Genomic DNA, 141,293 nt, shown 5'->3' on the forward strand with positions numbered 1-141,293 from the left:
GGTTTCCTTCAGGGGCGTCTGGGATTACACCCACCCCAACTCCACGTACTTCAGAGAGGCCGGGAGGAGGTCCACATTAGGATTTATAGGATTAATGACTTTCCTTCTGGCCCCCAGACTGTCTCCCCGACTCCAAGCCTCACGCCTTCCTCCCATTGGCCTCTCCCGGGACCCAGACCTCACAAGGAGCTGCAGTAGCCAAGCATGCCTCCCTTGGCTCATAGGGGCTGGAGAGGGGAGGAACCGCACCTGGCACCCAGCCCCTTCCTCATGCCCACAGCACCCCTTCCTTGGCAAGGCAGAGGACAGGCTGGAGCAGGGACACATCCTGGTTCCCATGCCAGGTTCTCCAAGGATGCTGTGCAGACGGCCTCGGGCCCCTGGCTCTTCACTCCTCCATACCTAAGTGGGGGACTGAGGCTAAGCACTTTTCTGTTGAGGTTGCAGAGGATGGCATGTCACAGGAGGATAGGAGGTTGTTGAGAGGTAGTAGGGGTGGGGAACACTGGGAAGTGGGGAGCAGAGTTCTGCTGTCTGTGGGTCCTGGGACCCAGCAGCCTCTCCTGGTGTGTGGGAAAGGTTCTGTGGGGCCACCAGAGAAGCCCCTCCTGGGTCCATCCGCTTGGGCCAGCCCTCTCGGGACCTGCCGGCTCCTGGACCCATGGGACCCCTCTCACACTCAGCGCCATCATGTCCCTCCCAGCAGTCCTGTCTCCTCCACCTGTCCTTGTCTCTGTCCCCTCCCACCCTGCTTATCCCAAACCACTCAGCACAAGGGCTGAGGCCAGGCTTCCTCATGGTATGTGGCCCCTTGGCCTGAGTCCCCAGTGCTCAGATTCCAGTTTCTCAGTCTGAGACACCACCTTCCTTTGGCTTTCAGGGAGGTCACATGTTTGCTGAAACTCCTCTGATCTTGCCATGTCCCCCAGGCAGTGTCTGGGTTCTTTGCACTATGGCCTCTGTGTACCTCGCAGTATCTTCCAGGGCCCAGGGTGGAGAGAGCCCTGCTCACCACCCATCCCTGCAGAGCCTGTGGGCTCCCCTTCAGCCCAGGGCTTAGAAGTCCCAAGCTGGCCACTCTACTGAGAGTGCCTCAAGGCTAGGAACTGCCCTGGATCCCGGGCCCTCTGTGCAGGGCCTGGAATGAGCAGGCACTCAGTAAAGGTTGGTTGAATTCAACTGTCCAGCTGCGCTGGGGGGTCAAGAGGAAATGTGGGTGTGCAGCCTTGACCCTGGGGGCTCCTTGGTAAGAAAATGAAGTGGAGGCCAGGTGCGGTAGTTCACGCCTATAATCCCAGCACATTGGGAGGCCAAGGTGGGCGGATTACCTGAGGTCAGGTGTTCGACACCAGCTTGACCAACATGGAGAAACCCCGTCTCTACTAAAAACACAAAGTTAGCCGGGCGTGGTGGCTCATGCCTGTAGTCCCAGCTACTCAGGAGGCTGAAGAGGGAGAATCACTTGAACCCAGAGGCAGAGGTTGTGGCGAGCCAAGATTGTGCCATTGCACTCCAGCTGGACAACAAGAGTGAAACTCCGTCTCGAGAAAGCAAAACAAACCAACCAAAAAAAAGAAAAGGAAAGAAAATGAAGTGGAGCACTTTGCTGGTAAGTGCTAAAGGGCCAGCTGGGATGCAGGGAGTGAAGCCACTTCTGGGGGCCACAGAGGGATAAGGAGGACTGTTGGAACAGGAAGGGGCCCTAGACTTGATTTGGGTTTCACAGGTGGGGAAACTGAGGCTCAGAGAGGGGAAACAGTGCGTGGCAGAAATGGAACAACATTCCTGCCCTCTGGGCTCCTGGTCCACATTCCTTCTCCTGTGCTCACCAGGCCCCTGCCCACCTCCCCCACCCTTTCATTGCTAAGCCCAGTAGGTGGGGTGCAGGCCCTTCCAGGAAGGGCAAGAAGGGGCTCTCAGAGCAGGAGGGAGGTGGGTGGGTTTACCTGTGGTCCAGAAGCAGGGGTGGGTGGCTAGGGGTTATGTGTTAGGGTGGGCTCAACTGGATGGTGGCATACTCCACAGCCTCTGCCGGCCCTGGCACGGAGTTCCGTGGCCCTGGCACGAGTTCCAGGGCAGAGGTGTCCAGCTCTGCATAGTGGATGTCAGTGTCCTTTAGGCCAGAGCCCTAGGAATGAGGCAGAAGGGACAGGTGGCAGGAGGAGTTGGTGGGGGGGTGGTCAGGACCGGACAAGGTACCCCAGCGCCAGGCGTCGGGGGAGATGGGAGGTGTGGGTGTGTAGGGAAGCATATGAGAGAGAACGGAACCATGGAGGGTCAGGGTGATGGGGAGAGAGAGAGAGACGCAGAACACCAATTACTCAGTGACAACAGAGGAAACAAAGGTTTAGAAAAGGTGTTTACAAAGATTGGTCACAAAACATTTACCTGCTGTGCTAAGCTGTGTCCCCTTAGGCCCTGGGCATGGGTGGACAGAGGCAGGGTGGGTCCCACTCCTGACCCCACTGTATTTGCCTCCGAGACATTATTTGTGCTAACCCTTTCATTTTGCAGAGGGAAGAGAGATGCCTGGAGAGGCGACATGCTGTGCAGGGGGTCACGGGGAGGTTCCTGGGGCATAAAATGGAACTTGGAGTCAAAGGGCCTGGCTTTAAATTTTCGCTGGACCCCCACTGTGGCTTGACAGGCAGATGGCTCAACCCATCTGTGTTGAGTTTTTCTTTTGTGAAATGGGAAAATAGAACTTATAAGCAATATCACTATGGTTAGAACCCAGGGCTCCAACTCGCACCCCTAGCTATTCAGCGGCACTGCAGTTCTTTGACTCTTAGTGTGATTTGCAAATTATTGGAATAAGAGTGCTCCAAGGACAGGGGCTGCCAAGAAGTTGAGAAGCAGAGGCTCTCCCTCCGCTGGGAGTTGCAGATGTGTGAATGGGGACCCAGAAGACAGGGAGCTGGGAGAGGGAGTGGGAGTGGCTGGTGGGAGGAACTGGGGTAGAGAAAATGCTGTGGTCCGGAAGCAAGGGTGGGTGGCTACTGAAAACTCACCCTGTGGTTGTGCCAAGCTCCTCTCCTTCCCAGGGCCTCCGTTTCCCCTTCAGCAAAATAGGAGGGTGACTTGATGATCCCTGAGGTCCTTCCAGCTCTTCTCTCTAGATCTATCCTCAAAAGCTCCTCCTCCTCAGCTCAATGCTCAATGCTAGGGTGCAGGCAGATAGACAGATCGTCTGTCCACAGAGCAGGGGTGGAGGGAGAGGAGGGCTCTCGCACCCCAGGAGGCTGGTACAGGCAGAAGGTTGTGTGCTATTGCAGGGATCTCTGTGACCTGGGCTGCTGCTCACTCTCTTGTCCTTGGCTGGGCCGCCTGGGCAGCAGGGAAAGCCAAGTGTGCTGATTTCAGTTGCCCTCTAGCAACACCCATCTTGTGTCCATCAATGACCCATGGCATGGGCAGGGACACATGGCAGAGCTAAGATGAATGCAATGAGCTCCTGGTTCCTCACAAGGGAAAGTCACATTCTGACACCTGTTCCTCCCTTTGGCCCTCTGTGCTTCCACAGCCTGCCTGGAGTTGGAGGTGGGGAGTAGGGGGTTGGGAGGAGATACCTCTTTTCCAGAAGGAAGAAGCCTGGGTTGGAGGTTGGGGGTACAGGAGACCAGGGGCAGAAGGAAGGGGAAGGAGGCTAGACAGACAGGAAGTCTGGGTCCCAACCCACAAGTTGGGGGGCCTACAGGGGTGGCTGAGGGGCAGGAAGGTGGGGTCTGGGCAAGCAGCACAGTGCGAGTAGGAGATACTGGAAGCAAAAGTTTTTTTTTTTTTTTTTTTTTTTTTTTTGACAGAATTTTGCTCTTGTCGCCCAGGATGGAGTGCCATAGTGTGATCTCGGCTCACCACAACCTCTGCCTCCTGGGTTCAAGTGATTGTCGTGCCTCAGCCTCCCGAGTAGCTGGGATTACAGGCGTGTGCCACCACATCCAGCTAATTTTGTATTGTTAGTAGAGACAGGGTTTCTCCGTGTTGGTCAGGCTGGTCTCGAACTTCTGACCTCAGGTGATCTGCCTGCCTCGGCCTCCCAAAGTGTTGGGATTACAGACGTGAGCCACCGTGCCTGGCCGCAAAAGTTCTTATCCCCAGGGGCTGCTGAGACTTTGGTTCCACTGGAGGGAGTCCCATAAAGATGGGAAGAGTGGCTGCTGCTCTGGGATGGTGTGAAGGCCATCCTGTGGAGGCAGGGGGATACGCTGATGGTGTCCCCATGACTAAATGGATCCCACCTCTTGTCTCTCCCGTCATCCTGAGGATGCCTGGGAACTGGCGCTTCAGGTGAATGCGAGGCCAGGTGTGTCCTGGGGTTGTGCAGACTCTACAGATTTCCACTGGGGAGGTCTTCCAGACAGCTTCTTTATGTGACCTTTCCCAGCTGTGTGCCACTGGACAGGAGCAACCTGACTCTGAGCCCCAGGGAAGCCTGGGAGTTTAGAGGGTGATGGCCAAAGGTGGTTTGGGACTATCTCACCCAGGTAAGTGGAGAGGAGCTCAACTACATGCTTTGGGGCCATCTTATCCAAGATGTGGGGCTGCCCAGGGAGCGCTGGGCACTTGGCCTTTAGCCTTCATAGAATCTGTCTCAAAGATGACAGAAAGCAATGACCTGTGACTCCTGCTTGGATGATACCAAGAGGGGCCCAAGAAAACAGGTGGCAAAAGGTAAAATAGAGAATTGGACCTGGCTTTCTCAGCACCTGCTGGCAAGGAGGACCTCACCCAAAGTGGAACGCAGGCCCTGGAGAGTTCCCGGCACAAAGTGGTAGCCCAGTTGCCAAATCTTTCACCAGCGGTGACCTGGGAGAACATCCTGGTGGAAGGGAGTTTCAGGTCCAGTGCTTCAGCCATTTGAAAGATGTGCAGGGAGCAGGGCTGCAAGGGCAGCAGAGCTGGCTGGTTATTTTTAAGTCATGTTGGAGAAGGAAAAACTGAGGGCCATCAGCAGTTAGAGGCTCAACCTCAGAGTCGGAGATCCTATTTGGTCGCTTCCAAAGAGACCCATATCCTGCAGTAGAGGAATGGACACAGCCGAGGAACAGACCCAGGATGTGACAGTAGGAATCAGAGGGCTCCAGGGCAGCTCAGCCAAGGCAGGCCTGTTGTGCTTGGTAAGGGTCCTGCTGGGGAAAACCTGGGTCCCTGAAACTGACGGGAGGATGAGTGAGTGGGGACCCTTGAGTGGGTGGCCCACTCTTCTCTAATTAAAGAACTAACAGCAATACATGCTGGAAGATGCTGTGGAGGCTTTTCCCCTGCGAGGCAACAGATGCCCCCTCCTCTGTTCCTGGCTGCAGGCTGATGCTAGGGTTAAAGCCCAGCATAACCCAGCTGGGGACATGCTGGGCCTGATCAAGAAGGAAGATGACAGGCCCGCAGAGCCAGGAGAGCAACAGCAAGCTAGCGTGGACGAGCAGAAGCCTGGGGAGCACTCCTGGGTTGGATTTTGAGGGTTCTTAACCAAGTGAGCCAGAACATAGACTGAATAAGCAAGAATTCATTGATTTGGAAGCACTTTCTCAGGACATGGAATTCCACACCCTACAAGGCCCTCAGAGGATTGGGCAAATTTACTGCTGGGACATGGTGTTTGCACAGTGCACAAGGGCAGAATTGGGATTGACATACTAAACCCACGTGAGGTCTGTGGGGGTGAAAGCCAAGGGGAAACTCTGAAACTACCTTCCAGCCAAGAGAGTACATCAAAAAGGATATTGTACTCAGGGTGGGGAAGATGGCAGAGATCATTGTCATCACTAAAGACCTAAAGGATGCAAGGGTGCAGGGCCCTCTCTAATCTTCATTTAACTCATCAGTCCAGCCCCTACGGAAACCAGACAGATCCTAGAGAATTACGGCCAGTGCTATGGTCTTAATGTTAGTGTTCCCCCAAATTCATATTCTGAAATCCTGACCGAGGGGATGACATTAAGAGGTGAGGCCTTTGGGAGGTGAATGGGATCAGTGCCCTTATAAAAGAGGCCCAGAGAGCTTCTATGCTCTTCCACCATTTGAGAATGCAAAGTGAAGTCACCATCTATGAACCAGAAAGCACTGCGCTCACCAGACACTGAACAGCTCTATGCCTTGGACTTCCCGGCCTCCAGAACTGTGAGAAATAGATTTCTGTTGTTTATAAGTCACCTGGTTTATGATATTTTGTTATAGCAGCCTGCATGGGCAAAGACAGCTAGCATATCCTCAATCAAGTGGTCACCCCGATGGCAGCTGCTGGAATGGTCTTCTAAATGACAGCTTCAGTGCCAGCTTGGTGGCAATACTCCAAAAGGCCTCTATAGGATGCTATGTCCCCTGTAGGAAGAGTACATGGGCCTGGGAACCAAGGGATGAAAGCAGGAGTGGATTTAAAAAAATAAGTAAAAAGAAAAGGATAGGCCAGGCATGGTGGCTCATGCCTGTAATCCCAGCACTTTGGGAGGCCAAGGTGGGTAGGTCACTTGAGGTCAGGAGTTTCTGAGACCAGCCTGGTCAACACGGTGAAACCCCCCGTCTACTAAAAATACAAAAAAAAATTAGCCAGGTGTGGTGGCACACGCCTGTGGTCCCAGCTACTCAGGAGGCTGAGGCACGAGAGTCGTTTGGACCTGGGAGGCAGAGGCTGTGGTGAGCCATGATTGCACCACTGCACTCCAGCCTGGGCAACACAGTGAGACTCCATCTCAAAACAAAAACAAAAACAAAAATAAAAACAAAACCAACAAAATGAAAAAAATAAAAACAAAAAACAAAAAAGAAAGCAGGAGTGGCTCACAGTTACCATCACACCCAATGACCCAGTGGGGGAATTTTGTGCTTTTATTCCCACAACTCTGAGCTCTGCGGAGGGAGCGGCCCACAGACTGTATGCTAGGACTGCTGCCCGGGCCCTTGGACTGCATGTGCTTGGGGCCAGCATGGAAGAAAAGGAGTTGTGTGGTGGCAGGGGTAACTGACACATCAGCAGGCGGAGGCCAGGCTGCTTCTGTGCAATGGGGCTAGGGAGGAACATGTGTGGAACCCACATTTGGCCTACTTGGGGGCCTCTTCTGTTTTAACGGAGTGGACACTTGCAACATCCCTGGCCTGAGGAAGGTGTGCTTATTAAGGCCTCAGCGTCCTCAGGAATAAAATTTTTCCAGGTTAGCCACCAGGACCTGCTGTGGAGACAGCTGAGCGAGGGGAATTGAGACGGGATATGGACAGGAGAGGATGGGTACCAGTGTGGCCCTAAGATCTGCTGTAGCAACAGGGGCCACATCCCCAGGAAGACACACTGAATCGTGGAGGAGCTGCTCCCTGCCCCTGGATGGAAGATCAGATCTCAGCACCCGGCAGACCGTGGCAGTGTGGACCTGGACAGCTGCAGAGCATGGCTGGCTGCAGCCCCAGTTACCACCCCTCTGGATCCACCCAGCATTTGTGCTGAGACCACAATTCCCCTGGACTGCTCTCAACCGACAACTAGACAGGCTGGGGATCCAGCACAGGCCCTTTCCTGTGGGACGCAGGAGTCCTCTGATAGCAATGATGGCCCAAGGATGGCACAGTGCTTGGCGACGCTGTGCTGCCATCCTAAGACTTTCTGCTCAGCCCTCCTTTCCCCATCCCCTTTCATGGGAGGCGGACCAGCAGCATGCTCTGAGGGCTCCCCTGCCACCTGGTGCTCCTGCCTGTGTACTTTGCAGGTGTCCCCCAGTGACTCTTGCATGTCTAGTCTCAGCTTGGCGTCTGCTCCTTGGGGGACCTGAACTAACATAAGAGCTTCAGACTCCATCCCTCCAAAGTTCATTGGGTCCAGTCTTCTGCTTCTAGCCTGGGCTGTCCGTGCTCACAAGACCAAGGAGATGGAAGCCCCTCTCCTGGAAGGACAGAGGATGTCTCCTCCTTCCTCCTTGTCAAGACATTGGCTTTGAGTCCTCTGGAAGTCCTTCCTCAGACCTAGTTTAGAGCCTCCCAGCTCTCTAAATGGTTCCTGCCACCTCAGTGGTCCCTAGCCCAGACACCGTGACGGACGTTGAGTGGAGTGCCACGGCCTTAGCACCCTTGGGTGCGTGTGCAGCATGGACCTGGCCCACATAGGGGGCCTGGGCCCACCCGGGCTGGGGCCGCCGAGCTTGACCCCCAGGCTCCCTGCAGTCTTCCCACCTCCCTTGGAACCCCCGTGGTGAACGGCGCATGCTCTCTACCTGGCTCCTTCTCACGACTTTTTGGGAAGGAGAATTGATGACAACATCAATAATGTGACTTGTATACAAGCTGCACTGCCAACAAACCCGAGTTCTGGGGATACATCCTTTTCTCGCCCGGTAATTGCTCTGTAAGCCAAAAGGGATTACACTTCTCTTGGCAACCACAACAGGGCCTCCCCAGGACGCCAGAGCTTCCCTTCTGCTGGTGACTTCCGTACCGCCCCACAGGCTGTTCACAAGCCTCTGTCCACCCAGATGCCCTAACCATGGCCCCTGGGCTCAGGACATAGGGTGTAGGTGCTCTCCTGGGCCCCTCAACCCACCCCTCCTGCCCGTGGCTGGTGGGTGGAGATGGGCTCACTGTGTTCTTTGTCCCAAGTGGCTCTTGAATGGACACACTCATCGGGGATTCCACTAACCCAACATAAGCAGAGCCCAGGGAGGGAGGGCAGTGAGGGAGGAGGAAGAGTCAGGGCCACGAGCTAGGGTCTGGGCTTGGATGAGAGAGGAGGGGAGCAAAAGGAGGACTGTGCAAAGGGATGAGCGAAGGCAGTGGGCACTGTCCTGAATCTGCTCCTTGTGCCCCCAGGGAGGGCTGTGCATGCCAGGCATGGGGCAGCAGTCAGAGAACAAGACCGAGAAGTCGTCAGTGGGGATTAGGGCCAGCTGCAGCTGTTCCATTCCGTCACAGAGATTTTTATGCCGAGCCTGGGCCCGCTGTACGGGGGATCCCACTGGAGTCTTCCAAGATTTTTCAAATTGCTCCCTTCCATCATCTTCCTTCTCCCTCCAGCCCCAGGCCCCCACTGCTCCCTCTTTCTCCTCCTCTTCTTTCACCATATCTCTGACAAGTGAGGTTAGTGACTCTTGACTGGAGGCTGAGGGAAAAGGCCCATTTGGAGAACCCCGAATGGGGCATGGCTTTCTCTTTTCTGGAGATAGTGGTCTCCCCGCTCCCCTCCCTCCCTTGCTTTCAGGCCTGGGATGATGTGCTGTCTCTGTCCTGAGGCAGGCGTGAGCTGGTGTCTGCAGGTGGGAGATTCTTACCCTGCTTGGTGCTTGCAATGCCCTGGCCCCCACGCAGGACGCTGAACCCAAGCTCTCTGGGCTGTGTGTCCACTCTCTGGGCCCTTGGAGCTGAGGGGCCGCCAGGCAGCAGAGCTGGGCCCTCCTGCTGACAGTAAGCCCGGGGCTGCAGCAGCCTTGGCATTAGCGGTGCCAGGCGGCCCTGGGGCTCTCAAGTCCTGCCCAGGCTCTCCTGTGTTCAGGTGAACTGCCCAGCATCTGCTCCTCATTCTGACTGCTGCCTGCTTAGGGCCTGGACTCGAGAGCCAGGGTCCCGGGTGGGAAGCCCTCCCCAGTGTCCCTGGGTGATCTTGAGCAAGGCTTTTGTTACGGTTTGAATGTGTCCCCCCAAATTCATGTATTGGAAAGTTTATCTTCAGTGTAAGGGTGTGGGAGGTGGGGCCTAATGAAAGGTGATTAGGTCACGGGGGCATCACCCTCATGGATGGATTGTCTCTATCAAGGGAGCAGGTTAGTTATGGAGAGAGTGGGCATGTTATGAAAGTGAGGCTGGCCCCTTCCTGCTCTCTTGCTTTCAGGGCATGCTCTCTTGCCGGCCGGCCTTCCACCATGGGATGACGCAGCAAGAAGGCTCTTGCCACAGGCAGGCCACTCGACCTTGGACTTTCCAGCCTCCAGAACTGTAAGAAATAAATCTTTTTTATATATTGCCCAGTCTCAGGTATTTTGTTATAGCATCACAAAACAGACTAAGACACTTCAAGTTCACTGAGCCTCCGTTTCCTTATCTATAAAATGGGGCAACGGAAGGACTTATATTGCTTGTTGAACAATCTGTGTGATAAGAACAATGTTTGAAAAGTGACTAGCCAGGTGCCTGGCATGTAGCAAGTGCTCCACATGTCATTATGATCCCTTCTGTTGGAACCAGCAGGCCCATGCAGTGCAGACTGGGATGTGGGGGTGCACCTCAGATGGGAAGGAGGGTGGCACAAGAGCTGCCCAGCTGCTGTTTGAGGAAGGATGTTGTGTCCACAGTGAGTTCTGGCTCAGTTCCATGTCTCTAGGTTGGTTAAGGAATAGCAAATAGCTGGCGGTCCTTTACGCCCTGGGTAGTATCAGAAGGTGGAGGCTGGGCTGGCTCTCTGGGCTCAGTATCCTGGGAAGGGAACGCTACCTCCCCGGGGGCAGGATTTGGCACCTCCAGATGGGTTCATGTTGGTACTTCCTGCCAAGAGCAAGGATGGCTGTACCGTGGAGACAAAGGCCTGGCTCTCCTGCCAGTGCCAGGAGGGCGTATGTTATCTTTGGGTCCAGGCGGTCTGGCCTGGGTCTCTGGGCTGCACTGTATGGGTAACACCCAGAGCCCCCGAGTCTGCTGAAGGGAGCCAGATATGGGCAAAGGGGGCAGGCATTCAAGTGGATGCTGGCCCTCTGAGTGGCTGGGAGTGGGGCCAGGAGGAGGGGCCGCTGGCAGCACCAGGAACTAAGGTGCAGGGTACAGAGCTGGAGGTGGGGCTTGGGGGAGGAAGAGCTGGGCACCAGGCTGGGGCCAGACTCATTGGAAATGCCAGTCTCCCAGAATGGTCTGTCCAGCATCCAGTCCCCCTTTGCCCAGGGTGCCTGCAGTGCTTGGGTGGGCCTCCCTGTGCTGCCCTGCCCTCACCTCCTCCACCTCCTCTGTCTGGTTTCCCTCTAAGGCAGCTGGGCTCATGGCCAGGCTGCGTGGGGCTAGGCTGGGGGCACTCTCCTCAAGGTTCAGTTGTCCTTACCGAGGGTTGGTAGGAGGGGGACACCCCCAGATCATAGTAGGGGGGCTGCAGGGACAGCTTCTGCAGCTCCTCCTCTTCTTGCTGCTGCTGCCTCCCTGGGTCCAGGTGGACAACCTGGAAGAGAAGGTGGTGAGTGCTGCACAGACCTTTCCATGCCCCTGCTCCACGTGGCCCTCATGGACCCCCAGTTTGATTAGGACTCCTCTTCTCAGTTCCCATGCACCCCCATCCTGGCATCCCCCACACTGGTGGCTGTCTTGGAGGGCACAGGCGCACCCTGAGCCTTCAGCTTTGCTGGCTCTAGCAGGAACCCAGCTTGGGGCCAGGCACCTGAGAGGCGCTCAATGCATTTTTTAAATGAATGAAAGGACTGTGCAGTAGAGGAAGAGGCCCCGTGGGGGCCGGGGGTAGGGAGGGTGCTAGGTGGTCGGTCTCTCAGGGTATGGCACATGGACCCCTCTAGCTGGACCCGGCCTTGTGGGAACTGGACCATGGAGGTGTGGCAGCTCTGTCTTCAGCTTGGGCTCTCTCCCTGGGGCCATCTCCCATTTTTCTCCCTCCCCGCAGTCTAGGGACCTTGTCCTCTACTGCCTCAGGCCCACCTGGATATCCTCAGGTGCAAGGGAGCTCTGCCTGCTGGGAGAAGGCTCCGGCTTCTGGGAGAGGGGCAGGTCGGTCCTGGAGACAGAATGAGGGTAAGCTCAGCACAGGAGCACACACGGGGGCTCTCCCCATCAGGCCACCACACAGCTACTGGTCCCTCAGCCCCACTCATAACAGCAGGCCTGGGCGGTCTACTTCCCAGGCAGCCTCCTGAGAGGCCAGAGCTTGGGCCAGGGCTCCTCAGGGTCACGGGTTAGAGGCTGAGAGTGCCTGGCCACCTTTCCCAGGTGTCTCTGCCCCTGACCCCAGCCCAGCTTGGGAGGGAACCATGTGAGTCTCAGGTTTCCTAGCTCAAAGGACAGGGGGGAACCAGCAGCAGCGCTGTGGGCCCTCACCCAGGGCGGGCAGGAGGCCTCAGGTGCACGGTATGCGGCACTGACAGCCTTAGCCAGCACGAGAAAACACGTGATGCAAGATTTTAAAGATGAAAATCAACGTAAAAATCCATGATGAACAAAACGTCCACACTGTAAGTAAAGACAGGATCCGTCACAGTGGTGTGCTGGGTGCCTGAGGCGAAAGGAAAAGTCAGTTGTTCTAATTCTGTCTTTATTTACAACGTGGACATTTTGTTCATCATGGATTTTTGCTTTCATTTTGATTTTTTAAAATATTGCATTAAAATATGATTTATCATTATGGTTGAGGGTTTTGGCTTCCCCCATATATTTTGTGCCTCTCTCTCCTCTCTGGCCTGGGTCTGCCCTCACTCCTTGTCAGCCTGGGTCTGCCCTCACTCCTTGTCAACGGCTGGGAGCATGTAAACTGTTGCAAATTATTTAACCTCTCTGTGCCTTAATTTCCTCACTATACATTGTGGATTGTAATCGTGCACCTGCTCCTCCGAGCTGCTGTGAGGATAAAATGCATCTTTATGAAGCCCCTCTGAGCTGGGGCGGTGCCTGGCACGCAGCAATCGTCACTCAGGAGGGTCACCTCTTCCTGCCAAAGGGTTAGTTCCTCGTCCCCCAGGGTGGGGAGGCCCTAGAAAGGGCCTGAGCTTTCACAAGTTTAGGTGCTTTAAGTCTGGGGCTCCCAGGGTGGTGGGGAGCAGACCAGCGAGAGTTTAGTGGGCAGAGTCCTGCCTGGCTCACCCGGCCCCGTCCGTGTCTGGTGGGCTCTTCTGCTGCCAGTTGTACAGGAAGAAGACAGTGAGCACCACACCTAGGATGAGGAACACAGCCACGGTGCCCCCCAGGAGCCTGGCTGTACTTCCCAGACCCCTCTGGGGGCGGGGCTTTTCTGGAAACAAAAGACAGGGAAGAGAATTAGAGAGAGAAACTCAAGTGAGCTGAGAAGAGTCAGAGATGTGAGAGAGTCAGACCCTGAGGCAGTACTCTGCCTTGACACTCCACCCCCAGCTCCCCCGACCCACTGTGCTCCAGTTCTACGAGGGGCTCCCAGTGAGTGTGGGGCGGAGCCTCCTCCTCTAGTTCCCTATGACCCTGTGAACCCAGACCCTGCAGACCCTGCGACCCCAGACCCTATTCTGATCCTGAGATCTGATCCTGAGATCCTGGAGGTAGACTGAGGGTGGGGGTACCTCCTGGGCAGGCAGGGGTGCTGAGATGGGGTCCCCACCCCATCGTTCCATTTCTGGCCCTGCAGGGAAGATTCCTGTTGAGGAGTTTAATTTCTTTCCCCTCCCTATGCAATTAAACAAGCAAATGAACTAATTGGTGCCTCGCCCTCCCAGCTCAGGAGAGAGAGTGAAGATCAGGAGGGAAAGGCAGGAGCTGGGAGGGTTGATGAAGAAGGGGCACTTGGGGGTGCCTCCCAGGAAACCAAACCTCTTCAATCCAGATAGGTGAAAAGCCCAGAGGGCTGTGGTCTAAGGTGAGGGACTGAGTCCACCTTCTGGACCCACCTGGCCATGGACCCAGAGGATTGCTGGGCTTGTTGAGGTATTTCGCAGTCTGAGCTGGAGTCACTGGTCTGTCCCTGAAGCCCAGAAGGCTGCAGAGACTGACCCTGTGGCCAGGGGCACATGCGGCTTCTCAGTGGTCCAGGCTTGGCTGTGAAGCCACAGCTGGCCCTTCCAGTTCCTCCTTCTGCTGGGCTCGATTTCTCACCTCTGACCTTTACAACCCCAGCATGAAGTGGGGGGTAGGGACTAAGGAGAAAATCACATATTTATGTACTTCTTTCTCTCCTTCCTCCCCACAACCATATTACATATAATTAAACACGGGGAGCACCTGAATAGAAATGCCAAATTGCAGTTTGCAATAAACATCATGCAGCCAATTTTCCTAAAGTGGAATTGACAAGTCCCTTTTTTTTTTTCTCTCTCTCTCTCTGTCTCTCTCCTCTTCTCTCTGCTCCATTCCCGTGCCCTGAAGGAGGGGATATCTTGCTCCCAGTAAATTTGCAACCCCTCTCTGGCTTCTCTGCAAAGGCTCTGGCCCCAGCATCCATCCTTCCACAGCTGGTGGCTGTGGCCACCTTGGGAAGGCAGTTTCCTGTGTTGCCCAGGCTGGTCTCAAGCTCCTGAGCTCAAGTGATCCTTCCACCTCAGCCTCCTAAAGTGCTAGGATTACAAGCAGGAGCCACCGTGCTTGGCTCCAGAGTGATCGTTCTAAACTACAAATCAGATCAGGCCATCTCCCTACTTAAAATCCTCCAAGGGTTTGTGGCCTTTATCAAAGCATCTTAGGGCTGAGGCCTTTCACGACCTGGTTCCTGGAGGAAACGCCATGCTGCCCCCAGCCTGGACCTCTTGCAGCTCCTGGACAGGGTGCCCCTGCTTCCTCTCATGCTCAGGTGCTAGTAGGAGCCACTCTGTCTACCAGGGTCTCTCTTTCCTCCCCCTTCTTTGCCAGGCCAATCCGTCCTGCAGGTTTAAGCTGGATGTGCTTCCTCTAGAGAGCCCTCCCTGCTTCCTCCACCGGAATGGGGGTCCTCCTCTGGACTTCCCCTGAACTCTCTTTCAGTCTCTTTTCTTTTCTTTCTTTCTTTCTTTTTTTTTTTTTTTTGAGACAGAGTCTCGCTCAGTCACCCAGGCTGGAGTACAGTGGCGCCATCTCGGCTCACTGCAAGCTCTGCCTCCCGGGTTCATGCCATTCTCCTGCCTCAGCCTCCCCAGTAGCTGGGACTACAGGTGCCCCCCCACCGCACCTGGCTAATTTTGTTTTTGTATTTTTAATAGAGACGGGGTTAGCCAGGATGGTCTCGATCTCCTGACCTCGTGATCTGCCTGCCTCGGCCTCCCAAAGTGCTGCGATTACAGGCATGAGCCCGGCCTCTTTCAGTCTCTTTTCTACAGACTGTGACTGCACGTCTGACTTGTCTCCCCAGCCCTGCACAGTGCCTGGTATGCAGAAGTGCTCAGTAAGTGCGGTGAATGAATGAAGGCCTGACTGAATGAATGTGCAGTGGGCAGTTCTGGGAGAGGGTCCACTGGGCCTCTGGAATCTCACCTTCCACTAGGGGGAGCTCTCACCTTGAGTCTGGTCACCTCCATGCTGGATGCTACCAATTCGGTTTCCCTGGACACAACCCAGACCTAGATCCCCTTTTCTTCTCAGCACAGCTGAGGCAGGCTGGCATTTCCAGAGGGCTAGGGTGGGAGGGGGAGCAGTAGGGAAATGAACACATACCCTGTCTGGCGCACAGAGTTCAGATTTCTCTTCTACCATGGTTGGCCCCATGGTTGACAGCTTGACATGGGATCCAAGCGGGAGGGAGGGACAGGTTCAGGACAAAAGGCTGGGATTTCAGCCCCTACGCCCTGCCTCCAGGGAACTTCTCTCAGAGGCTTTCACCCATCACCCCCTCATGGACTCTGCAGCCACTTTGCCAAGAGAGGGAGGCAGCTGTCTCTATGAGGGCCCTTCATCATCCTTATGGTGAACACAAAAACACAGCCATGCCTTGGTATCTCTGGGGGACTGGATCCAGGACCCCTGGCGAACACCAAAATCCAAGCATGCTCAAGTCCCTTATATAAAATGGTGTAGTATTTGCCTATAACTTATATACATCCTCCCATATACTTTAAATCAACTCTAGATTACCTGGTACAATGTAAATGCTGTGTAAATGGTTGTAATACTGTATTATTTAGGAATAACAACAAGAAAAAGGTATACATATTCAGTACAGACACTACTATCCATTTTCTTTTTTTCTGAGTATTTTTGATCTGTAGTTGGTTGACTCCATGGATGCGGAACCCATGGATACAGAAGACTGACTATGTAACGGGTGAGTCTGTGAATGCGCTCGTGTGGGCATTAGGAAAACCAAAGGCTAAACGGGGCGGGATGCAGTGGGCAAGGCCTCACACATGCCAGGGCCACAGTGGATAACTCTGATTTCTTTCCCTCCAAATTGCCCTCTCTCCCTGTCCCACCCTCTCAACATATGAGTGCAACTTCCATTGTCACCGTGGGCCTTGCCTGATCCACCTGGAGGGTCCTGCCCTGGTGGAAGAAATACTAGTGAAGAGAAAATGAGACATGGGGATAAGAAAAGGGAAATCCAAGGAGGAGAAATTGGCCTAAAGTCTCTGGCATGCAAGGCACTGTGCCAGGTGCCTTTGCTGATTTGGGGCATATTTGATGCTACATATTGAGCCGCAAAATGAGATAATGTTGTCCCTGATGAGCAAGATAAAGCTCAGAGAGGTTAAGTAATTTGTTCAGGATCATCCAGGTAGTCAGTGGCTGAGGGTACTGGGATCCGTACCTGTGTGCTGCTCTCCCTGCCTCAGGCTGTAGGGTCTTAGTAGTCCTCATCCCTCACTTGGCATGGGCCTGCCATCCCCCCCTTTCATCCCTTATCAGACACAGCCCTGCCTACCCCCTCCCTGAATAGGGGGGCCCTGGTTGCTTTGTCTCTGAGCCTCCCCTTGACAGCTGTGAGGAAGGGGCCGGGTGCTGGCCCCAGCTGGAACCCTGGCATTGAGCCCCCAGACATTCTCTGGTTACACCGTGACAAATCGGTTCCCTGGCTCCCAGCTCTGCAGGCTTGAGGGCAGGCCCAATCACCTGCAGGCAGCCGGGTCTGGCTGTGAGAAGGGCCTGGGCCAGGGCTGGAGTGTGAGGCCCGGGAGAACTGGAATCAGTATGGGAGGGGGGCGCCTCCAGGGAGCACTTACGGCACGCCAGGCTCCGGTCTGGACCCTGTCCTTGCAATGATCCTGGGAGGTTGACTATGTGCCTCTTGCTGTACTGCAAAAGGGCAGAGCGGTCAAGTCAGCTGTCCAGGTCCCACAGCTAGGGCCACAGCTGGACTTGGGTCCAGTTGACCAGTGAAGTCTCCCTTTGTCCTGTTAGTCATCAGGGCCAGGGCTCCTCTCAATGGCTTCCCTGGGAGAGCCTGCGCTCAGTCCTGGCTCAGGCCGCAAGGATGGCCTCTGGGGGTCACACCAGTGACACTCCCTGGTCCTCAGTTCTCTCACCTGTCACATGGTGACAGCGCATGTGGTTTACCTGTCCCTCAGACTGAGACAGTGAAATCCACGGTTAGGAGGAAACACAGACGGGTTCATTCTGGGGGCTGCAGACCACGTGTCCTCGGGGCTTCTTTGCTCTTCCAGGAACAGCTCTACCCATTCACTGACGCCTCGTGGTCGGGAAGCCCGAGGAGCTTCGGGTCACACCCAAGTAGCCAGCAATCTTCACCTGCTTCTCCCGACCACCCACCTCTCAGCCAGATGTCAGTGTTCCTGCACCCCAGGCTTCCCTCAGGGCGGGAAGCGAGCCCAGACATTTAGCTTCACAGCATGCTCCCTTGCCCTACCCGTTGTTCCTCCTTCAGTTAGACAAACGTGTGCCTCACACCTCTATGTGCCAGTCATTGTGCCGGGTGTGAGGGGCTTGCCCCCTGACTAATGGAGGAGGCACACATGTACACAAATAAGTACGCTATTTTGTGATTCATGCTGCAAGAGAGGTCTCTTCCCACAGAGAAGAGGGCCTTCTGAGCAGGGTTTTGATAGCATAGTAGGAGTTCACCGCAAGAAGAACATTGCAGGCAGAGTGAGGAGTGCTACTGGGGGATGTGTGTGAAATGTGGGGTATATGAGGGACATTCCAAGTATTGGATATGGCTGGGAAATGGGTTGCAAAGGGAGAAAGACAAGGAATTGGGAGGCTGAGAGGAGCGGGCAGAGCATGCTCAGAGGTTTAGATTTCTAATAGGTGACATTAGATAATATTAGGTAATGCCACCTCTTCCTGCAGACAGAAACACTACCTTTCTCATGAACTGGACTGACCAGGGCTCTCCCGGACTCACCTCCCCCAGAGCTCCCCAGGGCAGCCACTTGGCACTTCTGCGCCTGAAGCTGTCCTGGGTTGGTCTGCCCTCTGCTTGTCTCCTCTGATGCAAGCCACGCAGGTGTTTGTGGGGAGCCAGGAGCTCAGAGCAGGCTGGGTGTTTGGACTTGGTGCCTGGAGGTCATATTGACTGGAGGAAGGGCTGATTTTACCACCCAGGGCCCATCCAGTGGCTGAGTCTGCCTGGCCATGTCTCCAGCCCACGTGTGCCGGACTGACCTTCCCCTAGTGACCAGAGAGGCAAGGGCTGGAGGCAAGGCATCATGGACAGCCCCCCTGTTCTCAGAGGGTCTGGGGCAGACTCCAGCAGTCTCCCTGCTGGGAGGGCTCCTGGTCTTATCTGAAGGTCATTGTTACGTTGAAACCCAACTGTGAGAACCCGGGACCCCATCCACAGGGACAGGAAGCTTCTGACTTCATAGGCTGGAGCCAGGGGAACTTGCAGACCATCAGGACTTCGGGTACACCCTTCATGCTCAGGGAACAACAGTGGCTATCCCTGTACTCCTGTAACCTTAGCATCCAGGCTAACCTCCTCAGCCTGTCCCCCAAGGCCAGCCAGGCCCACGTTTTGTCCCACATGTGCCTTGCTGGGTGTTTCCAGCTTTCTCTGTCTCCGTCTCAACATCTCATTTCCATTCCATCTTCCCAGAACTGCAAGCTGGGCTGGCTGCTGCACCGCCACACGTGGATGTTGTGGGAATCTCCCCTCCCCTTGCTCAGGAGGGGACATACCCGTCTCCTCCTCAGTTAAGCTCATACAGGAGGGGGATCTTTCAAGTGCTTCCCTCTGATCCAGGGTGGTGAGGGAACCCACCTAGAGACTCAAAACCAAAGAAGTCACAGAGTTCATTCCTTGGCTCAGACTCAGCCAGGCCTCTGTCCTCTCCTCCTCTTAGGCTATAGGGCTAGGAGGCTTAACCCTCTTGTCTACAGCCTGAGGTGGCTCTGGGCTGGCTCTGCACTGGAGCTGCTGGGAGGCCCCTGCGTCCAGGCCTTTTCCTTGGGTTGGGGTCTTGGTCACTCCCTCTAGCCTGGACTGGGTTGTATTTCAGCCTTGTGTCTGTTCTGTTGGGCCCCTCAGTGCAAAAAGCCTTTTGTCCTTGGCCACAGAGAATTTGCTCTGGTTCTGAACTCAGGTGGAGGTCATCTTGAAGTCTCCTTCTTCAGACCTCCTGGATGGAGCCTGGAGGCCCTGGGGCTCTGCAGTCCTGCTCTCTTTCCTCCCTTGCCTGACTTCCAGCCCATCTCCCTGGAGCAGACATAAAGTGCTTAGTTCAGTGCCTGGCACATAGTCAATATGTAATACATGGTTGCTATTTTTGCTATTAGCTATTCAATAAATGGAAATGGATGACGTTGCTGCTGATGGTGACGGTGATGATGTCGGTATACCCCCCTACTCCGTGGAATTGTCGCTGCTTCACCTGTGCTGGCTCTCTGGGCCGAGTTAAACCTGTGGTCACATGATCATAATATCAATTATAGGTTTCATGTGCTTTTACTTACATTATTTTATTTGATGCCCTCACCCCTTTGCCTCTGTTGACAGATGGTAACTGGAGCTCAGAGAAGGTTGGTGAAATGCTCAGGGTCACACAGCTCACTGATGAGGGAGGTAAGGGGGGTACCCAGGCATCCTGGTTCTCAGTGCAGTGCCTGGGGCCATTTTTATGCCCCACACTGCCTCCATCTCTCGGTTTATCTGCAGAGGAAGATAGCTCAAGGTTGAGCTGGCCACCTTCTTAGCTGTCTAATATTGAGCAAGTCACTCAAACCCTTTGAGCCTCAACGTTTTCATCTGTGAAATGAAATAACAGCAGGACTGTTGTCGGCCATGAGTGAGGTAATACTGCATGTTAAAGCGTGGTGCGTGTGGACAGTTGGTGCCTAGTGAGCATTGGTTCCTGAGGGCAGGGACACGCCTGCTCCTGAGGCAGAGCTGCCAAGCAGCTGGGGCTCGCACCGCTGCTCTCATCCTGCCTCTTGGCCTCTCTCGTCCCTGCTCTCAGCTTTCCTTAGTCCCTTCACCATCACGATTCTTGGGCCACACACCCCCAACTGGTCTAGGCCTGTGCAGGCCTCAGGATTAGGGGCCAGAGCTTGCGCATGCATGTGTGTGTGTGTGTCCGTGACCCCCTTTGGGAAGGGTTGAGGACTGTCGCTTCCCACTTCACCTATGATGTTCCCTCTATCTGGAATGCTATCTCTAATGTCACCAGCACCCCGCCCCACCACTCCCTGCCCTCCACACTTTGAGTTGTCTTTAGGAGGAAGAAGGAACCTGAGCAAGGCCGACTCTGAACCCCCTCCAAGCTCAGGCCCAGCTGGAGAGAGTTACTGGGATTTCATGCACATTCCTGAGGGGAGAGGGACTATCTCCCTGTTAGGGACCCTGCCACGCAGGGACCTGACCCCCAGTCCTCTTGGAGGGGGTGACTGATATGTCACACACCCAGCCCTCCCACCCCCTCTGGGTTCCCTCTTCCCTCTCTGCCAGTTTCTAACTCTTTCCTCCCTATCTGCTTCTCACAAAGACCTTCCTTAATGGGGGAAAAAAAAGCACCAAATCTGCAAAAGCACAAAGTGCAGTGGGGAAGTCATGACTGGATTCTCCCCTCTCTAGCAGTGTGACCTTAACTGTGCTGAACCTTAGTTTTCTGTAAAAGGGAGAAAGGCGGCTGGGCGCGGTGGCTCACGCCTGTAATCCCAGCACTTTGGGAGGATGAGGTAGGTGGATTACCTGAGGTTGGTAGTCCGAGACCTGTCTGGCCAACATGGAGAAACCCCATCTCTGCTAAAAATACAAACAATTAACCAGGCGTGGTGGTGGCGCCTGTAATCCCAGCTACTCAGAGGCTGAGACAGGAGAATCGCTTGAACCCAGGAGGTGGAGGCTGCAGTGAGCTGAGATCGTGCCACTGCAGTCCAGCCTGGGTGACAGAGTGAGACATCATCTCAAAAAAAAAAAAAGGGGAGGAAGGGTAGAAATAAGTGAGGTAAGCACATGAGAGCCTGGCACTGAGTGGCACCCAGAAATAATATGAATAGGGTCAGGGTGGGGTGATGGTGGTGGTGTGATGGTACTGGTGCAGTGGTGGTGGTGGTGGTTATGGTGGTGGTGGTGGTGATGGTGGTGGTGGTGGTGGTGGTTATGGTGGTGGTGGTGATGGTGGTGGTGGTGGTGATGGTGGTGGTGATGGTGGTGGTGGTGGTGATGGTGGTGATGATGATGGTGATGATGGTGGTGGTGGTGATGGTGGTGGTACTGGGGATGGTGGTGGTGGTGATGGTGGTGATGGTGGTGGTGATGGTGGTGGTGGTGATGATGGTGATGGTGGTGGTGATGGTGGTGGCGGTGATGATGGTGATGGTGATGATGGTGGTGGTGGTGATGGTGGTGGTGGTGATGGTGTGATGGTGGTAGTGATGGTGGTAGTGGTGATGGTGGTGTGATGATAATGGTGGTGGTGGTGGTGGTGGTGGTGGTGGTGATGGTGGTGGTGGTGGTGGTGGTGGTGGTGATGGTGGTAGTGGTGATGATGGTGGTGGTGGTAGTAGTGATGGTGGTGGTGATGATGATGGTGGTGATGGTGGTGGTGATGTGATGGTGGTGGTGATGGTGGTGGTGATGGTGGTGGTGGTGGTGATGTGATGGTGGTGATGATGGTGGTGGTGATGGTGGTGATGATGATGGTGATGATGGTGGTGGTGGTGGTGGTGGTGATGGTGGTAATGATGATGGTGATGGTGGTGGTGTGATTGATGGTAGTGGTGTGGTGGTGATGATGGTGGTGGTGATGGTGGTGGTGGTGGTGGTGGTGATGGTGGTAGTGGTGATGATGGTGATGGTGGTGGTGGTGATGGTGGTGATGGTGGTGGTGGTGGTGATGATGGTAGTGGTGGTGGTGGCGGTGGTGATGGTGGTGTGATGATAATGGTGGTGGTGTGATGGTGGTGGTGTGATTGATGGTAGTGGTGTGGTGGTGATGATGGTGATGTGATGGTGGTGGTGGTGGTGATGGTGGTGGTGGTGATGATGGTGATGGTGGTGGTGGTGATGGTGGTGGTGGTGATGATGATGGTGGTGATGGTGGTGGTGATGATGGTGATGACAGTGGTGGTGGTGATAGTGGTGGTGGTGATGGTGGTGGTGGTGATGGTGGTGGTGGTGGTGATGGTGGTGGTGGTGATGATGGTGATGGTGGTGGTGGTGATGGTGGTGGTGGTGATGATGATGGTGGTGATGGTGGTGGTGGTGGTGATGATGGTAGTGGTGGTGGTGGCGGTGGTGATGGTGGTGTGATGATAATGGTGGTGGTGTGATGGTGGTGGTGTGATTGATGGTAGTGGTGTGGTGGTGATAATGGTGATGTGATGGTGGTGGTGGTGGTGATGGTGGTGGTGGTGATGATGGTGATGGTGGTGGTGGTGATGGTGGTGGTGATGATGATGGTGGTGATGGTGGTGGTGATGATGGTGATGACAGTGGTGGTGGTGATAGTGGTGGTGGTGATGGTGGTGGTGGTGATGGTGGTGTGATGATAATGGTGGTGTGATGATAATGGTGGTGATGGTGATGATGGTGGTGGTGTGATTGATGGTAGTGGTGTGGTGGTGATGATGATGGTGATGTGATGGTGGTGGTGGTGGCGGCGGTGCTGGGCCAGCTGTATGAAGATGAGCACCAGACTCTTCCAGCACCAGCAGGATCCTCCTTCATGACCCACCATGATGGTGGTGGTGGTGATGGTGGTGGTGGTGGTGGTGGTGGTGATGGTGGTAGTGGTGATGATGGTGATGGTGGTGGTGGTGATGGTGGTGATGGTGGTGGTGGTGGTGATGATGGTAGTGGTGGTGGTGGTGGTGGTGATGGTGGTGTGATGATAATGGTGGTGGTGTGATGGTGGTGGTGTGATTGATGGTAGTGGTGTGGTGGTGAGGCTTCCTGGAGCCACTGTCCAGCACCCAGCTTGACAGCTGGGCAGAGCACAGGGCCTGAGACTGTTTCTGCAGAAACCAAACATCACTGGTTTGGGGTCATTGTCCCCCGAAGAGCTTTAAAAACAGCCATGTTCCAGGGTCCCAGCCAATGAAACCCCTGGGGTGGAGCCCAGGAAGCTGCCTGTGTAGGGAGGGCCGTGGGAGTATCTGGGGTCTTTGTCAGGTCTCTCCAGCCACCTTCCCTCCCTCGGCTGCTGGCCACTGCACAGGGACTCCCCACACCCAGGAGGCTTCCATTTTCCCCAAGGGTGGGAATTCCAGTGGGTCTGGGTGGCGCTGAGGGAGCCTCCTCTCATCTAGGCTGGCAGGACGCCGACACCCCTGGCCTCCCTTCCTGGGGCTTGGGTCTGAGACTGGGGCAGGAGGGCGTGGGTGGCAACAGCACTAAAATAGTTGAGTTGGAGCCCTGCCTCACTGGCACTGTGTGCAGAGTCAGAAAGATGCGAGTTCAGCGCCCATGGAGACAATCCCTGGGCATCTGGGAGCCAGGCCGCAGTGCTGGATTCAAAAGCAGGCTCCAGGCCGGGCATGGTGGCTCATGCCTGTAATCCTAGCACCTTGGGAGACCACGACAGGTGGATCACTTGAGGTCAGGAGTTTGAGACCAGCCTGGCCAACATGGTGAAGCCCCATCTCTACTAAAAATACAAAAATTAGCTGGACACGGTGGGGCGTGCCTGTAATCCCAGCTGCTTGGGAGGCTGAGACAGGAGAATCCTTGAACCTGGGAGGCAGAGGTTGTGGTGAGCCGAGATCGTGCCACTGCACTCCCGCCTGGGTGACAAGAACGAAACTCTGTCTCAAAAAAACAAAAAAACAAAAGCAGGCTCCACCCACAAGGCATGGTCTGGAGCTGGGTGGAGAGGAAGAGGGAACCTGTATTTGGGCTGGTGAGAGGAGGGAATAGCAGCCTAACTGCCCCTCTCCCCACCCCAACATACATACTGCCCCAGGTCTCAGAAACAGCCTGTTCCCCAAACCCCCTGCTCCCTGTTTTGGGGACTCATCACTCTCTCCCAGTCTTGGGTGCTCAAGGAGACCCTCACCCACCCACTTGTCCCACCAAGACAGGACCTCCCTGGATGGTTTGAGGGGTGGCCTGGGGAGGGGCCACACATCCAGCTCTTTCAGGCTCTTCCCTTGCTCTCCATCTCAACAGGATTTGGCTCTTGGGGGTCCTCAACAACCCCCAACCCCAGACAACCAGCCACCCTATCCTGCCAGCTTGAGCTTCTTGCTACGACAGTCACTGCCAACAGGGACAAGGTGTTCTTCCACCTTATTTCACCTGGGACAAGATGAGTATTTGTTTAAGGGGAATGTTGCCAGGCGCGGTGGCTCATGCCTGCAATCCCAGCACTTTGGGAGGCAGAGGTGGGCGGATCACGAGGTCAAGAGATGGAGACCATCCTGGCCAACATGGTGAAACCCCCTCTCGACTAAAAATACAAAAAAATTAGCTAGGCATGGTGGCGTGCGCCTGTAGTCCCAGCTACTCGGGACGCTGAGGCAGGAGAATCGCTTGAACCCAGGAGGCGGAGGTTGCAGTGAGCCAAGACTGTGCCACTGCACTCTAGCCTGGCAACAGAGTGAGACTCCATCTCAAAAAAAAAAAAAAAAAAAAAAAAAAAAAAAAAAGAAAAAGAGAAAAAAGAAAAAAAGTCCAGGCACGGTGGCTCATGCCTGTAATTCTAGCACTTTGGGAGGCTGAGGCGGGTGGATTGCCTGAGCTCAGGAGTTCAAAACACACCTGGGCAACACAGTGAAACCCCGTCTCTACTAAAAATACAAAAAAAATAGTCAGGTGTGGCAAGGTGGGCCTGTTGTCCCAGCTACTTGGGAGGCTGAGACAGGATAATTGCTTGAACCCGGGAGGCAGAGGTTGCAGTGAGCCAGTATTGCGCCACTGCAGTCCAGCCTGGGTGACAGGGTGAGACTCCATCTCCAAAAATAAAAAAAAATTAAAAAAAGAGGAATGTTACCAGGAAAATAAGGAAAACAGGAATGGCAGTTTCTGGAGCACCTATTTCTTCTCTTGATATAATTGATCATCCAGCCGCAGACTCGCTAGAAATCTGTCAAGGTCAGCCCCGCCGGCAGAGTTTGGGCTACTCAGGAGGAAGTGAAGTTCTGGCCACTGAGGGTATTCTAGCTGGGCCTTGGGGTCCCTTTGGTGGGAAATGACCTTGAAAGGTCATTGCATAGTGATAATCCTCTACGCTGGCACAGAAGTTCATGGTTTATAAAGGGTTTTCACCTGCATTCTCATGTATTTGCTTATCCTAGAAAACATACCGAACATGGGTTGATAGAACCATTTTACAGATGAGAAAACTGAGGCACAAGAGCAAAGTGGCTTTTCCAAAGTCACATAAGGGGAGTGTAAGCTTGCTGGGCTTTTCACTTGGATTCTGAGCCTTGCTGGGGCAGTGGTGCTCCAACTTCAGGGAAACCCACGTTTCTTTTCTTACTCAGTCTGGCACGGAGAGCTCACTAGCCCCACCAACTTGCCTCTTGCTCGTCTGTTTACCCTCTTCTTCCAGGTAGGTCCACCTTTGCAGGGCACTTAGAAGGTAGGCAGAGGTGATTCTGGAGTTAATGAGCCATCAGCAGGGGGAGTGGAAACATCACCCTCCCATGATCACATTAGCAAGACAGACCCCCACACCCAGGAGGGAGAATGGATGGAGCAGGGGACCTGAAAAGCTTAGAATTCCCAAAGCAAAAGGCCAGAAGCTGAGGGGCCTCCTGTCTTCCTGGAGTGATGGAGGTTGACGGTTGAGCTGTCTGACCATCTAAGCAGGTGGCCCTCTGTCCTCCCAGGACCCCATGCTGTGGCCTCAGGTCCTTGTGGAAAATCCCCCAAATCGAGTATATATTGAGATAACCTCAGCATGGTCTGAAGTAATTAAAATGAGAAGGGATTTAGATATGTAAATGCTTCTGTTAAAATAAAGTTGAACCCCGTGGAGTTTCTCCTGGCCTGGCCAAGGTGGAAGGCACAAATCCACCCTCCTCAGGCGGAGTTCTGGTTCGAAGAGTGCGTGTGTATTTTGACGGGTTCGGGGAGAGGATGAGCTCCAATACGCTGGGGTGACTGAAGACTCAAGGAATCTGGGGAACTTCAAGACCGGAACCTATTTATGGATGTGGTGGGGAGTGGGGCAGTTTAGTTCTGGCAAGTTCCATGAGCAGCACCATGGGAAGCTTCACGTCAGGGCAAAACAACCTCAAGAAAAGAAATGGGGACAGCAGCCCTCCAGGTCCTTCTTGGGGAAAAGCCGGATCTGACTGGGATTGGGGGTGGCTGTGGGCTGGGTAGGGTGGTGTGGACACCGTAATTCTGTGCACAGGCAGTGGGCATCGCATCTCGCTTGCCCCTCACTGCAGCCCTGGGAGTGTCAGGCATTGTGGTCTCCATCTTATACTATTTTCCCCAAATCACTAAGAGACAGACTTGATGATTGAACCCAGGCCTGCATGACTCCAAGACTGGGCCCACCGACCAGCATTTGTGTGTGTCTAGGCTGTGCTTTGAGATCCCAGAGCACTAACTCAAGCAGGACTGTGGATGCTCAATGCATTTAGTAAGATACAAGCCAAAGGAAAACTGTGAGCCATGGTGGCACTTTGCTTCTTTCTAAGGGGCAGTTCGGGACAGTGTAAAGAGCATTTGGCTTGGAGTCAGAAGGCCTGGGTCCAAGTTCTGAGTCTACTGCTCATCCCGCCGTGTCGCCTTGGGCAAGGCACTGAACCTCCCTGGGCCTCGGGTGAATCATCAGCTAAATAGGCTTGGGCAGACCTGCCCGTTGGTCACCTCCCCTGGGTGATGAGGATCATGGCGCCGAGGTCCCCTTCCTGCAGGTCGAGGGGCCTGGTCTATTCTAGTTACTACTGGCGACACCTGCATGGAGGTCTGTACTCCTTCCCAGTGCTGTGTATTCTACAACTTCTCCAGATCACTTCTGTTCTACAAAATCCTCTTCCATAGCATCTTTTCCAGGAACTCTTTCCCCATGAGCCCGGCCTGCCTCTGATGATGCCATTTGATACCAAACACGGTTCCCACGAGCTCAGGTTTCACCCCACCTGGGGCATTTGCTGATTCATGGGTGTACAAAAACTTGTATGGGGCCCGGGATCCCCTGTGGAGTTAGGCTGGTGCAGTCTCCCTCTCCTGAGCGTCCTCCTGCCCTGATGCCAGGGCATGTATGGCTCTGCCTGTCACAGTTTCTATGGCAGCAGGCAGAGGGCCGGGTCACAGAGTGGTTAGAGACACGGCTTCTGGGGCCACACTGCCTAGGTGTAAAGCCCAGCTCCTCAATGGCTTTGGGGACTTTGGGAAACTGTCCACATCTTCATGTCCCTGTGTTGGGGATGATAGTAATAGTGATAATACCTACCTCTGGGGATGGAGGTGAGGATTCAGTGTTACAAAGTATGTTGAACAGTGCCTGGCACTTAGGGAGTGATATTGTAAGTCTTATTTGTTTTTAAAATATCTTGAGTCACTTTGTAATTTCCAAACATCATGTAAATGTAAAGAATTCTTAACTGTTGTTAGGCTCCTGGGACTTAATTTCCCCATTTGAGAGTTGGGGAGAATGATCTTTGAGGTTCCATCTGATTCCAATGGTCTGTAATTCTTGGATAGGTAGTTAGACCTCTTGCTTGGGGTTTGCATGAGTTGAATTACAGGGACAAAAGAATAGGGCATGGAATAGGACACCCATGAGCCCAGGCTTTGGAAAGGAGAATTTGACCTCTGGGAGGTGACAGCAGAAAACGAGAGGAGGTAGAGGGTTTCAGAGGGAGAAGCTTCCCAATCAGGGGACTTTGGGTACTATCCTTATCCCAGAGCCTGCAGGAAGGCCAGCACCAGCCAGCTGGGGGATCTAATTCCCACTGGGGCTTGGGTGTGTCTTCAGAAAATGTATCATGTGAGAGACCTACAGTTTTCATTGATCAAGCCCGCAGATCTTCCTAGGGTGAACGGATACTTCTGTGGAGGAAATCCTGGAGACAGATAGCCGCAATCTTTCTTAGGGGGGGGTCTGTCCTCACCACCCCACACTCCTTAAGTGGGCTGTCGGAGGAGACAGGGGAAGCCTGCTCCTACCATGGTTTTCCCTGGAGCCCCTTCTCTGTTCCCCTCTCATGGGGGCTTGGATTGTTTATTTTGTTAGAAGGGCAGCTCCTTCTCTTCTCTGCAGGGAAGACAGAGTGGGTCACTCTCACAGTGAGGGATGAGACCATGCCCACCCCAATCCCCCCACTCCCACTGTAGCTGCTGCCCACCAGACTTCTCCGGAAGCTGCCCTTGGCCACTATCACCCCAGGCACCTGGGCTCAGGATCAATTGCAGTAGATCAGGGAGATGGAGTGGGGTGTGGTGATTCATCACTGTCAGGGCTGTCTAAGAGCTCCGGGGCGGACCTGCTACCCAGCCCTGCTGCTTTGTCTTCAGGAGCAACTTGGGAGAGGCTGCCAGGCTCCCATCTTCCACCGCCCAGGCTCTTTGTTCCATATGCAGAGAGGGGTCATGGAATCAGAGAGGCAAGGCCTTGCTCAAGGTCACCTGGTGAGAAGTGGCAGAGCTGGTTGCAGAGCCCTGTCTCCTAGTCCAGGCCTCTAGCCAGCATATTACCTCCCTCCTGTCAGCTGCCATCCAGCCCTGACCACCTGCCCTTTTCTTCCAACCCATTATAGTCAACAAGGAAAATCTCATTTGGTGTGGCTTACTGTCCCCTGTCCTTCTTGTCATGAACTCCCCAGGAAGTTTCCATTGCTTAGGATCAATTGTGGGGACCAGAGGAAGGTTTTCCAGTGAACCCCACCCGGTGTGGTCACCATGACACCTCGAGGCCTCATGCCAGTCACTCTGTTGTGCCTCAGGACTCCTGTTTCCTGATGGCTGGCTTGTCCTTCCTGTTCCTCTGGGATTCCCCCAGAGCACACCTCCTCCCCCTCCTTCTCTGGCTCTACCCATCCTGTCCCAGCCTCTCCAGTGCCTCCTAGGCCACCAGAACAGGGATCTCTCCTAGAGGGCCCCAGCCTGGCTGACTAGATACACACCAACCCTTCCTGTTGAGCTCCAGGGGCCTTCAAACACTCTGTTTTAAAAGCCTTGGAGCCTTTCAAAATCCTACATCTCTGATAGTCATATGAAAAAGTGCTCAACATCCTTAGTCATGGGGAAATGCAAATTAAATCATAATGACATACCACTATGCCCTTGCCAGAAAGACTAAAAACTAAAAGGATGGATGGCACCAAGAGTGGGCGAGAAGCAGAGCCATGGGAACTCTCATACGCTGTTGGTGGGAGCGACATTGGCACAGTCACTCTGGAACACTGACTGTGTCTACTAACCCTAGTTCCACTCCCAGCAGAAATGAGGATGATGGGCCCCAAAGTTATGTACAAGAATGTTTGTAACAACTTTATTCATAATTGTCCCAAACTGGAGACTGCTCACATCCCCACTGATGGTAGAAGAGAGAGGCACACTGTGGCCTTTTCACACTTTGGGATAATAATACACAGCAATGGACAACAGACCTCATGGGTGAGTCTTACAGACATCATGTTGAGTGAAAGCTGCAAAAATAGTATACTCGATTCTATTCTATGTATAGAATAGACTAGATATGACTCCATTTCTGTGAAGTTCCAGAATGGGGGTCATGCCTGGGAGGGAGCATGAATGACTCACAGTCTTGATCCGGGGGTGGTGACATGGGTGTGTACAAATGGAGCTGAACCCCTAAGATCTGCGTGCTTTACTGTTGTTACCGCGTGCTTTACTGTTGTTACTGTATTCCTCAATAAAAAAGCTTGAAAATGAAAAATAACAAAGTACCAAAACCTTACACAGGATCCTGGCAAGTAAAAATGATCACTGTTGAGACCTATCCTCTCGCTTCCCATGTCAGGCAACTCCTGGGGCATTTCTGTGGATGAAACTGTAGAAGGCACTGGAAGCCTTTGCTCTGGGGTGAATGTGGCCTCACGTTCCTGCAGCTGGCCTCATGCCCCCTGCAGGAGGGTGGCCCAGTGCGGGGATCCCAACCCAACCCTGCCCTGAGGGGCACATCCCAGTTCCTCCAGACCCGTGCTGCCCCTCCACAGGCTGGTGGGTCATGGTGCCAGATGATGTAAATCAGAGAGAAAATAAGGGAGTGGTGCTCAGGATGTAGCCAGGAAGGCACAGAGCTGGGATCCCACCTGGAACTTGGCAAGTGTCTTACTACTTGATGTTGTTTCCATGACAAGTTCTGTTTCCCCGCTTAGGGCAGATACACAGTGGTGAAAATAACAGTAAGCAAGGATACTATGCTAGTTCAGTGCAGCTGAGCACTCAGTCTGTTCTAGGGGTTCTGCTGAGTGCTTTTACAAGGAGTCAATTCTCCTTTCATCCTTACAGCCATCGGTGGCAAGTATCCCTATTACCTGCTTTACAAATACCTTACTCCATATATGAACTATCTTTATACAACCCAGTAGTCTACTCACATAGATTGAGAAATAAAATTCAGGGAAGGCAGGCGCCTTGCCGAAGTTCTGCAGAGCTGATAGGTGGTGGAACCAGGGATTAATCAAGGTCAGTTTGACTCTAAGGCCCTGTCTCTTTCCTTTCACCAGGTTTTCTATAAATGTCTGCTGTGGACCGAACTGATGGAATCAGCATCCAAAATGAATGCCACAGGCTGAAATGCTGTCCCTCATCACCAAGATAAAACATTGCAGAGATGCATGAAAATTACATTTGGGGAGTAAATAGGCAGCCCAAGTACAGAGTTAAGAAGATCTGCTTAGAGGTGGCACACATGAAAACAACTCAAAGGTTTCCTTGCCCATCCAAATATCCATCCATCCATCCATCCATCCATCCATCCATCCATCCATCCACCCAACCCCTCCTGCCCCCAGAAGTTTAACCACCAGGATTGAGCCCCTCTGTGTTCCATGCCAACCTCTTAAGGTTAGATGGGTTGGCTGTGCCCAGCATGTAAGAGGGGGTAGGCCAGGTTCAGGGAGGACACACAGACAATTCCTCACCTCTCCACCCCCATCCCCTGCTGGTCAGACCAGTTCCAGGGACCAGTATTTAATACTTGGCCCTCAGAATGGGAAGGAGATGGCAGTGTGTGTGTGTGTGTGTGTGTGTGTGTGTTTGTGTGTGTATGTTTCTTCAGGAACACCTTTTTAATTTTTTTTGAGACGGAATCTCGCTCAGTCACCCAGCCTGGAGTGCAGTGGCATAATCTTGGCTCACTGCAACCTCCGCCTCCCCAGTTCAAGCAATTCTCCTGCCTCAGCCTCCTGAGTAGCTGGGACTACAGGCGCCCGCCACCACACCTGGCTAATTTTTTGTATTTTTAGTAGAGACCGGGGTTCACCATATTGGCCAGGCTGGTCTCAAACTCCTGACCTTGTGATCTGCCCACCTTGGCCTACCAAAGTGCTGGGATTACAGATGTGAGCCACTGCGCCCGGCCCAGGGACTTTTTAAAAAAATAGACTTAAATTTATTTTTTATTTTATTTTTGAGATTAAATTTCACTCTTGTTGCCAAGGCTGGAGTGCAATGGTGCAACCTCGATCCACTGCAACCTCTGCCTCCCAGGATCAAGTGATTCTCCTGCCTCAGCTTCCTGAGTAACTGGGATTACAGGCACCCACCACCACACTCAGCTAATTTTTTGTATTTTTAGTAGAGATGGGGTTTCACCATGTTGGCCAGGCTGGTCTCGAACTCCTGACTGCAGTTGATCCACCCACCTCGGCCTCCCAAAGTGCTGGGATTACAGGCGTGAGCCACCAGGCCTGGGTAACAGACTTTTTTTTTAAAGAGCAATTTTAGGCTCACAGTAAGATTGAGTAGAAGGTACAGACAGTCTATGGGAAATAGACTCCCTAACTCCACATAGGTATGGCCTCTCCCACTATCAAAAATCCCACACTAAAAATAAAAGAAAAAACATTTTACACCAGACGGGTCCATTTGTGGTAGTCGGTGAACACACACGGACACACTGTGACGGGTCCGTAGGTAACTGGGGTTGTTCGATGTTGGTGTGAGGGCTTGCTCTGAGCTGGCCATTGTGACAATGCTTTCCCACAGCTACTGATCAATGGAGTCAAGACTTGAACCCAGGTTTGCCTGACTCTGAAGCCCAGGCTCCTAACAGCTGTGTTGCTAAGTGGCCTGATGACGATAGCATAGGTTTAAATATCTGAAAAAGTGGTTTGGTGAGGAGTCCGGTATTTGAAGGACTATCCCAAGAAGGCTAGATGGAGTTATTCTGTGTAGCTTCCCAGGGAAATATCTAGATGACCAACGGGTGAAGCTTAGGGGAGGGAAATTTTGTCCGCATAGAAGGGTAGCCCTGTGGCATCAGGGCTTACTTTGAGAGGCAATGACTTGCCCAGCACCAGAGGCTGGGCACATTTGGAGGGAAACCCCTGTCTTGGGGAAGGTTGGGCTTCACCACCTGAAAGGTCTCTTTTATTTTGATTTGTTTATTTTAAGCACAAGATCTCACTCTGTCGCTTATCCTGGGGTGCAATGGTACAGTTAGAGCTCACTGCAGCCTCCAACTTCTGGGCTCAAGCGATCCTCCCACCTCAGCCTCCTAAGCAGCTGGGACCACAGGTGTGCGCCACACCTGTCTAATTTTTTAATTCTTTGTAGAGATGCAAGTCTTGCTGTGTCACTCAGGCTAGTTTCAAACTCCCGGCCTTAAGCGATCCTCCCACCTCAGGTCCCCAAAGGGTTGGGATTACAGGTAGGAGCCACCATGCCCAGCTAAAAGGCCTCTTTTGACTCTCATTTTGATCAGTTCAATTTGGTTCAGCCTCTGTTGAGCACCCACTCTGTGCTTGCTCTGGGCTGGGTACTGGGGATGAGTAAGCCATGATCCCAATGCTTGCTTTGGCAGCACATGTATTAAAATTGGAACGATACAGAGACAATTAGCATGGCCTTGTGCAAAGATGACATGCAAATTTGTGAAGCATCACATTAAAAAAGAAAAAGACAAGATCCCAGCCCTCAAGGGGCTGCCAGCCTACGTTGGAAGGCAGCTTGTGCCGTTCTGTTACTTGCTGTCCCTTTTTGCCCTGGAAGCCATAGGGGCTCTCAGGGATGAGGGTCCCAGGAGTGTTGCAAAATGAAAAGGAGCTGGCTACTGAGGGGATGGTGGGCATGAGCAGGATATCAGGCTGGGGAACCCTGGCCAGCTGGTCTCTGGTTCAGTCATCCCCAAGGAGGTCTTTACTCACTGTGGAATAGAAGAGGCCTTTGTTAGCGATCTTCGGGCCCGTCCTCAGGCAGAGAGCGGAGGACTCTTAAGAGCACAGGCCCTGCCACCCTCCCCTTCCGCCTCTCTCAGAGGGTCCTCCCTCATCTGCCTAAAAGGGATATGGGGGAACCGTCACCTTCCTTCATGAAGCACATTCACTTCTCCTAGGTTGACAGCATCATGGAGCAAGGAGCTCCATTCAGAGAGGGCCTATGGGACCTCCTGCCTGGGCTCTTTCATAATCCCTCTTCCCCTTCTGGAAGATGCCCAGGGACCAAGCGCCCATAGGTGATCTAAATCCCAAAAACCTGCTTCGTGAGGATTATGGGTGTGGCTCCACCCTGCCCCCTACTTGCCTCAGGTGGTGACCTCCATTACAGTCACTGTCATCTGGGATCCCAAGTCTCACAGGTGACGATAATGATGAACATGAAAGTGATGGATGACAACTAATGATGACAACAGTAAATAGCATTATTCAGCACTCAAACCCTATGTGTGCTAATTCACGGAATCACCCAACTCCCCACCCCTTCAGTCCCATTTTCCTATCTCAAGACCCACCTCTTCCTCAGGACTGACACCTGGGGCGGCCTCTGCCTCCACGCTGGCTATCCATTCGAATCTCCTGGGTAGCTTATTAAAAATATGCCTGTTAGGGCTGGGCGCAGTGGATCACGCCTGTAATCCCAGCACTTTGGGAGGCCGAAGCGGGTGGATCACAAGGTCAGGAGATGGAGACCATCCTGGCCAACATGGTGAAACCCTGTCTCTACTAAAAATACAAAAATTAGCTGGGTGTGGTGGCGCATGCTTGTAGTCCCAGCTACTGGGGAGTCTGAGGCAGGAGAATCGCTTGAACCAGGGAGTCGGAGGTTGCAGTGAGATGAGATCCCACCACTGCACTCCAGCCTGGTGATAGAGCGAGACTCTGTCTAAAAAAAAAAAAAAAAGCCTGTTACCAGGCACAGTGGCTCACGCCTATAATCCCAGCACTTTGGGAGGATTGCTTGAGGCCAGGAGTTTGAGACTAGCCTGGGTAACATAGGGAGACCCCTGTCTCTACACAATAACAATAATTATAATAATAAAAATAAGACTAGCTGGGCATGGTGGCAAGTGCCTGTAGCCTACTTGGGAGGCTGAGGCAAGAGGATTGCTTGAGCCCAGGAGGTCGAGGCTGCAGTGAGTTGTGATTGTGCCACTGCACTCCAGCCTGGGTGACAAACCAAGACCCCATTTCAAAAAAAAAAAAAAAAAAAAAAAGTCTGTCTAGGCCCCAATCCCAATCCCAGAGGCTTTGACCCTATTGGCGTGGGGCGAGGCCTGATTTTTAAAAATCCCCAGATGATTCTGGAGTGTAGCCTGAGTCAAGTTCTCTGCGCTCAATGGGGCCTGTGATGTATGTTGATGATTGATGCCCTACAGCTGGTTCTCAAGCCAGGCAGCCAGCCCTGTGCTTTTCTCCATGGAGCTCAAGATGAGCTTGGATGCCAAGTTGCCAGAAGGGCCAGATTAGATGAGGCCCCAGCTCCTGGAGTGTCTGTGTGTGCTATGTGTGTGCTGTGGGAGGCATGGTTGGCAGAGGGGAGGCTGGGGTGAGGACATTGCCTGCAGCACCTCATCTGGGAGTTGTTCTGGGGATGGGGAGTGGAAACGCAGTCCCCCATAGAGAGAGACTTGGTCTGGCTCTGCCATCAAGCCTGTAAACCAGGGGAGAAAATAGGATCTGGGGTCCAAGAAGCCAACATCTGGGTAGAACCCAAGGACTGCTCTGCATAGTGCTGCTCTGCATGGTGTCTGGAGGATGTGGGGGCAGAGCCTCCAGCTGTGGGCACTGGTACAGAGTGCCGGTTTCAGAAGCAGGTCTAGCTGGAGCTCCCCTAGAGCGTTCAGAGGGCTTTCCTCCTCCAACTTTCTCACCCAATCCATGTCCTTCTCATTCTTCAAACCATGTCAGATAGAACCTTTTCCAGGAAGTCTTCCCTGATGAGCCCATCTGACTCTGACAGCTCCACTTAACACCAATAGGGATCCTGCAAACTCAGTTTATATCCCACTGGGGGTTCTTGCTGCTTTGTGAGGGAACAGAAGCTTGTACTAGATCTCGCATCCTCCCAGGAGTCAGGCTGGTGCCATCCGTTCCCCTGGGTTCCTCCCCTCCTGCTGCTCTTGGGATGTGGCTGTGCCCTTGAGCATATTTGGCACACACTTGGGCCAAATCATAGTTTCCTCTCTAGATTTTAGTTCTCCATGTGCAGAATGAGTGTGTTGGAGTAGATGATCTCTTTTAGAACAACTAATGTAAGATGGTAAATTCTCAAGGCTGCTGGAAATACTCTTAACAGATCTCTGTCTGGAGAACTCCTACACATCCTTCAAGGTCCAGGTGAAATGTCACTCCAGACCCTCCCAAACACAATGACCCACTCCTGTCCTGTGCTACCCCAGCACTTTACACACAAGTCTGCGACAGCCTGTGGCAAGGATGGCACTGGCCATTTTGGAATCGGGGATACCCAGGGTTCTGAATTCTTTAGAGCCGGGATGCTGGGTGTGGCTCTCACAGGATTGCAGTCCCGGAGTGGCCAAAAACGTGTTGTAAATGAATAAATGAATTCCTGAATTCATCAAGTTTATCTCCTTAACCGTCTGCAACCAGGAGTGGGTAGGATAGGGGAATGGAGAGAAAGGCCTCTACGGTCTCCAGAGAGGAGCTTAGTCCTGGGCCCACCAGCCAAGATAGGGATATGGTGGACACATCCCAGGGGGACCTTAGACACTCAGACAGGTGCTGCTTCCGGGCCTTTGGTCCTCTGTTCTGCTGAGGGTGGTGGTGGAGGGATGGAGGCAAGGGTTGTGGTTTGGGCAGAAGGAGCCACAGCCTAGCAGAAAGTTCTTCCAAAGCCCAACTGGACTAGAAGACTAAGAGTATGGCCCTGGACTCCCAGTATCCTTTGGGCCGGGATGTCTGTAAGGGGACATCCTGGCACCGAGGCCCGGGGAAGGGACTGAGTCTGGCTTCTCCAGCCCAAAGCTCTGTCCACAGGGGTTGTGCCTGAGACTAATCGACTTGCCCTCCTTCCGCTGCTGGAGAGTCTTGGCTAATTTGCCAGAACACTCTAGTTAAATGCCAATTAGGACGTTCTGTCCGCTGCTCTCTTCCAATATATTAATAATGTAATTAAGCATTTATTGCCTGCACAAATTAAAAATTAACTTAAACGGACAGCCTGGAAAACTGAGGAAGTGACCGCTTAAACAACCAATTTGCATCTCATTCGAATATCAACATCTAAACACAGCCCCTTCTAGGATGCTGGGTTTGGCCTTCCAGAGGAGGCTCAGCCAGCTGCCAACAGCTGCTGGCTTCTTCTGCACGCCTACTTCTGCCTGTCCAGCCCCAGTCCTGGGTGTGGAGGATGTGACCTTGCCCACAACGGGCAGGAGGGTTTTCTGCTAAGCAGCCATCTTGGCTCTATCATTCCTACCCCCTCCCTTTCCCAGGAGTCGTTGGTATGGATTTCAGTGAAAGAAGATGCTACTGGGTGCGGGGGGTGACGGAGGGATGGCTGGGAGGGGGCAGTCTCTGAAGCCTCTGCCACTTCCACCCCCAGGATCAATTTGTCCTGCATTCCAGCCCAGGAGATGGGAAGCAGATGGTGCTGGTGGGGAGAGTGGGGAGGTAACCAAGGAACAAGAAGATCTTCTCTCCAAACAACCAGCCCCCTGGAGAGAAATGGGGGACACAGGAGGGGTGGGTCACAGGGAGAGCTTGCAGGGGCTGGGGCTGGGCAGTATCTTCGAAATAGAAGATGAAAGGATAAAGCTCTCAGCTCTTCTCCATCCCCAGGGACCTAACACAGCAGGTGTGACACTGCTGGTTTTCGTCTCCAAACAGCCACAGGAGGGGACATGGCAGGAACAGGACAGCAGGAGTGGGTGACAGGGGAACTGGAGTCTGGGGCAGGAGGCACCCATACCCCCAGGAAGGCGCCAGCCGGTGCAGGGCTCTCCCTCTCTGCTGTGTGCACCCCCAGCCCTCTTAGGCCTTACTTTCTTAAAGGCCTTCCTCTGTCTGTGGACGCCCACCCCTCCGTCTACGATGCTGCCGTCAAAGTCCACAGTCTTCTCACTTGCATGGAAGATGGTTCTGGGGCAGCCTGTGAGCAGTCTCCCTCAGGGCCCCTGCTCCTCTGGAACCCTGGAACCTGGGCACGGGGTGGGGGTCCCTTCCCCTCACCATCCCTCTGCACCACCCCGTCCAGCTCCACCCCTTCCCCGTCCCCACTGCCATGGAACAGGGCAGTGATGGGATGCAAACCAGTTTGTTTTAAACACTTTATTTATAAAAAAGTACATTTTTTTTCCTCAATACATTTTCAACCCATCATTTTTTTTTAATACAAGTAAAAGGGGGTGATGCAAACACCCCCAGGTCAGAACCAGGAGGATCTGCTGGGCTGTCCCTGGACCAAAGGCGGAAAGGGCGACAAGACGCCAAAGCAAGGTAGCGCATCACGCTTGGAGGGGAGGGTGGCAGCTTCTCCTGGATTCTTTTCATTTATACAAAAAAGGAAAACCAATTTTTTTCGACCAAGCATCCCATTCCTCACAGCAGGGGTCAGAAGAGCAGCAGCACCAAGTGGGACAGGGGCTCCTCCTGGCCTTGCAAGCTGGGCAGTGTTGGCAGCGGTGGCAGCAGCAGAGGCCTGGGCACCCTCACCACCTGGGCCGCAGCAGAGGGGCCTGCCTCCTGGCATCCCCGGCACTAGGCGGTGTGTGAAGCCTCCCTGTGGGTGTGGGGACCTGGGGTGCCCCCACCTGCCCCTCACTAGGAGAGGGTTTCTGTTGGCAGTCAGGCTTTGGCGGTCTCTGTCTGGACCCGAGGCCTGGGAGCACTCCCCTCCTCCCAGAGGAGGGGACACCCGTGTCTGCTTGGCTCAGCAGAGCTGCCTACAGCCACCTAACACAATTCCCAATTTCTCTGCTCTGACGAAGGCAGTAAAGTTATTGCACCAGTGACTTGGGCACGTGGGGGTTGGCTGGCAGAGGGGGCACATGCCCAGGAAACAGGGCCCCTATGAGGCTCTCTTATAGCTCGGGCACTGGGAAATCTTTTTTTCTCCTTAAGGGCTTTCAGCAGGATCAGACCATTCCCTCTGCCACATCTGTGCTGAGTGGCCATCTGGCTGTGCACGCATGCGTGTGTACGTGTGTGTACACACACCTGTGCGTGGGTATGTTGGAGGTGTGAGTGTGTCCTCTGTGGGCACATGTGCTAGGTCCGAGGTGGTCGCACTTGCAGGCCTGTGTTCACCTACTCTATGCTGCTGCTTTTCAGACCCTTCTGATAAAAGGGGACTTGGATGGTTGTTACACATTAGAACAATATCAAAATCTGTAAGGAAACAGGGGCGTGGGTGTGGGGCGGGGGCAAGGACAGGGAGGGCAACAAGAGGCAGGATGACAACTTGGGAGGCCTTGGCACAATTAATACCAAGTTTATTTCATTTCCAGCAAAGCAGAAGCTCAGCTCATGCTGTGGGCATGAAGGAGAAGCCAAACGTCCTCATCTCTCTGCTGGGGTAGACCTCCCTTTTGCCAGCTGACTGTGTCTGTGGGTCCAGCAGCAGTGCCCACCTTCCCACAAACTTGGTGCACAGAAAACCTCACATCCCTAGGCCCAAGTGCTGACCCCTGCCTCATGCCCACGCTCAGCCCAGGCTGGCAGCTGCTCGGTGGGTATGATGAGGCTGGGCCCCTGGCAAGTCAGGAGCCTCCTACGTGGCCCATGCTACATGGACCCCAAAATTTGTGCTTTGCTTGTAGGGAGGGTGTGGAGGTGTCTTAAGGGGGAACTCAGTGCTTTGGCTGGGCTTGGGGCCTTCAAAGTCCATCACAGAATGGGGAATAGGGTGTGGCAGTGCAGGATAAAGGAGATGCAGGAGGAGACAGGGACAGGAAATGCCTCTATCAGGCAGGCCCCTGGGATTGCCTCTTGCCTGGGGGAAAAGGGGACCAAGCAGAGGGGCCAGAGTGGTGTAAGGTGGGATGGGGCAGTGATGTAATGTGGAAAAGGTCCCCTGCCCTGGGGGACACTAATACTGCAGGGAGAAGCAGCCCAGCTCCTCCACCTCCCTCTGCCCTGTGGCTGGAAAGACCCCATAATTTTCTCCCCTAACTTCGCCCCATCCAGTACCCCAAATGTGAAGAGGGGAGAGCCGCACCAGGGCTGGCATGGCTTCAGACTTCTGCTACGTGGCTACTGGGCAGCCTGGGCTGGGGCCAGGGCAGTGAGGGCCAGACAACGATGGCCCACCTGCTGGGCCCAGGGTTGCCAGGGCAGAAACGGAGCTGGCTGGGGGTTCAATAGCAGCACCAGGGAGGGGAGGGAGGGCCTGGGGGGCTCCCTCAGGAAGCCTATGGCAGGGTGGGTCAGTGCCCATGGGGCAGAGTGGTCTGCCTCCCTCCTCCCCAACACTTGCCATCCTGCAGAGCCCCTGACACCCTGGGGTGAGTTAACTGGGATCCCAGTGGGCAGGCATGAAGGGCCGCGAAGCCTGCCTCTCCATCCCAGGGTCCTTCCCATGGGCATGCCTGTCTAAAGTCTAGAGTGCCGGGGAATCTGGGAGCAGATGGAGGAACTGAGGCACTTCGAGCTGGGGGACTGAGAGAGGGCTGGGAGGGGTCTTCCTCCATTACATACATGGGAAGACCCAGTCTGGGGTGGCTGATAGGAACTCAATGTCCCATTCAAAAAGGGAATCTGCACTCAAAGGGAGGGCTTTTCCCAGGCCCTCCCCTCATCCCAGAATGGGGACCAGGGTATGGCTGCGCAGGAGGTGGCCTAGCGGCCCCACCCCCCTCACTTTCTGCCAGGCCCCAGGCTTTGACAATGGCCTTTGTGTGTGAGGCATCCTATGGACTCCTCAGTCCCTCAGACTGTTTGCAGAGCTTCTGCCACGTGGGCTTCCTTCTCCACTGCCCTCCGTGTGGACGTTGCTTCACTTCTGACTCCTGCAGGTGGTTCCCCCCGGGATCCCAGCCCTGACTAGCCAACAGAACCAAGTGTTGCTAGATAAGGGAGAAATCAGAGAAACCTCCATGCTGTAAGAAGCAGTTTGGGGTGGGCCTGAGATCCTAGGGTGGAGGCACCGAGGGCCCAGTCTCAGCCGTCTCTGGAAGCTTCTATAGGCTGCCCCCATTCTCAGCTTAAAGGGGGAACCAGGTGGAAATAGATGGGTGGGCCTTGGGCAGTGTCAGGATGGGGCAGGGCATGGGACCCCAGGGGAGAGCAGGCAGAGAGGAGCAGTGTGTGCATGTGTGTGTGTGTGTGTGTGTGCATGTGTCAGCAGAGGCAGGAGCAAGTGTGGGCCAGAGCCCATCTGGAGCCCCTAATGGAGGGGGCACATTGGGGATAAAGACGGAACGCATCAGAGCTAGGCCAACTCCACTGTCTGTGGGCCAATGAGGAAAAAAAATGCAAAACCACCCTCAGCAGGAAAACACTGCCCAAGGCCCCGCTTCACAAACAAGACTCCCTGGGAACTGGGGAGAAGCCGCACCCCTCCCCCTACCTTTTGGGTACACGGGCTGTCCAGACCCAAGGTCCAAACTCCCGGATGCATCGGCTTTCACTGGTGGGTGTTGGGTTCCCTCTCCCCGGGAGGAGGAGCAGCATCTGGGGGTGTGGGGGGCTTTTCCCTCTTAGAGCCCCCTGAGCCCTCCATCCCCAGTGAAGAAACACAAACGAATTCCAGTGTTGGGGGGCGGGGGAGGCTGGCTCCCCAAACCCTGGAGGGATGCCCAGGTACACAAGACGAGAACAGGGCTCCCTACACAGAGGGCAGGCGGGTGGGGCCCGTGGGTGGGGCCCGTAAAGGGAAGATACAGTAACACTAAAGCCACAGTCGAACACAACACCATGGGGAAGGGCGGAGGAGAGGGAGGAAATAAAACACAAAGCCAAGTCGTGGCTGCCCTGGGCTCCCCTGGCCCCCCAGGAGTTCGGGGCTGGTTTTGGGCAGCTGGGCAAGTCTCTGTTTAGCTCCTGGAGTGGGAGGTGGGGGGCGTGCGGGGAGGGCCTGGGGAGGAGCGGGCACAGACAGAGGCTCTGGAAGGGGGGCTACACGTACCACTCCTTCTTGGAAATGAAAGACCCGTCATTCTGAGAAACCATGTTCTCAGCCAAGTCCAGCTGCTCAGGGTCGTACTGGTAGCCCAGAGTCCGGTCCCCGTAGCCATCCTGACGGGCCTCGGCCTCATCCACGGTGAAGTAGGGCCGCTTGGCGTCCTCGTCATATTTGGGGTGGGGGCCGCCCACCTTGCGCTCGCCCCCTCCACCGCCCTCCTCCTCTTCCTCCTCCTCATAGCTGCTTCCACCCAGCGGGCCGGCCTTCTTCTCGTCGTCCGAGTCGTCGGGGTACTGCAGGTTCTGCGCCATCGGCGGGTGGTGCTGAGGGATGCCTGCCTTGCTGTAGCCGTTGCCATACACGTGCTTCTTGGTGCTGTAGTCACCCTTGAAGGTGTGCCGGCGCCGCCGCAGGGCGACCACGATCCCGCCGACCACAATCAGCACCAGCAGGACGCTCCCCGCCACGCCCCCAATGATGGCCGTGGGCACCGGCCCGGCGCGCCGCCCATGTTCGGGAGGAGACGGGGTGTAGGGGAATTCTGGGTGAGGAAAAGAGATGGAGGGGACAGCATCAGCGTGTGCTCCTGGGGTGTCGAAGGGGTGGGAGGGAGGCGGGGAGGCAGGGAAAGGAGAGGCCAGGAAGGACAGGCTGTCTGCACCCCAGGTTTGAGCAGCTCCAGTTCGAGGCCCCGCAGCACCCCATCCTTCCTGGAGCCCTAACATGCTGCAGCGTTGGTAGCTGGAGTGAGACAGGCAAGAGGAGAGGCAGAAGGCAGTACCCACAGCACCAGGGCCTTCCATCCCCACTGTCCTTGGTGTGGTGCTGGCCCAGCTGAATCCCCACTCATGGTGCAGTGAGACACATGTGCCACTGCCAGCTTCAGCACACTGTCCACTCGATGCCATTCACTGCCACAACCCTGAGGAGGTATGCCATTCATTCTCATTGGATATCCGAGGAGCAGAGGCTTGCAGAGGTTAAATAACTTGCCTGAGGTCACCCAGCAATAATGCAACGTTGCTTTTCCTGCACATAGAACGTGTGCAAATGTCACCGATACCCCTCTGCCAGACACCTGGCAGTCACTGTGTCCCAACCCCATCGCCTTGGCTTCCAAGACCCAGAACCAGGAGCCACCTAGGTGTTCTGCACCTGATTTTGTCTGCCTGCAGGGCACAGGGAAAACAGGTTCCCAGGCACTGGCTCAGGAGATGCCCCGTGAGTGCCAATCAGCTGCCAAGGTGCCAGAAACCAGGGCTGTGGTTCTTGGCTGTGGTCTGGGCCTGCAGGGCAAGGTGGGGGCCTGGTAGTGCTGCCAGCCTGGGTTATAAGTGTAAGACACCGGCATGGCGGGGGACGAGCACAGCGCAAGGACGGCAGAAATGGGGGTGAAAGCACGTGCGTGTATGCGTGTGTAGCAATGTCGAGTACACGCAAGTGGGCACATGCACAGGCACACACCCTTGCCATCATAGCAAGCCTGTCACTCAGGGAGCACATGCCGGGAGGGCCCGCACACCTATGCTGACATGAACGTGAATGGGCAAATCTGTATGCTCAGTGGACACAGCCGAAACAAGGAGGCAGGAAAGGTGAAAAGAAGAGAAAGGAAGCAGGTGGGACGGGAGAGAAGGCTGGATGGGTGGCTTTCTGTGCCAGTGGGGCCGGGCCACAGTACCGTTATTTGGCTAACGCTGCCCCTTCCCTTGCCTTACAGGGCCTGGGAAGGTGGTTGAAACCAGGGCCATGCCACAGGCCAAAGAGGCCCTGAGGTGAGGCTAAGGGAAACGGTTCCTGGCACCACCACAGGGTGGCACCGGAGACCATAGCTGGCCTCAGTCAGAGGCACTAGGCTGCGGGTCTAGGGCAAGCCCAGAAGGCTGACCTCAGCCGCTCAGACCCTCCTCGCTCCAGGCCCACGTAAAGGGCCAGTTTGCTGGTATACTGCTGCCTGCTCACTCTCTGATTCAGTATCTCTCACTCCCTGGGAATCATGCTCCTCCCGGGGCATGTGTGGGGTGCTGTCCCACTCGGCAGGCTGCAGCAGGGTGGAGATTCTAGGAAAGAGGAAAGGCCTTCCAGGAATTTGGGCTGGAAGGGCTGACGAAAACACAGGGCCCAAGGAAGGGAGGCCACTCACTCATCCAAGGTCACGCGGCTGAGCTGGGACTGCCCAGGGGCTCCTGTACATGTGAGCGCTGGCAAAGGAACACCGCCGTGGAGGACCCCACTCCCCACCTGCTACCACCATCCTTGGTGCAGGTAAGCCAGCAGCTGCCCAGTACATATTAATGGGATCTTTGTCCTGACCGCCTGTCTCTGCAGCAGCCTCCCTGGAACCTCAAGCGTCTCCCTGCTCACTAGGTCCCATCTGTTTACCACTCTCAAAAGGGCCCCACAACTGCTCCCCACAAGGTGGGAGCAGCCTCCACCAGGGGTACCCCAGAGGCAGCTGGGAAGAACCTAGCCTCCTCCGTACTCAGCCTGCCTGCCCCTCCTCAGTTCTCACTCAGATCTGAATGATCTCCCCTGTCTACACCTGCCTTCCTCTCTTCAACCATCCCTCCAATCAGCAAACATATTGAGCATCTATCCTGCTGGTCATGGGAGACGAGAAACTCACAGCCTTGCCGGGGAAGCAAAGGACACTCAGAGACAGCACGTGCAGATGATAAGGGAAGTGGCAGGGAAGTGCAGGGTGCAGGGGAACGAGGTGGTGTGTCTTGGCATTAGAGAAGGCTTCTTGGAGGAGGCCGGACTTGGAGAGGCCAGGAGGCTAAGGAAGCATCCAGATGGAGGGAGCTGCCATTTTTCTGAAACATGTCCCTTTCCTTCCAATACAAGATTCCGTGGTCCTCGGCTTTCCTCTCTGAGTGCTATCTCCGGCTGTGTTGCTCCTTCTCTCTGCTCCAGCTGTCTCACTGGATGCTTTGTCCTGGGACCCTCAGCCCTGACTCTCTGCTTTCTTTCCTAGTGACAGACTAGTATCAGCTTCTGGAGTCACCCTTATCCTGCTGGCTCTCCAAATTATTTAGGGTACATAGTTCTCGCCCAATTCTGGGACTGTATCGCCATAGCATCTCCCGAACCGTGGCCCATGGAACCTCAAACCATTGGCTCAAAGGGTCAGCAAAAATACGGGGGTCGAAATGTTGGCTTAGACAAAGCATCAGAGCCTGTTACCTTCTCATGCACACTGTGAACTATTAGAGGGACACGTCAGATGCCATGTTTCCCAACATACTGGAGCATGAACCCCATACCTCCTGCCTCCAAGACAGTCTCACATCACTGACATCTAGGCAGACACATTAGAAAACTGACCTCTAGCACATCCTCGTTTGCAATTCTCAGCACCACGTCAAAACCCATCTGTACCAACCCGGTTTGCCGTCTTCCTTCCAAACCCTCTCCATTCGACACAACTCCCCGTCACCACTGCCACCACCATGCAACTTATGCCAGGTTTTACTGCCGTGGTCAATTCCTAAATCTCCCACTTTTGTTTTGCCTCTGCCTGCCTTGAGTCACCCCACCCACAGTCACCAGGTGAATCTTCACTGTGTAGACACAACCACTCCCTTTCTCAAAGATCAGCAATGGCTCCCCAGCTGCCTGTTGGGCTGTGCAGTCTGGCCTTCAAAGCTTCCATCATGCAACCTTACCTTGGGTTTGGTCAACTCACCTTCCTTGCTGTCCTTGTTATCCAAGTTGATTCCTTACTACAAGCCTTTATACATGCAGTCTGCCCCGCCAGGAATGCCTTTCCTCATCCTCGCTCCCTGCCTATTGCACTTCTCCAGCCCCTTCTTCAGGAGCCTTCTCTTCTCCAGTTTACCATGATCTTTTTCTCTTTCGAATTTGTATGTAGTAATGGTCTGCACCTCTCATTCTGGTTGCAACAATTGCTAAGGTCATTCCATTAATCACATACTGACATAGCATAGTAAAGCCTGTATAAATTGCAAATAAATGCAAATTAGAATTTACCATGCCTGCCTGTGGTCCTTCTGCCAGTTTTCAAATGGTTAAAGTTCTTCTCTTCTGCAGAAATGAGGACAGGGTTTGAGGAAGTGGCAGCCTCATGATCATTTGGGATTGACTCATTTCAGTGTGTTGCAGTAGTTTATAAGTTCACTATTGTTACTTTTGTGCTTTCTTCAACAGCAGAGACCCAATAAAAAATAAAGCTCTCCTACATTTTCCTCAACTAGTTTGAATTTTCTGGACCTCTCAAGTCACATCATTGCAGTATGGTAGAGTGTACGGTCTTATCTGTTTCACAAGAATGACTGGTATCCCAAGTAGTTTGTAAGTTATAATTGAAAATGCAGGCTGGGCACAGTGGCTCATGCCTGTAATTCCAGCACTTTGGGAGGCCTAGGTGGATGGATCACCTAAGGTCAGGAGTTCAAGACTAGCCTGATCAACATGGTGAAACCTCGTCTCTACTAAAAATACAAAAATTAGCCGGGTGTAGTGATGGGTGCCTGTAATCCCAGCTACTTGGGAGGCTGAGACAGGAGAATTGCTTGAGCCTGGGAGGTGGAGGTTGCAGTAAGCCCAGTTTGTGCCACTGCACTCCCGCCTGGACAACAGTGCAAGACTCCATCTCAAAAAAAAAAAAAAATGCACCTTGAACCTGACCTCTTCTCACCATCTCCATCACTACCACCCTGATCCAAGATACCCTCATCTCTCATCTGGATTATTGACTGCAATGGCTGCCTAACTGCTTTCCTGATTCCACCCTTTCCTCTGTGGACTGTTTTCCACACAGCAGCCAGACAAATCCTGTTAAAGTGTAAGTCACATCTGCTCAGAGCCCTCCAATGAGTCTCCCTAGAGCCTTAACATGCTCTGCGTGCCCTACGCCCCGCCCCACCTCTGAAGTCATCTGTTCCTGCTTTCCTGCAGGCTTGCCCCACTCCTGGCACACACTGCATAGGCTGCTCTGCCCCCGGGAAGCCACTTCCCCAGGGGCCCCAGGTTCTCTCCTTTACCTCCTTTGGGACCCAGCTCAAACAGCCCCTTCTCATCAAGACCTTCCCCAACTACCCTATTTAAAACTGCAGCTCATAAGCCCATTCTACCTGTGTGGTCCACAGCACTTGGGATCCCCTTACCCTGCTCTTTTTTTTTCCTCCTCAATTTCACCTTCAAAATTACTACTTTTTTTTTTTTTTTTTGAGATGGAGTCTCACTCTGTCGCCCAGGCTGGAGTGCAGTGGCGCCATCTTGGCTCACTGCAACCTCCGCCTCCCGGGTTCAAGCGATTCTCCTGCCTCAGCCTCCCAAGTAGCTGGGATGACAGGCACGTGCCACACACCTGGCTAATGTTTGTATTTTTAGTAGAGACGGGGTTTCACCATGTTGGCCAGGCTGGTCTCAAACTCCTGACCTCAGATGATCTACCCGCCTCAGCCTCCCAAAGTGCTGGGATTACAGGCATGAGCCACCGCGCCCAGGCTACGTATTTTTTAAAAATGTATTTTATCTATTGTCTTTCCTCCTATGCAAAAACATAAGCTCCACCAGGATAGGGACTTCTTGTCTGTTTTGCTCATGGATTTATACCAAGCACCTAGATTGCCTGTCACGTGGCCGATGTTCAAGAAATATTTGTTGAACGACAGAATGAATTCTACAATGGCAAGATTATGTCTTAGAGATGAGCCTTGTTCTAGGTGGAGCAAGTATTCAGGAGAGACTCACATAAACCTGCACAGGGCCCACTAGGACCTTGTTTCTCTGGAGTGGGTGACAGGAGGAGTGGTGTGGTGGCTTGGGACCAGATTATACAAGGTTTTTTTCTCCTCCAGGACTTCTGCTTAATTTTTTTTCCTAAGTCCTTTTCTTCTTTTTTTTTTTTTTTTTTTTTGAGACAGAGTCTCGTTCCATCGCCTGGGCTGGAGTGCAGTAGAGCGATCTCGGCTCACTTCAACCTCTGCCTCCCAGGCTCAAGCAATTCTTGTGCCTCAGCCTCCTGAGTAGCTGGGACTACAGGCATGCACTGCCACACCCGGCTAATATTTTGTAGAGACGGGGCTTCACAATGTTGGCCAAGCTGGTCTCAAACTCCTGATCTCAAGTGATCTGCCCACCGCGGCCTCCCGAAGTGCTGGGATTACAGGTGTGAGCCACCGCACCTGGCCAGCTTTTTCCCCCAAGTTCTAAGGAGGTTTACTCTTTCCTGGGGATCTTTTGGGATCAAATAGAACCCTAGTTATTTTGGCTACTTTAGGGCTGGGCCTGTGTAGCAGCAGCAGAATGGCTGGGATGACCTTCCAGCATCAAAGACTTTTGAGTGAGGATACTGAGCGAGGGAGAGAAGAAAGGAGAAGCGTGGGGACCTAACTCATTTGCAAGCAGAAGGGGCTGTCTGGGGTGGAGTGGAGCGTCCTCCCCTCCCCCTCCACCTCTCCAGCTGTTACACTCAGCCAGTAGCTCCTGTCTCTGTGCCAGGAGCAGAGCTGCAAGGGCCGCAGCTGGGAGAAGAGAGAAGAGCCAGGCCGCGGGGTCATTTATGTTTGCTGGCAGGGGCCCAGCCAGCCTCCCTCACATCCTCTTACAAAGGGAGCAGCTTGTCCCCATTCCCGAAAGGTTGTAGCTTCTCTTCTGGGGTCCCTGGCTGGTCAGGACAGTGGGGAAGTGGGGGCTCTGCATGCCTTTGGGGTCCTGGTTCTCTGAGGTGGGTAGGCTGGTGCTGGGGGCTTTGGATAGATCTGAGGTACAGTGACGTGTTAGGGCTTACAGTCTGGATCTAGGATCTGGAGGTTTGGGGTCAAAGAGAATGTTTGGGTTTGCCTCCAAAACCAATGCCTGGTGCTTCCTCAGGCAGGAAATGCTCTGGCATCAGATTAGGCCCGGAAGCTGCAAGAACTACACTCCCAGCATGCAGTGCAGCCAGCCACAGGGAGAGTGGGGAGGCCTGGGGTCCACCTCTGGGAAGCCCTTTTGTCCATCTGCAGCTGCAGCAGCTGTGCCTCGTGTCAGACCATCAGGCAGAGCCTCAGCAAGCTGGGGGAGAACCGAATCCTCCCAGAGGCACGGATGCAGCTGCCTTCTCAGACCTCCCAACACACTGCCATTCGCCGGCTCAGAGAATGGCACGTTGCCACGGCACAGCCACAGGCTCCCACGTGCACACTCAGCATGCAGACGGAGCCTGCTCACACTGGTTCACATTTACACGCCCAGAGACACATGTCCATACCATGGCTGGACAAGCACACTTGCAGGCTCATACCTGCCTCCCTTCCAGGACACTGGCCTTCAAGGCCCACAACTCTGGGTCTGAAGAACTCCAGGCCTGACGGGCAGACTGTGATCCTCACCCGCAAGGGCTGAGCCTGGGGTTTCACTGGAAATGTGAGTTGGGACAGACGCCCCGCACCCTGGGATGGGAGTGGGGACGGACATCCTACACCCTGGCAGCCTCCCTGCCCTGCTCTTGGGAGTGGCGAGAGGCTGGGTCCCAGCTGGAGAGGCCTGGCCCGTCTCCTCCTGACACCCACAGGGATACAGCCTGCCTCATTTGCTTTTTTCAGTCTGGTCAAGGCTGCACCCTGGGCCTCTCCCCACCTTGTCATTACCCCAGAGGGAGAAGGGAGGGAGCTTCATTTTGTCACCACTGGGCCCACCCTATGAAACTGCTCCTCTGTGTAAGAGCCGCTAAAAGGGGCTTCTCTGGGGCCTGAGCCCACAGAAGCACACACAGATTCTGTTGGGTCCATCTCCTCAGTGCCCCTATCACCACAGCCACAGCCTGGGCCTGTTGTTTCCCACTAGGGACTCACTCATGGTGGCAGCTCCTAACGGGTGTCCTGGTGCCATCCACGCAACCCCCTGAATGCTCAGTCTAACCCACACACCTCACCATGGTGCTTCCTGGCTGAGAGCCCTTCAGAGACTCTCTGTGGCCAACAGAGAGAAGGCCTTGCTTCTTCCTCCCTGCCCACTCTGCTCCAGCCATTTTCCTTCCCATGCTTCCCTGGCCTGGGCGCCCCGCCCTCCAGCCCAGCCTACTCACTCATCTCCCAGCAACCACTCAGTGCTCCCTCCTTGGGGGCCCAGGGCCCCAAGAAGCCGTGCCAAAGCGAGTCCGCGCAGGTGTGCAGTGGCCCAGCACACACGTGTTCTGCACACGCGTGTCCCTTCAGCACACCCCCTGCTGCCCACCTTCTGCCCTGCCCCAGTCACTCCTCCTTTCCCTTTCCAGATGCACCCAGGGCAAAGTTATTACCCGAACGAATGGCCAGAATGAAAAATTAAATTTCCACTTATCCCTCTCGCTCATGCATCCCCTCTGGACCAGTGGGGCTTAGAGCAAGGGCATGGCTGTGCCCTGCAGGGTGGGCTCCCCAGAGAATGTGGCAGGCACTGGCCGACGTGGGATGGAGGGTGGTGAGGTCAGCTGCTGCTTGGAAATTGCCTGAGAGCACAAGAACACACAGCCCTGAGAAGGCTCAGGCCACCTCCCTGAGTCCTCCGGAGGGGGGTGAGAGTCCCGTCCGAGGGAGGCCAGCCGCTCAGCTCCTGGGCCTATCAATGATTCAGTGAGTGCCATTCGTTCCTCGCTCCTGCCTAACGGGGCTGTCAGCAAGAGCCATGTTGTGTCCCTCTTCCAGCTGGGACCCTAGGTGGCCCGGTCCCCCTGCCCCCAGCCCACACCCCTCACATGTTGATAGCCCACCATCAGGGGAAGGTATCACCGCGCAGTGAGTACTGCATGATCGTAAGAGGCCTGAGACAAGTGTGAGTATCTCCACATTAGAGGTTAGGAAGCCGAGGCTCAGAGAGGTGAAGAACTTGCTCAAGGCCACACAGCTAGGAAGAGCCAGTGTGTGAACACTCAGGCCAGGTCTGTGCTGTCCCCCGTGTGACAGTGCCTCCCTGAGGGGTGGTCATGTTCTCTATGGCCACTCCACATGGAACACAGGCCCTGCCCTTCCCACCTCCCCCTTGACTCCCCCAGTATTTCAGGGCTGGAGCTTGGGTAACCCTGAGGCTCCTCTACTCGTACTTTCCCCGCTGGGGAGAAGTGTGTGACACTAGCCCCTTCTGCCTGCCAACCCATGGGAACTCCCCAGCTTTCCCCAGCCTTTCTCCAACCCTGATGCTCCTCCTCATATGACCAGTCTCAGGGCCGAGGCCAGAGATTGCAGACAACAGCAAGTGGCTCCACACTGCCGCCCCTGGGTGAGAGGTGACAGAACGGCTCTGAGGACAGGTAGGCGCAGACCCTGGACAACTTCACATGGCTCTTTCTGCAACTGTGCCCTAAATGTACCCACAAATGAGGTCTCCCACTCCAGAGACACTGGCTCAGAGCTCACGAATTGTCATGGCTTGCCCAAGCTTTGTGGCCGGAGCCCAGGAACTGCCGACCAGTCTTGTGTGTCCCTGAGCACGTTACTTCCTATATCTCAGTCACAGTGGGACACCACTTACTCTTTTAAGACCCTCTGTCCCTTTGTCACCCTGCAGCTAGCTCAGGTCCACTGTAAAAGACACTCCCCATGTGAAGTTGTGCTGGCAGTTTACCCCTGTGTGGACCTGTTTTGATGCTTCCATTAATAATAATGATAATGATGGAGGTCAGGGTAATAATCATGGAGCATTGGCCATTTATTGACAGACTGATCTGTGCTAGGTACTTGACCTACATCACGTAGAATTCTGACAACAGCCCTTCGAGGCACATCATACTGTCCCCGTTTTACAGATGAGGGTCTGTCCAGGGTCACAGCTGTCTGACATCAAGCCCATGCTCCTTTCATGTCCCAGGTGAAGTCTCTCCTCAGAACATCCTAGCCCTTGTCCTCCCTTTGCCCGGATGGGTAAGTTGACAGAAAGCTGCAGGGAGAGCTCAGTTGCAGGGCACACAAAGCACTATGGCTTTGGGCTACATCTTCGCTTTCTCTCCAGTCTCCCTGCTTGAGGTAAGCCTCACTTTCTGGCTCACGAAGAGGTCCTCGACCACAGGTGCAGACCTTGGAGGAGATGAGCTCCACCTGCAAACCTATCCCCACCACGCCAGCATCCCACCGTGTGTGGTGCTGGCAGATCCACGGGCAGGCTCTGCTGGCCCCCAAAACAGCATTGCTGTAAACAGCGCTTCCTTCTTCCCTCCCGGAGCCTTCCTCCTGCCCCTCTCTGATTGGGGGTCACCGTGACTGTCTCATTTACGCCCTTAAATGAAAGAAAGAGAAAAGCAAAGCAAAACCAATGGCCAGAGCTCAAGGGAGAACTAGAGAAGCCGGAAAAGGAGATAATCTTCCTACAGTGGCACTGCCCGAAGTTGAGGGATGCAGGTGGCGAAGGAACCGTGGGTGCGGAGAGGCTGGGGAGGATGCAGCTTCCTACCTGTGATATTGACCTCCACCTGGCCTGAGCGTGTGCCGATGGGGTTGGTGGCCTCACAGATGTAGGTCCCTGCCAGGCTATAGCTGATGGGTCCCTTGAAGAAGAGGGTTCTGTTCTGGGCCTCCACACCCTTGGGGAGAGAGCCATTCAGCCTGTGGGAATTGGGAGACACGCGTAGGGTTATGACTCTCCAGCCTCAAGAAGAAGCTGTTCCTGGGTCACCCACTTGGCTCCAGGCCCTCTAGACCTTTTGCTGAGCTTGTGTGGTAGGATCTGTCTTGGAAGGAAGAAAAATAATACTAATAATCTCTTTCACTTAGTAGTTTTATATTATTCAGCTTTTCATATTTGATCATAATATGGGAATAGAGGCAGGCTAGGTAGGTGCTGGTCCCACTTAACAGATGAAACCTGAGGTTCAAGGCCAGGCAACCACAGCTGGCAGGCAGCAGCATGGGAGCTGCAGGCAGCAGCATGGGAGCTCCAGCCAAATCTCGGGACTCCTGGTAAAGTGCTCTTTCTAGCTTCCTATTCACGTCTCATGGTTGTTGGTCCTTAGTTTCCTGGGCAGCTGGTTAATAATACAGATGCCAGCCCGGCGTGGTGGTTCACGTCTGTAATCCCAGCACTTTGGAAGGCCAAGATGGTGGGTGGATCATGCGGTCAGGAGTTCGAGACCAGCCTGGCCAATATGGTGAAACCCCGTCTCTACTAAAAGTACAAAAATTAGCTGGGCGTGGTGGTGCACACCTGTAGTCCCAGCTACTTGGGAGGGTGAGGCAGAAGAATTGCTTGAACCTGGGAGGTGGAGGTTGCAGTGAGCCAAGATTGTGCCACCATATTCCAGCCTGGGTGACAGAGTGAAACTCCATCTCAAAATAATAATAATAATAATAATAATAATAATAATAATAATAATACAGATGCCTTGGTTCTAACCCCAGATCTCCTAAAGTAGAACCACTGGGGCAAAAGGCCTGGGCAGGCCACTTGGGTAATGAGATAGGAAGTATGTTCCATTCCACTACTTTGTGTTTTTGTTGGGAATGTCACAGGACTTTTTCACGGGGGAAGTGACTTGCAAATTTGCCAAAGACAAGGGATCTTCTTCCTTCCTCCTGACCCCCGTGGCCACAGAGCTATTCTGTTGAACCTACCAGTTCCTGGGTCCTCAGAGCTGAACCTGGCCAGCAGGCTCTGCCCACTCACACCTTCAGAAGCACTATTTACTCCAGGAAGTGGAGGATCACAGGTGGGGCATACCAGTGCCCTCTGCTCCCCAGAAAAAGAGGACAGACTCCTTCTGGGCAGCTGTCTCCTGGCCACCCATATCAACCTTCTCCTTGGTTCCCCACATTCCTGTCTTTGTGTGTGTTCCATCCAGCTCTTCTCTGGGAAGAGCCTTGGCCCCAGCTGTCTGAGCCGGCTGGAGGGGAGACAGGACCCTTCAAGGTCAAGGCGAAGACCATGAGGCCAAGAAGGGGATGGCGGGCTGCAGGGCACGTGCTCCATGAGCACAGGCGTTCTGGGCTGGCTGCTGCCTCCTCCCCAAGAATCTGGGGGTGCCAGAGAGAAGGCATAGGAACAAAGAAAGAGCTGAGATGCTCCAGAACACCGGCCTCCCGGGGGACACCTCGATAAAAATAAATACTGGGGGGTTGGGGTTGGAGTGACTCAGGCTGAATCACCAAAGGAAAATGACAGAACTCTTTATTAGGAAGAGAGAGGGAAGCAGATCACAAGGGAAACCCCTCTGGCAGAATGGCTTGTTCCACTGACCCTGACACTGTCACACACGGACGTAATGTATATGTGTGTGTTGGCGGTGGGGGTTTCTCTCATGGCCCCGCTTCTCACTGAGCCCAGACCCTAATTTCTTTCCTGTCTAAGGCTCCTGGAGGTAGGGTGGTTGCCCCCCATCACCCGCGGTCCAGCCAGCCGTCTTCCAAGGTGACTGGCCAGCCCTGCAGCACTTACGTGGTCCAGTGGTACTCAGTGGCTGGGGGGTTAGCGTCAGCTTTGCAGGTGAGCTTCACATCCATCCGCTGCAGGTACCAGTTGCCATCAAACCCCTCAATGGTTACCTCGGGCTCATCTGTGGGGCAAGGGATGTTTGAAGAGGGTGAAGTCAGGAGAGGGGGACTTACAACAAGGGAGCTTCAGCCAGGAAGGGATGGAAGGAGCAGTGGCATGGAAACAGCCAGGAGAGAGGGAAGTGTGGGAGGGAGGGTGGCGATCAGAGAGCCCTGGAGTGGAAACAGGAAGGGGACACGGAAGGAGGAGAGAAAATGAACAAAGGGAGGAGATGGGGGAGACAGGAGGGGAGAAGAAAGTACTCCCAGAAAGAGAAAGGGAGGAGAAAGGAGAGGAAGAGGGAGGAGGGACAGTGGCGCCCACCCCAGGAGGCCCCTGGCAGCCAGCCCTGCTCACACTGCACATTGAGAGTGAGGCTTTCCTTGAAGCGGTCCATGTGGTAGTTGACGATGCAGGCCAAGGACTGCTGGTGGGCTTCCCTGCTGGGCACCAGGCGGTAGCGGCTAATGACCGTCACCGTGCCGTTGGGGTTCCGGATCTCTTGATACTCTGCCTCGCCTTTTAGCCGAGTTTCCCAAGATACCACACTGGGAGGCTTCCCATTGGCTGAGGTACAGGTGGCCACCAGGACCTTGTCATCCTGCCCCTTCTTGGCTCGAAGCACTGCCTGGGTACCCTCTATCCAGTTGGTGGGTTTGGCTGTGAGGAAGCAGAGAGAGTGATGGGACTAGCTCTGTTGACTCGTCCAAGACGCACTGGCCAAAAGTGTGTGGTGTCCATCAGGCCTTGTCTTCAGGTCCCCTTGGCCATCCCTGCCTCTCAGCTGTGCTGCATCAAAGCCTGTCCCAGAACCTCTTGCAGGAAGTTCATCTTGTCTAATGTTATGTCCTCTCTGTCCTACTAGTCATATCCTCGTCATCGAGCTTAGGTCTCCTGGAGTCCCGGCATGTCTAAGGCAAGCAGTGCAGGTGGCTCCTTTCCTTACTGTGGTGTCTGATGGTGCTGCCTGCACAGTGCCTTGTGGGCTTCAACCTGAAGAACGACGTTCCCCGCTGTCTAGAGCTAAGCCCCTGCCCCTAATCCCTAGTGAATCATGGTGTGGCCTGGCTAGAAGGGACTGGAAGCCTCATGCCTGGAATGATGGGAGCATGCCCACCCAAGGGGGATGTCTGGGGTCACTGAGGCATCCTGAGGATGGCCATGCCCCAAGGTAACAGGCCTCTGGATGAACAGCGAGGGGGCCCAGGGCAGCTTACCCATCACCGTGAGATTGAGCTGGCTTTCCCGATTGCCCGTAGGGAAGGTAGCAAACTCGCAGATGTAGACACCCTCATCCTCCAGCTCCAGGCGGGAGAGGCGGATGGTGCCATCGGTGAAGGAGGGCCGCAGGAATTCCACGCGCTCGCGGTAGGGAGCCAGCACGGACACGCCCATGGATGGGTTGTAGATGGCCACGTTCTGCTTGGAGCCGTTGGTGGCTTGGGTGATCTTCTGCCACGTGACCTGGGTGATCTTCACGCTTGGCAGCGGGTTGGCAAAGCTGCAGTGCAGAACCACGTCTGTGCCGATGAAGCCATACATGGAGTCGTTCACCTGGACCACCTGGGAGTGGGCGCCTGGCCAGGAGGACGGCAGAAAGTGGTCAGTGTCAGGCGTAGCCTCCCCCCACCCACACAGTTCCCTGTGCTCTGGTCTTGTCTTTTATAGCAGTCATTATTGTTTTTATTCTGATTGTAAAAATATTAATTACTTGTTATAAAAACACTCTAGGCAACACTGAAAAATCATGAGAAGAAAGTGACAACATCCCATGATCCTTCTGCTCAGGATAATCTTGAAGGATCTATCTTCTTTTACTTTATATCTGTGTATACCCACATAACCATCTATCTATTTTAAAAAGTCAGAATCATGCTGTACATATTATCCCATAAGCTGCTTTTTCCCTTAGTGATAGATTATAAACATCACTCTGTGTTAGTAAACATATGTCTGCACCTTCATTTTTGGTTGCTTTTCGAGCAAAGCCCCAGCCTGGGAGCCATGCACCGACTGCTTTGCCTTCCTGGGCCTTGGTCTCCTCCTCTGTTAAGTGGGGCAGAGAATCCAGTCCTCTCTACCTCACAAGGTTACTGGGGGAACCAAATGGCGTGATGGATGAGAAGGTGCGTCAGAAGCAGGAGGCTCTGGGTGAGCTCGAAGGCCCACGGTGACTGTCATCATGGCCACCCTGCTGTCTTCTCCCACACAGCTGAATCCTCATGCCCTGGTGCACTGGCTGGGCCCCCTTACCCAGCTCGGCAGAGGGAAGTGAGCACTGCATAAGGATAAGGCAGCCTCCACTAGCTCCCCATGGCCTTCAGAGTGAAGTCTAAATGCCTTCTCCTAGCAAGACCTCCTTGCACATGCCTCTTGTCCACCTCTCTCCATCAGCCACACTTTCCCACCGTATCAGACTGGGCCCATCCTCAGAACATGCCACATTCCTGGTTTCCTTCCCTCTTCCTCCCATTTATTCAGCCGCGATTTGCCGAGTGACATATTCCAGGATCTAGTGTGAGCATTTGGGTCATATCAAGGAGCAATTCAGTCCCGGCCTCCATGGAGCACAGAGCCTATCCACCCAATACTCCTAGACTTTTACCCAGGCAGCTCCCTCCACCTAGACGGCCCTTCCCCTTCTCCACCTGTGGACTGCCCCCTGAGGCCACCTCAGGAGCTTCCCTGATCTTCCCCACCAGAGCTAACCTGGCCACCTCTAGCTCGGCTCTTTCCTGCCTTGGAAGGTGGTGGTTACACATCTGACTTCTCTACCAGACTGTGAACTCCTCCAAGGGCAGGGTCTGTCCTTTCCATCTCTGTATCCCCAGTGCCCAGCGCAGCACCTGGCACATGGTAGATGCTAGTAAATACTTGTTACTACACAAATCGCAATGGAAGTAAAAAGAGCAGACATTTGCAAGAAGGAGGGAGTGAAATTCCCTCCACTCTCCACATGGGTTATGTTATCCCCTTTAGAATGTCCTTTGTTTAGGCTTCCTTACCCCTGAACTTGGCTCAGCTCCATTAACGTGGGGCAGCTGTCCCCAGCACTAGGCTGTACCCTCCAGCTCTCTCCTGAGTCCTGCCAACTCCCCACAAGCCGTGTCCTTGCTGTCATTTGTATCCCTCATGTTTTTGTATCCTTACTTCACTCACTTTATTGAGCGTCATCAATAGCATCAATAACACCAGGCCCTGTACTAACCCAAGGCAGGGGGAGGGCCTAAATGACCAAAGGAGTCTGGGATCCAAGAGTGGAAATTTGGGGCTTATGCTCACTCGCCTCCTCGGCATGACGGGGACATTGTTGCAGCACAGGCTCCTCTGAGGGCCCCAAAACCCATGGTCAGTGCAGTAAGTTGCTCCCCTCTCTTCTGCTCGAGAGGCCACGGGCCAGGTCTCTAGGTCACTGCAATATCCCTGGTGCTCAGCATAGAGTAGCTACTCAAGAAATACTTGCTGCATAAGTCTATCTTTGGCTTCACCAAGTCAGGCCCTGCCATGTTCTGAAAGTTTCCCTGAGGTTCCCCCTTCTCTGTGCTGATGCACATCCATGCAGCCCTTCAAGGCCCATCAGGCCTATCCCCAGCCTCGCCCCTCCAGCTGTCCCCTCTGCCAGCCTGTGGGGTGCTTCAGAGCTGATGTTCCCTGGCAGAGGCCCCATGGGCTGGGAATACAATGGGAGAAGCATCCAGCCACGAGTTGGGAGGGCTAGGCGTAGCCTGCCTCTGCCTTTAGCAGGCAGTGGGACCGTGGCCAGTCACTTCCCCTTTCTGAGCCCTATCTTCCTCCTCTGTAAGGCAGTAGGCTGGCCTCCCAAGTCCCAGTGGTCCTCCTGGCCTTAACTGTCTGATGGCAGCCCAGTGCAGCTGTGGCCCCACTCCAGAAACAGTCCCATGGTGAGGTCAGTGGGCCAGACGGCCCAGCACTCTTGCTGACGGGCTAGCTGGCAAGCAGCTAAGCCCTAGGCCCTCTCCAGCAGGATAATTGGGTGCTCCCCACCCCTCCCCCAGCCTGCTGGAGGCTGCCCAGCGGCTGAGATAATGTGGGCATAATTGGGGAACTTGCGCCACACAAAGCCAGGAACAGGAAAAGCCAGTTGGGAGGGCTTGGGCCCCAGGTGAGAGCACAGGGAAGGGGTGTGGGTTCCAGGAGCCATTTCAGGGTTGGTGCCATGCATGGTGGACCCACAAGGGGAAACAGCCCTCTGAGCCCCTGCAATCCTGTCTCCTCTCGTCCCCTGAAGGTGTGGAGGCAGGCAGGGCACAGTCCCTGGGGCACAGGCTGACATTCATTGGCTACATCTTCAGTGGTGACCTCACCGTCAGAGCTGTGTCAATGCCAGGAGGGGAGATGGCTGATAGCGGCCAGGCATGGGGTGGGGAGGGTGCTGAGAGGTGGCCGGGCACCCCAGAGGCCCCCTTACATCTACCAATCCCTCACCAGGCAGGGGCGGCCCTCCCCAAGCCCATGTCTATGTTGGGGTGGAGGTTGCTTTTTTCCCTCCACTGTGGCACTCCCAGAAGCAACCACATGGTGGGGAAGTAAAGGATGTCCCTAGCCTCTCTCTTACTGGGCACCAAGTAGGTGCCCCTAGCCCTGACCCTTTATGCCCTGGTGATGGGCAGGGTGGGGTGGAGAGGGGAGGATCTTTAAGGAGCAGGTACAGACTCACTTTGGCGTTTGCCTCTTTGCCACATCTGACTGTTAACAAGGCCAGGGGAGCGGGGGTGGTGAGCATAAGGCAGCTCTTGGAGTAAGGAGCTTGGGGTCATTAAGGGTGGGGATTGGATCCCAGAGTTCTGGAATTGGGAGGTGCTGGAAGATTTGAAAGGCCTAAAAACTCCACTTCCCCGCTCCAGACTTAGGGTCCGGGAACCTAAGCCTCTTATTAGGGGCTGTCTGCCTTGGTCCAAGGACTCAGGGTTGGGGAGAAGGACTCTCGTTCTTTAGATTGGGAGGTTTTCAGAGGGGAGCAGAGTCCAGGTGTCTCTAACAGGCGGGGTTAGAATGTCAGAGTCAACAGAGGAGCAGGGATCACCACCAGAAAGAAAGAGAAAGAGCTGGATGGGAGCAAGAATCCCGGAACAGGTGGGCCATGAGAAGGCAGGATTGATTAAAGGCAGCCTGCTCCAGGGACAGGCAGAAGAAACAGGGGTTAAAGACTGCACAGCCCCTCTTCTTGCCTGTCCAAGCTTCTCCAGACACTGCAGCCCTGACAATCTGAAAGCTGAGCTGACGTCTCCCACCTTCTGAAGGCTGTTCCGTCACCACCCTTTCAGGCAGCATGGCGGGGCTGTTAAGAGCCAGGCAGTAGGGGTTTGCATCCACCTCTGCCATTGATGAACTGTGCAACCTTGGCCAAATGACTTAACCTCTCTGTAGCTCAGTTTGTACCAAGGTTGCACATCTGCAAAATGGGGATTATAATAGTTAATACCTGCCCTATAAAACGGCTGTAAGGATTAAAAGAGGGAGTCCATGGGAAACTCAGAAAGCAGCACTTAGGACAAATGAAAGGCTCATTAGATGCTAGCTTCCATCATCATCATCACCATCATCTTTCATCTATGAAGCAATAGGGCCTCCCTCCCTGGAACTTCATTCAACAAATATTTGCTGAGCGCCTACTCCATGCTGGACACTGTAGGGAGTGCTACTAGGCACCCTCTTCCAGGACGCCCTTGTGACTGTCATCTCTTCCTACTCAGCTGACAGCTCTATTAATACCCCAATAACATGTAACACTGACCTGTACCCCTTTATCTTCTACTTCCTGGCATATGTGTCTAGCCTGTCTACTGTCTCCCAACCAACTGTAAGCCCCTGCAGGAGATGAAAGGAGCAGGCCTGGCCTTGGGTTGAGCTGACCATGTCACGCCTGACACTGGCAGGGTCAAGGGCTTGGGGAGTTCCCTGCTGACTTTCTCTGATTCCCTAAGCAGTCAGGACTGGTCCACAGAACACATCCTCTTTTCTTCCTTGCAGGTTCCCTCTTACATGAGAAGCAGAGGCTGGCCCAGATGCGGGAACTGGGACCACTAAAATGGTAGCATATTGGAGCTTAATGGACCATGCAATCCATCATTTACAACGATTGGAGGGATTAGGTCACCTGCCCAGGGACACAGAACAGTAGCACCCAGCCCAGTGCTTTCCCACCCTGCCACAAAAACAGACTCTGGCTCAATCTAACTCCCTGGGGCCTCTTTCTGGGTGGTGTCCCTCCTAGAATATAACCTCAGTGACTCCTTTGCCCCTTGTGAGAAATGGCACAAACACCAGCTACAATACTGGTATGGCCACTGCATCTGCAGGTCACCTGACTGGGTGTCAGGTGATAGGTCAGAAACAGGGGCTTTGGGGATCCCAGGGGTGTGTGTGTGTGTGTGGTGGGGGGCACCTGCAGGAGGCTACAATGTGCTGAGCAATAAGAGCCAGAGAGGTGGGGAGTGAAGGGCAGAGGCATCCATAGAACCTGTGCCCTCAGCAGAGGGGCTCTTTTATCCCACAGATATCAAAAGAATCAGTCTTGTTTTTTTTTTTTTTTTTTTTCTGACTTCAAGCACTGCCTATATTGTCCCTGACCACCCTATGAGCTCCAGGATCTGGGACCCATGCCCCTGGGGCTTGTTCTCAAGTGCCTCAGTTTCCCCACTAGAGCTCAGGTTGGGCAGTTCAGGCTGCCTCGCTTCTCAGAAGTGCTGAGCCAGCATGACGGGCCTCAGGCCGGCCCCCTGAGACGTCACAGACCTGCAAACGCCTGAGCTCAGCAACAAAACACAAAGGCTCCTCAGTTGTGGTGGACAAACCTGCTCCCCAAGGCCCTGCCTGCCGTGGAGCTCATCCGCAGGCCAGGGCCACAGGTTCCCACGCAGTGGGGTGTGGCGCACTCCGCTCCCCACATACCCGCTTCCAGCAGTTTCTCTTCCTGCCCTTTTAAATCCCAGACCCCTCTCTTCCTAGCAAAGCAGGCTGGAACTGGGCTCAGGGGTAGGTGAAAGTGGGTACCTAGGTGAGGCGAGGGGGATTCGGGGCTTCCTGGCATGAACCGCTTCTTTTGTACTGGCTGTACCAGCCCACCCCAGCCCCTCCTTTCCTGAGACTCTGCCTGGGGGCCTTGAAGTGGCTGGGCAGAGGCGGCCGACCTGGCCTGGAGTAAAGTGGCGGCACATTGCAGAGAGGGAGTGGGTCTGTGTGCACGTGTGTGTCTAAGGTGGGTGCTGAGCTCCCCCATAAGGGCCTCTATGAAATCGATATTCTTCGGGATGCATTTCTAGGGCTTTCCAGGGATGCTCCCACCGCAGCCCAGGAACTGGCAGAAGGGGACAGGATGTCCGGTGAGAAACCGGCTAAGTGGTAAGTGGGAGTGACTCACCCACTGGGAGGGGCAGGGCCTCCATCTGAAACCCTGCTGAGGCAGCACAGTGACCTAAAGGGTATAGGCCCCCTCCTCCCCATGCAGCCGCTTCCCCGAATGTCAACTCCCAGGGCTGGCCAGCTCCATACCTTCTGAAGTCAAGGCCAGCTCCACCTCGGAGAGAGGCCGACGTGGAGGAGCGTGCGATCAGGACACCCACCCCCTTTCTGGGGTCCCCTCCTTTCACAGGTTTGCCAATCAGTGTCACCTAGACCCCGATCATTCTGTCAGCAAAACCCAGAAGGCAGGGCTCTCACTGAGCTTGTCCTGTCTCACTTCCCCATTAGTCCAGGAGATTCACGGGTGCCCAGTCCTGCCTCCAGACTCCCCTCTACACTCAGGATGGGGAGGAGGGCTCAGCAAGGAAGCAGAAGCAGACCCAGCAGACCCAGTTCTTGTCCTGGTGCTCTAGCCACCTTTCTCTGGGGCTGGGCACAGTCTGGACTTGAGTCCGGCCTGGCCTTGCACTGCTGTTAGTCTAGCATCTCTGTGTCCCCTGCCGCCTGCAGTGCAGAGACTTTGGCTGGTGGGAGGTGCTGATAACATCCCATGAGCCCACAGTCAGGGGCTAACTGCTACCATCCAAGTCAGTGCCTCCGCCTCTCCTTTGGGGTCACAAAAACTGCCGATGTTTTCCTCTTGCCTGATGATCCCCCAACTCCCCACATTGAGCTGTTTAATGATGGGCTGTGGGGCTGGAGCCCGGCACCTTGGGCGGGAGAGCACAGTGTGTGGGAGACGAGGGGGCGCGGCAACCTGGGAAAAGCCCTGAGAGAAGGAGCCAGCGCAGGAGCCCAGGATCTTCCAGACAGGCCAAGCTGGCCAGGCTCTGCTTCCCTGGCAGTACAGAAGCCCGGGACGGCAGCAGTGATGGCGGTGCTCTGGCAAGTCCCGCCTCCCTCCAGCAGGACAGGCTGGGGGACAGAGATGAGTCAGGGAGCTGAGTTTTGCCTTCTCCCACCAGGTGGCTGAGGACACTTGGACTCTGTCCTGCAGGCCTGTTTCATGCTGGCTGCCCCATCCCCACCGCCCATCATGGGGCTGGTCCTGAGCCAGCCTCTGACTCCATTGTGGCACCCCAGGAACACAGAGCCTCTCTCGGCCCTGCCCGCCTCTAGTCTTCAAGGCATCCTCTTGGACCATTCTCCTGTACCTGCCACCTTTGCTCTGCTCACCTGGACGTTGGGAGAGGTGGGCTCTGGTCCCCACTACTTGGTCACTGTTTTTCTATATGGCCTTGCATAGGGTAGTTTCCTTTGCTGTAAAATGGGAGTATTGGCTCTGATTACCTTGGGGGACTGCACTTTGGACATGACCTGTCCAGCTCTCTCTGACCCAGCTGTGCCTTTGCCTTGGATTAACTTCTGGAGACCTATCTACCAAGTGGCTGCTCTGCCTCTGTACACTGCCCAGCTCTTTCAGGAAGACCTCCCAGGTTAAGTGGAATGCCAGGAAAATCCAGGCCACAGCGTGGCAAAGCTGGAGCACACAGGAGCTCTCCAACAGTCAAGTCTTACTGATGCCAGCTCCTCAACAGCTTTTGAATTCTTCTTGATTTTCCAGTCCCACTGGTCTCGATTCAGACTTCCTAAGCCCCCTCCCGCTAGTGCATACCTCCCTCCACCTCACCTCCGGCAGTCTCCCTTTCTTATTTTTTCAATATTCCTGGGCTGAGTCTTTGCACTAGCCCTTCCCTTTGAACCTTAGCACCTGCCATCTCATGCCTCCCTCCATTTCCCCAAGGCTTGCCCCTTGTCCAGGCCAACATCATCCCTTCCCTAGTCCACTCTGCATCACGCTAAGTCTACAGTCTCCTGCCTCCAGCTGTGCCCTGTAAGTCCTTCACTCAGCTGCCAGAGCGATCTCTGTAAAATGCAAATCAGTTACTACTTCAGACCCTCCCATGGTATCCTGCAGCCCTCAGGATGAAGGTTTTCTGGGCTCTAGACCCTATCATGGGCATCCCCATCCTCCAGCCACTTCCTCTCCCAACTTTCTCTCTCTTCCTTGCCACACTGAACAATCCTGTTGGTTTAGGTTGCTGCCTCGGCTAAAACTGCACCACTCCCCCGTTACCTGCGCAAGTCCTTTTCATTCCTCCCTGAGTCACCTTAGAGTTGACTTTCAAGGGGGAGGCTTCCCAGAGCCCTCCTCTTCCTACCATCATGGATTGGGTGTTCCTGCACCCCCAGGGTCCCAGTATCTCAGCGTGCACCTGTCACAGTGTTTCTCCTACTGAGTTTGGAAAAGGCCAGGACTTCAATCAACCCAGTGCCTGGCACATGGGAAATGCAGGGGGCTCAAGTGGCAGGTGGGAAAGGCTGTGAGCAGCTGGGGGCCCGAGCCAGGGTTAGCCATTTCTCAGGTCTGACTGCAGCTTCCTGGAAACTGTACATTATGCAAAAGGCAGGAATGGAGAGTGAAGCCTCACACCTGCATGGAAGGGAAGCAGGTCAGGGTCTGAATCTTCTTCCTTGACTGAAAGCAGGAAGCCATGTCCCAACAGGGGGAAGGTTGGCCCGATCCCTTGCCCACCTCCAATCCCATGTCTTCTGCTTGCTTCCCTGAGACATTTCTCAATTCCTTTCCTCTCTCCTCTGCCCCAGTTCCCAGCACCTAGGCCCTCTTCCTTCCTCATGCCAGACCATAAGGTGACAAACATTTTTCTCACCCAAGCAAACTGCATCCCTGAAGCCCTGCTCTGGAGATCTTAGCCTTGTTTGTGTCTGCACTCCCCGGTTCATCGCCCCTCCCACCACTGCTGGGGCTTCTGCTGTCCCAGCCTTTCATGGTCTGGCCAACCTGGAACCCCCTGGCTCTGAGGCCAAGATTCAGGCAGGTTCCATTGTCTGTCGCTGATGCCAACCCTCTCCACCCCAGCTGCAGCAAACGACACTGTCTTGTAGCAGACACGGCAGCCTGGATTTCCCTCGGCAAGTGTGCATTTTTAATGACACATTTTGGGGAGTGTAGGCAGCAGCCTCTTTGGAAGGCTAGTGTGGGGGTGGGAAAGGCGGGGGGCTGCCGAGAAAGCAGAGGGAGAATTCCCTAGGCTTCCCCGGAGAATCTCTTAAAAGCTCAGTATTGACATCTGCATTGTCTCAGCCCTGCAGGCTTCATGCTGATGTTCAACACCTGTTTGGAAGCAGAGGGTTCTCGATCTGCCTCATCCCAGGAAGGGCCTGTGGAACCACCCCAGTGCCCAACCCTCTCGATGCCCTGTCCAGCTATGGGCAGCTGCCTGCTTGGATGTCTGTGGGGGTGAGTGGAAGGCAGTGGGGGAAGGTATACAATGCCTACCTGCAGGGAACGTTCATTCTAATAGGGATGGGGTGGGAGCTCTAGGGATTGTGTAGAAGGCCCAACAGAGGAGAGATTAAGAGGAACACGGGTGGGGGTGTAGAAAGTAATCTGTGAGCTCTGACTTTGAATTCAGATAGACCTGGGTTTGTGTCTGCTGCATTTTAGCTGGTTGACTTCGAGAAAGGTGCATTAATCTCTCCATGCCTCAGTTTCCTCATGTATAAAATGGGGCCAATAATAGCACTATCTCCTAGGGCTGATTTGAGGATCCAATGAAATAATTCAGTTATGCTCTTGGCATAGTGCTTGGCCCATGCTACACAAGCAGTTGTATTATTCGCTAGGAGAAAGAACCTACCTAGAAATCACATGCGCTGGTTCCCTGATTCCCATCCCAGCTCTAAGCCCACCCTGTGATCCTGAGCAGGCCCCTGCAGTGATGAGGCTACGCCCCCAGGGCACGAATGACCTCTGCACTAATGACATTTTGCAGGGGAGACTGTCCTGTTGTGGAGGCTGTCCTGTGTGTTGCAGAAGCTTAGCAAGATCCCTGGCCTCTACCCAAGTGCACCCCCTCCACTTGTGATGACAAAATAACCACAGACGCCGCATCTCCCATGGCAGGCAAAATCATCCCCAGGTAAGACCACTGGCCTAGAGGAAGGGAGTAAAGCTCAGGCAGGGATGGTGGAGCTCACGATGAACATGCAGGGCTGGCTGTGGCAAGCTGGTGCAGAGAGGAGTGGGAAACATAGTTGGGGGGCACTCTGGTGGGGAATTGCCCTTGTTTGTCCAGGGACAGAGGGTCCAGAGGTGGCTGGGAACAGGGGTGTAGGTCTTCCTGTCTGGAGAGCCTGGACTCTGTAGGAGGGGCAGCGAGTTGTGTTTGGGGGAGACAGGTAGAGAGAACAGGGCCCTCTGGGGAGCTGGCTGTCAGAATATGGGTTATAGAGTGGAATGCGTGTCCTCAGAGGATGCAAGAGGGTAGACAGGGGCAGCGAGGGGAGGGACACAGGGGACACGCAGTGGGTGTTGTGAGCACCTTTAGACGGGGAGGAGAGGGAGGCTACCAAGGTAGGGGCTGGGCTGGGTTTCTAAGAGCTGAAACAAAGTCAGGCAGCGTCTTCCTTCGGCTGGTAAAATGCTATCATTTTGGAAGGATTTTCACCTCATTTGGTTCCTGCTTAAGTGAAATCCACAACATGTGTTCTGTGCATTAGTGGAGTGTTTGTGCTTAATTAGTGGCAAATTCTTTCATATTAAAGTCATTAAGTTTTGCTGTTTGCGCTCCTCACCCTGGGCCTGGTTCTCCTGGCTTTTCTTTGAACACAGGAGGGCCTGATTGCAGACTTGCATGTGGTTCCAGCCTCGCAGCCTCAGGAGCAGCACACACATGTGCACGCACACCTTCCCTGTGGCATTCGGACCCTACAGCACCAGCCCTTGAGCCCGTCCCACCCAGGGCTGGCATCTGGCACTCCCAGCACTTCCATCCATGCCCCAGGCACCTCCTGCTCCCAGGCCAGGCTTTGGAGTCAGAATTCTGCCTGCCCAGAGGCACTCTGCTGTGGGAGGGAGCTGTAAAGTGAGGGACTACTGGTTCAGGCTTCAGGGTGTGGGGGGGCCCTGCTGCTGAAGGGGCAATGAGAAGGCAACCTGACTGTTCAGAAGGTTGGCCCCGCACATTCCAACCAGGCAGCAGGACTAGGAGCTCTGTGCACACTGCCAGAGCAGCAGGTGGGGGGCCACTGGAGTGACATTGGGACGGAGGGCTCTCGACCCCATCCCCTCAAGAAGGCCTTGGTCTCACCAATCCCCACTGCAGTGACCCCTGAGATAATACTTTGTAGCCACAGCACAGTGGTGACCTTGAACTCTTGGACAGTGAGTGGGGAATCAGTGACCAGAGCCCCAGAGCAATCTCTTCCCTCCACCTGCTTCCAAAGCCGCTTGAGAAGAAGGAAGGATCTGCATAGGCACCAAACTTGCTGTTTCATTTCTGGGCAGAACTCACCGGTCTGGACCCAATGAGGGATACTGTGCTCAGATTGCACACGAGGTCTGGGTTAGACGTAACATTCCCAGGTGTGGCTGGGCCTTCTGCTGAGCCTTCCCTGTACGGATGATCCGAGAACTGCACCAGGCCTTGGCACAAGGTGCTCAGGGCCTCTTCTATACCTGGACTTAGGCGGTGCCAGGAAAGGGAGCTGTGATGCTGGAGGAGACAGCGGGAGCTCCTCTCCTCACAGCCCCTCCTTGGTGAAACTTCACCCTGTAGGGTCTCAGGTGGCACAACCATGGACTGAGACCCCAGCAGGCCAGCCTCTCTTTCCATGTCTCCCAGCTCAGGGGTGTCTCCATCCAAAAAAAACCCAAAAAAACCCAACAAACCCTTCCTTGCTTCCTTGCCGCCCCACGAGCTCTGCTCCTGGATCAGGGATCTCAGAGCTAGGGGGTAGCAGTCTTTATCTGATGCACTTCAATGACCAGGGTCTGGGGCCAGAAAAAAAGGGGGGATGGGAAACAGAACTGAAAGGCTTAAAAAGTCGAGTTTTCTCTTGACTTCTTCAGCTAGTGTGTCCCCAGGAACCCCCACCAAAGGGTCTCCGGCAGGACTACTGGAGGTGGGCCAGAGGGCGGGTCCCCCAGGCACCAGCAGATCAGGGCCTCAGGACTGCTGGGGTAAGAGGAGGTAAAACTGCTGGCCCTGTGTTCCCTCGGCGGATGAGAGGACCCAAACCCCACAGAGGGGAGACCAGCCCACGCCCAGATGTTCAGGCTTATGTCTGAGTAGCATCTGGGTGGGGCCTGGGGTGAGGAGGGTCCACATCACAGGATGCAACAGAGGTGGGGGAACTCGGGGACCGGGGCAGGGACTCTGGGTGGCCCTTCCATCATTGCAGAAGCCACTCACTTTTCACGCCACTCCCCACCTCAACCTACGTTCCGGCTCAGCTACCACCCCAACCCCGATTCTCTCTCCTGGCCAAGGGTCCTGTGAAAATGAGCAGTTATCCTCCAAACATAAGCAATGACCTTTTGTTCAGCTAGCACTGGGCCTCCCAAACTCATCCACCCTCTCTGAGGACACCAGCCTGAGCTGGAATACCCCAACTCAACGTACTTGCCCCAGTGTTAACCACTGAAAGCATTCCCCCCAACCACCGACAGAAATCCCAAGAGTAGCCCCCGCCCAGGTCTCAACATCAGTGCCAACCTAGACCACAACACAAACCCGGGTCATGACCCCAACCCGAGTGTTAACCTCTTCCCGGTTTAACCACGGAACGAAGCAAACTCCAAGCATGGCCCGCAGTGCAGCAGCCGGCCTGAGCGCAGCTCCTCTGGAGCTCCAGGTCTAAACTCAGCCCCAGCTTGGGGTCACCCCGGAGGGCAGGCAGCCACGGCCCACAGTTTTCTTTCCACCTGAGAGTCCCCCATCTTGGGTGGGCAGAGAAAGTGGGGTCTTCAAAAAGTCATGACATGGGGTTTTTGGGAGAGGCCAGCCGAGCTGAAGGCTGCCCTGTGGGTGTTCTGCCTGCAGGGGGCACGGTGCTGTCTGCTCTCTGCCTTGCTCTCACCCCGCCACAGCAGGGCCTGTGGGCACGTCCAGATCCCTGGGCTGTCCCTTTCCCCAGTGCCCAGAAGGCTGAATGGGCGGTGGGAAGGCAGAGGCTTCCTCGTTTTTCTTGGTGCTAATGTCAGCCTTGGCACTTAACTAGCAGTAGAAGCTATGAACAAGCCTTCTAACTTTCCCGAAACCCAGCCTTTGCACCTGTAAATGGCCCGAAGCACATCCACCCCATTCGGTTGGAGGGAGAACTCCTGTATAAAATGACCTCCCCAGTCCCAGGAGTCTTCTGGGAGCCCTCCTGCCTGGCCTGCCCCGCTCCCAGCTCCCGGCTGTCATCCTCCCTTCCTCCCTCTTTCTCGGCAGCACTGAAATCATCACTTGGCAAAATGCTGAGGGGAGCACATCCCTCTGCCGCCGCGGCCTGTCTTCTTCCTGCCCTGCCAGGCAGGGGCATGTGGGGTGAGGGGCCTGAGAGGCAGAAGGTAGAAGCTCTGAGCTTGGCCACATGTCCCCAGCTCCACCTGCTCCCTCCCAGCATCCCCCGTGGTGTCAGAGTTTCGAGAGTGGGGTCTTTCCCATCCTTCCCCCGCCCGACCATCCCTCTGCCCAACACGAATCTATCAGGAGCCTCGCCCAGCCCCGCTTCCAGCTCAGACTTGTCGGGGTTTCAGGAGTCACTGGGTAGGGGCTGGCGTGCCAGGGCCTGCTCCGCATCCTGCCTCACGGAGGAGCCAGCACGTAGGCTTGGGGCTCGCGCCCAGCTGCGGATGCAGCTCAGCCTCGGTGGCCACCTGCTTCCCTTCCCTTCCCTCCTTCCATTCCCATGCCCTCTTGGCTCTGCGCAGAGAGGCCCCTGAAAGCCCAGGAGTGGCTTGTGGCAGTGATGTGTGTGTGTGTGTGTGTGTGTGTGTGACAGGGGTGGGAAGTGGACCCCATGTTTGCCACATCTGGGAAGAGTGCTGCCTGCCTCCTTCGGCCACCCCAAGGTTGGGCCCATCCCCCTTAGCAGCAGCAGAAGCTGGGGCTCAAGTGCTCCCCTTCTTCCCTCCCTGGGAGAAAAAGTACGAAAGGGTCAGGTTGCCTGCCAGGACCCTCCCAAAGGATGGCAAAAACAGTTAACACGTGCACTGCTGATCTGTGCCAGGCCGGGGGCTGGGTATTTACATACATTAATTCACTTACTCCTTACAACACCCCAGGAGCGAGATTGTCCCCGTCTTAGAGATGAGGAAACTCAGGGAGGTCAAGTCATCTGCCCACGGTCACGCAGTCTGCAAGGCTGATTCTGATCGGGGCAGTCTGTCTCCACAGGTGATGTTCTTCACCACACTCGTGGCTCCATGGCCTCCCTTTCTCCCCTTCCTGGGGAAAAGAGTGGCCAGCACCCTCTGAACCAGACCTGGGTGAGCAGCCCCTGTCTGCTGGCAGTGCTGGCCTAAGGCTGACGATGGGGCTGCTGGGAGCTCCTTGTAGAGAGGGCAGGCACCATCCCCCCGCCCCTGCCTGTCCTCCTTCACTCTGGGGGAGGCTGAGCTGACACCTCCACCTCCCCCAGGACTACAGGGGCTAGCAATCCCGGCAGCCCAGCACAAGGATATGACTGAAGACTCCAGACATGAAAAGCCCCCATTCTTCCCCTGTTCCCCTTCCCTCCTCATCCCAGAGCTCAGACACTTGACTTTCAGTCCAAACCCTGCCACTCTCGGGGTGTGTGTCTCTCTGTCTGCCCCTCAGCTCCTCCACCTGTGAAACCTGGAGGTGGCACCTGTACCCATTGCCTCCTGGGGCTGTGGGGTGGTGAGGGCCAAGTGAAAAAGGAATGCTGAGCGCCTCTGAAAACTAAAGGGTGAATGACAGTCTGCAGGTATCAAGTACCTGTGATGTCATCCATTTACATGTAAAATCTCATTTAATCTTCACAACTACCCCAGGTGGGGAGTCCCCTCAGCCTCGGGCCAAGAGAGGAGAGTGACTGCCAAGCTCTGTCCTTTCCCAAGGCCCAGGAATGGAAGGTGCTGTTATTCTTTTCCTCGTTTTTCACTCAGCCCCTCCCACTCTGGGCCATGACCACCATGAAGCCCAGGAAGTGGCAGCAGGTGCTTGTGAAGAGTCAGCAGAGGCTCCTCACACCCCTCCCTGAGTTGGGGCACTGGGGTCCTGGGAGGCCCAGCTCAGCCTCCAAGACAAGTGGGGGGCTCTGACACACCTCTAATGTTGGATGGTGAAGCTGGGTTTCCTCAGCCGAGGCTGCTGGGATAGCACACCAAATTAGCTTAATGAGTGAGGCCCAGCTTTAACAGGGGCCCTCCGTGTTGCAGCGCCGACTCCTGCTTTCATTTTTAATGCTGGGAAAGGGTGGGTTTTCTTTTTCTCTCTGCCCCGTGCATTTTCACCCTGGCTAATGACTCCTCACTCAGAAAGGCCCCTACCACTGCTAATTAGATTTAATTACTGGGGTAATTAATGATCTGATTGGAAAACTAAAACATTGTGGGTGAATTTTGTGTATAAATAGGAAAGTCAAAGGGACAGGGAACTCAGGCTGAGACCAGTCTGGGGCGGGAGGAAAGACCAGGCTGAGCATCGGTCAGCTGGCAGCTCTGAGACAGGGACCGTCTGCTCTCGGCGCCCCATTCACAGAGGGGAAAATGGAGGGGCAGAGAAGGGGAACTCTTCCAAGGCTGCCAAGAAGTTGGTGGGAATCAGGGGAAGCAGGAGCTGGCAGGGTCAGACCCAGGGAGAAGAGGGGCGGGAAGGGGTGACTTGAGCCTGGATGGCTTGGCGCCATGGTTCGGCTGGCTCAGTAGTGTGATCATGGCCCAGGAGCACCTGGGCAAGAGTTATCAACCGAACACTAGCCCATAGAAATGTACTGTGGTGGCCTCTCTTGTTGTGGTTACAAAGACCCAGTCTCTGGGTCACCAGATAAGCAAATAGCTCAAGCCAGGAGGCAGCCAGGTTTGGCGAGAAAGAGCAGTTGGGAGGCCTGGGTCCCCTGGAAGCTCACTGCCTCTCACTGCAGAAGGTTCTGTCTATTTCCTGCTTGGCTCACAGCCGCCTGCCTTGGCCTGAAGTGATGTGGGCTGGGGAGGGCAGGGTGGGCAAACACATTTGCTCTTTGAATTTGATGGTGACACACCAGTTTTGTATTACTCTGGGGAGGGGAACCCTGGAGGAAGAAATAGCGGGGAGAAGGGGATGGGGATGCTGGTTTGGTCCACGGTCCACTCCAGGGCAGGCCCACAATGATACCTCTGTGCTGAGGGCCTGAACCCCGGTGTCCTGCTGCCCCCCAGGCATCTTGCCCTCCATGTGCACTGAACTCCTCTCTCCAGCTGCTCCTTCAGCCCTCCCCCTCCCAGGGCCCAACCATAGTCACATCAATATAGCCCTTTGACTCTCCTTCTGAAGGTCCAGAATACAGCCCTTCAGCTCCCTCGGCTTCCTGCAACTCCACAGGGAGGTGAGGCTCCTACTGTTTCTTATCTGGAATCACAGTACTGAAAATATCACACCTTTACTGAGCACTCACTGTCTAATGGGTATTACGTTAGGTAATCCGTCTCCCTAGCATGCTGAGAAACTGAGGCTCAGGCTCCTGAAGGGATCTGTCCAAGCCACACTGCTAATAAGTGGATTTAAATACAAATCAGATCTTGTTACACAAGTCCCCAGTCGCTCTCCACTGCCTTGGGGTAAATCTAAACTACTTATCAGGCCTTCACAATCTGTCCCTGCCCATATTCCCATCTCCCTCTCCCACCCCTCCCAGTTCCCTACCCTCCCTACCAGTCCCCGCTGCCAGTGGAAAACTCCTACCCACCCTTCAACACTCAGGTCCCACGCTGCCACCAGCTCTGACCTCAGGTTCCCACAGCACCTGGCTCCTTGCTCAAACAGCTCTCCCTGGCACACAGTGTTGGCTGTGCCATGAAGACAGATGTGCTCACCCCCGACGTCCCAGCACACAGCCTGACGCCCTGGATCCAGGTCTGCTCGATGAACTGCGAGTCAGAGTCAAATCCCAGAGAACATACTCAGGGATGGGGGTGCCTGGTGGCTTCTCAGGTCACTGCAATCTTTTAATCAAGACTTCTTAGGAAGCTGAGTGATCAAAGAAGGACCAGAATCCCTGGTGAGGGCCATGCTTATTTACCAAAATGAGAGTCTCTGTAAGAGAAAGGCTGATGGGCTGCATATGTGGGGGCTGCATTCAATTCATACCTCCAGTGGGAAGTGGGAGAACCCTCCTTTACTTCCCAGGTCGGTTTGTAAGTGCTGATCCCATCACTCTCCTCCAGCCCCCTTTACCAGGAGGCTCCTGGATCCTGGAATAACCAAGAGGGAAGGCGCTACCCATTTTGTAGATGTTGAAATTAAGACCCAGAAAAGTGGGTGTCTTACATGAAGTTATATAATAAACTAATTGAAAAGCCAAAAAGAATCCAAGTCTCTTGACCCTTCTTCTACATTCTTGGTGCCAAAGGGGTGAGGAAGAGGCAACAAAGCAGAGGCAGCCTCACAGCCCTGGTGGGTGAAGGCATCTGAGTAAGTCTAGATATAGATTTTATTTTTTTAATTTTTGGTAGAGTTGGGGTCTTGCCTAGGCTGGTCTTGAACTCCTGGCCTCAAGTGATAACCACCTGCTTCAGTTTCCCAAAGTTGTTAGGATTACAGGCATGAGCCACTGCACCCAGCCCAAAGGTAAGGGTCTGTCTTTGGAGGGCAGGTTGGTGCCCCCTGCGCAGTGCTCAGCAACCCAGGCTGCCTAGAGTAAGGTGAAGATGGGCAGCACCCCACCCCCCAGCTAGACTTCAGCATAACAGAGAGGAGCGAGCCTCTTGTCAGTGCAATCAGAAGGTGTTCTGGAGTTCAACCCGCCCCTCCCCGCCCCGGGGTGGGGTTGGAGGAGGGAGGGAAGCTGAAGAAGCAGGTCAAAGCAAATCCTCCCCATCTGCCCCACCCCCACTGAGAGCGGGCAGAGCCTGAGCCTGTAGGACCAGAACCAGGTGCCCTGTCCTGACATGTCCCAGAGACACAGCTTGAGTGGGAAGTGAGGGAGGTGAGTCAGGGCTGGGTGTTGGGGGCGAGAGAGAGGGGCATGAGGTCTGTCCCATTTCTGAGGACACAGGGACCAGGGCTGGCAGGAACCAGGCAAGGGTGGGTTCCCCTGGATGGGAGTTGCACAGGGTTGGCTCAGTGGGTCTTTGGTCCAAGGCCTCCGCCTCTCCTGGGTTACAGGCTCAGGCAGGCCCCGGAAAGCAGGACTGCTGGCGGCATAGGGGCGGGGCTGGAAGGCATCTTGCCACATTGTCTAGGGAAGAACCGGTGCTGAGGCCTGAGAATAGTGAGATAGCCATGCCATGTCACCCGCGCAATGCACACTAAGATCAACAGGAGGCCTGGCAGGGGAGGAAGGAGGGCATCCTGTCTGTCCAGCCCCCTCCCCACCTATCAGGCCTGCCCACTCTGTGTGCTGCCCACTGCAGCGGGCAGAAGCCGGGCCTGGGAGGGGCAGCGCTCGAGCAGTTCAGGGAAAGGCCCTCTCACCCACAATAGATGTGGGGGGCGGGGAGGATTAGGGCGGGGAGACGCTTTGAACCCCAGAAAGACTGGTGGGAACTGGTTCTTGACTCACAGCCGAGAGAGGGGGGTAGGGAATGGCAAGGGCTTGCACTTTATTATTTTTTCTTTTATGAGATGTAAACTCAAGCAATTAAAAAATATGCATTTTATGTTTACACAATTGGCCCTGCTGTGTCTCTTCATCTTTCCTTCAGCCCTGGTCCCATCAGCACGGTTGGCATTTCACAGCAACTTTTCATCTTCAAAGTGATTAGAGAGATTATGTGCCCAAGCTTTTATAAGTCTCAGCCCCTCTCCTTCATAGGCTCCCTCAACCCTAAAAATAAATACTGGTGGTCAGTATCTGTGCTTCCTGCTTCCCAGAATTCTGGCAGCAAGTTATTTTATTTCTACCACTATTGGCTGAATACCTTCTATCTACCAGGCACTCGGAAGTGCTTCCCTTTTAGGATCTCCTATTTTCACTTCCACCTTCAGGAGCAAGGACTGATAGTCCCATTTTACGGAGGGAGAAACTGAGGCCCAGTGGTTGAGACATTTGCCCAGTTGTATAGCTAAAGGGTGGTGGATCCAGAACCTGAGTCTTCTGGTTGTGGTCCACCGTGATTCCTTTCAGACTGACACTGCCCTTTGGTTTTCTGCCTCGTCAATTAGAACCCTCTCTTAAGACCAGATTCCAGCTTTCTAGGCAGGCAGCGCCTAATCACTGGTGTGCACATTATAAGTTCTCAACAAATTTGCTGAAGACTGATTTCCCCAGAGGACAGGCAGGGTGGGCTGCAGAGGCTGAAGCCCTCAGTGTCCTGCCCAACCTGGGTCTTCTCCCAGCTCCATACCAGGGACAGGGAAGAGGAAAAGAAAGAGCAAAAACTGGGATTTTGGCATGGTAGAGCTCTCGGTGTGGATCCAACTGGTGCCCAGACAGGTAGCTGGGGACCACACCTGCCCAGGCCCAGGCCCTGCCCTGCCTGACATGCCGCCCCAGGCACTAGTTGGCAAAGGCTCCCAAGTGGACTTGGACAGGAAAGTTCTTGGAAAAGCAATTCCCATGCCTGACCCTTTTGGCAAGGTGGCAGCAGATAGAGATCATACCCCGCCAGAGTTGGGGGCCTGAGCCGCTAGACTTTCCCATCTGAAGGGTACTGTCATATACCACCCCCGACGCTGGCAAGGATTTACTCCAAAAACCCCCACCCAGGTGATCAAATCATCTCGTCCCCTTCTTTCACGGTCTTCAGCATATGAGATTCTACCATTTCCCCCTGGGAAACTGCTAAAATGTTCTATACCCTTGAGAAGTAGAGAAGTTCTTCCTAATATCTACCCTCAATTCCTCTTATTATAAGCAAAGCACACTTTGTCCCATGGTGTGCTTGGGCCTGTGGGATCAGGAACCAGGGCTGGGGATCAGGTAGCTCCTCCCCATAAGGAGAGAGCATGAGGAGTAGAGAGGGAGTTCACACGGTGGAGAGACCTGGGGCCGGGCTCTTCCACTCACTGGCAAGTTGCCTTACCCTGTGAGCCTCAGTTTCCTCATCTGCAACAGGAAACCCCAGTTTTTAATATTTTATCACAAAATGGCTATAAGGATTCAGTAAAATAATGTATGTACATGGTTAGCCAAGTGCCTGACACAGAATAATTGCTCTGGAGGTGGCGAACTGATATGTGGGTACCCTAGGATCATGGACAGGGCTGCAAGCTGAGACTATGCCTCAGGGTCAGAGCAAGACCCTTTCTAGCATCCCAAAGTGGGCTCCAGGCCCTCCCCAAAGGCCGCGGCTACTCCCATTTGTGTGGATTCTCTAAGCTGCCCTGTGCCAGCCTGCAGAAAAATGGGCAGCCTCAAAGTTCCACAAAGGGTGTCAGACAGCTCGACTGTTTCCTCGCAAGTCAGCATCCTCACGCTGGCCTGTGGTGCCTGCCCTGGTCCTGGAGTCCTACGGTTTTCGGGTAGGGGCCCAGGAGAGCTCTGCAAAGAGCTAGGATCATCCTCTCTGCAGAAGATAAGGGGAAATGCCATGTGTCTCTGCCAGCCGGCCCCCTGGTAGGTACCAGCACAGGCCTGTGATTATACTGTGGCATGTGATGAGCCCTAAGGATGCAGGAAAGCAAGGACCAGTGCTGGAGCTTTGATCTGAGCTGAGGGGACTTTTCCCAGTCTCTTTCCTGAGTTCCTGGAGTCTAAGAGTTCCGACTGTCCTCAAGGGAACTCTGGGACTCTTTCCCACGGCCGGCCAGCAGACGCCAACTAGCCCAGCTCCTCCCTCTCCCTGAGTTCCTTCTCCCCAGGCTGGCCACACCCAGCTCTGTCAATGCCCAGCCCCGAGTCCTGGAGAGCAGAGGCCCCCGTTCCAGCGGCCCACCCCACCCCTGCACTCTGGGCCCTCTGGCGGACAGGCGCGGCTGGGCCTTGAGGCCTGGCTGGAGTCACAGGATGACTGGAGGTTCCATCCCTGCCTGCTCCCTCATCACCCACAAACATGCAAGGGAGAGTGGCAGAAGCCTGGGGTAGGGCCTTTTGAAAGACGCTCGGATGTATTCCCTGGAGCGCTCATGAAGTCCTTAGCCTTCCAAGGCAGGTGTTAGAAGACAGCTGAAGACATCGAGACTAAGTGGCATTTGGGGTTGCCAAGGTCACGGTTAGTGGCAGAGCCAGGATTCAAACCCAGGTCTCCTGACTCCAAGTGTAGTGTGTACCCCACCAGCTCACCCTTTCTCTCCCAGGCCTGCCTCAGAGGACGGGGTTGCTTTCCAGGCCTAGCTCTGCCGAAAAATCACAACCTCTCTGGTCTCTGTTCCCCCTCTTAAAGTGGGAACCACCACCACCCCAGCCCCTGAGGTCTGGGGAGACCATCAAATGAAACAAACTCTGGAGAGGGAACTGTGTTACCGGAGAAGAGGCACTGTAGCTACACTGTGTTCATGATTCGAGACCCTGGAACAGGACCCTGCGTCTCCTGCTGGAATGAGGGCCCACCTGAGGGTTTTGCCAGGAGGCCTGAGGGAGAATCTGCCCTTGTGGTCACTGAGGCAGGGAGGGGGTGTGGTGTGACCTAGCCTTGGACACTGACCTTTGGTCTGACATCATTGGCATGCACCCCACCTTCCCTGGAAGGTTGCCCGTTCTTGGCTCTAAGAGTCCCTAATGGGATAAATTCATTTAGTTACAATGTCATTTGTCAAGTGCAGACACCTAGTTCATGAAAGGGGCCTGGCTTGGGAGTCAGGAGACCCAGGTACTAATACTGATGCCGCCAAGAGCCAGTGAACTGTGTGGCTTTCTCTTTCCAGGCCTCAGTTTCCTCATTTAAAACACAGGAAGGCTGCTCGGTTGATCCTTCCTTCAGGTTCCGTCTGGCTTGGCCAGCCTGGGGGTCTCTGCTCTGCAGCTACCCTCCAACAGGCTGCCGGTGTGGAAGGCAACAAGCTCTCAGGCCTGGGGGTGGGATGGTGGGTGAGGAGTGTTCACTTCCACGTTCCCAGGGTCCTGTAGCTCAGCGGAAATGAACCTTCTGGGACGTAATCACAGCACGGCGGGATATGAAACAGAATGGATTTTGCAACCCTTCAAGGCGTTGTATGCAAGGTGTGGCTCTGTCAAGGGCTTCTTGTGCCTGTTGAGAGGCGCTTCTTATTACTGGTGACTCTCTGAAACCAGGGCTGGGCCCCTTTCTGGGATAGGGGGTATATGAGAAAAGGCACCAACTCTGCGAAACAAATCCAAGCTCTTGCCCAAGTCAAAGAGCAGCCCACAGTAGCACTGGAGCTTCTGTGGCTTAGGGTGGCTCCTGGGCTGAGACCTTGAACTTACACCCAGGAAGTGAGGTGTCTGTTAGTAAGTGAGACTCCCAGCCGTGAGTCAGGTCTCTGCAGTGGAGCACATGTGGGGGTACGGGTGTGTGCTCAGGAGGGGAGGTGGGGGAGCAGGGCGCTTGCTCAGCTAAGCACTGATCCTGCCACTGCCAGCCATTTGCTGTGTGGCCTTGTAATGTATGCAACTGCTCTGTGCCTCAGCTGTGTCATCTGTGAAATGGGAACACAAATTATTGCTTCTTATAGCTCTTGGGATTATTGCTAGGGTCAAACCAAAGTGACCTCATGAGTATGAAAGAACTCTGAGAACCTTCCAGAGCTTTACTGGAGTTCTGTCTCTCAAAATAACGAGAGCTGTCTTTTCTCTGAGCAGTGCTTGGCGCAGGCCACCCTCCCACCAACTCTGAATGAGGTGAGCACTGACTCTGTTGCATTGAAGTGACACAAGCACAGAGAGGCAAAATACCAAGGGGTGTCTGGGGCTCAGAATCCTAGGCAAGCGGACAACGTGCATTGTGGGGGCCCTCTCAGCTTGCAGTCCCTAGAACGGGACCACAGGGCCCCCTTTGAGTGACACCTCTTCTGTCACTGCTCTGGGGTTGGTGTTGCAGGGAGAGGCCAGGGCTGGGATTCCAAAGCCCAAACCTGGCCTCTCCCAGACTCTTCCCTTCCTCCTGGCTCTGGGGGGCATCTGGAGAGGAGACAAACCTAGGGGAGATGTTAATTAGTTCTGACAAATTAATAAAGAAAGACTAATTTATTCTCCAGAACTCATTTCCTTCCCGGTGCTTTATTTTCCTGCGCAACAAGCTGCCGTTAGGGAAATGGAGGGGAAAGGTGGTGGGGGGGTGGTCAATCTGAAGACAGGGGCAGCCCAAATCCACCTGCCTCCTCCTCACTGGCTCCTGCCCCATCCCTAGCCCTCCACTGCTCCAGGAAGCCAGCCCCAGACATTAAGCTGTCAAACCACTCCCAATTATCTCCCTCTATGCCCGCTGGCTCCAGGGGCGACAGTTGTAGCAAGCTGGCGTTGACTCATTCTGTCACCGGCCTGCCCTGCTCTGGGAAAATGCAGTTTAATGAAGTCCGATGGCAGGGCTGGGGCAGACAGGGTCCCAGGAAGAGGGTGGCACCAGCCTGGGGACAGCTGACAGTGCTCTCTTCCTGTGGGACAGTGTTTTTGATCTGTGTGATGCGATCTCATCTCTAGACCCTGGAGGGGTCATCCTGGACCTCCCCCTGCCTCACTCACCTCTCCAGCAGCTCTGAGCAACCAAGGCATTAACCTTTCCCACCAGGGCCTCCACCTCCCTCGGCTGCCTGTTTTAATAGCGTATGGTCGTGACAGCTGGGAAATTCGTCCTGCGGTTTCATCTCCATCCCTTCTGCTGAAGAGCAAGTCCATTTCCCCAAGTCTTTTGATACAGAGCCTGGGAGTGGGTCAGCCACCACCAGATACCATCAAGGCCAGTCCAGGGCTGTGGCCGAGGCCATCTGTGTACCGCCAGGCTAACTCTGCTGCTGGGAAGAAGTGCATTGTTCATTCTGCTTCTGGTTGGGCCTAGCCTGGCCCTGCCACTTGCCCCGCTCGAGTCCTACCTCTCCAGGGGCATTTGCTGAAGATCCCCACTGTCTCTAGTTATACAGCAGAGAGGCCTCTGACTCCAGGCTCCTGGGTTCAAATCCCAGCTCTGCCACTTGCAAGCTCTGTGACATTTTTTCCTCATCTATAAAAATGGAGAGAGAATAATCACTCCCTCAAAGGCTGTAGGGAAGGTTAAATAAAGCTCTGTAAGCAAAGCCCTGAAAGCTGACCCTGGCACAGGGCTGCTCAGTAGATGGTGGCTTTTGGCGCTGTGGCCCCCACACCTTTGGCAGATGCAGGACCTTTCCACAGTCTCTTCCTTTTTTTCCCCTCTTTCTCCATGGTCCATTCATTCTTCATGCCTTTAGTAACATCCCTTACCCTGGGAGGCATCCCTGTCCCCCAGAATGGGTTAAGCCCCACTTGCTCTGTGTTTCCACCAGGCTCAGGCCTTTGCCACACTCAAAAAGCATATTCAGTGTCTGGCCCCCACCAGCCTGTGAGCTCCATGAGAACATGCCTGGCACCTGTTTTGCTCCAACCTGATGCCCAGCACCTCCCAGGGTCTGCACATGGGAGGTGATCGATAATTAAGAGGTGACTGACACACGGCATGACCAGGAGGCCAAGGTGCCTCAAAGCTTCCCCAGCTCCAGTGGGAAGGGTTGGGAACCACGTGGGTTTGAGAAATGCTCCTGGCAGAGGATCTGACCATGAGTTTCTTCCGCCTGGCCCCACTCTGTGTCCCACGTGCTGGAGGCCCAGTAGTCAGGAAGGGCCTTCATGCTGGCACCAAAGGAACAGAAAAATGTCTTTCAGCAAGGGGCAGTCAGACATCTCCAGAGCTCACAGGCTGGCTGGCCCTCAGAAGTCATAACACCACACTCTCTTGTACCCTTCTCGGTGTTTGCCTTGGACTTGTCCAAGTGGCAGGAGTACAGTAGCTGGTCACACAGGTCCCCTGTGCACCCAGGATGGGCCAGGAGACTTCAAGAGCTCCCCAGGAGCAACTAGCCCAAACTACTTGCTGTACAGATAAGGAAATTGAGGCCAGGGAGTGCCTGAGGTGACCTGACCTGCAAGTGGCCGAGGCAGGACTTCCGACGCCGAGGCTGATGCTCTTTCGTGAAAGCACACCTGGCCCACGTTAGCAAAGAGCCTCCTGTCTGCCTCGTACCCTGGATTTCCATCGCCCTGGATTATTGGTAAAGTCCCCCACCACCCACACTCTACAGGAGATCCCAAAAGGACTGACCATGGAAAATGCAAGGTAGCTTATTGCTAGGGTAATGAGATGCGTGGCTCAGCCCGTTCAGCCTGTCAACTCCACTGCATCCAGGGTGCTGGGCTCAGAGCTGGCGCACAGGTGCTCAGGAACAGTGCTCACAGGGAGGGGGTGGCCTTTATCACGCCCGTCCTGTCACACTCGGAGTACGCCTTAGTGTGCCTTCTTGCCACCTATTCCCCAAGACAATGGTTCCTCCTGGCAAATCTCCCCAGCTTAGCACCCAGGAACACGGTTCTCCGGGCAAGGAGCTGCCTCAGAAGGCTCACCCAAGGTCGCACAGCTGGGTGCACCCCTCACACCCCACCATCATTTTCCTGCACATGAAACTGTGGGCAGGGGCTGTCTCTTTCCTCCTTCTGGGTCTATATCCAGGACCACCCCAGAAAAAAGTGTTTCTTTTTTTTGTTTTTGAGATGGAGTCTCACTCTGTCGCCCAGACTAGAGTGCAGTGATGCAATTTCGGCTCACTGCAACCTCCACCTCCCAGGTGGGCAATTCTCCTGCCTCAGCCTCCCAAGTAGCTGGGATTACAGGCACCTACCACCACACCCAGCTAATTTTTGTATTTTTAGTAGAAATAGGGTTCATGTTGGCCAGGCTGGTCTAGAACTCCTGATCTCAAGTGATCCACCCACCTCGGCCTCTCAAAGTGCTGGGATTACAGGTGTGACCCACTGTGCCCGGCCCATCCCCGTGTTTCTTGAGATGGAGAGCCCAGAGCTGGAGGAAAGGGCTTCCGGGTAAGAGGGTGTGGATTTCAGCCCTTCGCCTGAGGGTAGGAAGAGGTCCATTGGGTGCTCCCAGCTTCTGCCGCCCCATCTAGTAACTTGGTTTACTAAGTGTTGGGAGGGCTCAGAATGAGTCTCCCTCTCCTCCGTGGGGTATGAGGCAGGCCTTGGTGGCGGTGAGAATGCCCCACTCCACCCCAGGAGGCTCTTTCCAGGCAGGCGAGCAGATGCAGAAAAAGGGCTGAGAGCTCAGCCATGACTGGGCATGCCAGGGAGGGGGAGCCAGGTGTGCTGGGACCTTGGACAGCAAGGGGACAGCTCTGGCTAAGATCCGGTTTGAGTCCTGGCCCTGCCATTTACATGTGGTGTTATTTTCAAGCAAATTAGTCATTAACCTCTGAACTTTCTTTTCTCAAGTGTAAACCAGGGTGATAGTCCTGACCCCAGAGAGTGCTAGGAAGATAAGGTGAGAGAACTGTGTAGATGCCATAAAGCTCTGCAGGATGATAAGGCTCTGTGGGAGGCCAGCCCACATCACAGGCCAGGGTGGAACCATGAGGGAGCCGCAGTGTGTGCTGGCCAGGCAGGGCCCGAGATTAGGCCTTCATGAGCAGAAATTTCAGGGAGACTTCACGTGATTGCATGCAGAAACAGGGTGTGCAGGCGCAGGAGGCAGCAGCTCTCCATTAGGGTATTCATTTATTAAAATATTCCTGCTGTCACTCAGTACCTATTAGGTCCCAGACATACAGCATTGGACAAAGCGGAAAACATTCTCTGTCTTTATGGAACTTATGTTCTAGCAATGGCAACCAGACAATAAAGAAGATAAAATGTGTGTAGGATTAATTAATTTTAGATCAAAGATGCCCAGAGAAGATCTCACTGAGAAAGGAGACATCTGAGCAAAGAACAAAACAAGGTGAGCAAGCCAACCACGTGGCCACCTGGGAGGAGAACATTCCTGGCAGAGGCAGCAGACAGCAGGTGCAAAGGCCCTGCGGCGGGAGTGCATCTGGTAAGTGTGGCCGGTGTAGCTAGATGGAGGAGATTGATGCAAGGGCCAGGCCCCTCCCCTGAGCTGGACTGTGCCGTTGGAGGCCATGAGCGGAGGGATGAGATCTGTGACCCGGCTTTGTTTGAACAAGACCACTCACAACTGCTGAGAATGAACAGGAGGGATCGCACGCCAGGAGACTGGTGGAGGCGACTGCAATCATCTGGGGCATCTTGGCGGCCTCTGCAGAGCTGGGGAGGGAGCACCAGGGCCAGAGGCGGGGCAGGGGCTGCATCAAGGTCTACAGAGCCCTCCTCTCCCACCCCTCCAGGTGAGACAGCTGGCAGCCCACTCCCTCTCCCTGCAGACAAGCTGTCTTCCCATCCTGGGCCCAAGAGGGAGATGGGGAGGGGCAGGGGTGAAGAGGAAGCCCTGCACAAAACAATGGCCTTGAGCCAAGACAAGAGAGATGCTTGTTCCCCTTTATTTATGATTGTTATTGGGAGAAATAAAGCCCTCAGCTGCAGCCTCTCCTCGGCCGCCAGCCAGGCTCTTGCTTCTCTCTTCTTCCACCTTCCCCTTCCGTCCCCACCTCTTCCCTGGGCACAGGCTTTCCTCTGACACACAGAGATCAAATAACTTTTCACTCAAAGGGAAAGATACGATCTCCTCTTACTATTCAGCACCAACACCAGCGGACCGACAGCCCAAGATTAAAGGCAATTAGACAGGTTTGTTTTTGTAGGGGCAGAAGGTCTATTTGGCACCCTCCTTGGGAATTGGATCCCACTGTGGGGAGGGCCAGTTGCTCCTGTAACTCCCAGTGGAGAAAGCTTTGGGCCCGCCCCAACTCACCCCCGAGCACCAAGAAGGACCCATTTTCCTTTGCTCTGAGAACTGCTGGTTGCCTAGGAAGAGGGAGGGACCTGCTAGCCAGGCGCCACTGTATCTTCTCTCTGCACACATCGCACCCTTGGAGTAAGGGTGGAAGCTAAATTTGTGTTTTCCCCCAGAAAATATAGTATTGATTGCTTTCAAGTCGATTTCAAATAAACAGCATGATATTGCCCCCACCAGGGCTTCTAATCCCTTGGAAATGTCATCAAAGACAACGACACAAAAGAGGGCAGAGGCCTTGGTGATTCCTTCAAACCGGAGACCCTGGGCCTCTGCTTCCTTCCCTGTCACCTTGTCCTAACAGCACACAGGAGAATAAATGCTGGCACAGCCCTTTCAGAGCATTTGTATGCACTATCTTATTTAATCCTCATGAACTCCCTCTAGGTTTATATCATTATCCCACTTTTGTCCTCAGTGGGTCAGTATTCATGGAAACTGAAGACCAGAGTGTTCGTGTAGGGCGTCCAAGGGCACAAAGCTAGTACCCAGATTTGACAGGGAACCCAAATCTGCCCCTGTCCCTCAATTCTCCCCCGGAGCTGGGTGAGGAAGGAGAGGGGTTAGAATCTATCACTTGCCTTCTGGTAGTTTCCATCTGGCAAGGGAAGTAGGCCCACTACCGCCCCTGCTGGCTGGGGTGGACAGCGAAAGGTCGTTCATCCTTAAGTGACCCTTGGAGGATAGGGAAGTTTTCATCAGACACATGTGTAAGGGCCACCACCCTCGCCTTGTCCTAAAGCTCTCTGCGGGACCAGGCTGCTGCTCACTCCACCAGCCCAACCTCACCGCTGCCCTCTCTCCCCGTCGCACGTTGGGCTCCACTCCTGGGTCTTTTAGGCATTGGCTCTCGCTTGCCTTGGGGCCTTTGCACAAGCAGTTCTGCCTGCTGGGATCACCCTCCCCTGTACCCACCACTCCCCTTTTCTTGCTAAAGGTCACCCCCATCTTCTCTTTTATAGCTGTTTCTCATTCTCCTCCCACCCCTGCCAAACCTTCCACCCCATCTCTCATGCTAGTGACCACCATGACACTCCACAAGGCTGTCGAACAGGGGAAATGACCCCTCCCCACCATCTCCCCACTCCAACTGCCCACGTAGGCAGTTCCCAGGTCCAGTCAGACCCCACTTTGTCCCTGCTACGCCAAGCTGCAGAATCTTCTCCTTCCTCCAGGTTCCTCTATAGGGTTGCCTCTCTCAGATTAAATCTACTGTCTCTGGTGCTTCCCCTTGCTTTTATTTTTTTGGATTTTTAATTAATATATCATAGTTGTACATATTTTGGGGGTACACGAGATCCCAGCCCTGATTTGATAATTACACATTGTAGGCAGGTATCAAAATATCAAATCAGGGCTGGGATATCCATCACCTCAACACTCTTCTCCCCCTGCTTTAATCCACGAAGCATTACCACACCCATACAATGTGCCAAGCGTGGTGCTGGCATCTTTTGGGTGAAAGTGACAGTGGTAGTGGCAAGAGGTAGGAGCGTGGAGGAATAAGAAAGACAAAGACATTTTCTTTTGCTTTAAAAGCTCTGTCTAGCAGGGGCCCCAGACATGAAAACAAACAATGACTGAGTGATAAACGCAGTTTTTGTTTGTTTCTTAAAAATACAAACCCAAAGCAATGGGAGCTCAAAAGGAGGAGTGATTCTGTCTGAAGGTGATGGAGGCACCACAGAAGATGTGAGATTTTTTAGCTGAGTCCTGCAGGATAAGCAGGAGTCCTTGAGACAGACAGAGACAGAGACAGAGAGACAGAGAGACAGAGAGACAGAGAGAGAGAGAGAGAGAGAGAGAGAGAGGAACAGGAGGGGAAGAGGAAAAGAGGAAAGAGTGTTTTTAAAAGCTTGGATGTGGCTAAAGCACTGGATATTTGGGGCAGAGGAGAGGGGAATATAGGGTGAATGGAAAGCAAGATAGGAGCCAATTGTAAAAGGGCTTTGTATTAGATGAGGGTCTGAACTTCACCTTGTAGGCAACTGGGAGCCACTGATGCCTTTTAAGCAAAGTGGTGACATGGTCACATCTGTGCTTTGGAAAGAGGCATGTGGAATGCTAAGTAGAAGATGTCAGTCACAAAAGGCCACATACTGTATGATTCCATTTATATGAAATGTCCAGGATAGGCAGATCCATAGACACAGAAAGTAGATGAGTGGTTGCCAGGGGCTGGGGGAGGGAACATGGGGAGTGACTGCTAATGAATACCGAGGTTCTTTTCGAGGTGATGAAAATGCTGTGGATTAGGAGGTGGTGATGGCTGCACAACCCTGTGAATATACTAAAGCCACTGATTCGTAGACTTTAGGAGGGCGAATTTTGTGGTTTGTGAATTATATCTCGACAAAGACAAAAGAAGAAAAGAGGCACATGAAGAAGGATGGATGATGGCGGGGCCAGGCTGGAAACAGGCAGGCTACCAGAAGAACTCTGCACACCTGCAGCACCCCCAGGCGTGGGGGCCCTGGGCTCCCGCGGCTCAGCGCGGCTGCTAAGAGCACCGGCCTTCTGAAGTTCCAGACTCAGCTTCCGTCCTCAGGACTGCCCAGGACTGAGTCTGCCCAGGACTGATTTTGCTGTCAGAGGGGGCAAAGAGAGATCCCGAGACACCCCACCCCGCAGGCCCGCCTGCATAGCCAACGTATCACACATATCCTGCACGAGATGCCCGGGACCAGAGCGACAGACGGTCACCTGACAAGCCACACCACCTATTTTTGAAGACAGGCGGGTCCCTTGGTAATAGAACAGGCACGAAGAGGCTTTGCCATAGATGGGGAAATTAGGGCAGAAAATAACACCATGAAAACAGAACTGTCTGTTCAGAAATAAGAGACCTCCTCACTCATACCCCCAGTGGACCAGGGCCTGTCTCAGCCCCTGAGAATCTGGGATCACCAGCTCCATGCCGGGTCCAGGGCGCCTCTGTCTGCCATGCACTTGCCTGGGCCACTCTGCTACCTGGGGCCGGGGGAGAGCCTGCAGGGGCAGGGGCGCAGAGGAAGCCGAAACTACCCTCTGAAGAGTCTTTTCTGTTGGGCCCTGAGCGTCTGTAACCAGGCTGTGAGGAAGCACTCACTTCCAGGGGTGGAGGGTCGGGGTGGGGGGAGAAGGGAAGGGCTAGCTCCTTAGTCTGCAAGGGCAGAAGGTGCTCTTGAATGGAAGCGGGAAGGGAGGGGAGCCCTGTGTGGGAAGCCTGAAAGGAGCCTGGGAAAGACTGGGGCTGGGGGCTGGGGGCTGGGGGCGGAGAGTGATGCTCGGGGACTCCCCAACTCTCAGGCAGGGAACAGCTTTATTTTCACTCTGGGTTTATGGAGAGAGGGCAGGGCGAGGCGGAGCGGGTTTGAGGGGGAGGACCTAGCTGGTTTTTCCCAGCATCCCCCAGGCCACTTCTCTCACCACAAACCTCAGTCTCAAGCCACTTGGTTGTCATGGAAACAGGCCGGAATAGAACAGATGGTCTCCACTAGCCAAATTCCAATTAAACAGGGCAGAGATGGATAGGGAAGGGAGTGTGATGTGATGAGGCCGCAGAGAGCTCAGCCCCCAGGATGGACGGGAAGCCCTGGGTCACCGTTCTGGGAGGGGGACATCAGGTGGGTAGAGAAATCTGCCTGGGGGAGGTCACCACCCAGTCACCCCTTCAATCCTCAAAGGTGGGAGTGTGGTGCTGAGGGAATGTCAGCTTGGGGAGGGGCAGCCACAGCTTTCCATTTACAGAAGTGCTGAACCAGAGCCACATGCACGCACACACGCACACCCAAGCACACGTGTGCAGCTGCACGCTGCAGTATGCACACAGGTCGACATGCTCAGGAACACGTGGGAGCAGCGCGGGAAGGTCAGGCAGAGCCATTGCACAGAGACACTCCTCTAACATAGTACAAAGAAAATGCTTTGGAAAACCAAGGAAGCAATTTACTCTCATTTATTTAATAAACATGTATTAAGAATCTACCAAGTGCCTGCCAGTAGGTCTATAAACACACACACACACACACACACTGCATACGTGTGTATATGCATGTGAAGGATATCAAGGACACAGAATAAATTCACTCATATGATCACTGCTGCGGTAGGACTGGTCACAAAGTGCCTTGATGATACAGGGAAGAAATGATGAATGTGGGGAGGAGAATTAGAGAAACAAGAGGTGTCCCCCAGGAGGTAAGATTTCACTGGGCTTTGAAGGATGAGTAGGAGTTTGCCAGCTGGTAAAGTAGGCGTCCTCCAGGCAGAGGAGATAGGAACAGCAAAGGCATGGTGGACTGAAAGGTCAGAGCTTACAGAGGGCATAAGCCCAGTGTGAGAGGAGTTTGAAGTGTAGAGGAGTTCGTGGAAGAGAATACCCCATACAAGCCCTGGTGTGAAGAGTATAATTTCTGACTCAAACACGAACACCCCGCACAAAGAACCGTGCCATCTCACAGCACCTGCCTGTCAAATCCACGCACAACTTCATACACACATAACCGCAGTTTCCTGGTGCTCATAAATGTTGAGCAAATGGAAAAAAGATGATTTTGTTTACTGCAAACAAAATAAGATGGGAGGGGAGGTGTCAAGTAAAAGGGAAGCATCAGAAGTTTTCCTTTCTTGGCATGGGGGTTAAATAGGGTTGCCAAAAACAAACAAACAAACAAAAAAACAGAAAGAAAGGGGCACGGGAGGCCAGGCACAGTGGATCACGCCTGTAATCCCAGCACTTTGGGAGGCCGAGGCAGGTGGATCACCTGAGATCAGGAGTTCAAGACCAGCCTGACTAACACGGTGAAACCCCATCTCTACTAAAACTACAAAAATTAGCCAGGCGTGGTGGCAAGTGCCTATAATCCCAGCTATTTGGGAGGCTGAGGCAGGAGAATCGCTTGAACCCAGGAGGCAGAGGTTGCAGTGAGCTGAGATTGCACCACTGCACTCCAGCCTGGGCAACAGAGTGAGACTCTGTCTCAAAAAAAAAAAAGGGGCATGGGAGAAGGAAACCTCATAGCTTATCGGGGTTGTGAAGCTAGCCAGCTCCCATCGGTTTACTGTACATTTATGGGACACCTACTGTGTGCAAGGCGCTGAGCTAGGGTCTGCAGAGATTTTAAGGCTGGGTCCTATCCTTCAAAGAGCTCAGGTACAGAGTGAGGGGAGGACAGAAAGTAAATACTAAATAATACAGAAGGGGTAGAGGGGCTGGTGTCTTCGAGCCTTGCATTTCACAGGTGGGTGTGTTGGGGCTCAGCCATCGTCAGGAGCCAAGGCCGAAGAGTGCACTGGAGAAGCTGGGAGCAGTTTATTTTGACTGGAACTTAAAATAGGTCCGTGTAAAGTTGTGGGAGTGTAGAGCAGTCAGTGAAAAAGCAGTTTTAGGAGAGGAGGCTGGTTGCAGTGAAGGCCTAGACCAGTGTTTTCTCAACTGGGGTGCTCTTGTCCTCCAGGGAACATTCAATAAAGTCCGAGGACACTTTTTATTGTCACACTGCATAGGAATGGCGGGATGGGGGTGGTGGTGCCAGGATTGGGGAGGGGTCCTGCAGAAATGGGATAAGAACTCACAGCAAATCAGAGGCAGGGGTGAAGGAGGGAGCCACGGTTCCGGTGCACAGCAGATCTGGGCTTTCATCACAGAAATGGGAAGAGCCCAGGGAGGGCTGTGTCTTGGGAAAAAGAGGGAAAGGGTGGCTCTGGACGAGCTGGGCTTGGACTGCGCACAGGTCAGGCTGAAATCAGAGAGGACAGATTGGGGGGTTGTTCTTTTCAAGTCCCAGTCCACAGGCCGCGGAGGCACTAGTTTTCTTCCAGGCATGCTCGTGGCTGGGTCTCCCTTGGCTGTCCTGGTCACGTCCCAGCCCACTCCTTCTCAGCCTCCAGTTTTCAGAATCAAGGTCACGGTCCCAGAGAAGCCTCCCCTCCCCTCCCCTCTCCCAGTTCAGGCCCCCATGTCTCCACCATAGCCCCGGGCATAGTTTTATCACCTAAGTAAATCTCTGGGGGCTTTGTGCGAAGATTACTTGGGAGACAGGGCCTCACCTGTTTTGAGGCCAGTTAATCCGTCACTACTATACTCTCAGCCCCAGCACGTGCAAGGTTTAGGACGGGAGAGGGACCTCTCATTCTTTTGCCTCAACCCTTCAAAAAGAGGGAAACGTCAAAACCTTCAACGAAGGGGAAGCAGGCAACTTCTTTCCCCCTTTCCCCTTTCCTTCCTCCCTCCCTCTCCCTGACCACCACAAGCCTTACAAAAGCAGATCTCTGCCCTTGGTGCAATCTTGCAAAAGGGACAGAAATCCAGAAACCTGCCTGATTGTTGACGGAAGCATCCCAGAGTTAGAGATGCAAAACGCCCAGTGTCTGCTTTTCTCCTCACCCTAACTGCCAGTCCTGGAGTCACCTGGTCTTCAGGTCCCCGCTCACGTGCATCAGCCTTTAACCTCAATTCCAGTTGCTTAAAGTATCTTTTTCTTGACACATAGTGCCTGGCACATAGTAGATGCCCAAGGAACATCTGCTGACTGACCTCACCTGAGGCGTTTGGGCAGTGTTACCCACAGGGTGCCCCATGACACCTTCTGGCCAGCAGAAAGGGCCTGTAGCCAAGTTGGTCAATGGGTGGGGGGGGGTGGCACTGTCAAGGAGGGCACCTGGAGATGCTCTCTGGGTGGCCATGGGGGCCTGCCCTTCCAGCAGGGAATATTTAGGGGCATCCAAGCAGCCTGTGGGGGAGGGCGGCGAAAGCAGGTCACTAATCTCTCTTGGAGATTAAACACCGCACTGGCTTTGGAGGCCAGAAACCAGCTGGGGGAGGGGGCAGAGGCCTAGGGAGGGCTGTGGAGGGACAGAGGGCGAATCTTGCCTGGGAGGTGACAGCCCAGGGCAGGGATGGGGGTGGGGGCTTCTTTTCTGAGGCCTGGGCAGAGCCCAGAAAGATCTCTAGGGTTGTGGGGTGGAAGCAGAAGCTGAAATTAGGAAAAAAAAAGTCCATGATTTATTAACCAGAGTCACTAATTATTAACCAGTTTGACTCCTGGACTTGAGGCCCCAATTCCTGGCCTCCCTCAGCTTCCTGAGTGTTAAGCTCCCCAATGTGCCACGCCTCCCCCTTCCCTCCCCACTCCCTACCCTTACCCCCGACTGGGACTGTCTCTGCCCAGCCTTGCCCCTATCTCCTCTTATCTCCAGGTGCCCTGGTGGCTGCTGCTACTGAACACTAACCCCTACTCCCAGCCTTGGGGGTGTCAGAAAAGAATGGGACTGCAGTGATTGAAACTTATTTGGGGCAGGCGAAGCTTGGCCTGGATGACCTGAGGGGCAGTCATGTCCTCTGGCCCACCTTGTCTTCATTTCTAACCTCCTCACCCCCCACCCTCCGGAGGGCAGTTCCCATCTCTCCCGGGTTAGCCTCAGAGTTTGGCGAGGGGAGGCACCTTTCGGGACCGCAGTCCTGGGCCTGGTGTTGCTTGCCAGTGAGACATCTGATGCCGGGGGGTGCCAAGGAGCAGCAAGCCTGGGGACCTGGGGAGAAACTCTAACCAGAGTCTTCTGGGCTTCGGGGGCAAGGGATGCTGCAGACCCTGAGTGGCCTCCGTTGGTATTCAGGATAGAGGCTTCTGAGTTGCTCTGAGGATACATCAAAGCTCAGACTCTCCAGGGGTGAGAGATTCCTTCAGCCATTGCTACAGGAACCCAAACTCAGTCAGTCCCACCAAAGAAGCAAAGAGGCAGGAGCAGCAGCCTCTGGGGTGGGCCTCTTTTGAGGGGCAGCCAGGACCTGCCGGGGGTTGCGTTAGTGCCTGGATGGCACTCATGAGCCACCTGTGGGTTGGTGGCCCCTGGACTTCCAACTGCAGAATGTGCCTCTGTATCCTAATGCCAAAAGCGGGGCGCCCCACCCTGCGACATGCCGTGGCTTGCCCTCCCAGGGCCATGACATGTCACAGAGCCACTGCACCATGGCATGAAGCACCAACAGGTGACACAGGAGGCTGCCAGATCACCCCACCTGCAGGATCCCTGTGATGCACCTCCTTCCATGAGTCACCACACCCATCCCCAAGCAGCCCCACATCCATCCCCCACGACGGTCCAGGCAGGTGGGGAGCACTGCCCAGCCCACCCCAGGGTGAACTGATGCAGGCAGAGGCGACTGCTCCACAGCCCCGCCGTCCCTGCCCTGTCCTGCCCTGCCCACGGTCCCTCTGTACCCTGACCCTCTGCATATGCTCCCTCTCCCTGTCCTCTCTCTCCCCATCGCCAACTTAATTCCTTAATTCCTACTGGAGATAAGCGGATCTTTCGCTGAAATTTATCATTAATCCAAAGGAAAACAGGGGTGGGAAGGGGTGGGGTTTGGGAAAGGGATAGAGGGAGGTAGGGAAGCTTGGAGGGCCCACCTACACTGCCTCCTCCTAGATCTGGGACAGCTGTGGTGGCTGGGAATCCTAGGCTGACATCCCTGGGCGGGGCAGCCCACATCTGGAGCTGTTACTGGGGATCCGAGGGGAGCACCTGAGATGGTGAGGTGTGTGAGACTCAGGAGAGGAGAGATGGGGGCCGGGGCTGTCTGTAAATGCCTGCAGGATCACATGTGCTCCATGCGATTCCAACACTAATGGGAGGGAGCTGCAGGGGAAAGGGGGAGCTGGGGGCAGTCAGAGCTGTAAGTACCCTGTCAGTGGAGGGATTCAGCTGCAGCTGGAGGATGACCAACAGGCCAGAATGTGGTTAGGGGTTTTAGGAAGTGAATGGGGTGCTAGAGCATTTGATTTCCCTTCCAACGCTGAGGCTCCAGGATTCTCTGACATCCTCTCCACCTTCCCCTGCAGGGCAGGGGGGTACCTTCAGCTGCAGGCCCAGTTGGGAGGCTCTTTCCAGACCTGGGTCTGGGAGAAGAACAAGTGGGCTCAGGTTATTTTTTTATTTTTATTTTTATTGAGACAGAGTTTCACTCTTGTTGCCCAGGCTGGGGTGCAATGGCGTGATCTCGACTCAGTGCAACCTCCGCCTCCTGGGTTCAGGTGATTCTCCTGCCTCAGCCTCCTGAGGAGCTGGGATTACAGGCACCCACAACCACACCTAGCTAATTTTTGTATTTTCAGTAGAGACAGGGTTTTACCATATTGGCCAGGCTGGTCACGAACTGCTGACCTCAGGTCATCTACCCGCCTCGGCCTCCCAAAGTGCTAGGACTATAGGAGTGAGTCACTGTGCCTGGTGGGCTCAGGTGTTTAACACATCTTTGCAGAATGAAGGAGAATGCAGGCCCCTGCCTAGTGTCACTGTCCCTTCATGTCCAAGCAGGTTGGCTTAAGGAGAGTGAGGGGCTTATGCTGGCGTGACCCACAAGACCCCAGCTCCATCTCTCCACTATCCACCCAGGCCTCAACCCAACTTGCATTCCTGCCTGAAAGAGATGACACCCTCAGGGGGCACCTGCTGTGTGTGAGGTCAGAGGTCACACCATGGATGCCATGCAGTGCTGGACTGGATATTATGTTTGTTGCTGTCTACGGCTCCCACCTCTGTGCCTGGCACATATTGAGTGAATGCCGGGATGAACCTGTCTGCCTCTCCCACAACACTTCCAGGGCGGTGGGATTCATACAGGGACTGGCACTGGGCACTTGGGGCAACCAGAATTCTGCACCTTGAGTGAAACCCTTGCTTCCCTTTCAGAAGGGAGCACAGGAGGCACCTGCCTAGGTGATCACCTGGGGATGGGGGCGGATCTCCAGTAGCCCAGGGGCCTGAGACTAAGACACACCTGCTCATATTGACCACCCTGGAGAAGTCACGGGAGCCCAGCAGAGGGGCTCCCCACAGCGTTCTGGGGCACACACAGCCAGGACGGCTCCTAGGCCTGGCTTCCCCAGCCTCAGGGAACGAACCCTGCTTCTCCAGACTGGGAGTCCCTCTGAGTAGTAGCTCACAACAGCCAAGTGGTGCGAAGACTTTCTCTGGATCAAGCAAATTATTGCTTGTGCTAAGCACACCACATGTGTTATTCACTCCTTCTAGCCCCTTATCATCTCATCCCATTGTACAGCTAAGGGAACTTGTTTAGAGAAGACACAGATATACCCACTGACACAGGTAAGTCATAACAGGCTGAGATCATTTGACTCCAAAATAACCACTGGGTTCAGTCAATTTCTTGGGGAAAATAGTCAAACCAGTTGTTTGTGACCCTGTAGACAAAACAATGATCTAAGACTGACCTTCGCCGGTTCTCTAACTGGCAGCTGGGGGGCAGTGCAGACCCTGCCCGGACAGTCATCATCTTTGATTGGCTCCCCCTCCGTCTCTGCCCACCCTTAGTAGCCAGGGTGTGCCCCCAACCCCAGAAGTGGAGTGAGAGCCCCCCACCTGTGTGTGGGAGAAGATGGCGATCACAGTCTAATCAGAAGCAGGCGCGTGCACACGCGCACGCATGCACACACACGCACACAGCACGTGACCTCATACACGCACACACACCATAAACCTTCCTCATACACACACAGAGGACATAAAAACACTTGTAAAGAAACACATAAACCAGCACAGATTATCATTACAGCGCAAACTGTGTACACAAGTGCCGAGGGGCTAGCAGTAACAGAGTGATGGGAGATGAGAGAGGGTAATGGGGATATTTCCTGGGAAGGGTGTTTGTGAGCAGAGCTTGGGGAGGAGGCCAGAAAGACCCTGACGCAGTACTGAGAGGTGGGCGCCGAGGACTGACGCTGTCTCCCTCTTCCATTATTACCACCCCTTCAGGATTGGCCACGAGGCCCATCATCTGACCTCTGGGAGGGTGGGGAACGGAGCTGTGGTCAGGGCAGAGGCAGGCCGGGAGCAGGGGGCTGTCACATACGTTCCCCCAAAGGCCCATCCATCACGCCAGTGGAGATCATCAGAGTGCTCTGCCGGCCCAGGACACTGATGACTCTCCAGGCACCATAAAGACATGGAATAAATCTGGGGAGTTGCTGGGTAGGAGGGTGCCTCAATAGCAGGGCTGGCCACCCTGCCCGGGAAGGGAGAGGCACCCCTCCATCATTCTGAGAGATGCAGCAATCTAGGCCAATGAGATCAGGACAGTTCGGGGGCCGGGGAGGTGGACAATCATGATAAAATAATCCAGTGCAGTGTGGCTGTTATTTACACTCAGGGAGATGCCTGTCCCTGCCTCTGCTCAATTTATGCCTAGGAGTTGCTGCAGAAAGCCTCTCCCACTGATCCAAAACCCTCAAAGGGGCCTGGTCCCAGCAGGCAGAGGAGAGGGACATAAAAGTGGCTAAGCTCGGGGGCCTGGCATGCACCTGCAGGCCCCGGGGCAGGGGCCTCTGGGCAATGCTGGTCCCCTCGTGCTGGCTGGGCAATGCTCGGGCTTGGATGGGAGTCAGGCAGGTCCTACGCCCTCCTAACTCCTGTTGCTTCCAAGCACTTCCTAGGTGCAGGGCAGATTCAGCCCCAGGAGCTGATCGCATAGCTCTGGCTTGTGTCTGGGCCACAGAGGCCGCGTGGTAATTCAAGCTAACGGAGCATGTATAATCTAGAACAGCGGAGGGTCTAGGAGGAATTTCGCTTTGGCGTCGGCACAGATCAGATGACTGTTTTGCAGCCGAATTACCTTCCTAATTAAGCAAGGGAGTCTGTGAGGCCTGAGCCTGCATGGTGACCTGCAGGGTCAGCGTGTGCTGGGAGGAGCATCGCCCTGGGTGACCCTCGAGAGGACAATCTGCACAGGGACTGTCTGGAGTCAACTCCTAGTCCTCAGCCACAACCCTGGGGAAGGGCTTTGATTTTTCTGCCCCCGTGATCTTCTTCCCTGGGATAGTTCTCTGCCCTTGCCTGTGAAGCTGAGGACGCCTGGACCCAGGATCAATGCCTCTCTCTCCAGCTTGCTGTCCTGATCCTGCCTGAGGCAGAGGAAGCACCAACCCTTTTATCCCAGGAGATCAAAGCAGGCGGCACAGGTGAACACCCTAAATCCTTTTCCCCATTCACACTCCCTGGTAGGGGCCCCTCCCTTGCCATCTTTTGGGATCTCTGGGTGAGGGCAAGAGGGCCTGAAACCTTCCAGAAGTTTAGGACAGGCTCTGGCATAGGATCAGCTTGCTGAGCCCTGGATCCACCCAGGATCTAGGGCTGGCCTGGGAACACCCACTGGGGGACCAGGCAGATTATCTCAGAGGAGCTACTATACCTGCCTCTGGTCTCACCATGAGACATGGTGTGTGTGGGGGTGCCCAAATGGTATCAGTGATGCCCAAAGACTCAGGAGATGCAACAGTGATAACATCAAGACATTCCATTCTGGCACAGCCACATGAATACTCCCAAGACACAACAGTATCTGTGGCAGGATATACCAGTAATACAGGTTGAATATCCCTTATCCCTAATGCTTGAGACCCAAAGTGTTTCAGACTTCAAATTTGTTCAGATTTTATAATATTTGTATATGTAAAATGTTATCTTGGGGATGGGACCCAAGTCTAAACACGAAATTTCATTTCTATTTCATATACACCTTATACACATAGCCTGAAGGTAATTTTATACAGTGGCTTTAATACTTTTGTGTATGAAATAATGTTTTGACTGCCTTTGGATTGCGCCCCTTCAGGAGGATAAGTGTGGAATTTTCCACTTGTGGCGTCATGTTGGCGCTCCAAAAGTTTTGGATTTTGGATTAGGGATGTTCAACCCGTGCCAAGACTCTCTGAAGATTCAGCACTAATAACTCCCCAAATGCATTGGGCATGTACAACTACAACACCAGGTTCTCGCTGCACCATGGAAGGACAGGAACGTGAATAAGAAGGTGCTATGTGGGGGTGGGAAGAGATTCTGGAAGCAAGGTCTTGTGAGGACTCAAAGCTTAGGAAACTGTCTTCCTCCGTCACCTGTCTGCCACCCCCCAGGAAGAGAGGCAGCTTAGCCACATGGTACAATCACGGACATGGGGCCTGATTTCTGGAATCAGAATCCTGACTCTGCCACTTACTAGCTGCGTGACCCTGGACAAGTCACCTAAGCTCTATCTGGGCCTCATTTTTCCACATATAAAACTGGGGAAAACAGAAGTACCTTCCATATGAGCTGTTATGAAGATTAAATAAGTAATTATATGTAAGATGTTTACAACAGTGCCTGGCATCCAGGAATTCTCAGTATAAGTGTGTTATTATTATCCTCATCAATGGTTCAAACAAGCAACTGTCTATCCATCCAGAATGGACTACTGGTCCCCTATGCCAGGCCCTGGAGAAACCAAGCCTCATCAGCAATGGAGCTCTCAGTCTTGTGATGAAGATAAATCCCAGGCCCAAGTGACTGGATAGCAGGATGGAGAGTAATTGGTGGCAGGGGTGGCATGAATGAGGCACTGGGGGATTTGAGATGACAGAAGTTATCCTTAGCTTGGGGGGCAGGGTCATGAAAGCTTCATGATAGAAGTGGCTCTTGACCTCAGTATTTAGATTTCGTATTTATGGGAAATAAGGGGGAATGTGGGTAACAGCATGTGCAAAGGCACTGAGGCGGGAAAATGCTGGGCATGAGAAGCATGGTGTTCAGGGAGGGCAGTGGGGGACCAGTTAGGGAGGCGCTGTGCCCCTCAGGTGTGCTTTAGGTGGATTCACCCAAGGAGCAGTGTGGGCAGACTGGAGCAGCAGACTGAGGACGTGCCACCGTCCTCCTCTGCAGTGGGACCCACGTGATGTGGTGGCAGAGCTGGCTAGGACCAGAGGCACCTCCTCCACTGCCCTTGTCCTAGCAGCTGACAGTATTTGTCCACAAGACACTGGGACAGAGGGAGAGGGTGCCTGGGGCACAGAGAACAGTCACAGCAGCTGCCTCCCCAGTCCCGCCCGGGGCATGTACCCCAGACCAGCTGCCGGCAGGGGCTGCCTCACAGGGGCGCTCCACGAGCCCACACAGCCCCTTCTTCCACAGCAGGGCAGACTCACATCTGCCCTAGCAGATTGGTGCTCCCATCTCCACTGACTCATTTGGCGGGTACCTGTGAAAGCGTGGGCTGACCCGTGTGACCCCCCACCATGGGAGCACCCCGAGTAAGCCTGTGTGTGCTAAAAGCCAGTTATTTGGGCGTGGTGCTCATTTTCCTTCACAAGCCTGAGGCATCGAGAAGGGACACGCTTGCCTTGGCTCCTGTCTTGTTTTTCATGGCCACATCCTTCAAGCCATGGTGGTTCTGATGACCAGCAGGTATGTGGGCTTGCAGGGGAGGAATGCAAAGCACAGGGGAAGGTACAGGCAGAGAGGAGGCTGCCGGCCAGCAGGCATCAGAATCTGCTAAGAAACAAATCCTCCTGTCTTTGGTGGGAAGAACCACAAGATGGAATCCAAGGCCCTAGCACAATGACTGAGGATAAGATTCTCAAGCCAGGGAGGGGTGGGACTAGGAAGCCCCTGCCAAGGCTACCTGCTGGCTCTCCACAGTGGCTGGCTCTTTTAGCCATGGATGAAACTCCATCTATAGGTGAGGGGAAATGCTTCCTCTCTAGGGTCCCCAACTCCCTACATTCACTTTTCAGGCAGAAAGGCCAAGATTCAGGCCAAGACTGTTGCGAGGACTCCAGAGTCCATCTCTGGTGCCAGGGCGTATATCTCAGAGCACATCCAGATGTACTCAGTGTGGGAGGCTGTGCTGTCCCCTGTCCCCAAGGGCCCTCCTCCATGGAATGATGATTTGCTGAGCTTCCACCCAGCTCCTCCCAGAAAAGGCCAGCTCCTTAGCCCTGAAGGGAGCCGTGTCCTTCTCCTCTTCAGGCAGGGGGCAGAACTGAGCATCCAAGTGGGCAGGCAGGACACGCGTTTCTAGCTTTGAGAAGCAAGCGTTCCAGGACTTTGTGGGGAGGGACTCCATTTAAGCCCATAGCTTGAACTCAGACTCCCAATGGGACATTCTGGTGCCCATGGCCACTGGCCTGTTTTGCTGCCTGGGCCATGCCCGCAGCTATGTCCCAACTCCCACAGCTGTGTCCCAGTGGAGCCACCAGCCAGTGGAACTAATGTCCTCTAATGAGATCCGGGCCAGAGTGGCCTAGCGGGTTTTATTGTCTGTGGCTTGGTAATGAGACTCCTCATAAACGGAGAATGAAATTGGGGTTTGTGCTGACCAGAGTGGGTGGGGGATTGTCCAGGAGAGCGCCAGCCCCCGTGCCTCTCTGCTGCTCTGTCTAGTCCACAACGCTGTCTAGTCCACACCTGCTCTCTGCTCCGGGCCAGGCCCACACCCTGGCACTGTGCCTGCCTGTGCCCTGGGGCTCTATGCTCACACCTCAGGGGCCCTGCCCATGTCTCAGCCCAGATACCCAGAGAGAGATGCTCCAGGACATTGCTTCCCCTGCCCCCAGGAATGTTTCACTGTTAGGCATCCTCTATTCTACACCAACCTGGGCTCTGTGGTCAGCTCCGGCTGGGCCACCCTCCAACCTATATCCTCAACTTATTCCTCACTTCCCCAGGGAGCTGCCAGGCTCTGCCCTGCTGTTGGGGGAGTGTGAACTGGTCATGGCTGGTAAAGTAGAGGACCATCCCATGGACATTTTCGAACATCCTACTGGCCCGGTTCATCCTCTTCCGTCTGTCCATCCCCGATCTTTTCATCCTTCTGGTTTACTGGATTTGCAGTCAGAAGACCCAGTGTCTAATCTGGCCACAACAGCATAAGATGGTCAGCAAGTTACTAAACCTAGGTCTCGCTTTCCTTGTCTCTAAAATGGAACTAATACAACACTAATGCCATTCACATGGGGCTCCTGAGAGGCTCAGCTGAAACTGTGGCTATAGAGTGCCACAGACAGTATTATGACAGTTTGCAAAAGGAATCAGTCTGTAACAGGAGGCTGAAAGGACTTTCTGTCGGTGAGAAGGAGGTGACCCCAGCAGGGATTCTCTACCCATCTGGCTGATACCATCTCACGGGGCAAATGGAGTCCTGGAGGGAGGGTGCTGTTGCCCAACTTCCCCTCAAAAGTGGAAGTGAAGGAAGGCAGGGGCTGAGTCCCAGTTCCTCTCTACGGCCGTGGCTGGCCTCCAGATAGGCAATGGTGCCCCAGCTGGGCCACAGCCAGGGAGCGAGGCAGGTGCCGGGAGAGCCCTCAGTGACATGTGGCAGAACAAAGGCCGCACAGCACCTGCTGCCTAGGTAGCCCTCAATCACCTCAGCTGGACCTGTACAGGTACCCACAGACAGCCAGGCTCCCGAGTGGGGGCAGGGACTCGCTTCCCAAGTAGCACCTGGCTGGAGACACGGGAAGTGAGGTCAGCAGTGTGCAGCAGCTGAGTGGCTCTCTCTCAAGGGAACATGAGTAGCAGATTCAGAGGGGCCAGGACCATTGAGAGGGAAGGCATAGGGGATAGAAGTTCACTTCACTGCATGTGCCCACATGCCTGGCAATGTGCTAAGCACTTTTCATACAACATTCTCAATCTCATCTTCACAAACCTCTTTGGGAATCTGTATTAACAAAAACCTATTTTAAAGATAGGAAAACTTTGGGAGGCCGAGGTGGGCGGATCATGAGATCAGGAGATTGAGACCATCCTGGCTAACACGGTGAAACCCTGTCTCTACTAAAAGTACAAAAAAATTAGCCGGGTGTGATGGCACATGCCTGTAGTCCCAGCTACTCGGGAGGATGAGGCAGAAGAATCTCTTGAATCCAGGAGGTGGAGGTTGCAGTGAGCCGAGATCTCACCACTGCACTCCAGCCTGGGGGACAGAGGGGGGGGAACACAGGCCTATAAAGTGACTTGACCAAGGTCACTCAGCTAGTAATTGGTAGAGCTGGGATTCCAACCCAGGCCAGTGGGCGCCACTTTGCTATCTCATTATGCTGGGTTGCCAAGACAGGGTGATCACCAGGTTGTAGGGAGAGGAACTGAGCTGCCTGCTGCTCTCCCTGCACCAGGGACCACTGCTGCTCTGCTCTCTCCTGGGAGGCTGTGAAAGGCAGACCTCCCACGAGCCCCCCACCCCCTGAGAATACATACCTATTGCCTCCCCGTCCCCCACCCAGGGCAAACCTGGGATAATTTAGTGCCCTGAAGATTCTACAATCTGCTGTCAGAAAGTCTTTCTTTGTGTCCGTCTCGGGTCTCTGCTGTTACACCGAGTTCATCTCTCCTTGTGGAATGGGCTGGGGTACAGATATTATGTTCCGTATGTTTTCTCGTATCTCTTCCCTTTCCGCATCTCCTAGCCCCCAACAGCATGAGAGAATCCAGAGCTTAAAGGGTTAACTGGACTAAAGGGTGTTATCTCCAGCTCAGGGCATTCCCTCTGCAAGGTGATCCCTGCTCAGATCTTAAGTTACCTCCTGCCCCAGCCAGCACATCTGCTGCTGGCTCTGCAGACCTGGTCTCTATGGACAGGGGTGGGCATTATGGGGAAACATTTTCCAGTTGGGCTTGGGCACAGGGTGCTGGGTTCCCAGGACCACCCTCTTCCCCACTCCTTGTCCCTTATTCCCACTTCTTTTTCCAATAAGGGGGCTCCTGCTTTCTGCTTCACAAACCCAAGATGCTTCCAGGCACATGTATGTTGCCCACTTGGGCACACACAGCTCTGCAGGGCCCTCATGGAGGACCAAAGCTCATGCTCACACTCTTTTTCAATGCCCAGAGTATGCTACCTCCCCTCCCCACACACACCATGATTCTTTTTCTTAAGTACCCATGTAGGAAGCAAAGATGCCAAATTAGGAGCTGAAAAACTGTCTCCCTTTGCCCCTCCCAGCCGTTCATGGATCATGAGAACTCGTCGGGCAGGCCAGGCCCCAGGTAATGCCAGGTTCCAGTGCTGCTCTGCCTGCCAGGGAAACAACAGAAGGCTGACAAGAGAGGAATCTCTCTCCCGGTGTGGTCAAGGTCTTCAGCATCTCCCTGTGAGGAGGCAGAGGCCCAGCCTAAAGCCAAGGGCAGAACAGAAAAAGGAAGCGGCATAGAGGCTTCCCACCTGCCAAAGGGGCCGGTAGTGTGTCCTAGAAGAGCGAACCAAGGGCAAATCTTGGGTGCCCTCCCAAAGTCACCCTCACTGACACTCTGACACATAAGAGACGCATTCTCAAGTCCGGACCACTCACAAAGTCCTAGTCAGAAAGTTCTAAGCAGTCAGTTACATGTGAATATACATTCGATGTTATATATTTATGGCCCTAGTCCCATAGCGACCCACAGGCACAAGTACATACACCTCCTACTCCTAGTCCCCACAGATGCGCACATGCACAGTGAATGGCAGATCACCAACACAAACACACAAAGCCCTGGGTACGTGTGTGCACGTACACTCTATACTAAAGGTGAGACCCTAGGCAGACTGTCAGAAATGTCACAGCTTAAGTTCCACAACTGGCTCATGACCATTCTAGCCTGGCACACTGGCTAATGTTTAAAGTTGTTTTTTTTTTTTTTAAATCAGCAAAACAGGTGAATATGCTGACACCTCTCTATCTGTCCCTCTCTGAGGTAGGAGGCATTCAATTCACCAGGTTAGCCAGGAAAAGATACCATCGGAAAAATCGAAGATACATTCACACCTCCCTTGGGTGTTTTCTGTTCGTGCTGAACAATGAACATTAGTCAGCTGCTAAACAATGGCAGTATCATAGACACAGCAACTGGAACTGACCCTCTGCCCCCCGCCCAAGCCGGGCTCACTTGCTCAGACATCAGCACTAGGGTTCTGGCCAGCTCAACCATCCTGGCAACATACAACAGAGTCTGGTGGTCAAGCAGTAGCCAAGGTGGATTCATTGTACAAATGTGAGTGGCTGAGAAGGGAACTGATAACACTCTTAACCTCAGCCAGCCTCAGGCAACGAGGGCTACCTGTCCCATATGCTCACAAGTTCAGGTTAAAGAGATGCCTTCTGGGTCACTCAGCCAGGGCAACTGGGCCCAAGTTCTGCAGTATCTCCTCTTCCCCTCCAGTCTTGACTACGGAGTCCTAGAATCCAATTCCAAGGCACTCCACAGTGCTGCCTTATAAATGGGTAAGGAGATTCCCACTTATACATGCTGCAAACCCCAGGCCAGCAGAACTGGTCTTGCCATAATGCCTTGCCCAGCAAGCTGAAGCACACCACTGTATGTGAGAAATAGAGAGAGAGGAAGGAAAATAACCCAATAGCCCCGACACTTGGAATTTCAAAGACCACATGGCAGCAAGCTCTGCACAAGCTGCAGAGAGAGGCTGCAGAGAGGGGTGTGCTGTGACCCGACAGGTCTTCCGAGGGTGTGCATGACACCTGGGGTGTGTGTTCTCTTTCCAGACAAAAGGTGTAGGGAAGCCAATTAGGGAGGGTGTGGTGTAGGTGGGACACCAGCTCAACGCACCTGCTTCTCAGGCAGGTTCTCTGCCTCCTCCTCGGGCTCCCCCATCTCTTTTTGGGATGTAACCCACCTGCCCCACTGACCCTCTCCTCTAAGTTAACAGGAAGAAACCGTGGATTGTCATCTCAGGAAACAGAGGCCTGTGGGGCTTTACCACACTGCTCAGTGAAGTCTGTGTTGTTGAAAACATACTTCTGTGTTTACACTTCAGTAGCCAAATTGGGAGTGTTTTGAAGTTGGGGGCAATCGCATACACTCCAGGCCCCTCCCTCTTCCTCTCCTCAAATCCCTAGACCCAGGTTCCCTGTCACAGCCCAGGAAAACCCTGAAAAGAGCACTAGACTGGCAAGTCCCTAGAGAGATGCTATAGCGGGCAATGGGGAGGAAGCTGGCAGGTGATGCAAAGTAGGATGTGGACTTGCAACTTCTGGGCCAACCAGCCTCCATCCAAGTGTCAGACTGAGCACAACCGTATCCACCTGCCTCTCTGCACTCATGGACCCTAGAGCAAGCAAGCAGAGAAGGCCCCAGGAGCCCAGGCACTGGGCAGAGGAGCTGGGCGGTTTGGGAACTTGGGTGCATGGATGCTATCCATCAGTCAATTATAGTCGATGGAAGAGCATTTATTAAGTACCTCTCTCAACCCTGGTTCCTTTCTCTGCATCCCACCCTTTCATGTGGATTTTTGGCAGGGGTTGTATCCACCTTGAGCCAGGTGAGTTCACCTCCCTGCTCCCACTTCCTGAGTGGGTGGAGCACAGCAGGCCTCTAGTCCCCAATGAAGGAATTAACCATGAAGGGATCACAAAGCTGGGGAAAGAGAATAACAAAAGGAGGGGAGAATGGGGTGGGTTCCTTCCCCTTCTCCCAACCCTTCCCACCACCCTTTGTCCATCCCAGGATTACATTAACCCCTAGTGTGCTGGACCAACCAGAGCTCTGGGAAGCTCTCCTTTCTCTGGGTTCTGGATAAGGACATATGTAATTGAAGGGTTCCTGGAAGCTCAAATCCCAGTGGCCAGGCAAGTCCTAGAGCCGGAACTTCTGTATCTCAGGCTGGCTTCCTAGGCCATCCAGTGTGAGAAGACCTCTGGCTCTCACCAAGACCACCTTCTGGGGGGAGGGTGAGCAGTGACACCTGTGAGCACTGGATTTTCCCTACCCTCCCAAAATCCAGCAGGGCAGCACCCCAGGCTTCAGGGGTGGAGGCACCCCAGTACCCGCTTTCACAAACTGCTTCCCAGACATCCACCACTCAGGGAGATTGGTGGGGGCCTCCTAGTGAGCTGGCTGGCAGCAGAAGAGGCATAGAAGGGAATGAGGCCAGGCTTCTGCCTTCCAGGAGGGCACCCTAGCCCCGGAACTAGGCAGCCAGACTGGTCTCTCGATAACAAACTGCCTGGCCATTCTGCGGCATCGCACATTGTAGGAACTCGGGATCTAATATTCCTGCCCCACGAGGAGAGAGTCTCTGTACACTGACCCCCTAATCTGCCACCCCAAGGCGGGGACCATGTGCTCCAGTCAAGATCCTCCCCGCTCCTCAAAATCCCATCTTGCTAGAGCTGCAGGTCGTCTCTGGTTTCTACCCAGGGAGCTGGAGGAACTCCCCACACCCCTTGACCCGCGCTTGGTGTCCAGCCAGCCGGCGAGCTCGGCAGCTTCTCCAGGGACACAAAGGGTTAAATCCAGGCGAGGGGACTCGGTCGGATTTGCCTCCTAAACGCATTTTCCAGTTCATTCCCCAGCACAATATGCCTGGGCCGGTCCCAGCCTCCGAGCCCACCCCACCCGTCAGAATGGGCCACCAGGGCCACCCCGGGGTCGGGCCCGAGGTTAACCCCTCGGCTGCCGGCAGCCCGCACCTCGAGGAAGGACACGCGGGGCACCCTCGGGAAAGTGGGTCATGCAGCTACCTGGTTGGCACGAAGCCCGCGGCGTCTCCTCCAGGGAGAGCCCCCAGAGCTGGGAGCAGAGTTCCAAGGGGGAGCCCGGTCCTGCGCCAGGCCCGGAGGTTGCAATCCCAGGCTGCCCCGGCCTCACCCTCCAGGAAAGGAACCGCAGGTGAGCGAGGAGCTGCCTCTGCTGCAGCAGCCGGCTCTCCGCGCCCGCTGTGGGGCGGTGTGGGGCGGGAGGGGGCCCGAGCGTCCTGAGCCGTCTGGCAAAGGGGCCGCCGAAAGAAACGAAGCCCCCCCGCCCCCGCCATACTCCAAACCCGCAACCCCTCAGCTCCGAGACTGACGCCCTCTCCCTGGGTCTGTTGTCTCCCACCCCGAGACGGTGATTACGGTGATTATTTTGCATTTATGTAACACGCAGTGTTTCCAAACTGCTTTCCGAGCAGAGAGCTGGTTATTAAATAAATAGAACGCTATTACATATTATTATTTTTGTGAAGAACTGAGCGGAGAAAGTGCTTTCATGCTACATAGAGACGTGCATCCGACTGCTTCCCTGCAGGGCAGGCTATTCGGCTTCTCAACCTCTTTCTCCGCCGTGCCACCTCCCACCCCCTTTACCCAAGCCGTGACCCAACTTTTTTGGCTCCTTTCACTCCCCACAATCCAGTCGTGCCCGCCATCCGGCTCCCAGCCCCGGGGAGGCACTGGATGGGGGTGGGGACAGCAGAGGTGAGCGCGCTTACCTGGGAGGAAGAATGCGGTCAAGCCGAGAGCGAGTCCCCACCAGCGTCCAGCGGCGCCCGCAAGCCCCATCCGAGCCATCGGGGGCCGGGGGTCCGGCGAGAGGGACGGCGAGGGCAGCGCTCCTCGCGCTGCAGAAACCAGCCCGGAAGACGAAGGAAGACCGCTGGCGGCCGGCGGGCGCTCGGAGGATCCAGGTCAGCCGCAGCCGTCGGCCGGGGCGGGGTGGGCTGGGTGGGATCCGCGCGGCCGCAGTCCGGGCCCCGGGCCGTCGCCGGCTCAGAGGCTCGGCAGATACCCGCCGCAAGTTGCACGAGTCATGCCCCTTCTCCTCCTCCGTTCTCCTCCCGGCGCCGGTCCCCGCCCTCTTCTTCCACGCAGAGCGGGGCTGGGGAGAGGGACCCACCCCCGGCGCGCCCGGCTGCCCGGCTGTGCGGCGCGGGCTCCTGGCCCCGGCGCGCTCACACCCTCCCGCTCGGCTCCAACTTGCAAGCGTCCATGGCCGTCCGTCCTACGAGGGTGGCTGGACGCGCCCGGGCGGCGTGGAAGGCTCGGGGCCCAGGCGGCGGGCGCTGGGTTCGGCGGCCGGCGGCCCGGGTGGCTCTGGCTGCGCGGCTGGGCGCGAGGAGAACGGGTTCGAGGCGCCGTGCGTCCCAGCCGCCGCCGCTCTGCCGGGTGCCGGCGATCCGCAACAATGTGGAGCCGCGCTCGCTGCTCTCGCTCTCTTTCTCTCACTCGTCGAGCTCCAGCCTCTCACCCGCTCGCCCGTGATGTCAGCCAGAGGGGAGGGGTTAGCGTTAACCCCCTCCTGGCCTCGATGCGCGCCCACCGGGGCCCGGTCGGAGCCCGAGCGCACGCGCCTTCCGGACCGAAGCAGAGGCGGATCGCGAGCGCGGGCCGCGGGGTCCGGTTCAGGACCCTCGCTCGGGAGCTGCCCCTCGGCCGCCTTCCAGCTGGGGAGCCGGCTGGAGCGCGGGCTGCCCTCCTCCTCCGCTGACAAAGGCAGGCAGTGACCCCTAGCGGCCGGCGAAGCCGAGGCGCGGGGGGTGGGGGTGGGGGTGGAGTTAGGACCGGTCTGGGGACGGCTGTGGAGGAGAGGGCGTGATGGAGAATCCCGGCTAGCAGCGTCGGAGCTGGCAGGGCTTCTGTAAGTCCTCTGCTCCCACCCTGCTCCCATTTCACAGGAGAGGAAACAAAGGCCCAAAGAAGAGTTCCGCCCGGGGCGGAACGTGGCAGGGCTCGCAACAGAACCGTCTCTGGAGATCCCTCTCCTCTGCACCACTTGGAGGCTCCACGGAGAGGCAGCGGTGCGCGGGGCGACGGGGAACTGCCAGAGAAGTCGGTGGTGGGCATGAGTGGGTGAGACGGGCCCACTGAGGTTTCTGGTAGAGTTTCTTTTCTAATCCCTGCTCCCTTCGGGGGTTCCTTTCCCAAAAATTGAAGCACCCCGCGCCCCGCACTTGCCCAGAGCCTGAAACCGAGCTCTCCTCCAGTTTCCAGGACCTTAGTTTTGAGAGATTTGTGGGGTTCCCGCTAAAGTGGATCGTCCAGTCAGTGTCCCTGGCAGGGCAGGGACTCTCCGCCCCATCCCGTTCACCACCCACCACATCCGGGTGTGGTAGGATTTCTGCCAAGGCGACTGCGCCCTCCAGGCCTGCCCTGTTCCCCTTGCTCTGGTCCTTCTATCCCCATCCCCTCCCCCTGGGGGAGGAAGACAGACAGAGTTTGCCACTAAGGAGAGCTGAATTCTCCCCAGACCCTGGCGGGACCCTGCTCCCTCTACCCTTTGCCCAGCCCTCTAGGCGGGCAGGAGCAGAGGGGAAGTGGCTGTTTCTGATAACATGTAAATTCTGGTTCTTCACTGTAGAAGGGGCAAAGACAGCACCACATTCCCACTGTCTGGGTTCCGGCCCTGGAGTGTCTCGGTTTCTCGCTGAAGTAGTCAGATCTGGCATTCTCATGAACACTCACCCACTCACTGTATGGTCTTTTACATTTAACAAATGTAACCTGGGCTTTCTTTGTATCAAAACACAGTGCCTGGCTTGGGGATACAGAGACATTATCATTGCCCTAAAGAAACTCAATCTAGTTGAGGGGGAGGGGGAAGACAGACATAGAAACGGATGTTGTAAACAAATATTTGATATGGGATTGTGGGGGTTTGGTGGGTCACAGAAAAAGTACCCAGTTTAGCCCGGGGTGCGGTTGGTGTAAAGGCTTCAGGGAAGGGAACACAGGGTCTCTGTGAGTCATCTATCAGACCAAGGTAAGTGCTGGAGGGCAGAGACATAAAAGACACTGGATTTAAGGTAGAGGGTCAGCATGAGGAAAGGAATGAAGGTAAGCAATAGTCAGGGGAGTAGGGGGCCCACAACGGGGGCCCACAAAGGGTTGACTGGTGGTAGGCTGAGCCTAAGACTTGAGGAAAGGAGAGGCCTGCAGATTGGTGAATCATGCCCGGAGGGTTTTAAACTGGGGAACACGCAATGAAATTTAGTTTGTGGCAGCCAGGAATCTCCCATCTGGCTGCTGAGTGCTTTAAGGGCCAGGGTTGAATTGAATTCACTGTGGTGGCCTTCAGCTCTGTGCCAGGCACATTGAGGAGCTGAAGGCATGGGTTTGAAGGGGCAATCCCAGATGTACCAATGTCTTCTTGTTCCCTGCTCTTACCCTCCCATCCTCTCCATCTTTATTTTATTTTATTTGAGACAGTCTTGCTCTGTTGCCCAGGCTGAAGTGTAGTGGCGTGATCTCAGCTCACTGCAACCTCTGTCTCCCAGGTTCAAGCGTTTCTCCTGTCTTAGCCTCCCGAGTAGCTGGAATTACAGGTGTGTACCACCATGCCCGGCTAATTTTTGTATTTTTAGTAGAGACAAGGTTTCGCCATGTTGGCCAGGCTGGTCTTGAACTCCTGACCTCAGGTGATCTGCCCTCCTTGGCCTCCCAAAGTGCTGGGATTATAGGCGTGAGCCACTGTGCCCGGCTGCACCCTCTCCATCTTTAGGTCAGGCTGCTTTGATCCTCTGATCTTAAATGAGCTTCCAAAGAGGGTGCGGCCAGCGGGGAAGATGTGGCTGCCCGGGGATTGGTTGGGTGGAGAAGATGGAAGCAAGTAAGTGATATAGTATAGTTGTTCACTCATCATCTTTAAACAAGCAGGGAATGTTGCTGGGGGAGGGGACATTTAACTGAGACCCTGAAAGGCAGATCAGATTTGGACCAAAGGAGGCAGGAGAGAGAATCTTAGGTGGAAGGAACAGCTTGTACAAAAACATGGAGGTACGCGGAGGTGGAAGAGGTGTCACCTGTGTTAGGACAGCAGGCAGTCCAGTTTGTTTTGTGTTTTAGGGATGTCTAAGAGAAAGGGACAGGTAGGCACAAACAGAATGCAAAAGGACCAGAAGGTTTCCTTTAGTGACAAGAAGAAACACAGGACCAAGCAGCAGGAAAGCAGGCTTTGGTTCCTGCTCTTAAGCTATGAGCCCAGGAGTCACTCTTGCTTCTTACCTCTTCCTAAACCACCATATTCCAATTCTGTTGATTCTTCCTCTTCTGCACTCATGGTCTTTACAATACTGACAGTATAGCCAGTCTGCACTGAGGTGGGGAGTAAAATGTAATGGTCCAGCACATGGAACTCTGGAGACCTAATCTGCCTGGAATTCTTAAACTTCAGCTCTGACACCCAATAGCTGTGTGTCCTTGGGCAAGTGACTTAACTTCTCTGTGCTCAGGTTCTTTCTCTGTAAAACAGGGAGAAATAACAGCACCTACCTCTTGAAGTTGTGAGGATTAAATGAGCCAAACATGTGAAGTGCATGGAACACTGCCTGGTGTACAGGAAAAACTGTTTAAGTGTTAGTCATCATTATGATTGTCATCTGTCTCCCCACATCCAGTTTTCCCCTTTCTGAAAATGGTTTACATATATTTTACAAGCTTTGTTTTGAAATAATTTTGGATTTGCAATAGAGTTGCAAAAATGGTACAGAGTTCCATATGCCCGTCAATCATCTTCCCTGAATGTTAACATCTTATAGAACCATGGTACATCTATGAAAACCAAGAAATTAGTGTTAGTATAATACTATTAACTGAACTACAGAATTTATTCAGATTTCCCCAGGTTTTTTTTCCCACTAATGTCTATTTTTTTGTTCCACAATTTAATCCAGGATACATTACATTTAGTAGTGGATTATTTTCAAATGCCGATGGTCAAGTCGCAATGCCAGGAATGACTTCTCGGCCTGCCAGACTCTGAGACCAGTGTCAAGTCCTCAACAAGGCCTAAGGGCCCATGCCTGCTTCTGCAGCCTCATCTCACCCTGCTCCGAGGCTTTGATGAGGAGCCACTGGGATTTCCAGTCGTCCCCTGCTATAGGCTTTGAATACTTGGGACCACTTTAGTGATGGTTTATAGTGCCTGATTCACTCCCCATTAGACTGTCAGCTCCTCCAGGGCAGGGATCATGTTGCTCTTGTTCTCTGCTATATCTCTAGCACCTAGGACATGCCTGGTACCTGATAGGCTGTAATGAAAATGTGTTGATTAACTCACATCCTGTGGCCACTTTCTGCCCATCACTTCCCCTCTCTGGACCTCAGTTATCTCATCTGCAGACTGAGGAGTTTAATTTGTTCACTGGTTTTCCGATTGTGTTTTGGAAACCCTAGAATTTCCTGGGCTCAATAGGAGTCACATTTAAAGAGCATGTGTTTTCATGTGCTTGAAAATTGGGCTTCTGAGAAAGGTATCTCTTAATGGATTCTGAAGATTCTGCTGCTTAAAAAGATTTGAAAACCTGACAGATTATTGTATATTATGAATTACATATAGTTGCATGATTTTACAACTCCATTATTATTAATTAATTAATTAATTTGTTTATTTATTTTTGCAGGCAGTGGTGAGCCATGGAAGGTTTCTGAACAGAGCACTTATTGGGAGCTGTCAGAGCTGTGCTTCAGGAGATGAATCTGGCAACAACGTGGGTAGGATGGACAGATGATGATTGGTCAGTGAAGGAGGAGGGGACTGAGGAGAGAGGGTTGTCATGGAAGCCAAGTGAGAAGAGGATTTAATAGAGGAGGAGGAGGAGGTTGCTAACAGTATCTGATGCCGCAGAAAGCAGGTGGGGATCAGAAGGGGACTTTGGAAGCAGTGGCAAAACCACCAGTGACCTTTGAGAGAGTGATGTTGGTGACCAGGCAGGGGCTGAACCCAGATCAAAGTGGGAGGAGGAGCAACTGGAAGGTGAAAAATCAGAGGCAGCAGGTGTCCTCTCTGCTTTTGAGAAGTTTGGTGGTGGATGGAATGAGCAAGGTAGATGAGAAGCTTGGAGAGGCTTAGCAAGACAGACCAAGAGGCTTATTTTCTCTTTTTTCATCAAAAGCTACTGAGCATTTTGTAGTCAGAAGGAAAAGAGCTAGTGGACAGTGAGGGAGTGGAGAAGCAAGTGTAAGAAGTGAAGTAGGTTGTCGTTTATGGAGCAAGCCCTGGGTTGGGGGGCACTGAGGGTGGGAAGGGGTCAGCCTTGGAAAGGAGAAGACCCATCTTTCTCTGAGCCTGGAGGGAAGGTGAAGAGAATAGTGAAGGTAGAAGTTTTGGTGGGGAGTAGTGAAGGTGGAAGTTTATAATAAGGTCATTACAGTACAGTGGGAGCTGAAGTTATCTGCAGAGAGAGGTTGGAAGCTGGCTTCAGATTTCACAATTGAGAAAGCCAAAGGGCGTGTTAAGGGGAGTATGACTACGAAGCTTCCAAAATCTACAGGGAGAAAGGAGCAAGCATCATCTATGTGTCTTCATAGGGAAAAGTCAGGACCAATAGTCATATTTTTGGAGGAGGTAGATTTCAGTTTGGTCTAGGCAAGACTGTTGAGGGATCTTAGTTGATTGACAATGGATTGACCTCCCAGTCACTTTTCAGACTCGGGCTGCAAGCCCATTCATCAGGCATGCTGTGCATGGGCTTCTTGCCCTGGCATGAAGCATGGATGCAGTGAGTCCACGCTCCCTCCTGGCCCTGAGACTTGATAACTGCAGGAATGACAGCCCACTTGAAGAACAGGCCGTTGGGCTCACCTTTCTCACTGACCTCAGGGCTGGAGGCATGAGGGGGCAACTAGACAAAAGATCAGCCCTGGGGAAGGTGCCATCCCTAGGAAACTCTCCTCTGAGCCCTCCCTTGACTTCCACAGGTTCTTTCAGAGAGGCAGCTGTTGGGCTTGGAAAAGGCCCAAAGTCAATACAATAATGACTTCCCCTCCCAGCCATGTCCCAGGCCCCTCTGTGTCATTCAGAAATTGGCTAATAAAGTTCACTTTGATGTGAGAGGAGCCCCATTAAGAATTCCCTAAGATTCCCTGATCCCCTGAAATCTGTCAATAGGAGAAGATATATTGGAGTGGTATGCTGGATGGGGGTCACCCCCTTTTGTGTCCCCAGTGCTCACCCTGGTGTCAGTTGAGGCTGAGGGCAAGGGGAGAGGAAAGGAAGAGGAATCCCATGAAGAAAGTATAGCTAAAGCCTTAGCCAACCCCAAAGAGGACCCACCTGACATGGCTACCCTCTTGCCCTAATCTGAGGCCAACCTCACCTCAGGCAGTGCTCCCAGGGTGGATGGGAAGCCACAGCACCTAATTACTCTGATCATCACGCTGGTGGCTGTGGTGATTATGATGGTGCCTCTGTATCCCACAGCGCTTAGCAACATTTAATTACTGTTATTCCTACGGAGATCACTGCAGAGCCTTGGCTGCCATTGCTCTTGGGGATGGAGCAACTACACACAGCTGCACCCACTCCCCAGTCCAACGATCCACTGTGTTGAAGTGCTGCCAAGACGGTTAGCAGACACCAGCCTCTCCCTTGTGGGCCATGGTGTCCCAGTGATCTGCATGGCATTTGGGGCTGAGCTCTGAGCAGTGGTAGGAAGGCCCCAGTTCCATCTGGAACCATCCAACTCTCCAGAAAGAAGGGAAATTGGTCTATGCCCTGTGTCTGGTCAGAAGGCCCTCAATATACTCCTGTGAATCACGACATCCCAAATCCTAAAGAATTCTGGATGTGAGTAGAGGCAGCATTCCTGATAAGGGATGGGAGCACTAAAAACTCAACAGTGATACTGAGAAGAGGGTTTCATCCAGGGTCCGCATAGACCAGAGAGCTTAGGTCATGAAGATGGGAAGGGACGGAGTGGAGCTTCTGTGTGGAGCATACCTTATGTAGAAAGACAAAAGGGAAAAGGGCTTTGAGAAAGGAAGATACTCAACCTCCCACCCACACTGTCCTCCCTTTGATGATGCTCTTATATCCAGGGATGGGTGTTATAGTCAGGATAATTATCAGGGTGGACTACTTGTCTAGAGGAACCAGATTTTTCTTGCAAGTTATGTGGAAACCAAGAAATAGAAGGTATTGTTAGGGAAGAGCAGAGTTCCTGGATCAGCCCAAGCCCGGCAAAAAAAGCTCATGGTGGATGCCTGCCTGGGAGTGGGGACGTGAGGCTGGGGCTGTGGAGCTGTGGGTCTTGACTCTTTGGGTCTCAGACCTTTTCGGGATCCGATGAGCGCTGTGTCTCTCCCTGAAAACTGCACATACGCACATGGACAGTGTTTGCATGGCAACCTGCTGAAGCCCAGCTGGGGCCTTGAGTTAGGAATCCCTGCTGAAGAAGAAGTGCTTTGGGAAGGAGGCAGTCCTGAGCCCAGACTCCCTGTGATCTGGGCTAATGACTGATGCTAATGACATGGAGAATCCCAAATGAGGAAAATCCAACCCAGACTTCTATAATGTGAAGTGAAAAGAACAAGTATTATCCATAGATTGCATTATAATTCTGTAAAAATACACACTTACAAAGAGAAAATGTGAAGGCGACATGGAGAAATGAAAATAATTTGTGGGTAAAGAGTTTTTATCTTATTTAAAATTTACTTAAATATCATTATGAGGCTACTTTAATAATAGATTTAATTTTTTTTCTATGTTATGTAAAGTGCTTTTCCTGAAGAAATGAGCTTTCGAATTATATTTGATTTAGGTTAATATTAATGCCCTGTATGTCCTGAGTACATGTTTCTAGAAAGAGGTGATCCAGGAGGCTGCCAAGTGGCCTGCAGGTGACATCCAGAGGGTAGAAAATGCCCATGCAGGTAACTGAATTCTGAGGAACATGAGACCACATGCTGCCCAGGAGGCAACCAAGGGAGAGGATGCTGGAGTTAGGTTTGAGTCCTGGACCTGCCATTTACTAACCATGAAACCTGGAGTTTACCTGGGGCCAAAGAGGGGGTGTTTCCCAGGACACGGGACTTTCAGTGCTAAAACTGGGAAGGTCCTGGGCAAAGTGGGACAAGTTGGTCACCCTGTTAATGAGCTATTAATACCTCTCTGAGCCTCAGTCTCCTCACTTGTAAGATGACACTGGCGACTCCCAGGATCTTTGTAAAAGCATTGTGTATGCCATCTTCACACCTGTTGGGGATGATGGTTATCACTGGTGGGGTGGGATGGAGGAGGGGAGTGGGGAAAGGGGTGTTTCTCCCCAGACTTGAGATCTGAGAGACCAAGAGCCTGTCTGGATGGATACCATGATTTGTATATGGAGAGCTTAAGACAACTGGTCTCTCACAACTGGCTTTTAACAATAATTCATTCAAGAAATATGTATGGGCCACCTACAATCAGATCTGTGCCACGCATTTGGATATTCTGTGAACGGCTGCAACACGCTGCCTTCCTTCCTGGGACCCAAGTCTAATGGGGGAGGCAAGGATCCATAAGGAAGTGGACAGCAGGGAAAGCTAGGGACTTTGGGAATGTCAGGTGGGCAGGGACCCTTCCCTAGTCTAGGGGTCAGGAAGGGTCAGGACGTGTTCCTGCAGAGATGAGTAGAGCCCCCTTGAGGGGTGAGGACTGGCTGGCCAGGGATGTTATGTTGTAGAGAAATCGGGCACAGGAGAAGGCAGCAAGAAGGCCCAGAGGCTGGGTGCGCCGAAGGACTGAGAGTAGTTCGTTCAGTCTGGCTGGTGCGGTGCAAAAGGAGAGTGTGAGAGAGGGCCTGGGGAGTCACGTGCCCATGTCATGTGGGCTTTTGTGCTGCATTATGGAGTTTGGACTTTATCCTGAGGGTGGCAGGGAGCCGTGCATGGTAGGGCTGTAGCAGAGTGAGCGTGTTTTATACCTGGCCACTCAGCAGCCCCAACCTGTGTTGTGCTCAGATGGCATTCCTGGTCCAGGCACTGGTTTGCCTGTTAGGCCCAGGTCCTCTGGGCTCTGTCTGTCTTGCTATAAGGCTCTGAGCCTAGCCCATCTGTGGAATGCTTCTGCAGCTCCAAACCTGGTGTAGTCAATCTGGACATTCCCCTGGCAGGGGTCTGCTGCCTGGTACAGACTGTGACTCCAGAGAGCAGAGTGGCACTCCCTCCCAAACATGCTGCTGTCACCACAGTGTGTCTGTGTGGGTTTGATGGCTGCGTGGCAATGGCGCTCAGGGCATGCCGGGGGCTCACGCAACCCAGGCAGGTAACGATTAACAAACAATTATACTAATCGGCCTAGCAACAGGGAGGCCGGTGTGCCCCCCTATGCATGTGAATGCACACACATGCATGCGCACACACATTCAGATTCGCTGACATTTATGCCCATCCTTTCATTGAAACTCAGGTGAGCACATGGAGAGATTCCCTGCTACCTAGATTAGATGAATAGGCATTGCATTACTTTACATGCCATTACCTTCATGAGAGACATGCCCCTCCACCTCTGACACATGGATGTCACAAGTGCTCTATACACAGCCTCACATAGATGCCAGCACACCTATACTGGCCCAGACCCCTTCTCATGTCTTTACAAACACATTACAAGAGTTAAAAAGGAGCATCCATATCAAGTGTCTAGCACAATGCCTGGCACATAGGACTATTATATTCTATTTTAACATGCTATTATTATATTAAGACACTTTAATATGTGCACATATACTGACACACTCACAAGACACACACACATTGCCCCATACATTCTTTAAACCCAGGTGCACACACAAGAGCTCCACCTTTCCACAAACTGACACATACACTTCCGTGTACACAAACAAGCTCACTCACAAAGACATGCAGGTTGCCATAATGTGCTTTCCCATTTGCACCTACACACAATCACCACCACAATAATAATAATAGCAAAACCAAGGTGGATGATTGCTTCATATTTTTCAAAGGGTTTTCAGGCCTGTAATCTCATTTGATCCTCGCAGCAGCCCTGTGAGACGGGTGGGTGGAGCAGGCATTATTACTCCAGGTTTATGGTTGAAGCAACAGAAGCCAGAGGGTTGAAGTTCGCCATCTGGGAGGTGGCCTGAAACTCAGATCTGACTTCTCGGTAGTGAGCTTCCCATGCCTATTTGACAACTTCCAGCCCTTACTACAGAAAGCAGCAGCCAGGGCAGGGGCCTGCTAGATTCTTGATTCCTGGTCAAAACATTTCCCCGAGTCAACCCCAGCTGAGAAGTGGGAATTGGAGGCTGATAAAGGGAAACCGCCATCATTAGAAATCCCATAAAGTCTCATTTACAACTCCCTGTCAGATGAAAGGAGCAATTGACTGCGTTGGAGGGAAAAGCAAATACCGATTTCCTTTAGGACTGCCCAGCCTCAGACAGCTGGTCCTAGAAGGTCCTGAGGGTGGGGGGATCCTGTTCCATCAGGGCTGTCCTCAACTCTGTGCACTTTCTCTCCCCTCTGTCTAGGTCCATGTGTGGGTCCTTAAGCTCTAATTTGAGAAAAAGGGAGGAGAAAAAGACAAAGAAGGCTCTCCCCTTCCCTTGGATCCCCTTCTGCTCCCACATGCCTAGTGGGAGCCTCCCTCTTCTGCTTGAGCCTTTAGGACAGGTTCAGGACCCTGTCTCCTACCTGTCTGGCCAGACATGAGGAACAGGTTGCAAGCCCTCCACCACCTGACCTGCCAAGTCCATACAGGCCTTAGATCCAACAACTTAGAAAGGTAATGAGGGCAGCTTCCTTCGAAGGGCCATGTTCAGTGGGGAGGTGGCCTGATGATGAATGGAGAGGTGGAGTGATGGCCCCTTAATCTGCTTCTGATGCTGCTACTTCTTCACTCTGGTTTCATCATTATTGTGTGCCTTAGTTTCTCTATCTGCAAAATGGGAATAGTAACACCAAACTTACAGTGCTATTGTGAGGTGTGCAAAGTCCACGGCACAGTGCCTGGCACAATGCTGGGCCCCACAGGGTCAGGCCCTGTCGCCTGCCTGGGCAGCTTCTGGAGGAATGCCTCCACTGCCAGGGCTGGAGGGGTGGTGTGGCAAGAGATGCCTCCCCAGCCTCCTGGGTGTGCCAGCTCTGGCTGGGAGGGAGGGGCAGGGAAGGGACATCTGTTTGACACTCTTATCAGCATCCATTACCTGGTGTGTATTTTCCCAGGAGCTGATTACATTACAGCATGTGTTGATAAACATTTGGAGTCGGAGTACAGAGGAAACTGAGCAGAATGTTAAGCGGGTGGTGCTTGGGTCAGGAGATGCTGAGAAAGGGCTGGCTGTGATGAGCTGGGAGTGGTGACGAGGACCCCAATCTGGAGGCTTCTTCATTTGCCCAGCCCCTTTCTCTTTCTGATCTCCCTCCACCCTACTGCTCTGGCCCTAGCAGGGCATCCAGACATGGTCCCAGAGGCAGGCTGTTATAACAGAAGAGGTATGGGACTTGGGCCTGAGGCAGTTATAGGGTCCAGTTCCAGCTCTGTCATAAACTAGCTCTTGGCACTCTGGGCCAGTCTCTTACCTCCCTGGGCCTCAGTCTCCTCCTCTGTAAAGTAGGCTTAACATCCACTCCACAGAGTGGACCAAAGGTTAAAGAAGTAACCATGCACCATGCCCTGCACACAGAATTAAGTGCTTGGTCTCAAGGCTCTTTTCCTGTGGTCCCCAGTTTACCCCCGAAAAATGGTCACTCTTGCCTTGACTGTGCCTCAGATGTTGGACCGCTGCTCTTATTTCTATTTTGAACTAAGAGGAAGTGATTTGTGTTCTTCATAAGGCAAAGACCCCTACTTCCAACCCTAGTTAGGGCTGGAGCAGGCAACCCAGGGCGAGGGTTGACTCTTCCTCCCTTTTTCTATACCTGTGCATGTGCAAGACAGCTGTAGCTAGGGAATTATTTGTGTAGTTATCTGCCTGATTTCTTTCTCCCCCACTAGTCCATAAACTCCCCGAGGACAGGTCACAATTGAGTTTCCGAAGTCCAGCCCAGGGCCTGGCACTGGCGGGAATGAATGGCTCTCCCCCATCTGATTGGTCTGGCACAGAATGGTCAAGATAACCCATCTCAGGGTTCTGTGCTGTCGAATTCCACGGTTGTTTCTGAACTTAGTGCACTGGATATACCTCTTGCTTGGCCTTTGGCATGATTCACTTTTCCTGTGGGGTATCTCTCTAGTCTCTCTGAGGTTTGGGCATTTAGACCTTCAAGAGAAGGATGTGCACCTGTCCCTCTGTCCGACTGTCCAATTTAATGGTCATGGACAAATGCACGAATTAATGAGACTGCGGGAATGCTGCTTCCACTTCCTCTCCTCCTCCCCAGCTCGCCTCCAGGTGCCCTCGGAGTCCGGGACCCTGCGGGGCCTCCTGGAGGCGGGTCGGGCACGGCGCCACCTAGCGGTCGCGGGCCGGGGAGAGCGCGTCCCGGTGCTTTCCGGTGTGGGACCTGCGACCGCCCCATAGCGCAGAGTCCGGGAGGCTGTACCCACCGCCTCTGTCGGCCCCATTCTCTAGGTCCACAGAGGGTGGAGATCCTCGGGGGAGTGTACTCTTACTGGGGTACTGGGAGCCCTGCCCCACGGCTGTCAGCTTGGGTCGGGAGCGCCGGGTGCCCAGGAGGCGGCCTCCCACCCCTCCCCCGCACACGTCGTTCCAGTCCCTCCTCCACAAAGAGGCCATTGATTGGGAAGAGCGGCCGGGTTGTGGTAGGAAGGCTGGGGGGACACGCGCGCGCACACACACACGCACACACAGAGGCACACACACAGGCGCACACACCCAGAGGCACAAACACACATATACAGAGGCACGCACACACACACAGAGGCACACACACGCACACATAGAGGCGCACACAGGCGCGCACACACACAGAGGCACACACACAGAGGCACACACAGGTACACACAGAGGCACAAGCACACATATACAGAGGCACACACAGGCACACCCCGCCTCCTGCAGCGCCTGTCACTCCGCAGGGCCCGGGGGTGGGTGAGCAGGGGTGCGAGGGGGCGTAGGGCTGTGCGCGCCAGCGTGGGGGAAAGCCCCGCCTCCCGGATGTCGTCTCTTCGCCCCCTCCTGGCTCTCGTCTCCTCCCTAACCCCTCGCCCCACCCTCTGCCTGATTTTTGCCAGTGGACCATCGGCCTTTGGATGAATCCGCAGCAAAAGGCTCATTCGGGGCGGGCCCGCCTCCCCATCCCCCTAGTGTGCGGTCTCCTCTCCCCAGCAAAGATGTTCGGTGGCACTTACGGCCCCTTTTTAATATCAGGCGAAGCCAATATTGTTAGGAAGGAAGAACTGCTGTGGCAGCTGCTGCAAAGACAAATCAGATGCAGTAATGCATCGCGGGCTGAGGGAGGGTCTGAGTGTGCGGCCGCGCGAGCTTATCAGCGCGGAATGGCTAATGGGGGCGCGGCTCCCAGCGGAAGGAGGGCTGGAGACTGTGCGCGGTGCGGCGAGGAGAGGAGAAGGCCAGGGCAGGAGAGTTTAGGCAGTAAGGATTTCCGCAATCTCTCTTCTTATCCTACCCCTAAAGGAAGCTGCTTGGACCTGAAGGTGGAGCTGAATTTGAGCCTTTGCTGGAGGTGGGGTGCCCGGCCCCTCTACAAATGCCTGCTTGATTCCCTCCGTGATGGGCAAAGGCCTTCCCTCCCACAACACCTGAATTCTGGGCACCCTGATCTTTGGAGGCCAGGACTTTCCCAGGTTCCCTATCAGTCCACCCACATCAGAAGTAGAACGAACACCCTACTATCTAACCCGTTCCTGCCTCCTGCCCCCAGCCCTGCCTCATAACTGGGCTGTGGTGGTTGGGGTGTGGCTGGCAGTTGGTACCCGTTAAAAGAGAGCTAGGAGTGATAAATACTTGGTACCACCCTCAAAGCTTCCGCTCACCACCTGGATGCCTGTGTGCACACAGGAATTGGCTGGGGGCTAGGGAGAGCATAGGTGGGGGTGCTGGCTTGCTTGGTTTATAACACTTCTTCTTGCTCCTCAATGCCAGGGCAGAGAGTGTGCCCCTGTACGTGTGTCCTCATTTGCGGGCAAGGCTGTGCCCACGCAGGTGCCTGGAGATGTGGGTTTACTCACACATTCCCAGGCTCTCAGGAAGGAATTTTGCAAGAGGCCTTCCGCCTCCTTCCTCACCTGTTCTGCCATATCCATGTCAAATGCTCATCTGGATTCTGCTTGATCACCTCCAGTGACTGGAAGCTCACTTCTTCTCCAGGCAGCCCATCTCTGCTGACTGTTAGAATACTGAGCTGGAAACTGTGCCAGCAACCTGGACAATTCCCCACCCCCATCCCAAATGCATGAAAAAGGGGCCAGGACGAGATGCCAAAAACACAGCACCCTGAGATAGTTACAGCTTGTGCTTACAGAATACCTCCTTAACCAGGCACTGTACTAAGTATTGCACGTATATTCACTCTCATAATCTTCATGAAACTCTATGAGGTCATGTTTGTTGTTATCTCCATTGTGTTGAAAAGAAAACTGAGGCACAGAGAAGTTAAGGCACTTGCCTGAAGTCCCACAGCGAGGAGGTGGTAACGCCTGATATACAGTCAGGAAGCCTGGCTCTGCCTGAGTTTAATCACCACATTATATTGCAGGCACTGCCCAGAGAGAGAGAGATGGAGACAGAGAGAAAAAACACAGAGAGAAGTAAGAATGCACAGGCGTGTGTGTGTATCTTCACCACCGTTTCTGGGAAGCAGAGCTCAGTGGTGTTAGAGGCAATGGGGAAGATTGGATATGAAATTAAGACATCAGGAATTGCCTTTCTTCTTCCTCCTCCCCACCTTTTCCTTCCCCTCCCACCCCCTTTCTTCTTCATCACTGTTGCCCTCACCTTCACCTGAATGAAAAGCCATCTTCTCAGCACTAGTGTGTTCAGGGGTTCCTTGCAAGCTGGAAACTCCATCTGGGTGCTTCCAGGCCAAGACAGATATATTGGCCTAGACAGACATAGGGGCCATACTCACAATGAAGTAGCATGAGATTAATGTGGTTGGTAGATGGGAAATAAATAGGGACGATCTGTATTTACGTTCCACACCAGCCAAGGGTTAGGTGGTACACGGTTCAGAAAGTTTTATGTTCAATTTTATGTCTAGACAGTGCTTGAGATGAGGTTATCACTTCTCTTCTAATTAGTGCAAGAAGGCTTCCCCAGGCGCTGCTTTCACAGCTTCTGCTCTCTTGGGTTTGCCATTTGTTCCCAAGAGTGAAATGTAGGTGGAGTGGGGAGACAGAATGAGCACTGGATTGGGAGTCATGACACCTGGATCTTCGACCTTGACTGTGCCACCAGCTTGCCTTGTTACCATGGATAAATTAGTCCACTCTCCTGGGTCTCCATGGCTGGGCTGTCTATCAAGGCCCTTCAATCGGTGTACTCCCTGCGTCTGTCAAACTGGGTTACTGTGTGCAGGTGGCTAGGTTGTGCACTGTGCAAGGACACCTGGCCAAGAAGGAGTTGGGGGCTGAAATCCAGCCTATGCTCTTCTCATCAGGCCTGCATCCACCTGGAGAAAGAGGCACTTTTTCTAATTTGCACAAAGTTATCACAGGGACTAGCAGTGGCCCTGTGATTAGAGTTGGAGTTGAGGGGAGATGGGAAGGGGAGTTTCTTTAGCAGAAAGTGAGATTGTGAGTTCGGAGGTGGAGGATAAAGGCTATGGAAGCAGGATCAGGGAGAAGTGCTGTGGTCCATGAACGTGGAGGTGGGGCAGAGAGCAGTGGGAATGCATCAAGGGAGGTTGGTGGGGAGAAGGGCGGGTCCATGGTGACAGTGGGCCCTTTGGCTGCATTCAAGGTACCCCTGGGAGTGGTGGTTCTCCTGCTCCCCAGCCTTGCTCACTCCTGTGGTCTCTTTAGAGTGGCTCTCTCTGCCAAGTTCCCCTCTTGGGGGAAATGGCAAGGGGTTGGGTTTTCTCCAGGGCCCTCTGTGAGAGGCTGCAGGCTCTGTAGTGGTTGTTCCCTTACTACTGTGGGCCTACTAGAGAGGCATGGAGGCTGCCCTCAGGGAACTTGCTGTCGAAGGGAGCTCTTGTGCACAGGTCTAATGCCAGTGGCCCTTGTCTCCTGGGTATTGCAGACAGTCTGGTTTCTGTGTTGGACTCAGTCTTGTCTGAGGTAAAGGCTCTTACCCTAGGACTAAGGACTATGAGGAGTCACCAAATTGGACCTCACTGGGCCTTCAGAGGTAGAAGATCTGTTGGGGACAGAGTTCTGAGGCCCCCCCCGTAGCCAGGGAGGATGTGGGGGTCACTGAGGAGGAAAACTCGAGACGAAAGGCTTCTGCAAGGATGAAGGGGAGGTGGGCAGGCTGGGGGTTCTGTGGGGGCAAAGCCTCCCTTTCACTTGGTTGGGGGGTGACAGAGTGAGGGGACCGTGGGAGTGGGCATTGGGAGGGGCTTGCTCTGTGAGGGGGTCCCACAACCCATCAAGGACTGAGCCTCTGGAGACCGTTTTGTCTGCCTGGTCCCACTGCCAGCCCACCGCTCTTCAGAAGCAGCCCTTCCCATTCTCTTGGATCCTCTGAGGAATCCCACGTTCCTTCTGTTTGACTCAAAGTCCTTCCTACTGTAGGCCTTGCCCATCCCCCCATAGCCCAGCAGGTACGATGTTTGGATGGCAAACCATTTAAATGGCCACGCCTGCCCCAGCCACTCCGTCTCCTTGGCAGCCCCAGTTGTGTGAGGATAGGATAGGGTGCAATTAAGCCCCGGGGCTGTCCTCTCTGCACTGACAGCTATAGGAATGTCATCATGCCTGTGCCAGGCACTCCCACCCCTTTCTTCCAGGGTGCCCACACTCCTGTTCTTTAGAAGAAAGGGACGGAGTCTGATCATCTGTCTGATGCCCACGTAGTGGCTGTGCTGAGTGACGTGTTGTTTTGAGGATGTCCCTGCCCCCGGTCTTGCCTTTGGTCTCCAGTACCCAGTGAAGCAAGCTGTGGGCTCTGAGGAGTTCACACCAGAGAGAAACTGCCCTGGAGTGGAGCAACTGAATGTCCTCTCCCCTGTGTGACCGCAGTGCTATAATAATAATAACAGAGAGCTGGCATTTCTTGAGCTCTTACTGTGTGCCAGAGACACAGCTCTAAGTGCTTACACATAGGTATTCGTTTTCTGTGGCTGCTGTAACAAATTATCACAAACTTTATACATTGAACTTATGGCATAAAGCAACACAAATGTATTATCGTGTAGCTCTGTGGTAGGTTAGGAGTCTGACACAAGTCTCACTGGGCTAATAATCCAGAACGTGAGGCCAGGCGCGGTGGCTCACGCCTGTAATCCCAGCACTTTGGGAGGCCAAGGCAAGTGGATCACAAGGTCAGGAGTTCGAGACCAGCCTGGCCAACATCGTGAAACCCCATCTCTACTAAAAATACAAAAAAATTAGCCGGGCGTGGTGGCGGGCACCTGTAATTCCAGCTACTTGGGAGACTGAGGCAGGAGAATCGCTTGAATGCAGGAGGAGGAGGTTGCAGTGAGCCAAGATCGTGCCATTGCACTCCAGCCTGGGCTACAAGAGTGAAACTCCATCTCAAAAACAAAAACAAACAAACAAACAAAAATCCAGATGTTGGAAGGGCTGTGTTCCTTTCAGGAGGCTCCAGGGGTGATTTCACTTCCTTGCCTTTTCTAGTTTCTGGAGGCCACCATCTTCCTTGGTTTGTGGCTCCCCTCCCCACTCCATTTTCAAAGCCAGCAAATGGTGCATCTCTTTCTCAGATGCTGCTTCTGTTATCGCCTGTCTCTCTAACCCAGCCAGGATGGGGTCTTTGCTTTAAGGACTCATGTGATTAGGTCGGGGATACCTAGAGCATCCAGGATCCTCTCTGCATATCAAGGGCCATTCTCTAAGCACATCCACAAAGTCCCTTAGCCACTCAGGGCAACGTATTCACAGGTCCTGGGGATTAGGGTGCTGACAGCTTTGAGGTCCATTATTTTGCCTATCACAACATACTTGAACTTTTTCACACAAAGATGGATGTAAGGTGGGTAGTGTTATTACCCCCATTTTAAAGATAAACACACCGAGGCACAGAGAAGCTAAGTAACTTGCCCAAGTTTACTTTGACAGTCACGTATTCAGGATTCAAATAGGGGCAGCCTGACTCCACAGTTGTACCTCAGTCACTGTCACAAGGAGATATCCAAGTTTCACGTGGTATAAGGCCGAGTCCCCTGTAGGTCAGCAGTGCAGTGGAGGATCATTGTATTTATTGAGCACCTACTATGTGCCAGGCCCTAGGAGGGGCTCCCAGAGGTACATGACAGAGCTCCAACCTGAGCCCAGGTCCCAAGTGCATCATCTCTCCTCATCCTATTGTTGTGTGAAAGGCCGCGGGACCCTCCTGTAAAGGTGAAACGGGAAAGGATGGAGCTCCAGTGGGGGCTTGTGGCCCAGGGTTCTGGATTGGGCCCAGGTAGAGGAGGAGAAAGGTGGGTGCCCTATACCTTGCAGGACCTGGCTGGGCCACACCGGAGCCTGCAGGGGCTGACTCACCAGGCTGACTGTGCCTGCCCATCCATCACAATGGGGAATGAGCCCTCCGTGAGCCTGAGACCTGCAAATCATAGAAATTAAGAGCAATTAGAGAGGGAAGCAGCAGCCCCTGGCAGCACTTCCGGCCACAGAGGCAGCTTGGCAACTTTATGGGATGTTTCCTCCCATTTTGTGGTCCAGCTGGGAGACAGAAACAAGCCAGCTCAGCACAAGGCCCCCTCAAGGTGCTTCAGTGCAACTTGAAGGTGGGACCTACAGCCCCTCCACAACCAGCCGTCTGCCCTGCCTTCCCATCCTGGGGCCTTTTCCCAGCCTCGCCCTGAGGGTTCCTTTCTGTCTGTGCACTCGCTCTGTCCTCTACACTAGACCTCTGGAGAGCTGTGTCTGGGGACCTGCAGGAGGGAGAGAAACAGCCAGGGTCACCTTGATGGGTTGTGGCAGGTGCTGCCTCCACTCCCGTGTTCTCTCCCTCCGCTCTACCTTGCCTAGCCCAGCTGGAGGGGTCTTTCCACTTCCCGGCCAGGGGCAGCTCTTGAACAAACCTTCTTCTTATTACCCCTCCCTGCTAGGGAAGAGGTGGCTAAGCTCATAGAAAGCATGCAGGCCAAAGCGGCGGAGACCCCCATGGGTTTCAGGTGGCGGTGCCAGGATGGTGCCATTGGTTAAAAGACAAAAGCCAGAGGAATTCTCTAGTTTCCCAAGTACTTTGCTGCCTTGAATCCTTACCCCTTGCCCGTGTCCTTCACCCCACGCCCTTTCCTGAGCTGTGGTGAGAAGGACAGAGAAGGGCCTGGGAGAGGGACTGGCTCTGAGAAGGGCAGAGGTGTCTCTGGAGTTGGGGTGGGGGAGGGGGAGTGGTATCTGGGACAAGGGAGAGTCGTGGTCTGCACCCTTCTCTGGGTGGAAGCTATGATATTGCAAGGGTGCCCTTTGCCCCGCTCTGGGGCCCGGTATTTTAGGATAGGCCCACTGTGCCGGATCAAGGTCCCCTGGAGAGAGAGACCCGAGTGGAGTGGAGGGGCTTCTCTGCTGCTCTCCACCACCCTTCCTGAGGCCTCTGAGCTGGCCATGAGCCAACCCTTCTCCTTCGCCTCATCCGCCACTGTAGGTGGGGCAGCCTTGGACTCTCAGCCAGACCTGAGTCTGCTGCAGAGGGCTGTCTCCTGATGGGGGCAACAGGGCTGGGTGAAGGGAGACGGAGTGGGACAAGGCTGTGCCCGTGCCCTCACTAGTGTGGGCAAACTGAAGGGGGAGGGGTTGGCAGACTCCAAGGGCAACCTAGACCCCTGTATCCTTGGAGATGGATGGTCAGTGAGGCAGCGCGTGGAGCAGCAGGCGCCACCGGGGGTGCAGGGTTGCTCCACCACAGGCTCAAGTCCGTCCTGTCCTCCCCTTGGGCCTCTGACTGAGGGCTGCTAAGGCCGTTCCCAGTGCCACCATTCTCTGACTCTCCTCATGGTGACTCTGCCTCACGTCTCATCTAACTGGCCTTGGGTAGGTGGCTTAGCCTCTCCGTGCCTCAGTTTCCTCAACTGTAAAATGAGAATAACAATAGCACCTACCTCATAGGGTTATTATGAGGATGAAATGATTTAAATATATAAAGTTTACAGACTGATATCTGTCACGTAGAAAGTACTGTAGAAGGATTAGCTATTATTATAGTCACTCATGTTATTTCAAAGACCACAATCAAGCAGACGTGGGTTGGAGTCCTAGCTGTTCCACTTAAAAGCTCTGTGACCTTGGGAAAGTGACTTATCCTTTCTGAGTCTGTTTTTTCACCTGTAAAATAGGTGTAGTAATAATCACAACACTGCATGAAGTTGTGGTGATAGAATGAGACACCTGGAAACATTTGCTGAACGAACTGTAAGGCACCTTGGACAATCCATTGCTTCATCTTCCTGGCTGGGGTTCAGATTGAGCACAGTCTCTACAGGAGGTAGTGGGACTCCTGAGGGGGAGCTGGGATCTTCAGGGTGGCCAGATTGTGCCAGGAAATCCCACAGGGACAGTGCCTGCTCTTGATTGGATAACGTGAGGACTTGGAGCAGGAATCCTGGTTCTGTTCCCAGGCCACCTTGGGACCCAGAGGTGGGGCAGTGGCAGGTGGCAGATAGCATGTAGGAGTGTTGGTGTTGCCTGGGCTTCTCACACTGAGGGTGTGAGCAGACACATGCTGTGGCCAGGCCTGTGAAGGGCACAGGCTGGGCTTTGTCCCCACTGGGTGCCTGCTGATGCTGATGGCACCCTCAGGATAGTCAGACCTGGCAGGGACATGCATCACCCCCAAGAGCTCCTCCCTGACCTGCAAATCTCAGTTAGTGCCCTACAGGTCCTCAGGGCTCTGCATCCTGGTCTTTGTAGCTCTCGTCACGGTTTGTTATTTTTACACGATTAGTGAACGTTTGTCTCTCCCACAAAAATGTAAGCTCCATGAGAGCAGAGGCTGCATCTGGATGGTTCCTTATGGGATCTGGAGCCTGGAATTGACCCTGACATACGTGCTCAATACTTTCTTGATGACCGAGTATATGACAATAGCAGCTAGCACTTGCTTAGTTTTTGTTACATGTCAGCCATTGTTCTGAGCACTTGACATACACATATAAACCTCACAATACCCCTATGAGGTAGCTATTGATATTGTCGCTATTTTACAGATGAGGAAACTGAGCTACACAGAGGTTAAGTAAATTGCCCAAGGTAATACAGCCATCAGTTGGTGGAGCTGGGATTTAAGCCAGGCAGTTTGGCTCCAGAGTCCATGCTTTTAGCCATTGTGCTCTACTGCCTCCTTAGAGGAATGAAGGAACGAATAAAACACTTTATTTATTTATTTATTTATTTTGAGATGGAGTCTCGCTCTGTCACCCAGGCTGGAGTGCAGTGGGTGATCTCGGCTTACTGCAATTTTCACCTCCCGAGTTTAAGTGATCTTTCTGCCTCAGCCTCCTGAGTAGCTGGGATTACAGGTGCGTACCACCACACCTGGCTAATTTTTGTATTTTTAGTAGAGCCAGGGTTTCACCATGTTTGCCAGGCTGGTCTTGAACTCCTGACCTCAAGTGATCTACCCTCCTCAGCCTCCCAAAGTGCTGGGATTACAGGCGTGAGCCACCGCACCTGGCCCACATTATATATTTATCATGTATGCTGCTTTCGACAAATGAGTTTTGGGGAGGGAGCGAATGGTGTAGCTCCTCTGCATTAGACCACATGGTGCTGATGAGCAGGACACCCCTGGCTCCTGATCGTCTAAACAGGGAAAGGAAGCCCATGAAGAGCCCTTTGGAGAAAGTCTCCTTCCCATTCCCGTCTCCTCCCAGTCAGGTGCTGAGCAGTATGGGGTGACTGTGCACTCAGATATGTCTAATCTGGGGCTGGTTGTTGGCTCCCTCTTTTCGGAATTAAGGAAGTGCAAGGAGACGGGGCATGGGCACACCATCCCCTGAATTCCCTTCCTGACCTCTGCCTCCTGTGTCCCTGGAGGTGCTGCTGATAGGGCAGGGGCTTCTTTGTCACTGCAGGAGAAGACTGAGGAGGTGAGTCTACTCATCTGGTCCCTGGTTCCTGTCATATCGGTCCCCAGCAGTGCCTGCTTCCCTCTCTGCATCCCCCTCCACATTTCTCTTCCTAGCTGCTTGGTTCCTGGACCTTCAGGATTTCAAGAAGATGCTGCTACCTGGGAAGCCCCTGGGAATTTTTAACAGAAACTTACCCTCTTGGAGCATGACTTAAAGAGACCACAAAGGGAAGTACCTACTTTGTGGTTGGCACAATGCCAGGGGCTTCACATTTGTTAACTCATTAGCTCATTTGATCCTCACAAGAACCCTATTCTTCTTCTTCATTAACAGAAAAAAATGGGGGCTTGAGAAGGCCTAAGCAAGTTGCTCAAGGTCGTGTGGTATAAGAGGCAGAGATGAACCCTGATGTCAGGATTGTAGGACCCAAGGTCTGTACTGGATCCACTGCTTGGAGACAGAAACAGGTGAGGTGGGGGTGGGGGGCTAGGGTTGGAGCTGTACCAACTGGGATGCCATCCATTCTCCCCAAAGCAGAGATCATTGTCCCAGGGCTGGGACTGTCATATTCCGGTGACATTAACCCCTGGGGAGGAAGAAGGAAACTCCCTAGCAGAGGGGTAGGGTGGCAAGTGTGGGAGGCAAAGGCAGGAGAGGACCTGGGTAGTGGCTGGGGGTAGGGGGACTGTTAGAAAAGATCCCAAGGAAGGGACAGTGAGGAAGCCTTGTCCCAGAAGTGTAGGAACATGCTTCTGGGGGTGTCCAGTCCTGTGGGCTGTTGACTGCAGGGTGCCCATGGTCTTCTCACTCTCCAGATCACTGGGGCATGCACCCACACTGCACACATGCACAGACATGCTCCATCATCCTCTGTCATAGCCTGCCATCACAGACAAAAACAGGCCTGCACTGGGCTCACTCTGACAGCCCTTCACTTCCTGGTGCTCCCCTTGGCTCTTCTGTTCCCAGCCCTATCCACATCCGGCCTGTCTCTGTCTCTCTCTCTCTCTCATTCTGTGTGTGTGTGTGTGTGTGTGTGTGTGTGTGTGTGCGCGCGCCCGCATGTGTCTTCTTCCTAAGCCTCCATAATTTTCTGCTGTCTGTTGGTCTCTCTTAGGTTTGCACAAACACAGGTACCCGATCTGATAATCACTCTGTTGTGTGTCACACACAGGCACCCAGGCATACATGGGCACACACAACCCTCAGTCTGTCCCTCCCTCTGCTCCTTAGCTGCTTGTCTTCTGGTCTTTCACTCCAATCCATGTACAGCTCTGGGGCCTGGAGAACCCCACTTATCTTTAAAGGGTCTGTGCTATTTCTTCTTTTGTTTCTCTCCCCACTGCCCAGTGCCCTCTGCCTGCCTGTGAGCTCTGACTGTTGAGGGGGCTCTAGCAGGCCTGCTACTGACCTCTCAGTCTGTGTAACCTTTTGGGTCCCCTTCCCAGCCTCCATGCAGGCTCTCCCAGCTGGGTACGGAGCTGTGCAGGCCCCCTCCTGGAAGTGGCAGCCGTGGGAGCAGCTGGCCAGGGAATGGCTATGTGGGTGGGGACAAGCAGGGCTGGAAAGGAGTTTGTTTGCCTTGGATTCTTTTCTGTGAAAATTTTTGTCCATTTGCCATGATCCATTGATTTCAGCTGATGTCATCCTGGTACATGGGAGAGACTTTGACATCCATCTAGATCAGGGGCCAGAGCCTGGACTCGGGAGTCAGAAACCTTGGTTCTTGCTCCAGAGGAACCTCAGTTTCTTCATCAGATATATCAGTTTGGAATTAAAGGTCTTTAGTTTAATTCTAAAATTCTGAGCATCTAGGAGACTTCTACTTTAGAGTCTAGCTGCACCCTGATCATCCCAATTAAAATCTCCCTCTCTGTGACTTATTTGTTTATACAGACAACATATGTGCAGACATGCAGACACACACATGCACATGCAAATGCGGCTTTAGCTACTCTGGGTTTTCCAGGAACTTCCTCAACTCAGGTGGGACGTAGCCTCCTTGTGTGTGCTGCAGTGTGTGCTCACTCCACTTCACTCCACGGCACATCGCTGGGTTGAAATGTACCTACTGATGACAGTGACCTAGGACAATGACCCACCTCTCCATCTGTCCCCACACCCCCTCCCCTAAGATTAAAGACCCAAATCCTGAGTCTTGCTCTTGCTGCTCCCCCCTTGGCTGTGAGAAAGAAAAGGGAAGTAGGAACAGCCCAGGAGGGGTGTGGAGTGATCACGGGACCCTGGAATGTCAGGGCTCGAAGGGACCACCTGACTTCTAGCCTAGCCAACAGGTTTCCAAACATTTCACTTCATGTGTGGAACCTCGGCTCTGACCACGCTTACCTGCACATGCAAACAAACACAACTGATTAAAGCCAAAATGCGTGTGTTAAGGTGGGTGGGAGCTTGGCACAGCACGCTCACCCCCATGAACACTTCTACATACCCGTGAGTAAGCAAGCATCCTGCAGCCCTTTCTAACTCTGACAAATACGGCTTAAAATCCGGCCAGCCAGCCCACTGGTTCCTGGTGTAGTCCCCGAGACCAGAAGCATCAGCATCACCTGACGACATCTTCAAAATGCAGATTCTTAGGTTCTGCGGAGTCAGTAATCTGGGGGTAGGCCCAGTGACTCATGTTCAACAGGCTCTCTGGGTGACTCTGACGCACATCCCAGTTTGAGAACTGCTGGTCTAGTACAACCCCCTTGCCTTACAGATGAGGAGTTGAAGCCCAGAGAGAGGTGTGCCTTATCCAAGGTCACAGAAAGTACGTCACTGTCAGGTTATGACTCTGGGCCAGACTGCCTATCTGTGGATGTCTGTGTGGTGAAGCCGTGGATTTTTTCACTTGTCCTTCCCCTTGGCTGGCGTAAATACTCAGGGATCAGGGATCCAGAAGCCAGAAGGTAAGAGAGCCTGGGAAATGCACAAAATAGGGCAGGGAACAGCAGGCAGTGGATCTGGGAGCCACAGCAGATGATCAGCCTTTCACTCCCTCACTCATTCATTACATTTCTGGAGCACCCAGGTGCTGGGGAGAAAATGACAAGAATTCTGGGTCCCATCCTCACCAAGCTTAAAGCCTAGCACTGCCCATCCCTTTGGCCAGGGGCACCTGCTCACTTCATCTGGGGGTAAGGGGGAAACCTTTTGCCTCAGGGAGGCTACACTGAGTGGTGACCAGAGAGGGGCCCCTGGGCCTGGACACAGGGGGAGGGATGTGGAGAAAAGCCAGGTTGAGGGCAGAGACCCAGGGTGTGGTTGGTCATCACTTGTGTGTTATGTCTGGGAGGTCTTCTTGGAAGAGGCAGATTCCAGGAGAAGACACAACTTGGGAAGCAGAGGTGTGTTTGAGCACAGGCCAGCATGAGGGAGGAGGGAGCTTCACGTAGAGGAGCAGCCTTCAGAGGTCCCCGGCCTGAGGTGAGACTGGTGTGAGGCAGGGTGAGCAGGAATGGAGGCACCCAGCTCGCTGGCCCTGCTACCAGTTCCCCAGAAGCCTGGGGACTTCTGCGAATTAGGGAGCGTTTAACATCTCCCGCTGATTATCCGTTGCCTGCTACGGTTGAGTGGGGAGAGGGGAGAGGGGAGATTGGAGCCCGGCAGCTTTGAAAGGCAATGCTGCTCCTTGACAAAGCCGGCCTGGGAAGGTTTCAAAGACAACTTCTGAGCAGCCCGCACGTTTTATGTTCACTAGATCCTCGCTTCCCAGGCTCCAAAGACAAACAGTGGGATTTAAGGGGTTTCTTCTCTTTTTGGAGACATTGTGTTCCGAGCTGAGCTTTCAGCTGAGGAGGAGGCAGAGCCAGCTGGGCTCCTTGCTCCACCACATCCACAGCCTAAGCAGAGCCCAGCTCCATCTTCTCTGTACACTGGGAGCTTCCCAGGGGCCCCCAGAAGCTTTGCAGCAGCCCTTGCCCCCAGGCTAGGTGACAGGGTGCCCCTGGCCAACAGGGGTGGGCAGTGAGGGGTACGGTCCAGGCACTGCTGGCCTTAAGCTTGGTGAGGACAGGACCCAGAATTCTTGTTTGTCATCATGTTCCCAGCACCTGGGTGCTCAACAAATGTTGACCGAACAAATGAGGAAGTGAAAGGATGAATGAGTGGGTCGATCACTTGCCGGTGGCTCCAGATCTGTCTCCTGTTCCCTGGCCTGTCTGGTGTTGCTGGGAGCTGCATTTCCCAGGCTTCCTTACCTTCTGGCTTTTACATTGGTTCAGCCAATCAGAGGAGGCACTGGAAGAAGGTGGATCGTGGGAGGAGGGGAAAAGCCAGGATATTTCTTCCCTCTGTCTGTTTCAGGCCATGTCCCTGCGGTTATCTGTGTCTCCTCTGGCTTCTACTGATCAGCCCTGTCCTGCACCGCTCAGCTCCCTGTGGGGGGCCTGCAGTGGCTCCAGTTTCTGTCTGATGACCTCAGCATCGAGGCTCCTAGAGACATTGCCTCCTTCCACCCCCAGGAAGGGGACAACTCCCTGCTGTTGCTAATCTGGGTTGCTCTACCTCTTCTGTCACCTGTACAACCAAATCCCTTGTTTAAATCCCTCTGCTTGAAGGGCCTAGGGTGGTTTCTGTTTTCCCAGTGGACTCGGTGGAATGAAGAGTGAACATACTGCTTGCTCCCTTCAGAAAGAAGATTGTGTATGAGCAGCCTGGCCTGAGTGGGTTTGATCTGCCTGGGCCTGTGAATCTTATAGATGTGTGCAGCCTTGCCCTGGACAGGACACCCCATTCCGCTGCCAGGGCACATGCCTCTGCATGTGAGTGCTGCTCTAGCCCTGGGGACATTGCCCACCTATGCCAGTATTGTTCATTTCCTCTGAGCTTGGCTCTACTGCGTGATGCAAAAATATAAGACGTGGCCCGCCTCACACCCATTAGGATGGCTACTAGCAAAAAACCCCAAAATGACAAGTGTTGGTGAGGATGTAGAGAACTTGGAACCCCTGTGCGCTGTTGGTAGGGATGTGAAATGGTGCAGCTGCTGTGGAGAACAGTATGGCAGTTCCTCAAAAAATTAAACATAGAATCACCATGTGACCCAGCAATTTCACTTCTGGGCATATGCCCAGAAGAACTGAAAGCAGGGTCTTGAAGAGATATTTGTATACCCATGTTCGTAGCAGCATTATTCACAATAGTTAAAACACAGAAGCAACCCAGATGTCCATCAACAGATGAATGGGTAAGCAACATGTGGTCCCTACTACAATAGAATAGTCAGCCTTAAAAAGGAAGAAAATTCTGACTCACAACATAAATGAACCTTAGGACAGTATACCAAGCAAAAGCAGCCAGTCACAAAAGAACAAACACGGTATGATTCCACTTATATGAGGCAGCTAGAGTAGTGGAAATCATAGAGACAGAAAGTAGCGTAGTGGTTGCCCGGAGCTGGGAGGAGAGAGAATGGGGAATGATCATTGAATGGGTATAGAATTTCAGTTTTAAAAGATGAAAAGAGTTATGGAGCTGGAGAGTAATGATGGTTGCACATTATGTATTTAGTACACTTAATAATGGCTAAGATGGTAAATTTTATGTTATGTGTATTTTTGTGTTATACTGTATATACCACAATTTTTTAAAAGTGAAAAAAAAGCATAAGACATGGCATAAAGGCGCAGCAAGATACAAGGAGGAAAAGACCATCTGCCACCTGTCAGACCCTGGTCAGGCCTTTTAGCCTTTATCTCTGTGAATGACCACAATGACTCCGTTGGGCAGATCATCTTATCTGCATTTCATAGAGGCAGAGACTGAGACTCTGAGAGCTTAAATGACCTCTTTCCTCTCTCACAGCCAAATGGTCACTCAGTTCTGCCCATTCCATGTCACGCTTGTGTCTCTCCTCACCTGCATGCTATCCTCACTGCTCTGCCCACTGGAAGCACCTGAGTCCCTCGCCAGCCTCGGGACTGGTGTACCTGTCCCCAAGCTCATCTTCTCCCAACCCAACCTCCACACTCGTGCCAGGGCCATTTTCTAAAACACAAATTGAATACATACTCGATTGTTCAGCATCCTTCAGTAACCCCTGTTGCTTAAGGAACAAGGTCCAATCTCCCTGGCATGGCAGTCAGGGCCCCTGGGATCTGGGCCCAGCGCCTATCTCCAGCTGTGTCTCTTTGCCTCCCTCCACCTCACCTCCCCCACCCATAATTCAGCCCCACGAAGCCACGTGGAGTTTCTCCATTCACCCACATGCTAGAGGTATGCGTCCTAGCTTTGGGATGAGGTGTCCTGTCCTGGGCAAGGCTGCCACATCTGTAAGATTCCCAGGCCCAGGCAGATCAAACCCACTCAGACCTGGACGCTCATACAGTCTTCTTTCTTTCTCTTTTGTTTTCTCTTGAGATGAGGTCTCACTCTGTCACCCAGGTAGGAGTGCAGTGGTGCAATCATGGTTCACTGCAACCTTGACCTCCTGGGCTCAAGTGATCCTCCCACGTCAGCCTCCCAAGTAGCTGGGACTATAGGCACATGCCACCATGCCTGGATTTTTTTTTTTTTTTTAGCTTTTGCAGAGATGGGGGTCTTGCTATGTTTCCCAGGTTGGTCTCAAACTCCTGGCCTCAAGCTATCCTCCCGCCTCAGCATCCCAAAGTGCTGAGATTACAGGTGTGAGCCACTGTGCCCAGCTGTCTTTTTTCTGAAAGGAACAAGCCGTATATCCACTTATTCATTCCACTAAGTCACATCTTGCCTTTGTGAGGGCTGTCTTCTTAGCCCCAAGGGCCCTTCATCCCCATATCCCTGGGAAGCTACTGTTTTTTCTTCAAGACCTGGCCTCAGCATCTTTCTCCCAGGATGCCTTGCACAGCTCCCTGGATGGAGGCTGTCTTCTCATTCCTGTTGCATTCATCACACCACGTTGCAATCATCTATTTATATCTTGATTTCCTTGCCTGGACAGCAAGTTCCACGAGGGCAGGAGCTATGTTTTATTCAGTCATTCATTTAAAAATATTTACTGAGCACTAATTTCATGCCAAATACTGTGCCATACCCTGAGATACTTGGCTCATGTCATGGAATATATGGTGTAGTGTGGAGTAATCACACCACAAATACATCTACTCTAGGTGATGAAGGAAAGGTAAAAGATGTGCCATCCCTGGTGTCTGGCACAGGTAGGAATGCAATGCATGCTACTTTTTGGCCTCTGCCCCATCCCTGGGCACCAGTGGATCCTAAAGGCCCAGCAGTTATAGTGCTGCTTCCCCACCGGCCTGTGAGTTTCCTATGGGAGAGACTTCGTCTCTTTGACTCGTGTCCCCAGAGTGTGACACATAGTAGGTGTATGATAAATGTAGGTTGAGATAAAGATGGAATTGCCCCCTTGTGTGTGAGTCAGGATGGGTCTTGCTATCACAAGGAGCCCAGGTCACCGGACAGTGGGGTCAGGGCTTTGGACAAAGCTGCCCTTCCTTGCTCTAAACACTCCCTTCCCCTTACTATGGAAAACAGGAAAACGGGAGTCCTTTCAACTCTGTTACTTACTAGTTGTGTGACCTTGGGTGAGTCATGTAACTTCTCTAAGCCTCAGTTTCCTCATTTGTAAAATGGACGTAATAGTAGTATTAGGTTGGTGCACATGTGATTGCGGTTTTTGCAATTAAAAGTAATACTATGTCATAAATTTGCTATGAGGAGCTTTGTCAGTATACAGAAAGGATTAGCACAATGCCTGACACAGAGTACCTGCTCTATAAATATGAGCTATTGTTATTTTACTACCGGATTCCCAGTGAGTGCCCCGCTGTCATGCACATGCATCTCCCCGGATCCCATACCCGACCCAGCTCCCTCTGGATGGGCACGCCACCCGAGTCCCGTCTTTTCCTCTTGCTCAGAAGCTGTGGGTAACTGGGGCTTAATTAAGCACGCTTGACTGGGGTGTGATTAGCGGCTGCTGTATGAGTCAGCAAAGAGGGCTGGGGTGGGAGGAGGGTTGAGGGGGCTGGAGAGAAAACAGAGCGGTAAGAAGGCTTCTGGTGTCCGGGGCTGTATTTCCAGGCTCCACAAACATACTTTGTTCAACAACCAAGGGGGATAGAGTGAACAATCCCTCAGTCTCTTGAGTTCCTCTAATAGCTCTCATCAGACACCCCACCTTCGCACTGAGGGCTCTAGCTATTTCGTTGTACGACTCATTCGTTCTTTCCTTCGGCACATATTGCTTGCTTGCTATTGCTAGACATTGTCTGAGGTGCTGGGAACAGTGTAGTGGACAAATGGACACAGGTCATTGCCCTTATGTAACATACAGACTCGGGGAGGGCACAGATAAGTACACAGAGATTGTGATAGCCTTTGACCTGTGCCACCATTCATTGGAGGGAGCACACAGAAAACCCCAAAAGAGCTCGCTTTTCTTTCCTCTGGGTGTCCTGTCCTGCATAGCCTTCCACTATGCATTGAGGTGATATGATTTGCTTACCTGTCTCCCCCACCAAACTGCAGGCAGCTTGAGGGCATGGAGCATGTGATGTTTCCTTCCAGGTCTTGGCACAGCACTTGGAGCAAGTGCTCCAAATATTGGCTGGCTGATTGAATGAACCCCAGCTCAGGAAGCAACTGGCTACATGATTTCCTAGAACACAGTTTGGCAAACTGTAGCCTGGGGGCAGAACTCTGCCTGTAACCAGCCTATTTTGTGTAGCCCTTAAGCTAAGAATAGTTTCTACATTTTTAAAAGGTTGGATTATTTTAAAAAATCAAAGAATAATATGCTGTAGAGACGTATGTGCAGCCCGCAAAGCCTAAAATATTTACTTTCTGGCCTTTTGCAGAAAAAGTTTGCCTACCCTGCTCTAGAAGCCTGTCTGCACCTCGCTCGGTTTCCTCATCTATGAAACGCGAGGCCTGAGTTAGATGCCGCAAAGGGGCGAAGCGCTGTGAGTCTGCATCCCACAGTTCCCATCTTTGTCCTTGATTGTCCGTGTTGCACTCATCCCCATATTGCAGGCATCTTCTCTAACACCCCACGCACAGCAGGTGCCCAGGAGATGCCGGCTGGCAACGTGGGGGTGTGGTCACCTCCCTCCCTACGTCTCCCAGGAGGGGCAGAATTGCACAGCTCAGACAGGCAGAATGGAGCCCATGCTGGTCTCTGGAAGCTTCACCGCTTCCCAGTCCAGATCCTCTCTATTTAGGAGATGAAGCATCTGCAGGGCTCTGTGAGGAACCTCAGGGGCGTTAGCGATGCATACGGGGTTATGGTGGCTCCAGAGGGGTTCAGAGCTTGCCTCTGTTGCTGCACAGCTGTGTAAGCTTAGGCCAGTTACTTAGCTCTCTGAACCCCCCATTTCCTCAACTAAAAAATGGGGATCGTAATTCACCACCTACCTTCTAGGGTTGCAGTGAGAATTAAGGGAGGCAATTAAACAGGCAGGTGCCTTGTAATTCTACAGGGCATCCAAATGCTAGTAATGATTGTTACTGTTATCACAGGACATTATGGGGACTCAGCTTTGTTACTTGGTTCCACTTGATACAATGGAACACATCAAGTGGTTCTGTTAAGAAGGATGGTTTTATTCTTGAAGGTCAAAGTGGATTCTAAAGCTGCTCATCAGAAAGGCTCAGCATGAGTGGGGTCAGGGGTGGGGTGTTTGTGGCCCTGAGCTACCCCCTGCCTAATCTCTGCCTGCTCCTTCAGTTGTGAAGGCTGAGAAACACTATGGGAAGAGACTCGCCCAAAGTCTTGAGCCCCTGCAGACCTCAAGGTAGGGAATGGGGCTAGACCCACACGACAGTCTCAGCAAGCACCCCCCACCACCTCTGTCTGCTGGAGGGAGAGTTTGGTCCTGCTGCCTAGCCCCGCTGCCTCCAGCCACCACTCCCTGGTGGCTCATACTGTCACAGGCTACAGCTTCATCCCTTCACAACCTGGACTGACCTCTGTTTAGCATTTCCTTTTCGTTTCTTTGTTTCTTTCTTTCTTTGTTTCTTTCTTTCTTTCTTTCTTTCTTTCTTTCTTTCTTTCTTTCTTTCTTTCTTTCTTTCTTTCTTTCTTTCTTTCTTTCTTTCTCTCTCTCTCTTTCTCTCTCTCTCTCTCTCTCTCTCTCTCTCTCTCTTCTTTCTTTCTTTCTGGAGTTTTTTTTTTGTGCAGTGTTACTATCTCGGCTCACTGCAACCTCTGCCTCCCACCTCAGCCTCCCGAGTAGCTGGGATTACAGGCACGCACCACCACACCTGGCTAATTGTTTTGTGTTTTTAGTGGAGATGGAGTTTCGCCACGTTGGCCAGGCTGGTCTCAAACTCCTGACCTCAAGTGATCCTCCCGCCTCGGCCTCCCAAAGTGCTGAGATTACAGGTGTGAGCTACTATGCCGGGCCAGCATTTCCTTTTCAATGAGCCTCTCCTGTATATCATCCTCTTTGTTTTCCACAAGAACCCTATGTGGTGGGAATATTATTTTCTCTATGGTATAGATGAAGATACTGAGGTTCAGGGAGGTTAGGTGATTTACCCCAAGGGAGTGTCCCAACTGGGATGAGACCTGGGCTCCTTTCTCTCAGGGCTTTTTCTATGGCACCAAACTGTCTTTCTTCACCTGCCTCGGTTGTCCTCACCCTGAAATCTGCCTTCTTGCCCCACCTGCACTCCTTCCCTTTGCCCCAGCTGACTCACAGACCTGGGAGAATCCCCTTCTCCGACCCACCTGTGCAGGTGTAGGTGCACGCCGGCCCCTGCAATGTAAACCTCCTGGACCATGGCGGGGCTTCAAGGCTATCCTTTGGCTGGCCCTGACCTTCCGGGATCCTGGGGTAGAGGAGGCTGGGAAGGTGCGAGCCGAGGGCACCAGGGAGATGTCAGAGTCAGTTACTATGTTGCGGACTATTCACGCTGCCTCGGGGGCTTGGGTGTCACACTGCATTAAGTGGGCACTCAGGGCTTACCCCCTCTAGCTAAGAGATTCAGCCCCACTTTCCCTTCCCCCTGCTTGAGACCACTCAGAAGCATTCTCTGTCCCTGGGGATGCAGTCAGGGCCTCCCGGATGCCCAGCCTTTGGGAGCTGCCACTCCAAAGGGATGAGTGTTCAATGTTGGGGGTGGGGATGGGATGCCTTTTCCCTCGACAGTTTCATCTGGCCTCCCCGGGGGACCAGGCTCCTATTTCATAGTTTAGTGGGGAAGAGTCCAAGCCTTAAGGACCCCTGTACGTGGGCTCAGCTCAAAGGTGGTGCTCAGCAGAAGCCCGGATGCAAGGGTGGGCTGCAATGGGGAGAACCTCAGACCTTGCTTCTGAAAGAAGACCCTCCTAGGCCTGCAGGGAGACCTGGCAGCCCATTCCTACCACAGTGGGCCCCACTCCACCTTGCTCATCTCCTGTTTTGTCTCTGCAACTTTTCCCATTTCCTCCGTACACAGCATCAAGTTGAGGCTGGAGGTTGGGGTGGCAAAGGGAGGGCAAAAAGGACCCATGTTCATACCCCTGAGGGAAGGGGTTTTGGGCTCTGTGGGGTGCCCAGCATGCAGAGTGAAGGATGGGAGCTGAGAGCATGAGCCGGGCACAAGCTGAGCCCCAGAGTGCAGGGGCCAGAGCTGCCCCACAGGGTCTGCCCAGCGCCCACCCTTCTAGCTCTATTGCTCTGGACCTCACGGTTGCCCACCAGGACACAGGTCTCCCCAGTGCCCCCACCTCCCATCTTACACCCTGGCCCCCACAGCATCCACCAGGCTGCCGACACCCTAGAACGCTGTCCAGGTCTCCTCCTTGCTCCAGACCCTTCACTAGCTCCCTGTTGCTGACAGAACGACATCTGAACATTTGAGCACAGCACTCGCTGCCTGTCTGGCGTCATGTTCCCTGTGTTCCTGTGCAGCCCGCCTCTCCCTCCTCCCCACACGAGGGCGGTTCTCTGGCCATGAACTTGTGCTGCCGCTGATGTACCATGCTCCCTTGGTTCTTGAGACCTTGGTCTGTGCTGACCCCTCTGCTGGGATTGGCTGTACCCCTTGGCCACTGAGAGAGATTCCACGCATTCTTTGTCTCTCCTCTGAGATCCACCTCCACTAAGAAGTCTCCCAGGCTTCTCCTCCACTGAGCTGGCCACACAGTTAGGCACATCTCTTTGTTTTAACAATTAACTGCTTGTGGTTTGGCTTTTTTTGTTGATGTTTCTCTCTGACCCTTGAGAGTGAGCCACTGAGAGTGGAAGCCATGTCCTAACCACCCCGGCACTCAGCAGTACAGCAGTAGCACTGTACTTGGCCTGCCCTGTGGATATTTAAATGTTTGGAAAATACATTTTTTAAAATTATTCTTTCTTTCTTCCTTCCTCCCTCCCTCCCTCCCTCCCTCCCTCCCTCCCTCCCTCCCTCCCTTCTTTCCTTCCTTCCTTCCTTCCTTCCTTCCTTCCTTCCTTCCTTCCTTCCTTCCTTCCTTCCTTCCTTCCTTCCTTCCTTCCTTCTTTCCTTCTTTCTCTCTCCCTCTCTCTCTTTTTCTTTTGTAAAGACAGGGTCTTTTGATTTTGCCCAGGCAAGTCTTGAACTCCTGGCCTCAAGTGATCCTCCTTCCTCAGCCACTGTGTGAGCCACCACACCTGGCCAGAAAATGCTTGAATTCACAAACTCAATAATGACTGAAGTCATTGGAGAGGTACTTGAGGAGCTCTTCCCATCCCCCTGGTCCTTCCCCAATGTTCCTGACACCTCCCCATGGGACGTGGGAGACAGGTCTCACAGCGCACAATCCAGGCTGCCCTTAAAAGGGCTTGGAAACCAGATTCAGGTGCCCAGAAGAGAGCAGTATCTCCAAAGTGCTACTAGTTCTGCCCTTAGTCCTGTCTGCATCTTTCTCTGATACCCCTGTGGATAGCATGCTATCCAAATTGCTGACATTTAAGCTGAATCCAGCCTCAGAGCCAGCTCACTAAGCCCCAGTCTGAGGAGCTGCATTCTCTGTGACATCATCCTCCTCGACTGGCTCTCAAACTAGGTCAGGGCCTGCTGGCAGGAGCCGGCCAGCACTGATTGCCCAGCAGCCTGCCATGCGGTTGCAGCTTCTGGGTAGACAGAGCAGCGGGGCTGCTGAAGTTGACGGGGAGGTAACTGGGGGTGGGGCAGGGCAGGAGAAAGTCTAACACTGAGGCCAGAGCAGGTAGAAATGTCTTCCTTACCTCCCTTACTCCCATGAGTTAATTATTAATAGCTCATCAGTCATTCGTCCTTTCACTTGCTTATTCCACAAACAGGTGTTGGATGCGTGCCTTGCGTTAGGCGCTGTACTAGGTGCTGCAGTAGGAAGAAGAGATCTTTGTCCAGAGAGGGAGAAAGACATGATGAATCACAAGTGGATGAGCCAGAGGATTCTCGGTATGTCCCAGGTTCTCTGGGCTGCCGGGGGGAGGAAACAATGGAGAGGATGTATGGAGGTCAGAAGGCAGCCACGTCCTGAAGACCAGGTGCACACACATATGCAGGACCAGCCTCGAAGCCCACTTTTTCCGCCATGCCCCACTCACCAGTATGTGCTCTAGACCCTATCTCAAAACCAGAGTTCAGAGACCTCCTCCCACCTCTGCTGCCACCACTCTGGCCCCAGCCTCCTTCTTCTGTCTGGTGACTGCAGTAGCCTTTCCACAGAGCTTCTTGCTTCTACTCTCATGCATTTGCAGTGTATTCTCTGTATGACAGTGAGAATGATCTGGTTTTAAATATGTATTTTATTTTTAGTAGGTAATACATGCCTTTTATAGAAAATAAAATGATTGGCTGGGCACGGTGGCTCAAGCCTGTAATCCCAGCACTTTGGGAGGCCGAGACGGGCGGATCACGAGGTCAGGAGATCGAGACCATCCTGGCTTACACGGTGAAACCCCGTCTCTGCTAAAAAATACAAAAAACTAGCCGGGCGCGGTGGCGGGCGCCTGTAGTCCCAGCTACTCGGGAGGCTGAGGCA

At 53.8% G+C, this 141,293-nt stretch overlaps 1 protein-coding gene, 2 long non-coding RNA genes and 1 other non-coding gene across 4 annotated transcripts; 2 read left to right on the forward strand and 2 right to left on the reverse strand.

The window, feature by feature from the left end:
* The first annotated feature begins 14,812 nt into the window (after nucleotides 1-14,812).
* On the forward strand, nucleotides 14,813-30,728 carry LOC126936595 (uncharacterized). The gene is made up of 2 exons (XR_007719450.1): nucleotides 14,813-14,986; nucleotides 30,589-30,728. It is a non-coding gene; the product is annotated as an uncharacterized LOC126936595 (long non-coding RNA).
* A 2,148-nt stretch (nucleotides 30,729-32,876) lies between these two features.
* On the forward strand, nucleotides 32,877-32,978 carry LOC126936661 (U6 spliceosomal RNA). Its single transcript, XR_007719491.1, has one exon. It is a non-coding gene; the product is annotated as a U6 spliceosomal RNA (small nuclear RNA).
* Nucleotides 32,979-37,578: 4,600 nt separating this feature from the next.
* Nucleotides 37,579-105,982, reverse strand: NECTIN1 (nectin cell adhesion molecule 1). The gene is made up of 6 exons (XM_050759384.1): nucleotides 105,022-105,982; nucleotides 55,048-55,407; nucleotides 54,188-54,490; nucleotides 53,735-53,852; nucleotides 51,758-51,909; nucleotides 37,579-41,927 (listed from the first exon to the last, which is right to left on the reverse strand). The coding sequence occupies exons 1-6, from the start codon at nucleotides 105,098-105,100 to the stop codon at nucleotides 41,380-41,382; spliced, it is 1,560 nt and encodes a 519-aa protein (XP_050615341.1). The 5' UTR covers nucleotides 105,101-105,982; the 3' UTR covers nucleotides 37,579-41,379.
* Nucleotides 105,983-123,352: 17,370 nt separating this feature from the next.
* Nucleotides 123,353-129,989, reverse strand: LOC126936591 (uncharacterized). The gene is made up of 3 exons (XR_007719445.1): nucleotides 129,825-129,989; nucleotides 123,846-123,906; nucleotides 123,353-123,693 (listed from the first exon to the last, which is right to left on the reverse strand). It is a non-coding gene; the product is annotated as an uncharacterized LOC126936591 (long non-coding RNA).
* Between the last annotated feature and the right edge of the window lie 11,304 nt (nucleotides 129,990-141,293).

The sequence above is a fragment of the Macaca thibetana genome, chromosome 14, assembly GCF_024542745.1.
Source record: "Macaca thibetana thibetana isolate TM-01 chromosome 14, ASM2454274v1, whole genome shotgun sequence".
Lineage (NCBI taxonomy): Eukaryota > Metazoa > Chordata > Mammalia > Primates > Cercopithecidae > Macaca > Macaca thibetana.

What these genes read in the sequence shown, in the direction of transcription:
- NECTIN1 (XM_050759384.1), bottom strand. Translation starts at nt 105,100, where the DNA reads ATGGCTCGGATGGGGCTTGCGGGCGCCGCTGGACGCTGGTGGGGACTC. An exon ending in CCTCACTCTCAATGTGCAGT is followed by an intron (nt 53,853 to 54,187) that starts GTGAGCAGGGCT and finishes CTTGCCCCACAG; the next exon opens with ATGAGCCCGAGGTAACCATT. An exon ending in ACTGAGTACCACTGGACCAC is followed by an intron (nt 51,910 to 53,734) that starts GTAAGTGCTGCA and finishes CAATTCCCACAG; the next exon opens with GCTGAATGGCTCTCTCCCCA.